The 116,298-nt window shown below is 39.7% G+C and overlaps 2 protein-coding genes across 3 annotated transcripts; one reads left to right on the forward strand and one right to left on the reverse strand.

Moving 5' to 3' along the window:
- Nucleotides 1-759: 759 nt before the first annotated feature.
- LOC134345359 (2-acylglycerol O-acyltransferase 1-like) lies at nucleotides 760-28,504 on the reverse strand. The gene is made up of 7 exons (XM_063045888.1): nucleotides 28,333-28,504; nucleotides 28,014-28,150; nucleotides 18,027-18,205; nucleotides 14,192-14,396; nucleotides 11,591-11,765; nucleotides 6,335-6,534; nucleotides 760-2,476 (listed from the first exon to the last, which is right to left on the reverse strand). The coding sequence occupies exons 2-7, from the start codon at nucleotides 28,105-28,107 to the stop codon at nucleotides 2,322-2,324; spliced, it is 1,008 nt and encodes a 335-aa protein (XP_062901958.1). The 5' UTR covers nucleotides 28,108-28,150; nucleotides 28,333-28,504; the 3' UTR covers nucleotides 760-2,321.
- Nucleotides 28,505-41,252: 12,748 nt separating this feature from the next.
- Nucleotides 41,253-111,930, forward strand: farsb (phenylalanyl-tRNA synthetase subunit beta). Of its 2 annotated transcripts, XM_063044908.1 has the most exons (17): nucleotides 41,253-41,349; nucleotides 48,304-48,359; nucleotides 49,187-49,341; nucleotides 49,498-49,570; nucleotides 58,111-58,226; nucleotides 58,664-58,814; nucleotides 61,012-61,120; nucleotides 63,146-63,216; nucleotides 63,317-63,378; nucleotides 63,632-63,683; nucleotides 64,701-64,762; nucleotides 64,850-65,057; nucleotides 75,477-75,557; nucleotides 80,410-80,502; nucleotides 84,667-84,784; nucleotides 91,766-91,918; nucleotides 110,537-111,930. In XM_063044908.1, exons 1-17 carry the CDS (start codon nucleotides 41,292-41,294, stop codon nucleotides 110,686-110,688), a joined length of 1,770 nt encoding a protein of 589 aa, XP_062900978.1. In that variant the 5' UTR covers nucleotides 41,253-41,291; the 3' UTR covers nucleotides 110,689-111,930. The 2 variants fall into 2 exon arrangements, with proteins under 2 accessions (XP_062900978.1, XP_062900980.1); XM_063044910.1 differs by lacking the exon at nucleotides 48,304-48,359 and having other exon boundaries at nucleotides 41,262-41,349.
- The last annotated feature ends 4,368 nt before the right edge of the window (nucleotides 111,931-116,298 follow it).

Consider the following 116,298-nt stretch of genomic DNA (forward strand, 5'->3'; position numbering starts at 1 on the left):
ATATATAAAAGGCCACATCGGGAGCACCGGACGCAGTATATCACCCCAGTCGACTCACAGGTGAAGTGTTGCCTCACCTGGAAGGACTGTTTGGGGCCCTGAATGGTGGTAAGGGAGGAAGTGTAAGGGCATGTGTAGCACTTGTTCCGCTTACACGGATAAGTGCCAGGAGGGAGATCGGTGGGAAGGGATGTGGCAGGGTGATATACTGCGTCCCAGTGGCCACACATTTTAATTCCACATCCCATTCCCATTCTGACATGTCTATCCACGGCCTCCTCTACTGTAAAGATGAAGCCACACTCAGGTTGGAGGAACAACACCTTATATTCCGTCTGGGTAGCCTCCAACCTGATGGCATGAACATCGACTTCTCTTAGTTCCGCTAAGGCCCCACCTCCCCCTCATACCCCATCTGTTACTTATTTTTATGCACACATTCTTTCTCTCACTCTCCTTTTTCTCCCTCTGTCCCTCTGAATATACCTCTTGCCCATCCTCTGGGTCCCCCCCCCCCCCGTCTTTCTTCCCAGACCTCCCGTCCCATGATCCTCTCGTATCCCCTTTTGCCTATCAACTGTCCAGCTCTTGGCTCCATCCCTCCCCCTCCTGTCTTCTCCTATCATTTTGGATCTCCCCCTCCCCCTCCAACTTTCAAATCCCTTACTCACCCTTCCTTCAGTTAGTCCTGACGAAGGGTCTCGGCCTGAAACGTCAACTGCACCTCTTCCTACAGATGCTGCTTGGCCTGCTGCGTTCACCAGCAACTTTGATGTGTGTTGCGTTAATAAAAGAACTCCACCACCTTCCAATCTATACACGTATCCACCTTCTTGCATTGTCAGCAGGTCGCACATAGGCCTGATCCTCCTCCTCAGAGTCCACTTAGACATAACGGATACAAGTGATACTTCACTTTGTATAAGTATAAAATAATGTGGAAGAAGTGAAACAGACAGTGTTTTTTTGCACCACATCACGGCGGTACTTTTGCATCATTTCTTTTACAGTATTTGGCTAGAACAAATGCATCTTCCACTGATTCAGTGCCTTTAATTTGCTAGTAATAGCCATGACATTTTGGCATTCTACAATTTAGGAATTACTAAAAAGAATCAGTTTCCTCTCTCTGTAAGGAGACTCACAGACCACACCAAAATCATACAAAAGAAAAAGGAAAATGTACAGGAGAAATATGACAAATTTCACAACACATGCTTGTGATAATACAATTTGATTCTGATATATATAAATTCCTGTAACTTTTGAATACACAATTATTAACAAGTAAATACTTGAATTAATCATTTTTAGTACAAAATAGAGGAATATTCTGCAGAACAAAGGAATACAATCCAAAAGGGAGTAATTAAATGATTTTCTGAGTTTAAAAATTAATAGTCGGAAGGTTAAGTGATAAACTTCATTTGCTCATGGGTCTACACAGAATGAGTAAATTACAAAAAGATGATCAAGTCCTCTGAAAAATCAAATTTGCAACACAAGCTCAACAGTAATTTATTTTAATATATTTTTGTTAAACTTAGAATTTTTAGGTATAATTGAAAATGTTTAGAAAGCTATCATTTACTTTCTTTCACAGATTACTTCAAAATAGTTACTCTTACTTAAGTGTGGCAAATGATTAAAGATGAGCTACTAATATAATCCATTAAAAAATTACTGAACCTTTGGATTTTAATTTCTTGAGTCAAGAAGGTAACAGTGAGAGACTATGATACAGAGATAATCCTTTCTAAGGCACATTAATACGGTATTACAAGTTATGTTTGCTTGGTAAAAAGGAAGATTTTTGTAATAATTAAACTTTCTGAGTTTACTGTCATTCAAACAATATCTTAATCCATACTTTCTATTCATACATCTTTTTAAGGAGTAACTTTTATAATAATTCTACGTCTTTTGCAGTTTGTAGGTATTAATATTATTATATAATATTAAGCATTTTTCATCCCAATTTCAGTTGATGGCATTGTGGAAACACTAACCTAATTTTACATTGCAAAATTGTAAAGTGTAACCTTATCAAGGAATATCTCTTTAGCTAACGTTTGTAAAGTGCTGTACATCTAATACAATACACAGAAATTACACCAGTAGGACAACATTAGTACTTAGTGGTTAACATAGAATTGTTTGTAAACCATTGACAATTACTGCAAATAAGAGCATAAAATATCTGCAAAATGATTCAATTAACTGGGATTTTTCTATAACTAAGTACTGAACAGCTCAAAACAAATTTATTCATTACACTGGGGCTAAATGTGCTTTTTATCTCAAGTGCTCAAATCGGAAATTCAACTGAAAATCAGATGGTCTGTTTCAGGTATTCCATATTGAGCTTTGTGTTCTTCAAATAATTGATTTAGTGCCTCAATATATTTACTATGCAGCGCTTCAATCTCTTGGTTTGAAGGAATTTGATTCTGTTGCACAACAATTGGCTTTCCCACTGTAAAATAAAACAAAACTATTAATCATAACTAATATTTCAGGTATGTGGCACGTGGTTAAGGCGTTGGACTAGCGATCTGAAGGTCGTGAGTTCAAGCCCCAGCCGAGGCAGCATGTTGTGTCCTTGAGCAAGGCACTTAACCACACACTGCTCCAGTCCACCCAGCTGAAAATGGGTACCGGCAAAATGCTGGGGGTTAACCTCACGATAGACTGGCGTCCTATCCGGCGGGTGGGGGGGGGGGGGTACTCTCAGTCACTTCACGCCATGGAAACCGGCATAAGCACCAGCCTGATGAGTCTATAAGGCTCGGGACAGACTAATATTTCAGGTACTGTGGTACTGTCACTTGCCTACTTCTTCCTAAGTCAGCAGTTCACAACAGTTCTCAAGAATAACATTAAAGGATTTTATCTTTAAAAATTTGTTTTCTTTTTAAAGTTAAATGGAAAGTAAAGGTCTGAGCAATTCTGTAATTTCTGAATATTTGTATATTTAAACAAAAACACAGTTGAAGATTTGAAAATTCATAGTGGGTGTGTGTTGGCTAGCTTGTAGGAGGGGAAGGTGCAACAAACATATAAAATTATGGAACGGTTAGATAAAATAGAGGCAGGAAAGCTGTTTCCATTGGTAAGTGGGACTGGAACCTGGGGACATACCCTGAGGATTCATGGACACAAGGAGAAACTGCTTTTTTTGAGAGAGAAGCCTATGGAACTCTCTTCCCCGGGAAGCTACAGATGCTACATCATTGAATACATTTAGGACACAGTTAAATAGATTTCCGCATAGCAAAGTAATTAAGGGTTATGGAGAAAAAGCAGGCAGATAGAGCTCAGTCTATGCCAAATCAACCATGATCTTATTGAATGGCAGAGCAGGCGCAATCAGCCAAATGGCTCATACCTTCTCCTACTTATTATGTTTCATATCTTTAAAAGATTTCAATTTTTCTTCTCTTTTATGTGTATTCATTTTGGTGGTGCTAAAATGCATCAAAGAATCCTGATTGTGTAATTATGAACCTGGTAGATAAAGAAATTACTATGACGCTAGGGTTTCAAAAAGGGAAGGAGGAACAATGAAAAGGGAAGGAGGAACAACGAAAAGGAAAGTAGGGAAAATTAATATCAAATTGGACAAAAAATTAAAATAAAGGATTTATAAATAAATAATTATTTATAAATAAATTATAAATACATAACAAATTAATAACAATTTCAATTAGCACTGTTGAACATAGAGATGAGGATGCATTTCATAAAACTTACAGCAAATTGCAATTGGAAATGTATCCTCCACTGTCAATGGAAAAGTTACAAATCAAAAATGACAATTTCCATTGCACTTGTCAGTTGGAGAAAGAAAACTTTTATCTCAGACCTCTACCGCCTTGTGGCTGTACCCACTCATGGGGAAGGCTTCAGCAATAAACCCCAAGGGAAAAATCTGGAGTTGGAGTCCCTAAGGCAGTCCTACATTGAGTTCCATGCTGACTGGCAACTTGTGCAATGCTGCTGGTACCGAACTGTATCAGTCTCTGCTGTTCATTTGAGTTCATCAGATGCATGGAGAGGGGGAGCTTGCTACATGGACAACAGCTTGCTCAGGTTTGTGTATCAAGACAGCTAGGGTGCAACATCCCTGACCGACAGAGGCTTCACTCACTCATCATCAGTTGTAACTTGTGGCTTGTCATTTTGCCAACACACATTAAGTGAAAAATTGAACAGCAGAAACAAACACAAATAAAGTCAGAACATGCTGGGTACACCCAGAACGTGAAGTGGCATTTGTGAAAAGATAAACAGGTTGATGTTTCAGGTCAACGTCCTTCATTGGATGCTGTGTCACCTGCTGATTGCTTCCAGAATCATCTGATTTTATTTCTGATTTCCAACATCTATAGTTTGTAAAGTCAGGGTCATACAGCACAGAAACTGCCCCTTTAATCCAGTAATCAACATGCCCATCCAAGCTAGTTCCAATTGCCTGTGTTTGGCTCATAACCCTCTTAATCTTTCCTATCTATATAACTGTTCAATTGTTTTTTAAACGTTGTTATTGAATCTGCATCAACCCCTTACTCTGGGAGCATATTCCATATAGTTACCACCATCTGAGTTTAAAAAAAGTGCTCCCCCCTCCAAGTTCCTACTAAATTTTCACCTCTCACCTTAAACCTTGATCCTGTTTATGTCCCTTATGATTTTATACTCTCTCAGTCTCCTTTGCTCAAAGGATAAAAGTCATAGCCTATCCAACCTCTCCCTATAACTCACTCCCTTAAGTGCTGGCAACATCCTTGTATAGCTTTTCTGCACTTCTTCCAGTTTAACAGTATTTTTCTACAGCAGAGTGACTTAAAATGAGAATGATACACTCAAGTGCGGCCTCACCAGCGTTTAGTACAACTGCACCATGACATTCCAGCCTCTGTACTCAGTGCCCTGAATGATGGAAGCCATCATTCACCTCCTCTCTACCTGTGATTCCACTTTCAGGGAACCAAGTACCTGAACTCAAGGTCCCTCTGTTTTACACCACTCTCCAAAGCCCTACTATTCACCATGGAAGTCCTACCTTGGTTTGACTTTCTAAATACAACATCTCTCACTTAACTGAATTAAAATCAATTTGCTATTCTGTGACCCTGTTACCCAGCTGATCAAGATTCCCCTGCAATTTTTGATCTTATTCACTATTGACAATATCACCTATTTTAGTATCATCTAGAATTTTACTAACCATGCACATGCATTCTCATCCAAATCATTAATATAGATGAGAAACAAGAATGGGCCTAGAACTGAACCCTGAGACACACCACTAGTCATTGGTTTCCAGTCTGAAAAACAATCTTGCACCATCACCCACTGCTCCCTACCATCAAGCCAATTGAGTATCCAATTAGCTAGGCCTCCCTAGATTCCATGTGCTCTAACGTTCCAGAGCAGACTACCATGTGGAACCTTATCAAAAGGCTCACTTAACTCCATATACTGTAGATCATGCCTAATGCCCTGCCCTCAGAATATTCTCCAGTGACTTAACTACCACAGGATATTAAGTATATTGGTCTTTAGTTCCCAGGATTTTCTTTGCAGCCCTCATCAAATAAAGATAACATATTCACCACCTTTCAGTGTACTGCTACCTCACCCGTGACTAATGATGATGCATATATCTCAGCTAAGGCTCCCACAATTCCTTCTTTAATTCCCTGGAGTATTTTTGGATATACTTGACCAGGCCCTGGAAATCTGTCTACCTTCATATGTTTCAAGACATACAGTTTCTCCTCTACTGTAAGGCAGACTATTCCCAATTCCTCCCCATTAACTTTTGCTTGTTCTGAAATCTTCATGTATTTCTCCTCAGTAAAAACTGAGAAGTATTCATTGAAACCTTGCCCATTTCCTGAGGCTCCACGCAACCTTGGTCTTGTTTATTTTCAATGTTTTTCCCCAAATGTTAGCTTCTTTGGATTTATATGTGAAGTAATATGGCTATGTCCAAAAATGAATTAACATTCAAACACAGTTAACTACATTCAATACAGAGAAGTATTCATTGAAAATTATCCAACAATTCTTTATACTGGCACATATGCATCTGAGCGATCATTCATGTTCCTCTGATGCATATCTTGCAGAACAAGTAACACAAATCATAATTAATCTGAAAATATGTGAACTGCATGTATAAGAGGTAGGTGTGAAAATATGTAACCGGTAACAAAAATGCATATCTGAGTGTACAGGAAATTATTTTACTACAAGATCCTGGTTTATTAAAATACAACATACATATAACACTAGTCTTGGCAATACTTTATGAAATTGTGCATACCTACAGTGTAGATAGGTTTCCGATATGGTAGTAGCCCAAAGTTATACTGGAAGACACCCCTGGCATGAAACAACGGCAAAGCAAACCCCATGATTTTCTGTAATCGCTCTTGGATTGTTCGAAGTGTTGACCCTCTGGGATTGTTTACCTGATTAAAAAGTTCATTTTCCCCAAAGGAAAAGACTGGAACCAGATGTGCCCTAAAGAGAGATGACAATTAAGGTGCATGCAAACATTCCTGATTTAGTCATTAAAGCTTCACCCAATACTAGAATACTAGAAACACACATCAAAGTTGCTGGTGAACGCAGCAGGCCAAGCAGCATCTGTAGGAAGAGGTGCAGTCGACGTTTCAGGCCGAGACCCTTCGTCAGGACTAACTGAAGGAAGAGTGAGTAAGGGATCCACTCACTATCCCTTACTCACTCTTCCTTCAGTTAGTCCTGATGAAGGGTCTTGGCCTGAAACGTCGACTGCACCTCTTCCTACAGATGCTGCTTGGCCTGCTGCGTTCACCAGCAACTTTGATGTGTGTTGCTTGAATTTCCAGCATCTGCAGAATTCCTGTTGTTTGCACTAGAATACTAGAATACACTAGCTAAATAAGACCTAACACAATAGAATGCACAAAGTTAAGGTGTAAAACTTGGTTTCCTTGATAGTATTAAACAGGAAAAATATTTTTTAAAGTGTTTATTATTTCTTGGATTCAGACCCTCAGAGTACTGCCTGCAACTTAATTTCAGAGATGGGCTGATTTCCTGAACTGTACTGTTTCCAAGGATGAGGGATTTCATCCATAAAGTTACACTAGAGAAGATGGCCTGTTCATCTTGTATCAAAGGAGAATCATGGTGTAAAATAGAGGAAAATTGTGCCCCAGTATTAGAAGGATCAAAATTAAACAACACAGATTTAAAATTTTGGATTACAGATACTGAGAGGAGAGAGAAAACTATTCTATAAACACAAGATATTTTATTTTATTCAGAGTGGTTGGGATCTGGAAATTTTGATCATGGAGTCACAGAACAGGGAATTGGCTCTTCAGCCCAAACAGTCCATCCCAAACAAGCTTCCAGGCTGAATTTGTTCTATTTGCATACATTTGGCCCATTACCTTTCCTACCCACATACCCGTCCAGGTTCCTTTTAAATGTTGTAAACGTACCTGCCTCTGTCACTTTTTCTGGCAGTTCATTCCACCCTCTGTTTGAAAAATGTTGCTCCTCAGGATCCTATTAACTCTTTCGCTTCTCACCCTAAAATTATCACCTTTAGTCCTTGATTCCCCAACCTTGGCTTCAAGACTGCCTGCATTCACCCTATCTATGCCCTTCATGATTTTATACACCCCTGTAAGATTACCCCTCATTTTCCTACACTCAGTAAATAAAGTTCCAACCTGCTCAACCTTTCTCCGTAACTCAATCACTCAAGTCCCGGCAGCTTCCAATCTCCTCTGCCTTCTTTCTAGCTAAATAGCATGTTTCCTATAGCAGGGTGATGAAACATATTCCAAATGCCTTACGAGAATAGGTTGAGTGAACTCGGCCTTTTCTCCTTGGAGCGACGGAGGATGAGAAGTGACCTGACGGAGGTGTATAAGATGATGAGAGGCATTGATTGTGTGGATAGTCAGAGGGCCGAAATGGCTGCCACAAGAGGACACAGGTTTAAGGTGCTGGGGAGTAGGTACAGAGGAGATATCAGGGGCAAGTTTTTTTACTCCGAGAGTGGTGAGTGTGTGGAATGGGCTGCCGGCATTGGTGGCAGAGGCAGATACGATAGGGTCTTTTAAGAGACTTTTGGATAGGTACATGGAGCTTAGAAAAATAGAGGGCTATAGGTAAGCCTAGTCATTTCTAAGGTAGGGAAATGTCCGGCACAACTTTGCGAGCCGAAGGGCCTGTATTGTGCTGTAGGTTTTCTATGTTTCTATGTAAATGCAACCTCCCCAATAGTTTGTAGGTGTACTCACTTATTTGAATGCCTGAATCTGTTAGTTCTGGATATCACCCTAGAGTAAAGTGGCAGGGCCCAATTCCAGCTATTTTAGAGCTTAGGCAAAATTTTGGTAAGTGAAACAGACTGAAGTACTTGAAAAGTAAACAAGTGGAACAAGGCAGGAAAGGAAAAGTGATCTTATCAAAGTTGGTAAGAAGAAACAAATATAGAATATCTTGCAAACTGTGAACATAAAACTCAGTAACCTAGAACTTCTTTGGTGCTTTAAAAAGAAGGCAACAGGAAGTTATATTTCTTACACAATATGTCAAATTAATTTTGCAAGTCCTGGAACAGCTTGCACATTCTTTAGGAAATTGAGTAAGAAGCACATATTTTAAACATTATCTCTACTCATAGTGACAGTTCTCAAATTGACATTTGGTAGAAGGCATGGTAAACATTCAGAAACTAATGAACGATCATGTCACTGGAAGTAGACCTCAAGGGCAACGGTTGATGTATTTATCCATTGTCTTTCCCAACACCAATCCAAGAGAAGACATTGGGAATTCAAGGTCTCACACTGGCATTCTATTTTTGGATAAATATCTTTTGTAGGGCATCAAACCACTGAACTTGAAATGCAAAATGCTAATACAAAGGAAGAGCAAACAACGTGAATAGGAATGTGAAGAGCAAAGTGAATAGGAATAAGGAACCTTGGTTCTCAAGGGATATTGCAACTCTGATAAAGAAGAAGAGGGAGTTGTATGACATGTATAGGAAGCAGGGAGTAAATAAGGTGCTTGAGGAGTATAAGAAGTGCAAGAAAATACTTAAGAAAGAAATCAGGAGTGCTAAAAGACATGAGGTTGCCTTGGCAGTCAAAGTGGAGGATAATCCAAAGAGCTTTTACAGGTATATTAAGAGCAAAAGGATTGTAAGGGATAAAATTGGTCCTCTTGAAGATCAGAGTGGTTGCCTATGTGCGGAACCAAAGGAAATGGGGGAGATCTTAAATAGGTTTTTTGCGTCTGTATTTACTAAGGAAACTGGCATGAAGTCTATGGAATTAGGGGAAACAAGTAGTGAGATCATGGAAACTGTACAGATCGAAAAGGAGGAGGTCCTTGCTGTCTTGAGGAAAATTAAAGTGGATAAATCCCCGGGACCTGACAGGGTGTTCCCTCGGACCTTGGAGGAGACTGGTGTTGAAATTGCAGGGGCCCTGGCAGAAATATTTAAAATGTCGCTGTCTACAGGTGAGGTGCCAGAGGATTGGAGAGTGGCTCATGTTGTTCCGTTGTTCAAAAAAGGATCGAAAAGTAATCCGGGAAATTATAGGCCGGTAAGTTTAATGTCGGTAGTAGGTAAGTTATTGGAGGAAGTACTAAGAGACAGAATCTACAAGCATTTGGATAGACAGGAACTTATCAGGGAGAGTCAACATGGCTTTGTGCGTGGCAGGTCATGTTTGACCAATCTACTGGAGTTTTTCGAGGAGGTTACCAGGAAAGTGGATGAAGGGAAGGCAGTGGATATTGTCCACATGGACTTCAGTAAGGCCTTTGACAAGGTCCCCCATGGGAGGTTAGTTAGGAAAATTCAGTTGCTAGGTATACATTGAGAGGTGGTAAACTGGATTAGACATTGGCTCGATGGAAGAAGCCAAAGAGTGGTAGTAGAGAATTGCTTCTCCGAGTGGAGGCCTGTGACTAGTGGTGTGCCACAGGGATCAGTGCTGGGTCCATTGTTATTTGTCATCTATATCAATGATCTGGATGATAATGTGGTAAATTGGATCAGCAAATTTGCTGATGATACAAAGATTTGCGGTGTAGTAGACAGCGAGGAAGGTTTTTAGAGCCTGCAGAGGGACCTGGACCAGCTGGAAAAATGGGCTGAAAAATGGCAGATGGAGTTTAATGCAGACAAGTGTGAGGTATTGCACGTTGGAAGGACAAACCAAGGTAGAACATACAGGGTTAATGGTAAGGCACTGAGGAGTGCAGTGGAACAGAGGGATCTGGGAATACAGATACAAAATTCCCTAAAAGTGGCAGCACAGGTAGATAGGGTCGTAAAGGGAGCTTTTGGTACATTAGCCTTTATTAATCAAAGTATTGAGTATAAGAGCTGGAATGTTATGATGAGGTTGTATAAGGCATTGGTGAGGCCGAATCTGGAGTATTGTGTTCAGTTTTGGTCACCAAATTACAGGAAGGATATAAATAAGGTTGAAAGAGTGCAGAGAAGGTTTACAAGGTTGTTGCCGGGACTTGAGAAAGTCAGTTACAGAGAAAGTTTGAATAGGTTAGGATTTTATTCCCTGGAGCGTAGAAGAATGAGGGGAGATTTGATAGAGGTATATAAAATTATGATGGGTATAGATAGAGTGAATGCAAGCAGGCTTTTCCCACTGAGGCATGGGGAGAAAAAAACCAGAGGACATGGGTTAAGGGTGAGGGGGGACAAGTTTAAAGGGAACATTAGGGAACATTCTTCACACAGAGAGTGCTGGGAGTATGGAATGAGCTGCCAGACGAGGTGGTAAATGCGGGTTCTTTTTTAACATTTAAGAATAAATTGGACAGATACATGGATGGGAGGTGTATGGAGGGATATGGTCTGTGTGCAGGTCAGTGGGACTAGGCAGAAAATGGTTCAGCACAGCCAAGAAGGGCCAAAAGGCCTGTTTCTGTGCTGTAGTTTCTATGGTTCTATGGTAATGGGAAAAACAATGTATTTTCAGTTTCACAGCAAAGAAATTTTAATATGAGTATAGAAATTTTGCTGCAATTGTATCATGGTGAAGTGTCCACCCCGGATTAGAGTGTGCAGTTCTGGACCTGTGAAAATGTACAGATTAACATTCACATTACAAAAAAGATACATTACAATCATAAACACAAGAGATTCTGCAGACGCTGGAAATCCCGAGCAACACACACAAAATGCTGATGGAAATCAGCAGGTCAAGCAGCATCTATGGAATTGAATAACCAGTCAACATCTTGGGCGAAGACCCTTCATCAGTACTGGAAAAGAAAGGGAAAGAAACCAGAATAAGGATGTGCCTCCCCCCAGTTTATTTATTCAGTTGGCCCCTAATTAAAGAATTGCCAATTAGTCAAAATACAGAATAACTATCAATCCTTTGGAACAATATAACAAAATTCATTACTTTTCAAATAGATGGGGGAAAAAATTAGGCTCACAAAATGTTAACTATCCTCTTATTGAGTGATAATACTTCTGAACATTCATTCGTAGGCAATATTTTCCCCACACAGTTAGTTTACATACCCACATTTTATAGCCAATTTAATAAATCCCTTCCTGTTCATGATTCTCAAAGTTAGTGCTCCAGGCCTTGCATCCAGAGATTCCTCAGCACCGCCTACTACAATGACAGCCACGTTACCACCTTCCTTCCTGCTTAGGATGTGAGAAGCACTGCTCTTCACAGACGAGACCAAACCTAAAATCAGACAGAAAATAATCTTTATCAGTTAAATAAAATGCACTTTAGTGTCATACAGCACAGAAAGGGGCCTGTCAGTCACTAGTTCCATGCTGACTATCATACACTGAGCTTCTGCTTAACTCTATTGCCTTTGCACCCACTTTCCAGCACTTTATAGTGGGTAAGGTGGGGGAAGTGTCATGGTTAAATCATGGAGAGATAGGGAAAAGTGGGGAGGCAAGCCAGGAGTTGGTGAAATCAAGGGAATGGACTGGAAAACAAACTTCTCAAGTGACCCCTGAACTATGGTTATTCAAGTTACAGAAATTTGCTTTTATAGAATTCACAAATTGCGACACAGAAGTTTGAGATAGATAATAGAATCTGTTCGTGAAATCTGTATGGGAACAAAGTAAATACATCACTCAAAACTTGCTTCTACAAATTACATCCCTGGATACATGAATGGATGACACAGCTTCATGTTACTGAAATACACAATACAATCCATTTTCTAGGAATGTAACTCCCTGTACCCCCACCCACCCCCAACTGCTATTGAGTCACCTGTACTTGGAACTAGGAAAAAGGGTGGTGCCCTTTCCTCCACAGGACAAATAAGCAGTGTTATATATCAATTAACCTTGACACCTCTATTCAACTGCTGGATTTCCAAAGCTTGGAAAACCCCAGTTTTTGGCATGACGATGAAACTACTTAATTCAGCCACTTATCTCTAAACAGCCAGTTAGAAATACACACCCCAATACTCTTTGTTAAATATATTCCTTGTAATCCATTACAGTCAGGTTTTGCTGTTATGACTTTTAAAACTCCCTTCCCCTTCTCCTCTGAGCACCTCCCCACAATGATCACTAGTCCTGTTGATGTAAAATTATTCCAAGAAACCTTGCTGTTTAGCGTGCCACTCTTACTCTTTCTACCTTGCTTCAATGTTACTAATTAGATATGTGAAACAAATATAGCACCTAATAAAGTGCTCAATGTTGATCACTGACAAAACTTCCACCTAATGGAACTGTAGGAGAGTTTAACGGCAGACAAGTATAAATGAGCTTTAATCTACATTTTGAATCAATAACTCCAAGACCTTGGCCTCCAAGCCTCCTTGTGCAATTTTATCCTCGATTTCCTCACTTACAGACCCCAGTCAGTTCATATTGGCCACAACATCTCTTCCACGATCTGCATCAGCACAGGTGCACCACAAGGCTGTGTGCTTAGCTCCCTGCTCTATTCGTATGATAATTATGACTGGGTGGTTAAAGCACTGCTCCAATGTCGTATTTAAGTTTGCTGATGACACCTCTGTCGTAGGCCAAATCAAAGGTGATGATGAATAAGCACATCGGAGGGAGTTTGAAAATCTGTCTGAGTGGTGTCATTACAACAAATTCTCACTCACTATCAGCAAGAACAAAGAGCTGATTATTGACTTCTGGAGAAAGAAACCAGAGGTCCGTGAGGCAGCCTTCATCGGGGGAATCAGAGGTGGAGAGGGTCAGGAACTTTAAACTCCGTGGCGTTATTATTTCAGAGGACCTGTCTTTTTGGAGGACCAGCACGGAAGTCCAATTATGAAGAAAGCACAACAGCGCCTCGACTTTCTTCAGAGGTCACGGAGTTTCAGCATGCCATCTAAAACCTTGACACACTTCTACATACGTGTAGTAGAGAGTATATTGACCGGCTGCATCACAGCCTGGTATGGGCCTTTGAATGGAAAATCCCACGAAAAGTAGTGGATAGAGCCCAATCCATCATGGGTAAAGACCTCCCCACCACTGAGCATGTCTACATAGAGCACTGTCACAGGAAAGCAGCATCCATCATCAGGCACACCACCCTGGACATGCTCTCTTCTCGCTGCTGCCATGAGAAAGGTGATACAAGAGCTTCAGGGTTCACACTACCAGGTTCAGGAACAGATATGACCTCTCATCCGTCAAGCTCTTGAACCAAAGAAGATAACTTCAACCAACTTCTCTTACTTCATCATTGAAATGTTCCCACAAGCAATGGACTCAATTTCAAGGACTCTTCATCTCACGTTCTGGATATTTATTGCTTGTTTATTTATTATTATTTGTTTCTTTTTGTATTTTCACAGTTCGTTATCTTCTACATTCTGGTTGAATGCCAAAGTTGGCTCTTTCATTGATTTTATTATGGTTATTATTCTATAGATTTATTGAGATTGCCAACAAGAAGATGAATCTCAGAATTGTATATGGTGACTTTGATAATAAATTTTGAACTTAGAGTTGTCTGAATTATAAGTTCATGCTACTTCTAAAATGCTCCTCAAATAATTTATCAATAAAGTAATAATACACTGTCATTTTCATAGATCACAGGCATGCAAAAATCAAGCTAAGAATATTTTGCTATTTTTAAAATTGTATGTGTTTGACCATTACCTCCACACATGATGTATTCCCTGTAAAAAGGAATCTTGAACCAGAAAGGCAGCACACATAGGTACGGTGTCAAACCTGGAAACAAATTCTGAAAGTTCGTAGTCTCACTGCAAAAGTTTGCAAAAGCTCCAGCTACAAGCACCCCATGAGGATGAAATCCAAACAGATAGTTGTATTTTGGATCCAAAGAAGTTGTTTTTGTAAGCTTATAACAAAGAGAAATCAGAATTAGTGCCATCAGCCAATGCAATTATGATACAGCTTCAACTGTACAGTAGTGTTTCAGAATATGAACGTTCACATTAAATAATTCACGAGACAATGGAGGATATAGAAAGCTCTTTCTTTCACCACAGTTAAATAAAATATATTTTTTGAAACAAACCTAAAAGTAGCAAAGTAGTAAAAGATTCAATGTTTTAATCCGAATTTTGTTAAAGCATAAATGATCTTGCTGATAAACACACTTGTACTATTTTGACTCTGGTTCAAATCCATTCTCAATTCATCTTTGTTAACTGATGCAAATACAGTGTATTCCAGATAATTGGGCCATCGGACAGCTCATAAAAAACAAAACTAATACAGAAAATACACCAATTAATTGGGACAGGGGACTGTTGCCAAACAGTTTTTAACTGTCATCTGTCATGTGCAGTTGTGTGGCCTTTGAACACTATGGAGCAAGAAGTTTTGAAATAGCATTAGTTGCGTGCGCTCATGTTATGTTATCCATTTGGGCCAATGGATGCCAATACAAAAAGTTGTGATTTCTTTTTTGACTTTATGCAGGAAGGCAACTCAGACAGTCAATTATCTACAATAGTTATCAGCACTGATTTTGTTCATTTACAATTGATCAAAAGCACACGGCAGCATACACTGGATAAATTCCTCTGTCAATAACTATCAAGAATTATACATAGTTTTATAGTACTGTAGTAATATTGATAGTATTTTAACTATTTCTGTATTTCATTTAAATACATAATTTATTACTCAGTTAAAATTGTAATATGCTGCTTGACATATTAGATCAAAATGATACAGTTTGTTTTTTTTTATACCTTTTAAATATTTCAACGAAACTTCAGTTTATTGGGGCAGTTGCTTAATTGAACCAAAATGTACTGGTCCTGATGTGTCACAATTAACTGGAATCCACTGTAGTATTGAATGATATCAACTTGACATCATTGTACAGATTAATCATACAACAATGTGGAAAACTGAAACAAAAAAAAGGAACCTATTTATTGAGTGTGTTATATATAATTATCATAAAAATGATCAGGAAGGAGAAACTATTCTTTGTGCCATTGATTGCCTGATATTGCTATTTAGAACTGGACAATCCAGAGGCATTCCTTTGCTGCACATAGTTAGATATAGCAAGACTTGCAGCTACTGCATCATTTTGATCTTAAATGTCAAGCAGCATATTACAATTTTAATTAGTTCTTTGGATTTGGATACTTCTAGTTAACCCCATTCCTAAATGTATTGACAGAATGTTCCAAAGTTGACAAAGAAGAATCAACCATGGTGGAATGGGACCAACATTAGTTTGGGAAAGAACAGTATTTTAAACCTATAAGGAAGATTAATACAAAGATTTTTTTAGGACAATAAAAAAAACTTTCTGGTCCAATTTCTAAACTAAATCTTAAAGCCCTTCAACTGATGTTGTTTCTTTAAATAAATGAAGGAAGTAGTGTGGTGCTTCTTTTGCAGTATGGATATAAATACTGTACCCTTCACCCCAGAGCTCATCTGCAATGCAGCAAGAATGCCTAATCAGATCCATCAACGTTAGCTAACCATTTCCTCTGATGTTTCACTATGGATATTTGGCTGTTCATCAATTGCAATGTTAAAGAAGTAATAAAGGGCTTGGTCTCATAGCCACAATCTGTTTCATTCAGATGGACTTCATCACTTTAGACCACATGTCAATCAGACAGTCATACTGGCACAAAACTCAAGCTTTCACTTCAAATATAGCCTCCAGAGGGATGGTATATCCCATTTGGTTTACTCTTATGGGGCAGTCTTGGTCTTTGGGTCTCATTTTGCTTACATGCTTTTAATCTGGCACATAGTAATTTCTTTGGGAAATTGACCTGACCCAATTATCCATCATGGTATTGTGCTTAAACTGATTTAATGCTCAAGTTATCATAGAGCAACTAAAAATAGAAATTTAGTCACATAAGTACAGTTCTAGTTTCAGGACTGCAACATGCATTCAGTTAGCATCCCATCCAAAACAGGAGAGAGGGAATTTAGAGAGACCATTGTCTCTCTAATGGATGAAGAACATTAAATATTTCTTCATCCGAAGCTTACTGAACATTACCTATCCAAAAAAAGTACTCATTAATCCATAAAACATAATATTTTGGTGGGATATCATAAAGTACATATGATACACTACCCAAAGTCCAATTATTTCCACCACAATAGAATTGTGAATGATTGTGTAACTTTCCTCAAGCATTAATTCAATATTCAAAATCAGTAGCAACCTTTCTTGGAAATGCTTTATTTAGATCACAGGTAAAATAAATAAATAAATGAATAAATGAATAAGATGTTTCTGAAAAGTGATTTTCTTTCAGATTAAGAACATTATTTGCATCTAAAGGAATTGAATGGTATAGCAACTCTAAATTTTAAATGTTTGTCAAAGATATTTTTCTCCCAAATTATCAGTTTAAAAAAAAGTGAACATTTTTTCCACAACTGCTATCATCCAGCTGTTGACAGCTAACATAATTGGGACATAAAATACATGAAATAAATCTTCTACATCATAGACCTCCAGAATAGTTACTTCACAGAGTATAATTTGAACGATTTGGATAAATATATTTTCTAATTAAAACAATTAAACACTTTATTATGAGCATTCTTCCCAAAATATATATCATTCAGAATATAGTAAATATAATTGGAGCATTTTGTTATCTACATTCATCCTGGGTTACACAGCTGCTTGGAACAAATCTCCACAGGTATCACTGCATCCCTTTCCAGATGTAAACTGCAGATGTTGGAATACGGAGCAATGCAGAAGGTACTGAAGGGAAGCATTTGTAGAACAAAACAGACAATTGACATTTTGAGTCAATACCCTTCATCTGGACTGGCAAGATTAAGAGTTTCAAATGAACCCTTGACTGTTAATTTCTATCTCTTTTCAGACCTACATGGCTTAGACCTTTTAGCAATTTATAGGATTACTCTTTTTTTTTACACAAGCATTACCATCAAGTTTGGGACAAAACACACTCCTATGACTAAATGTGAGATTTGGTCCTTTAACTTATGACCTCATCTGCCTGCCATCTATTAGCTGCCCATTCAAAATTGGAGGGAGGGAGTTTGGTGGGGTCATCATCTTGCTGATGGGTGGAAATGAAGGTAGAAATACCATATGTTAAGGGCCGATTAAGTGGGAAAAGGGAATTTAGGGACTTTTTCTTTACAAGTTTAGTCTAAGGCAAGGGTTTTCTTTGTTTTCTGCTTTCCTTGTTATCTGCTCTTCCTTGTCTGACGAAGGAAAGATATCCCCTTACTTTTGATGACTATTTCATCCTGAAAGGTGTCCACCTGCCTTCAGGAAGCTTCGCAATTTCTGCCTCTGAAATACATAATTTGCGTGCATGCTGGAGGTCCCTGTCAGGAATCTCAGTTAACAAGCTGCATCCAGAATGGTGGCCAGTAAGATTTATGTAGGAAAGAGGTTCGCTGTCAACTCTCTTCTGCACATTTCCAATAAAAAAGTACTTCCACAGTCATTGACACGTTAACTCCAAAGAATATAACTCACATGAATAGGAAAGTAGTCACGGAAGTAATTCCAGATGGTCCAATTTCTGACCCATTGTGATCTTCTACCACCCTGATTCGGTGTTTCCCAGTCAAGATACAACCAAACAATGTAAACTGCAGCTATGTACCAGTAACCAGCAAAGAGGAGAAGCACAAAGACTGCAAGGCAACACTGACCTATGAAGAGAAGAAATTATAGCCATACCATGATCAACAAGATTCGAGTTTGACTTTTAGATTCAATGGTCAGAGTTCAAAAGTGAAGAATATAGTTAAATACTTTGTAATAAAAACAACTTTATTCATGAATTAAGGATGTCAAGTAACTGACATTCCTAGACAAGTCTTCTTACAGCCAGTAAAGTAATTCTGAAGTGAGATCACTGTGACAATATAAGAAACACAGATTAACTGAGGTCTATTTATCAGCTAGAAAAGTGGGTAAATGTCCCTGCTTTTCTACAAAATACTTCCCTGCAAGTTGGGAAATAGGGCCATGGTGTTCTGTTTCATCCAGGGGAAAGAAATTCTCCTGAGGACACCGTTTCTTACTGCTGCAAGAAATTGTCAACTTCAATATTGTGATGATGAATAGTCTTAGTTTTCCAAGCACGGTTATGAATACATATCTTTTCTGAAATATTTATATCAAGATATAACATAAGAATTAAAAATAAAAATGTTTTCAGTACAAGTCTGATCAACTAATATAGATAATTATTACAAATAAGTAAGTTGCTTGGATTGAATGGCTTGAGAGATAAGGAATGTAGGAGAACCTGGGACTGCTTTCACTGGAATGTAGGAGGCTGAGGGAGGACCTTGGAACTGTATAAAATCATGAGAGGGAATAGATAAGCTAAAGTATCAGGTTTTTTCTTGGATTGGACAGCCTCCAACTACAAGGCACAGAGGGAGAAAAATCTAAAAGGGACCTGTAGGGCAAATTTTGTACAAAGAGAGTGGTGGGTATAGTGAATGAGCTACCAGAGAAAATGGCAGGTGTATAGATCATGGTTTTGACTGATATGGCCCAAATGCATTAGCACAGGTAGGCACCTTGATTGGCATGAATGAGCTGAGCTGAAGGGCTCATGCTGTATGCTGTAGGATAACCCGGGATTACTTCCACGTGGATAACTCGTGCTGTATATCTCGATATAAATGGGACTCCATTTATTTTGGATGAATCTAACAATTCTGTCAAATGAGTTAGGTTTCAAATAAAAGCCTCAAACTTTCAAGGTGGAAATGGCTATTTCTTATGATTTGCTCTTGAAATACCAGCGGACTTGAAGGGTAGATGTGTTATTGTACCAAGAATTGCTACATGTATCATACCATCAAGGCAAACCAGTGATCCCTTAACACCATATGATTTGGTTATTACATTGAGTGAGCCTCAGATTAGTTTTTCATTCGGGATGGTTTAAGGGAAGTTATTCTCAAACAGTACAAGAACAATATTATGGTATGCAAACAGCAGTATTACATTGTGTGATAAGTAGCAAACTCACTTCCATTTAAATTGAATGGAAAACTACATTCAATTAAATTTAAATTGAATGTCATTTTATCCAATTTAATTTCTAGAAGTGCATGTGCCAGAGTAAATATCCAGAGAAATTACTGCTGCTCCATTTTGCCACAAGTAGTAGTACCAGAAAAAAATTATTGAAAATCAAGATAAAGTAAGGAGGCCAAATAAAGCTTGAATTTCAATGTACTATCACTGGAATTGCTGACTGGGAATTATGACAAAGCAAACTTAAAATACAGAAAATAATCTCTCAATGGCATGAACAATGCAGATCACCTCCCATTTATGCTTCGTCTAATACATTGACTCTACATTGTAACACAGTTAAATGATAAAATATAAGGGAAATTTGGTGGTTTTTCACTTATTGGTTGACTGAAAATAGCTGAGCAATATCTCACATCCCTGTCACTGGCTGACACCAACAGTATTAAAATGAAGATCCAAGTCTCATTCAAGAAGCAAAATAGGATTTCAGGAAGGCATTTCGAGGTATTAATAAAAGACTGGCAGATGGCACAGTGAGCAAAATGATAGATGTCATAAATAAATTTAAAATATTAAAGAACATAGATACAATGTGTGATTAACATTGAGAAAGGGAATCTTAATCTAGCTGAAGAAATGGGAGTTTTATATAAGAAGCATTCATACCTTTTATCAAAAATAATGCTTGTAGGAAATGAATTGCACAGAACTAATTAAGTCACTGTTCACTCACATGCAGGGTTCCGTCATCAGGAACAACAGTAGTTCTAGCACAGATCCACCCAGACCCCTATTACTTATGCTACCCCTGTTCACCACCTCAAGGCAACTATTTTAAATACAATCAGTAACTATCATTAATATTATCTTTCATGCTCGGTTCATAACTCTTGTTAATAATTCATACAATGTGAAAAAGGCCCTTCAGCCAACTGAGTCCATGCTAACAACCAAGCACCCACTTTCACCAATTCCGAACTAATGCTGTTTCATTTCCCCACTTTGCCATCAATTCCCTCCACACTTATACACTAGGGGTATCTCACTGTGCCAAATTAAACCCCTGACCGCCCCCCCAAAGCCTCTGGGGGAAAAAAAAGGCGACTGGAGAGTAATCCCCAATCTTACTCTCGACTAAAAACATTAGGAACACTTTTTATGAGGTAAGTTGTGGTATACTATCACCACCAACAATGAAAAGGCAAGAGGAGGCGAAGCTGACTCGAGGGATGAATCATGCTGGTATGTTGCAAAGTCAGGGCACGTCTTCGAGAAGGTTTTGGAAACAGAGATGGAGCTAGAGTGAGCGATACGAAGAGGAGATGAGGCAGAGAAGTTCTGGTGCCCATCCACCTGAATTGGGTCTGAGGTTGGATTGCTGTAAGCGCCAAGCCCATTTGAAGAGGTCAACAACAGCTTCGGGCTAGGCGGTGAGGCCTAGGCCAGTGTCTGGATGATTTAAACACCAACACAGATAGACTGGAAAGGCAGGGAGCCAGGATCGGAGGCGAGGGTTGGAACGATTTTGCTCGCTGTCCTGTGATGTTATTCCTCCCTCCGCGACGCTGAGGCTGTGGCTCTGCTCCTGCCTTTACGCGCTTCATGGCAGCTTGCCCCGCTACATGATGAACAAAGGCTTTGGGGATACTCTGCTGTTCCAGGGATTTAGGTCTAGGGACTGGACTCAATTTGGTTCAGAATGCTGTTGCTTGCTTCTATTGTTTGCATGATTTGTGTTTTTTTTTCCTCTTTTGCTGCGCTTTGAGTGTTGGTCTTTCTTTTTTTTAAATTGGGTTCTTTCAGGTTTCTTGCTTTGTGGTTGGCTGTAAACAGACAAGTCTAAAGGTTGTATCATTTATGCCTACTTTGATAATAAATGTACTTTGAATTTTGAATTTGGTGTTCTGGCTATTCTTTTGACACTTTTTCCAATAGATATGGTACATACACACACACATACACACACACACGTGGACTAATCACAGGACACTTAAAAGACGGACAATGTCGATCACCAACATTTCATTTGAAGTTGCACTGATGATATTGCCTAGATGGGTAACAAAACGTCTGCAAGCTAACAAGCCAGCTTGGTGAGCTACTCAACAACAGCAACATTTTTTCAAGTTCATAATGTCCATGCCTTCCTTCACTTAGCCCACATTCTGCTTAAAAGCTGACCATCAATCTTTGTTTTCCATTGCCCATGCCAACAGATATTGTAAACGGCCCTGCAAGCTTCTTCATCCTTGCTATGAAAGAAACTATGACCATTGAATCTTAAATAAGACAAGTAGTTTTAAAATCACAAACCCATCTATTGTAAATGACTCCATCTTCTCTGAACCCAACAGGCTTTAATATAGTCTACTGCATCATTTACTTCCAAAACCTCTCTTTTGTTATCCAGTGGCACCATCCGCTCTTACTTATTTGCCTTCAGACTACTTCCATCAGCAGATTCTCTCCTACCCATCAACATTATATGTGACATCGTGCATAACTATCCTTGGTTCCTCCCAATTCCTGATCCACATTCTTATCCCAAGTGACAGAAATGAAGAAAAAACATCTGGCTGTTTATGTACAATCATGTCACCTCTTGTTACCCTGTATTTCTCAGAATATTTTTCTCATTGTATGTACTGTGCGAGCAGTAATTCCCTCCAGCTAAACACTGAGAAAACTAAAGACTTCTGAGATTGAATGACTTCAATCAAATCATTCAATCTTCCTTTAGCCAGCTTCTCAGGTGAAAACAGCCTCTTCAAAATTGAAAGTCCTCTCCAACCATAAATTGAGCTTCTGATACAGTTTTTTTTCTACCATCAGGACAGTTTACTTCAATTCCAGAAATATTAACTGCCTCAGCTCATGTCTTACAAGCTTGTCAATGCTTTTCTTATCTTCAGAGAAAAAAAACTGTTCCAATGATTCCTGGTAAACCTACAAGTACCAGCCATGGCATAGCTGATGGTATGCTCGCCTCCAAGTCATAAGGTTGTGAGTCATAAGGCTGTGGTTTTGTGTTTCATTTCAAAGAATTAGGCACAAGCCTGAGGTGACACTGTACTTTGGGAGAGAGTTGCATGGTTGAAAATGCCATCTTTCAAATTAGTCAGTAAACTTGTGCTATCTGTTATTTATTAAAAATCATGTAGCACTCTTCAACATAAAGTGAGGCATTACCCTGACTTTCCGGACTACACTTATTTCTCAATAATACCGCCAAGGGAATAATCTCTTCATTGCCACATTACTGTTTGTGAAAGTTTGCTGCATGTGAATTACAACACAATGGCAACAGCAAGTTATAAAACTGAATCTGGTTTATTATCACTAACGTGCAGATATGTTGTTTTTTGGCAGCAGTACAGTGCAAGGCACAAAATAATTACTATAAGTTACAAAAATAGATAAATAGTGCAAAAGAGGCATAGAGAGATGGTGTTCATGGATATTTTAAAAATTTTGAATTCAAAGGGTAAGAACCTGTCCTAAAACATTGAATGTGGGTCATCAGGCTCCCATCCCAAGTGGTTGTCACCTTCCTGAGGGACCATCTTTTGAAGATATCCTTGACAGTGGGAGTGTGATGCCAGTAATGGTGCTGGCTGAGTTTACAATCCTCTGCAGCCTCTTGTGATCCGGCACAACAGAGCATCCATACCCGGTTGTGAAGAAAATTCCCTTAAACTCCTAATGAAGTAAAGGTGAAGGCATGTCTTCTTCATGATAGCGTCAATGTACTGGGCCAGGACAGATCCTCTGAGATGTTGATGACCAGGAACTTGAAGCTACTCACCCTTTCCAACACTTAACTCTCAAATAAGACTGATGTGTGTTCACCCAACTACTCCTTTCAGAAGTCCACAATCAGTTCCTTGGTCTTGCCGACTTTGAGTACAAGATTATTGTTGTGACACCACTCAACCAACAGACCTATCTCGCTCCTGTATGACCCCTCGTTACCATGAGATTTTGGCAACAACAGCAATGTCATCAGCAGATTTATAGAGAGCACTTGAGCTATGGTTAACCACATAGCCATGAGTGTAGAGAGAGAGAAGAGCCACAGGCTAAGTATGCATTCCTGAGGTGCACCTGTGTTGACTATCAGTGAGCAGGAGATGTTATTACCAATCCACACTGACTGTAGTCACCCAATGCATATCTAGCAATTGAGTGGCAAGGGAGTTTTCAACCATTATCCTGATAGCAATGTACATTCCAACCCTGGCTAATGTCAGGCAGGCACTGAAGAAGCTGAGCACCGTGATCGGCAGACACAAAACAATGCACCCCGATGCCTTCCCGATTTCAACCAGGCCAGCTTGAAGTTGTCTCTGAATTACTCCCACCAACATATCACCTGTGGAACCAGAGGAGCCAACACACTTGACCACTATTACAAAACCATCAAAACACTTACTGTGCCATCCCACATTGGTCAGCCCAATCATCTAGCTGTACTTCTACTTCCTGCATACAGACAGAGGCTGAGGACCACAGCACCAGTGGCGAAAAGCACAGAGGTATGGTCAAGGGAGGCTAAGGAACGGAATTGGTGAACTAGCCAATATTCAAGGATTCATTTTCAAATCCAAATAGATATGGCACAGTTATTAGGTGAGTGTGTGCCTTTGATAACTTACCAGATTTACCCAAACCAAAAGCCATGAATGAACCAAGAGATTTGCAGTCTGCTGAAGCTAGATCAGCAGTATTCAAGACTGGTGATCCAGAACTACGCTAGAAGTCCAGGTACAACTTAAAGAAGGCCATTTTAAGAATGAGAGTAAAAAACACAATAATGATTGGAATTAGAGATGGAATTGGAAGCACCTCAGCTCTGGCAGGGCTTGCAGGTCATTACTTCCTACAAAGGTAAATCTAACATCATGAATGGCTGTGATGCTTCACTTCCAGATGATGAACCCTCTTCAAGAGGATGAACCCTCAAGGTATCGGGCTTCAATGGCGTACCTGGTATGGCACTGAAAACCTGTGCCAACCAACTGGCCGCAGTGTTCAAGGACATGTTCAAACTCTCACTGCTGCAGTCAGTGGTTCCCACCTGCTTCATAAGAGCGACAATTTTACCAATGCCCAAGAAGAGCAGGATGAGCTGCCAAAACAACTGTAACCCAGTTGCACTCACGGCCAGAATCTGCTCCCGCCTGAGCAAGGACGTAGACACACTACAATTTGCCTTATCACTAGAATACGTCTACAGTGGACGCAAATTCACTGGCTCTCCACTCAGCCTTACAGTACCTGGACAACAGCAATACCTATGTCAGGTTGCTTATTAAACTCAGCATTCAACACATCACCAAGCTCCAAAACCTGGGCCTCTGTACCTTCCTCTGCAGCTAGATCCTTGACTTCCTTAGGAAACCAGTGTCAGTGCAAATCGGAACAAACACCTCCTCCTCGCTGACTATCAACACTGGCATTCATCAGGGATGTGTGCTTAACCCACTGCTCTGCTCTCCCTGTACCGATGACTTGTGTAGCTAGCCGCATCAATAAATTTGATGATGGCATACCTATTGTTGGCAGTATTTCTGATAGTGAGAAGGAGGTTCTGTACAGGGAGATGATCAGCTGTTGCGTGGTGTTGCAGCAACAAGCTTGTCCTCAGTATCAGTAAGTACAAGGAATTGACTGTGGACTACAGGAAGGGGAAATCGAGGAAGCACACACCGGTTCTCATCAAGGGATCAGCAGTGGAAAGAGGAGCATTTTCAAGTTCCTGGGTGTCAACGTCTCTGAAGATCTGTCCTGAGCCCGACATATTGTTGCAATTATAAAGAAATCCTGATTACAGCTATATTTCACTTGGAGCTTGAGGAAGCTTGTTGATTAGTTGTGAGCTAGATTCTGCATAGTTGTCAGCTGTGTTCTGACATGTATATTGCTGTTGTCCAGGTGCTCCAAAGCAAAGCGGAGAGCCAATGAGATTGCTTCTGCTGTAAACCCATTGTGACAATGGACAAATTGCAATGAGCTGAGGTCCTTGCTGAGGCTGGCCTTAATTCTAGCCATGACTAATCTCTCAACGCACTTCATCACAACAGATGTGAGAGTTACTGAGTGATTCTCATTGAGGCACCTCATCCTGCTCTTCTTAGGTGCAAGTTCGATTGCCCTTTTGAAACAAGTGGGAACCTTTGCTTGAAGCAGTGAGAGGTTGAAGATGTCCTTGAACATTCTGGCCAGTTTGTCAGCACAGGTTTTCATCACCCTGCATCTCGCCATGTAAGGGTTACCCTCTCGAAGAATGTTCTGAAATACAGTACTTCAATTATTATAAAGTACTTTGGGACACTGGCAAAGGTAATATGCAAAGGGAAAGTTATGTCTAAAAAATTAAGTATTATCTAAATATTTACTGCCAATATTTAAAGTCAGCCGGTCAGCCTACTTCTTCTTCTTAAGCCCATGGGCCGCTGACAGCAGATGGTCAGTCTTCCGTCCTGAGCTGAATGGCCACCAGTCCTGCAGCTTCTGCTTTCACCACACACTTCATACGTCTTCCAGCTGAAGATCCCCCCATTGCCAGGGATTAGGCCTTTTGAGCTTCTGCTGGCATAGCACTGATTTTTTTTTTTAACGGATGGAGTTACTAGGCCCACGCCCAACCCTCCTTTTGCAGCCAGGCTTGTGACCACCCATGGCAGAGTTCTGTCCACCTACACCATTCCTTAAATCTTATATTTTCATTATTGTGTTCAAATTTATCCTTCTTTCTTCCTATCATTTAATGCTCAAAAACTCTCCTACTTTATATACCTCATTCCACTTACCTTACCAGGTCAGGCTTCTTCTGTGAAATTCCTTTTAAGAACTTCTGTCTTTTATTCCTTTCTTCCTAACGAGATGTTTCCTGAATCTAAAAACGTAAACACGAGGAATATCTTTCCCTCCCCCCCTCTGCTTTCCACAGGGATCATTCCCTACGTGACACCCTTGTCCATTCGTCCCCCCCATCCCTCCCCACTGATCTCCCTCCTGGCACTTATCCTTGTAAGCGGAACAAGTGCTACACATGCCCTTACACTTCCTCCCTTACCACCATTCAGGGCCCCAGACAGTCCTTCCTGGGGAGGCGACACTTCACCTGTGAGTCGGCTGGGGTGATATACTGCGTCCGGTGCTCCCGATGTGGCCTACTATATATTGGCGAGACCCGACGCAGACCGGGAGATCGTTTTGCTGAACACCTACGCTCTGTCCGCCAGAGAAAGCAGGATCTCCCAGTGGCCACACATTTTAATTCCACATCCCATTCCCATTCTGTTATGTCTATCCACAGCCTCCTCTACTGTAAAGATGAAGCCACACTCAGGTTGGAGGAACAACACCTTATGTTCTGTCTGAGTAGCCTCCAACCTGATGGCATGAACATTGACTTCTCTAACTTCCGCTAATGTCCCACCTCCCCCTCGTACCCCATCCGTTATTTATTTATATACACACATTCTTTCTCTCTCTCTCCTTTTTCTCTCTCTGTCCCTCTGGCTATAGCCCTTGCCCATCCTCTGGGTTTTTTTCTCCCTCCCCCTTTTTCTCCCTGGGCCTCCTGTCCCATGATCCTTTCATATCCCTTTTGCCAATCACCTGTCCAGCTCTTGGCTCCATCCCTCCCCCTCCTGTCTTCTCCTATCATTTTGGATCTCCCCCTCCCACTTTCAAATCTCTTACTAGCTCATCCTTCAGTTAGTCCTGATGAAGGGTCTCAGCCCGAAACATCGATTGTACCTCTTCCCAGAGATGCTGCCTGGCCTGCTGCGTTCACTAGCAACTTTGATGTGTGTGTTTCTTGAATCTGGCTATTTTGCTTTGAGTGTTCCTTCAAATATATTCTCTTGAACACTGGTAATTGTACAGCTGAGACATTTTTTTCCTATTTAAAGTTCTTATTTTTTAAAGAATGACCATGTCGTAAAAAAATTGACTATTCCTTGTCCAAAAAAATTAGAAAATTATATCTGACTCTGAGCACACCAATATTCGGCCGTTGTCTATGCTATGCCTCGCCTCTTTGAAAATTGTTATCTTCTATCATCAATACAGTATCTGTATTTAAAATCTTACTCCGGTTGTTTCTTGAGATCAGCAGAAAATAATTTGGAATTGAATTTTAAACTGAACACTCGCCACGCGTATTTTGGACAAACTTTAAGTCAGCACTCATTAGGTTAAGTATTTTGTATATTAGTGGCATCACATAACGAAGGCACGTGCTATTCAGTTGCTGCTATCGGGACCCTACGGAAATAGCCACACCGTGACTGTAACTTTACACTATAAAAGTTTTCTGAACAGGAGACACTTAGAGAAATGCCCAGACGGCAATGAATTAATGTGTATATCCAACCACGTTGAATTTTTTTAACAAAAGGATACAATATTTTCATAAATTACCCCAACATTATAATGAAAAATTACCCAGGAACAAGAAAGTGAAGATCCACTGAAGCACGGCAAACGTTTGAATCCTCCTCTTAAAAGGAATGTTAATGGGCGCAAACTCAATCTTCATATTCACCGCAGCTCCCTGCAAATACCTCAGCACTTTCACAGATCTGAAAGATAGTGAGCGCCATACGTTACGTGTCTGTTTAGTCAGCGCGTAAATTGAAAGCACTACGTCCAAACAAATCTAATTTCCTAGCATTGTAACGAATTTCCACGACTGTCGGTCCCTTCGTTTGCGTGTAATTTGTTAAACCGAAATGTGTTAAAATGCTTTCGAACCGAATCTTACCTCGGAGCCAGGGTGGTATCTTCCTATTTTATAAAGGGAACAACTTTTATTGAAGGATATTGTGAAATCCGTTGCTGTTCGGAATGTTGTGAGATGTGCTAAACAAATTAAGTTATTTTGCTGGAGTTTTATAAATCTTTCTTGTTCAGGACAACGCGCTCCGCTTCACTTCGGAAACGTGGCGTGTTTTAACTTCCAGAGGAGGGAGGTGCTAGGAGGAACAACAGGGGGAGCCAAACATTTCATTTCTAAATCGAATTTTTTAAAGTATCCCCGTCAAAATTTTGGGGATTTGAAACCAAAAACAAACAGAAGTCTGGGGCAGAGCAGAAGAGTTAACATCTGAGCAGAAAATTGATGTTATGATGCTGGTCGTACCCATGAAGGAGTTGAAGCATTACCTTGTTCCTTCTCACAGCTGATGCTGATGTTATCTGTTTTACAATATTTCCAAACCCAACTCTGTATGTACACAGAAAGTTGATCAAAACAGCTGCGACCGCTACATTTTCAAAACAATGTGTTCGCGTTTCTTTTGGGGTAGTGTTGCTACCGCACCTGTGATGAACAGGCCCATTTTAATCCTGTTTAAAATATATTTCCCCCACTATCACGTTTTTCATCTTTAGACCATAAACGTTGTAAAGGGTTGTGATTAGAATGGGGAAATGTTAAAGCCTAATTAGAACATTTCCATGATAACTTTGAGAAGATACTATGACCAACCAACTCTGTAACAACAGTAATGTTTAAGGAAAGTCAAGACTTCTTTCAAAGTTCAAAGTATTACCAAAGTACATATATATCACCGTATACAACCCCAAGGTTTATTTTCCTGTGAGAAACCTATAGAATGTAACCATAACAGGATTAATGAAAGATCAACCAGAGTGCAGAAGACAACAGAATGTGCAAAAGCAAACATAAATAAATAGTAATAAATAATGAGAAATTGAGTTAACAAGATAAAGAGTCCTTAAAGTGAAATCATTGGTTTTGAGAACATCTCAATGGATGGGCAAGTGAACGTAGCTGTTCCCTTTGTTCATGAGCCTGATAATTGTGTATCTTTCCTTGATAATTCCGGAGAAAGATGGTTACAAGTCAAACAGGGATGATTCAGCATGTGTTCTTAAGCTGCCATTTTAGATTAGTTAATTTCTACTTTTTCTTTATCCTTAGATTTTATGAGTTTTTAACTTGATCTACTCCAAAATTCAGACTTCCCATTAATATTGATGTAGTCGGCACACTTCCTGCTTTTGCAAAACCTAAGGCCATTCGACCATAAGATATAGAAGCTGAATTATGCTATTTGACCCATTGAATCTGCTCCACCATCACATCAAGTCTAATTTATTATCCTTCTCAAACACATTCTCCTGCCTTCTCCCTGTAACTCTTGATGGCCTAACTAACCAAGGATCTATCAACCTCTGTTTTAAATGTACCCAATGACTTTGCCATCAGTGGCAATGAATTCCACAGACAGACAATGCTCTGACTAAAGAAATACCTCCTCATATCTCTTCTAAAGGGATGAATCTCTATTCTGAGGTTGTACTCTCTGGTCTAAGTGTTAGAAGGATTAGCCCTCAAGTATTAACAATTAGCTAGACACCGAGAGGATCTGTATTTACTGAAAAGTACCTTTATTGGCCCAGTTTATATCCACGTGAATTTACAAACTAGATGCCAATGTGCACACCTCAAAGGTTTTCCTGATCCTCCTCGGAGAGTCAAAGAAAAGAAAAGGCAATACCTGGGAAAAGGAGTCTATACTGGACAGTCATTCTTCTTGATCCTGATATAATCACCACATCTCCAATGTGAGGTCATTCACTTTTGCGATTGTTGGTCTCCACAGACCTGTTGCTGCCGGTGCTCCCAAAATTCTCCATTCTTGTTCTTTCCCTCATTGAACCAATCTATGATGTTTCAATGTTGTAGGAAATGATCACCTGACTGACCTGTATCAGTTTCTCACTGGATGAGGTGCAAAACTACAAGGAGTATTGTTTTATGGCCCTCCTTTCAGCTTTGCACATGAGATAATTTATTTTGTTTTGTCCAACTCAGACTGGTTCAAATCAGTCCAACCTGGTCAGTGAAACACTGGAGCCAGATAACCAGTTCATAGCTGTTCCTTTTGCAAACCTGCCATTTTATATAATAAACAGCTTCTTATCTGAGTATGTCTCAGATTTAGCAGATGATTAGGAGAAACTCATTGTGTCCCTTGTGGCTACGGGGATCAGGGGGTATGGAGGGAAGGCTGGGGCGGGGTTCTGAGTTGGATGATCAGCCATGATCATAATAAATGGTGGTGGAGGCTCGAAGGGCCGAATGACCTACTCCTGCACCTATTTTCTATGTTTCTATGTTTCTATGTGTCCACATTCCACTGCTCTGACTAAGTTATAGAAGAGCAAGAATCAGTTCACCAAACACTTCCACAAAATGGCGGCTGCAAGGGCAGTCTCACAAAATGGCCACTTCAATTCCTGTCACCACATGGCAAGAACAAATTATTCTGTCTGTTTCCACTGCCCTTGCCTCATTCCTGTTTACTCATCTGTGATTGTAGTTCTTTCTAGGCAACACCTTCTTCGTCTTGATCCAAAAATAACTATATTAGGATCATTATCCTCCTCTCATTCTGCTGACTGCCATGGACCTCCCGCTCCATAGTGTGCTACACTCACATTATGTAAAGGTAAAAATAACTTTTACTTACTGAATTCATACATTTTTATACCAGAATCGTCTCTTCTATTTTATGAGTGCCATCTGCTAACTTTCACATCATTTCAGCCTTCCTCCTTTGAACTTAATATACATTGAGCATTACAATTATCCATAAATAAAATTAGTATTACAGTAACTTGCAAACCCATTCTCATCCATGATGTATTTGAACATTTGGTCCCCAATTCCAATACTTATTTAAAAATCTGAGTCATTCAATAGTTTGTTTGCCTTTATCAGCATGTGTTTTAATTACATTCATGTGTTTAGTCTTTTGATATATTATCTCCATTGCCTTCTCCACAACTTGTGTCCAGTCTGCCGTCAAGTGAGGGAATCGGTGGCAACTCAGTAACAATATAGTCCCCCAAACATCAATCTATATCAGTGCGTCCAATCATGAGGGTTTTGTTCGTTATCATATCTACTGCTGGCTGAGGCAAAGTTCATCCTCCAATAGCTAGACCCTAAGGTCATGTTTCCAATGGTAACATCATGACTATCCAAATGACATCCCTTGGTATAACTTTTCCACTGTTGCTGCAGTATAAAATATAAAATATGTCTGTCACAACAGTGCATATTGAGAGAAAGACTGACAATTCACAGGCAAAATAGACAATGAACAATTTTCACCAGTAATGAAACCACAAGTGTTCTCATGATACTTGCTCACATTGTGCAAAGATCAACATAAATTTATTATCGAGCAGACATATGTCACCATATACAACACTGAAATTCATTTATTTATGGGCATACTCAATAAAACTATAGAATAATAACATTAACAGAATCAATCAAAGGCACCCAACTTGGGCATTCAACCAGAGTGCAGTAGAAAACAAACTGTGCCAATACAAAAAGAAAAGAATTAATGATAATAAATTAGCAATAAATATCATAAACATGAGATGAAGAGTCCTTGAAAATGAGTCCATTGGTTGTGGGAAAATTTTATGATGGGGCAAGTGAAGTTGAGTGAAGTTATCCACTTTGGTTCAAGAGCCAGATGGTTGCGGGTAGTAATTGTTCCTGAACCTGGTGGTGTGAGTCCTGAAGCTCCTGTACTTCCTTCTTGATGGCAGCAGTGAGAAGAGAGCTTGATCTATGTGGTGGGGGTACCTGATGACGGATGCTGCTTTCCTGCAACAGCATTTCACGTAATTGTGCTCAAAGGTGGAGAGGGCTTTACCTGTGATGGACTAGGCCATATCCACTACTTTTTGTAGGATTTTCTGTTCAAGGGCATTGCTGTTTCTATATCAGGCTGTGATGTAGCCTGTCAATATATTCTCCACTACATATATATATAGAAGTTTGTCAGAGTTTTAGATGTCATGCTGAATCTCCATAAACTCCGAAGGAATTAGAGGCACTGTTGTGCTTTCTTCATAATTGGACTTACATTCTGGGTCAAGGACAGGTCCTCCAAAATAGTTGCTGACCCTCTCTACCTCTGATCCTTTAAAGAGGACTGGCTCATGGACCTCTGGTTTCCTTCTCCTGAAGTCAATTATCAGCTCCTTGGTCTTGCTAACATTGAGGAAGATGTTATTGTTGTGGCACCGCTCAGCCTGATTTTCAATCTCCATCCAATATGCTGATTCATCACCACCTTTGATTTGACCAATGACAATGGTGCTGTCTGGAAACTTGTGGAGGAGATGTTGTTGACAATCCGAACTGACTGGGGTCAAGTGAGGAAATCGAGGATCCAAATGCTCAAGAAGGTATTGAGGCCAAGGACTTGGAGTTTATTGATTAGTTTTGAGGGATGATGACATTGAATTATTAGCTGTAAAGAGCATCCTCATGCATGCATCTTTGTTGTCTAGATATTCCAGGGTTGAGTGAGCAGCCAATGAGATGGCAACTCCTGTGGACCTGTTGCACCAGTAGGCAAATTGGAGCAGATCTAAGTCACTTCTCAGGCAGGAGTTGGTACGTTTCATCAGCGATCTCTCAAAACACTTCATTGCTCTGGATGTAAGTGTTACTGGATGATAGTCATTGAGGAAGAACACCACATGCTTCTTGGGCATCAGTATAACTGAAGCAGGTCAGTCTCTTAGATTGCTGATGTGAGAGGCTAAGAATCTCAGTGAACACTCCAGCCAGCTGATCAGAACAGGTCTTTAGCACCTGGCCAGGTACCTCATCTGGTCTGGATGCTTTTCGTGGTTTAGCCCTCCTGACAGATGCTTGCACATTAGCTGTAAAATTAATGGAGAATTAAATCACAGGATCATCGGAGGGTGTGGGAGTTTGTGATGGTTCCTCCATGTTTTGATGGTCAAAGCAGGCATAGAAGGCATTGATCTCATCTGGAAGTGAAGCTCTGTGATCCTTTTCACTACTTCCCCAATATGCAATGGCCCCTTGTGTACAGTTAATAACGATCAAAGCAACCCTTAGAAAATGCTTGATTATAACTACCCCAATCGATATATATCTCTCATGTGAATTACTGCCCTACTCAATATTCACATGAGTGTGATCCCACAGAACCATAGCCATCATTACCTGAAGGCTGCTCAGTGAATCGACCTGTCTAATTATTGATAATGTTACCTCTGGAATTTTATGCAAGAACTGTGTATTTGTACCCTTTAGGTTACTTATGATTTTATCTATGCATCTAAAACCATCCACCCCGGCATAATAAAAATTTGAGTCCTCTGTTCCTCCTTTGGTAGCCCTGTATTACTCAAATCCATTGAGAAAAGTTGTTCTTTTTTGATACATCAAAACTAGTTTCCAAAGGAAGTCAATCCTAAAATCAATGTCAAAAGTCATTAGCAATATATTTTATGTTCTGTAAAAAACAAAGCGGTCTTGTTAATAAAAACAACTTTTAGGATTGCCCCCCAAATCTTTGAAACTTCAAAAATATTACTTCCAAATTCCCAATTGTCCAGCAATGAGTAATTTCTCCAAATGCCCTTTTCTCTCTGAAAGGTAGATCTCTCTTATCCAGAACAGAGATGCACAGATTTCCGTCACCTTAACCTGGTACCTACTTTCTGGTCAAATGCATCTATGTGCATCATAGGAACAAAATTAAATATAAATGAGAATGGAGCAAAAAAAAAAGACACTGCTACAGATAACCAAATACCTAGTCTTAAGACATGAAAAAAAATTATCATCAAGATACATATTAGAAATACTGTAACTAAGATATGCTTAGGGTGAGATCCAGAACATTTAGCGGGCAGCATAAGATATGGTGTCAGTGATGAAACCCAGACGCTCATATCCAAAACTGGAGATCTTAAAGGTTTGGGCAGGGGTTGCTGTGAGAGGTCACTGCAAAAAGGAGAGATGCAAATAAGGAAAACGGAACACAATGTAAGGCTATTTTAGCATTTAAACTTAAATGTTCTTAAACCCAAGCCAGTGTGCCAGTGTTGGCCAGTGATGAGAGAGTAATGACTTGGTGAAGTTAAGAAAGAGCAACAGAGTTTCAAATGAACTTATCTTTATTAATGGTAAAAATTGGAAGTTATGCTAATATGAATGAGACCAGTTGAGGAAAGAGCATAAAGTTTAGAAACCCAGTAATAAATAGTCTCGGTGAAAGAAAGGCCAGAAGCTTACTGCAGATTTAATAGGTACTGAGGTTGTGATCAGTCTGCTTCTTGCTGGGATGGAAGGTCACAAGAAAGTTGAAAAGATGAAATATGAATGTAAACTAGCCAATAATATAAAAAAGGATACCAAAAGATTTTTCAGATATATAAAGAGTGAAAGAGAGGTAAGAGTAGATATCGGACCACTGGAAAATTATGCTCTAAAGGTAGTAATGGGAGACAAGGAATTAGCAGATGAACTGAATAATAATTTTGCATCTGATTTCACTGTGGAAGACACGAGCAGTATGCTGGAAATTTGTGAGTGTCAGGGAGCAGAAGTGAGTGCAGTTGCTATTACTACGGAGAAGGTGCTTGGGAAGCTGAAAGATCTGAAGGTAGATAATTCACCTGGACCAGATGGACTATACATGTGAGTTCAGAAGGAAGTAGCTGAAGAGATTGTGGAGGTATTAGTAATAATCTTTCAAGAATCAACAGATTCTGGTGTAGCTCTGGAGAACTGGAAAATTATGAATATCACCCTACTCCTCAAGAAGAAAGGGAGGCAGAAGAAAGGAAATTATAGACCTGATAGCCTGACCTCAGTGTTGAATTTGATTGTTGAGGATGAGATTTCAGGGTACTTGAAGGCATATGATAAAGTAGACCAAAGTCAGTATGGTTTCTTTAAGGAGAAATAGACCGTAAGACATAAGAGCACTATTACATCATTCAGCATTTTTGAGTCTGTTTCACCATTCAATCATGGCTGATCCTGGATCCCACTCATGGCGTGTAACTCACCTTCTGACTCCCCAAAGCCTGTCCACCATCTATAAGGCTCAGGTCAGGAGTGTAATGGAATACTCGCCACTTGCCTGGATGAGTGCATCTCCATCAACACTCTAGAAGCTTGACACCATCCAGTACAAGGCAGCCCACTTGATTGGTACCCCTTCCACAAGCATCCAATCCCTCCACTATTGATGAAAAGTTGCAGCAGTGTGTACTATCCACGATGCACTGCAACAACACACCAAAGTTCCTATGGTAGCACCTTCCGGAACCATGACACCACCATCTAGAAAGATGAGAACAGCAGGTTCCTGGGAACACCACCACTTGGAAATCCCCCTCCAAGTCACTCACCATCCTGACTTGGAAATATATCGCCATTCCTTCATTGTTGCTGGGTCAAAACCATGGAATTCTCTCCCTACCAGCACTGTGGGTGTACCTACAGCTCAGGGACTGCAGCGGTTCAAGAAGGCAGCTCATCAGCGCCCTCTCAAGGGCAACTAGGGATGGTCAACAAATGTTGCCTTAGCAGGCGACACCCACATCCGATAAGTGAATAAAAAACTCAACCCCATACTTCTGCTTTCTCGCCAAATCTTTTGATACCCTGACTGATCAGGAAACTATTAACTTCTGCCTTAAATATACCCACAGACTCACTCTCCACTGCAGTCTGTGGCAGAACATTCCATGGATTCACTACTCTCTGGCTAAAAAAATTCCACCTGGCCTCTGTTCTAAAAGGTCTCACCTCAATTTTGAGGCTACGCCCTCTAGTTCCAGATACCCCCACCATAGCTGCAAAACACTCCACATATCTTAACCCCTTCATTCCTAGAACCATCCTCATGAACCTCCTTTGGACTCTCTCTAATTACAACATATCCTTTCTGAGTTATGGGGCCCAAAACTGTTGACAGTACTCCGTGTGGCCTGAATAGTGTCTTATTATCTCCTTGCTTTTATATTCTATTCCCCTTGAAATAAATGTCAACATTGCATCTGCCTTCTTTACCATACACTCAACCTGTAAATTAACCTTCTGGGAGACTTGCACGAGAACTCCTAAATCCCTCTATACCCATGATGTTTGAACCTTCTCCCCATTTAGATAATAGTCCGTAATATATTTTATGACAGAAGGTGTCACAAACAGTTTGGTCTAAGGCATACTATCTGTAATCTGCACACAGATCTAATATTGACTCTCAATAGACTTTATGACATCCTTCATCTAAACATGTACAATAGAGCTGAATCCCAGAGGTGAGTGGTGGTTACTTACACTTGACATTCAAGTTGCATTTGAAGTGTATCATCAAACTGAAGACAATGGGCATAAAAAAATCCAGCAGCTATAATCATACATAGTATAATGAAAGAAGATTATAGTTATCGGAGGTCCATCATTTCAATCCTTAGAACACCATTGCTAGAGTTTTTAAGAGCAACCTAATCATTTGCAGTTGCTTCATCAATAATCTTCCTCATATGGGATGTTTTTGTTTGATGATTGCACAATGAGCGATTCCATTATCAATATTGCAGCAAATACAAGAAGATCTATGCAACATTCTCATATGACCTAACACATGGCAAATAACATACATACCACAGATGTGCCAGGCAATGACCATCTCCAAAAGGAAAGTTTAATCATTTTCGTTTGCTATTCTGTGCAATTACAATAGTTAATCCAACAGTTTGAAGATACTAGGAAACATGGTTGAACAGAAACTTAAATGGACCAGCAGCATAGATTGTTATAAATGACAATTGTTGACAGAATTTCAGATGGTAATGAGGAAGCATACTGAAGCAAGATAGATGTCCTTGGTGTCAACACCTCTGAGGATCTATCCTGGGGAGGTTTATAAGATTATGAGAGTCATTGATAGAGTAGACAGCCAGTATAATTTTTTTAGGATTAAAATATCAAATACAGAGGGCATGCATTTAAGGTGAGGGGGTAGGCTGAAAAGAGATATGCAGAGTTTATTTTTACACAGGGAATGGTGGCTGCCTGGAGTGCGCTTCCTGAGGTGGTGGTGGAGGTAAATATGACAGAAGCATTCAAGAGGCTCTTAGATAGGATCATGAATGTAGATGAAATGGAAGGATATGGAGAAGGGATTAATTTAGTTGGACACTTGATTGCTAATTTATTTGGTCCCGCACAACATTAGGGCCTGTTTCTGTGCTGTACTGTTTACGTTCTAAGTTCTATAATGTTAAACCCACTCCACCCAATCCTACTTGTAGAATAATTTTTTCATTACCGAGAATCAAATGAAACTTCGGTGCATCATCACTAAGTGTGTCCTTCCTTAATGAAAGGGGACCAAACCATTTGCAAGGTGTGGTTTCACCAAAATCTTGAAGAGTCATAGTCAGATATTCTTACATTTATACTTGATATTCCATGTAATGAAGGAGAATATTTCATTTGCCTTCCAGTTTACTCTAAATTTTCAAATGTCTTGCAGTCTGTGAAGTTCACCCTCTTTTTCAAGTCATAGTTTATTCATAAAATGTGGAACTATAGATTAGGGAACATTGATTGTCTTCATATCATTACACTGATATTTAATGTTGACATTCTATCCATGCCATAATTTTTTTCCATCCCAAGTATGTTGTCAGCAATAAGCCTAATGTTTGTTACACAGGCAGGCCCAGCTGCTCAGTGTCCAGTGGTGGGAGGACCCATCCTCCAAAGAGCCTTTGCACCAGCTGCAGCCAGCTTCAGCACATTAGGTTGATTTCAAGTGCTCCAGCCTGCAGCTGTCATTTGCCATCAGCTCACCAGCACATTTCACGAGAACCAAGGGCTGCCTTTCACTGAGGTGATGATCTCCCAGCAGCAGTTGATATTTGTCTCAGTTTGTACTGTAGAGCTCTCTTATGCAAATACTTAAGTGAATCTCGTGGAGGACCATAGCATTTCTTTCTGGATTTTCTTTGCAAGTGTGTCATAAGCAGGTGGATGACAGTCTCATTCACACAGCCGCCACCTCGAGGAGAGTGCATAGAGGGACATAGACATTGGGTGTTCATGAAGAATCTGACAGATGGCTCATCTCACCACTGCCCATGGAAAGTCTTGAAGCTTTGTTGAAAGTTTGTTGAAATGATGACACTTACGCAAAATGCCTAAGAGTTTGCTTGGGAAACCACCTCACAGATTCCACCATCTCCTTCTTCCATAGGACTAGAAGGCTTTTTGCACAGACCACAGGCTGATTGACTTGTTTTCAAAAGGTGTTTATTTGCAGAAATTTATGAGAGACAGGGGATATGGCAAAATCCAACAGAATAGAAGGTTATATGGGTAGAAGACCAGGCCACCCCCTTGCAACACTGGGAACATGTGGGACTTCAGTGTGGAGTGATATGCGTAGTTAGATGGATGCACAGAGGATGTTTCCCATAGTGGCAGAGGGCACAGTCTCAGAATAGAGGCATATCCATTTAGAAGAGAGATGAGGAGGAATTTCTTTGGCCAGATGGTAGTTCATCGCCACAGATAGCCATGGAGGCCAAGTCATTAGGTATATTTAAAGCACAGGTTGTTCTTGATTAGTCAGGGTGTCGAAACGTTAGGGGAGAAGGCATCTGTTGAGAGGGAATAAATCAGCCACAATTGAATGATGGAGCAGATTTGATGGAATAATGGCCTCATTCTGCTCCTACAGTCTGTCTTATGGTATTTGAGTACCAGGGTTGGCAGGATGAGGGTTAAATTGGGTATACCTTACACTTTCTATGGAATTTGCATATCCACATGCTCCCTGGAACTCATTCTGAATGATTGCTGTAACACAGATGTGGTGTATGGACATAACCTGTGCCATATACCATGACACAGAGCACAATATGATCAAGTTCTTTGCTGCAATTAGGAGGGAGTTGGCATCTTTCCCTTGATTTATTTAAAACAGTCAGTTTTTGGTACACGCTCTGGCTCCTCCAACCCGGATCCTCAGCACCGTCAGATCATTGGATCTCGAGGTGCAGAGAACAAAGGATCAGTTTGACCAGTTGTCAAATAACACGTCAAATAATGTCGTGGTTTTATGCTGCATTTAGCTCTGGCCCCAAACTTGTCACAGATACCCGCGCATTAACATTGCATCTGAGCAGAAGGAATCATGTACACTATAAACAACAGGAATTCTGCAGATGCTGGAAATTCAAGCAACACACATAAAAGTTGCTGGTGAACGCAGCAGGCCAGGCAGCATCTCTAGGAAGGGGTGCAGTCGACGTTTCAGGCCGAGACCCTTCATCAGGACTAACTGAAGAAAGAGTGAGTAAGGGATTTGAAAGTTGGAGGGGGAGGGGGAGATCCAAAATGATAGGAGAAGACAGGAGGGGGAGGGATGGAGCCAAGAGCTGGACAGGTGATAGGCAAAAGGGATACGAGAGGATCATGGGACAGGAGGTCCGGGAAGAAAGACAAGGGGGAGGGGACCCAGAGGATGGGCAAGGGGTATATTCAGAGGGACAGAGGGAGAAAAAGGAGAGTGAGAGAAAGAATGTGTGTATAAAAATAAGTAACAGATGGGGTACGAGGGGGAGGTGGGGCATTAGCGGAAGTTAGAGAAGTCGATGTTCATGCCATCAGGTTGGAGGCTACCCAGACGGAATATAAGGTGTTGTTCCTCCAACCTGAGTGTGGCTTCATCTTTACAGTAGAGGCCGTGGATAGACATGTCAGAATGGGAATGGGATGTGGAATTAAAATGTGTGGCCACTGGGAGATCCTGCTTTCTCTGGCGGACAGAGTGTAGGTGTTCAGCAAAGTGGTCTCCCAGTCTGCGTCGGGTCTCGCCAATATATAGAAGGCCACATTGGGAGCACCGGACACAGTATTTAACGAGACCAGTGCTCTAATTCTTGAGCTACGGGTTGGAGGAACAACACCTTATATTCCATCTGGGTAGCCTCCAACCTGGTGGCATGAACATTGACTTCTCCAACTTCCACTAATGCCCCACCTCTCCCTCGTACCCCATTCGTTATTTATTTTTATACACACATTCTTTCTCTCACTCTCCTTTTTCTCCCTCAGTCCCTCTGACTATACCTCTTGCCCATTCTCTGGGTTCCCCCCTCCGTCTTTCTCCCCGGACCTCCTGTCCCATGATCCTCTCGTATCCCTTTTGCCAATCACCTGTCCAGCTCTTGGCTCCATCCCTCCCCCTCCTGTCTTCTCCTATCATTTCGGATCTCCCCCTCTCCCTCCCACTTTCAAATCTCTTACTAATTCATCCTTCAGTTAGTCCTGACGAAGGTTCTCGGCCAGAAACGTCGACTGTACCTCTTCCTAGAGATGCTGCCTGGCCTGCTGTGTTCACCAGCAACTTTGATGTGTGTTGCTTGTACACTATAAATGATGTTTGCAACTCTGTCGAATACGAATATGTACGGACATGCCACGTCGTATTTGTAGTTCGCACGCATGCAGCTTTTCGCTTTTTAAAAGCCACATACTGCCAGGTGGTAACTCCAGCCCTCGCCTCGCCCACGTTTTCTCTCGGGATCCGCCCAGAAATTACACCAGGCACCCGCGGTCCTGGTACATTACTAGTTCTTAATGTTACCCGAGTAGGTAACTACATTACTCGCCGGAAGGTTAAACCAAACGAATGTATATTTTAACTATTTCAATAAGATTTAATAAACAAACAACGTATATTTCTAAAACATTATTTTCAGAAAAAAAATCAAAATAGCAGGAGACCGCAGGAACGGGGAAGACAACTATCGGGGGGGGGGTAAGGTCAGCCTTGGTGCGCATGCGCTCTGTGTTGATTTCCTCCGGTTCTGACCATGCCGACCGTCAGTGTGAAGCGGGATTTGTTATTTCGGGCTTTAGGGCAAACGTACAGTGAGTTTATTGATTGATTCACTCATTCATTGTAGACGTGTCGGTGGCTTGAGGGTCTCGGTGAACGACGATGGGGGGGTGAAAGAAAGATCACACACGGGGCGGGGACAGATACGGACTGACGGAGGGGATGGTGAGGAAGCTGAAGCGGCAGGGTGGACTGTACAATGTAAAATGTGCAACATCAGACAGGCTGTGTGGAGCCTCCGCTAGAACCACAGAGCAATACAGCGTGGATGCAGGCCCTTCTAGGGTCCTGTATTCATTCATTTGAACACCCTTCCGTCCCGCGATTGCATCACGCAGCCGGCGTTTGCATTCCTGTGGTTGCAGCGTGCAATGGGCGTTCTCCTCCTTTCCGATAAATATATTTTATTCAACAAACAGCGTCAAATAGTGCAGATACGGGCCATTCGGCCCACTACACCTATGCTGTCCCTTTTGTCTATTTACGAGGAATGGCGTATATTTCGGGTGGAGACCCTGCAACAGCCCTGATGTTGACAATCGCTTTGCCTCCCTAGATACTGCATGACCCACTGAGTTCCTCCAGCAGTTTGCCTTTGCTGCAGATTGCAGCACCTGTGGGTTCTTGTGTATCCATATCATTCTGTCTTGCCCATTGAAGTATACAGTAAAACACATAAAAATTGCTGGTGAACGCAGCAGGGCAGGCAGCATCTCTAGGAAGAGGTACAGTCGACGTTTCGGGCCGAAACCCTTCGTCAGGCCCGAAACGTCGACTGTACCTCTTCCTAGAGATGCTGTCTGGCCTGCTGCGTTCACCAGCAACTTTTATGTGTTTTGCTTGAAATTCCGGCATCTGCAGATTTCCTCGTGTTTGAAGTATACAGTATGTCAAAACGACTCTAACATATAGTGATTATATCTGATGCCACCATCTCACCTGTCATTGCGTTCTTCGGGGGGGGGGGCGCGCGAGCGGGGAGAGGGTTGAAAGTAAACTTTTGCCCGTTGAAATACCTTCTCGTTTGTGTCTGTTACCCCTTCGGTGGAAAATATTTTGACTGTCTACCCTATCTGTGCTGCCTATTTCACAGTTACACGAAAGCGTTTGTGAACCCTTTGCAATTACCTGTTTTTCTGCATTAATCACTCATAAAATTTGGTCTGATCTTCGTCTAAGTCACAATAATACACAAACACAATCTGCTTGAACTACTAACACACAAACAATTGTATTTTTCATGCCTTTATTGAACACAGTGTTTAATCACTATCAGTCCAGGCTGGAAAAGGTATGTGAACCCTTGTATTTAATAACTGGTAGAACCTCCTTTAGCAGCAGTAATCTCCAAATGTTTCCTGATCAGACTTGCACAATGGCAAGGAGGAATTTTAGACCATTCCTCCATACAAAACTGTTTCAGTTCATCAATATTTCTAGAATACCTTGCATGAACAGTCCTCTTCAGGTCATGCCACAGCATCTCAATTGGGTTAAGATCTGGATTCTGAGTTGGCCATTCCAAAACACGAATTTCCTTCCTTTTAAACCATTTGTTGTTGATTTTCCCTTGTATTTCGGATCATTGTCTTATTGCATCATCCAACTTCTATTAAGCTTCAGATGACAGACTGCTATCCTGACATTCTCCTGTAAAATGTCTTAATACAATGCTGAATTCATTGTTCCCTCAATAATTGCAAGCTTTACTGCCCTGAGGCAGTAAAGCAGTCCCAAACCATGATGCTCCTTCCACCATGCTTCACAGTTGGGATGAGGTTTTGGTGTTGGTATGAAGTGCCTTTTTTCCTCCAAACGTAGTGTTGCACATCTCTACAAAAAGTTCAATGTTTATCTCATCTGTCCACAGAACATTGTCCCAGAAGCATTGTGGAACATCCAGGTGGTGTTTGCAAACTTGAGACATGCAAGTTTCCGTACTGGTGTTTTTTTTGGGAGAGCATTGGTTTTCTCCATTTTGTCCTTCCATGAACACCATTCTTGTTCAGTCTTTTTCTTATAGTGGACACATGAACAGAGACTTTAGCAAGTTCTAGAGATTTCTGCAGGTCTTTTGCTGTTATCCTTAGGTTCTTTTTCACCTCCTTCAGCATTTCACATTGTGCTCTTGGTTCAATCTTTGCAGGACGCCCACTCCTAGCAAGAGTGACACAGTACTGAATTTCCTCCATTTATAGACAGGTTCTCTTCTGTGGACTGATGATCACTCAGGTCATTAGAAATGTGTTGTAGCCTTTTGCAGCTTCATGCATCTCTACAATTCTTCTAAGATCCTCTGAAAGTTGTTTTGATCGAGGCATGGTCCACATAAACAGATCTTTCTTGAGAAGAATAGGCTCTGTCAGTAACCTTCTTCTCCTTGTTTAGACGCATCTAGGCGTATTACAGCCCTCCGCAGGGTGTATAATTAATTACAGAACTTAAGGGAACTCAAATTCTCAAATACAACCTAGTCTCACGTATAAACTGAATGATAGACTCTTCAGTCAGTTGTTGATTCTCTTGATGGCCAAACAAAGATTGAATAGAAAACCAAAATAAATTTAAGCCAGATAGCCTCTTGAACAACATGCTTCTTTCAATTTTGTATCAATTACAGCTCAGCAAAACATGCTGGACTGTCTCTGGACTACCACAGTCACATAATCCAGTAGGATATTTTCCTATTATCTTTAAATAACAGTTTAGCCCACAATGCCCCAACCTAAATCTTGTAAATTTCACCATATCTCTACAACGTAAAAGGTACCAGTCTGAGACCTTTTTAACTAGTGGGTGACTATAAAAATAATGCCTGCCCCTTAATTCATTTTTCCAATCCTCCTTCCACTTCCTTATATCTTTTTTAATCCTACTTCTCAATTCTGCTCTGCCTAGGGGAATTTCTACTTGCCTGCTCTGTAAGGAAGACTTTGCAATGCCATGCACAATTTCACTTCCCTCCACCCCAGCATGCCCAGGTATCCATGAAAATCTTAACTGCACAACCCATCTTTCCTACTCTAAACAACACTGAGAGAATCCTGTCAGTAACCTGACTTTCTGTGTCCTTTTTATAGGGTAGGACTCCTCCACAACCCACACCTCTCATCTCATCTCGTTGACTGGAGCACCTGACTCCTTTTGTAGAAGGCAGTATCTCAGAGGTTGACTTTTTTGAACCTAGACTATGATTGTTGAAATGGTGTACTCAGTGTTGACGACGAGAAGATGTACAATTGTTTATGTGTTATTAGTTTAGGCAGATTGTGCTTATCTATTATTGTTACTTATGTGAAGATTAGACCACATTTTATGAGTAATTAATACAGAAAATCAGGAAATTGCAAAGGGTTCAGAAACTTTTTCTTGCAACTCTGGATACTTCAATCAGGTATCCTCTCAGCTTCTTTTGCTCCTAGAAGATAGATCCAGCCTTTCTGATCTATCCTCACAACTAAAGTCATTCAATCCACCGAACATCTCAGTGAATCTTCTCTACACTCTCTGCAGCGCAACCGTGTCCTCTTATAGTGTGGTGACCATAACTTAGACAGGGAGATTAGACAACCATAACTCCAGCTGATTTTCTCTGTGTTTACAAACTTAGTAATCATACAGTACCTGCAGCATAACACATAAATCATTAATATACGGACTTTGGGTTGTTCTTGGGTTACGAACAGGTTTTGTTGTTATAGATATCTATTAGTTAGAAAGTGCACAGAATTACTCATAACGATAAACATACCTCCACAGTATTGAAATGAAAGGTGTTGATGAAGGCCAGTTAATGTGAGTATTTATTTATTGTCTACCCCCTAACTAGTTACAGTGGTACAGAATCTGAATTATCTCATGCAACACACATAAAAGTTGCTGGTGAATGCAGCAGGCCAGGCAGCATCTTTAGGAAGAGGTACAGTCGACGTTTCGGGCCAAGACCCTTCGTCAGGACGAACTGAAGGAAGAGCTAGTAAGAGATTTGAAAGTGGGAGGGGGAGGGGGAGATCCAAAATGATGGGAGAAGACAGGAGGGGGAGGGATGGAACCAAGAGCTGGACAGGTGATTGGCAAGAGGGATATGAGAGGATCATGGGAAGGGAGGCCTAGGGAGAAAGAAAGGGGGAGGGGGGAAGGGGTATAGTTAGAGGGACAGAAGGAGAAAAAGAATACATACATATATAATAAACCTGATGGTATGAATATTGACTTCTCTGACTTCCGTTAATGCCCCACCTCCCCCTCGTACCCCATCCATTATATATTTATTGTGTATTCTTTTTCTCCCTCTGTTCCCCTCTCTATACCCCTTACCCATCCTCTGGGCTTCCCCCCTCCCTTTCTCCCTGGGCCTCCCGTTCCATGATCCTCTCATATCCCTTTTGCCAACCAACTGTCCAGCTCTTGGCTCCATCCCTCCCCCTCCTGTCTTCTCCTATCATTTTGGATCTCCCCCTCCCCCTCCCCCTTTCAAATCTCTTACTAGCTTTTCTTTCAGTTCGTTCTGATGAAGGGTCTCGGCCCGAAATGTCAACTGTACCTCTTCCTAGAGATTCTGCCTGGCCTGCTGCATTCACTAGCAACTTTTATGTGTGTTGCTTGAAATTCCAGCATCTGCAGATTTCCTTGCGTTTGCTGAATTATCTCATGCCTGTTTTTGATGTGCTTGAAGTATCAGTGCATGTTGGATTACAAATAAAGTGTCATTGCACAAGCATCAATAGAAGTGACTCCAAAAACATGGTGAAACTGACAGTTTATGTTATTCAGAGACAATGATTTGTGATTACTGTGGGGGGGGGTTACATACAAACAAGGCTGTTTTTCATGTGAATTTAATAATATTTGTGTGAACTTGTATGCATGGGTGTCCATAGGTAGTGCATTTGTAATCTGGGTCACATGCAAGGATCTTTGCACCACACCTACCCTGTGGTATACCACTACTTCTGATTAGAAAAACATACTTCAACCATTGCCCTCTGCCTCTTATCATCAAGCCAGATTTAGATCCTGAATAGTTATGTGTAGGTCTTTAAACTCCTGTACCTGCTGCCTGATGGTAGTAACAAGAAGAGGGTAAGTTTTAGATGGTGAGGGTCATTAATGATGGTTGCCACATTTTTTGAGACACTGCCGCATAAAGATGTTGTGGATAGTGGGGAGCCCATGATGGATGGGCTAAGTCTACAACCCTCTGCAATGTCTTTTGGTCTTATGCATTGGATTGATTTGTAGATCTGTGGAAATTTGCAAGAGTCTTTGGTAACATGCCAAATCATCTCAAACTCCTGCGGAAGTAGAGCCACTGGCATTTCTCCTTCATGATTGCATCAATACGTTGGGCCCCAAGGTAGATCCCTCGAGATGTTGATACTAAGAAACTTGAAGCTGCTCATGCTTTCCATTGCTGACACCTTAATGTGTACTGGTGTGTGTTCATCGAGTCATAGAACACTACAGCTCAGAAATAGGTCCTTTAGCCCATCTAGTGCTTCCCAAACTATTATTCTGCCTAGTCCCGTCAACTTGCACCTGGAATATAGTGCTCCATACGCCTCCCATCCATGTACTTATCCAAATTTCTCTAAAATGTTGAAATTGAACCCATATCCACTGGCAGCTCAATCCTCACTCTCAACTGCCTCTGAGTGAAGAAGGTTCCCCTCATGCTTCCCTTAAACATTCCACCTTTCACCCTTAACCCATGACTTCTAATCTCACCCAACCACAGTGGAAAAGGCCTGCTTGCATTTGCCCTATCTATATTCCTCATAATTTTGTAAACCAACCACTGCCCCTCATAATTTTGTGTTGTCCCAACTTCCCCTTCCTGAGATCCACAATCAAATCCTTGGTCTTTTTGACATTAAGTGCAAAGTTGTTGAAGTGACACCACTTAAGCAGCTGATCTATCTCACTGCTCTTCGTCTCCTCTTTGCCATACGAGTCATTCTCCAGTCAACTTCTAAACTTGTATAGAAGGACATTTGCCAACCTCTGTAATAAATACTAAAAGGCCTGACATTTTGAACCTTGTCTTTCTGATATTAGGCTGTACTGGGCACTAAAGTTTGCCTTTCTTTTGTGTGTGAGGGAGGGGTCAGTGTCATCTTGCAACCTGGGTAATATCTTGTTACTCTTGCTGGAGAGCATTCTCATGTTCTCACCACTAAGATCTCAGCATTTGCCTTGTTGCAAATCCCTTTACAATTGGAAAGCCTGACAGTGTCTACTTTCTGGATTGAAGTCAAAAAGTTAGCAGATTAGGAGAAATGTACAGTAAAAACCCTCGGAAGAGCAGAAAAAATATCTTAGGAGAGGAGAAAAAACGGAGATAATTAAAGGATTTTCCTAAGGAAGGAAGTACTAGAGAAATCTCAGTTGATGAGGCAAGAAAAAAAAAATGCAGCTTTTTTGTTATATTAACTGACAGGATGTTTAACTGAACATGGCTTTCATTATGTTTCTCTTTTGTTTGAGCTGTTATTAGATTCTTTTTATTATGAATTGACGTAAATTAATCACAGAATTAGAGGATAGTAGAAAGTTAACAAAAACTTAGTTCCTTAATCTTCTTCAGGTTAGATTTTTGAAGAATACAGAATTTTCTGTCCTTCAAATTGATTGAAACTAATTCCTTTAAGTGTTAGTCTAAGACAGTGCTATGAAATGACATGAATCCAATTTGTGATGAACCTAGCATTCCATCAGTATTAGGACTTGCATTCACTGAATAGAAATCTTTGAAGTGTATATTCCGTCCTCCGATGATGTGGTCAGTTGAAAATTGACTTTCAAACAGTGATTTGATGTTTACCTAAGTTTTTAATGCGAGGAGGATTAAAATAGGATACTTAAAGTAGACTTAATGCATCTCTGCAAATGGTTTCTCTTAACTCTGTGACATTCTAGGACTATTTCAGGCATTTAGTTCAGTTTTTGGTTTCTGCAATGTCCAACTTGATTATTTTGTTTTACAGCTGATGAAGAATTTGATGAATTATGTTTTGAATTTGGCCTGGAATTGGATGAAGTGGTACAGTATCAAATTATTGTTTCTAAATGCCATATAAATAGCTTGTAAATATGACATCTAGATGTCAAGATCTGTCTTGCAAGGAAACAGACGTTCTAGTTGAAAGAAAAGTATGGGAGGATTTGTCCTCCCAGGTGTTCTCTGCTGACTGCATGGTGTATTTACCCTGCTTGGCTTTATCTCTTGCTCATGATCGTTCTTTGTAAATAATATAGGGTGCTATATTTGAACTTGTCCTAATGTATGTTGTAGCAGTTACTTAAAAACAAGCCAAAATCACTGAGAGACTGAGGGAAGGATTCGAGTTTCCAAATAACTGAATTCCAAGTCAAGAAAAGTACATTCGGTCCTTTATTACAAAACCAGCAAAGATGAGTGTCAAAATTAACAACTGCACAATTAGCAGAATAAGTGAAATAATGAAGCAGGTAAAGTTAGTGATTGACAAAAAATTTGTCCCTGGCTTACCCTCTCTCAACTAACTAAACTTAACTAAATAGCACAAAGCGTGGATACATGACTGTACTCATTTGCTTCCACCAGCCTGCAAACCACGTGGTGAATTAGAGTTCATTTCACTTTATTTAGTAGCGGTGGAGAACAACTATTAGCATCAGTCTGGGATCAAATCTTAGTCAGTGGTCCTTATCATTCTACTTCATTCTGTTTAGCTCCTTAGCTTGATGGCGTGGTCACATTATGGGATACAGTACTTCTAATCCAAATAGAATAATGCCCAATGGTTATAAAATTGTTATGTGTAAATATAAATATTTAATATATGGTATATATGTATGTAATATATATATATATTTCACTATCATCAGACATCTGAAAAGGATATTATAACCAGAGAACAAGGAGATGACAAAGCCGATGGTGCATCAGAGGTGGTACTATATAAAATTGACGTGCCTGCGAATCGCTATGACCTCTTATGCTTGGAAGGATTAACCCGTGGATTGCAGGTCTTCAAGAGCAAGTAATATTTCTGAAAAAATTATATTATTCCTTTACTTTGTTCAGAATTTGTTTCTTAGATTCTGTTTGGTTTGTTATGAAATCATTAATGTTCCAAATATCCATTGCTTCAGCAGTGTAGTGATGGTTATAGTCTAATTTTCATGTTCCAAAACAGAATTGAAGGTCCTAGATACACGAGAGTGGGACCACTAAATGGAGACATGCAGAAGTTAGTGATCACCAAAGAGGTATGAAATAATTTGCCTTGTAAATGGATGAAAAACATAGTGAACTGAAGTGTAAGATGCAGAATTGTGAACAGCACCTGTTACTATTTTGTCAATTCTGTGAAGCATCTGAGTATTTATTTGTAATTACATTTGCTGAAGATGAAGGGTGTCAGTCATGCATTATTTCTTTGTTTAATTGTGTTTGTATTCAATAAAACAGTTAAATGTATGGGTGTTATTGTTGGTACTCCATCCAACAATATTTCTAACCAATAGTTTGGTGCACTAGTTCTGTTGGCTACAGAATTCCAAAGGTTGATGACCTCTAAGTAAACACAAACTCTTTCATCCTACTGTATTAAGATGATTCCAGGCGAACAGTATCCACTTATTCGACTCTTTGAATCTTGTATTTCAATGATATTAGCTCTTATTCTTGTAAGCCCTTGAAACCACGTGCCATGTTAATGAATTATAGGACAAACCTATCACTCATTTCAAAGAACTTTTCTACATTGCTTGAAAACTAGGAAAATATGGAGAACAAAACTGTACATTATTCCAATGTGGTCTCTAAAGTTCTACATAATTGCAGCAAGACTTTATCTGATGTCCTTGTATTAAAGGTCAGCAACTACTTGTCTTCATAGTGGCTTGCTTTACTGTGGTATTAAATTGTGTTGTGTATAAAAAGACATTGGATTACTGAAGGTTTTTCTCCCTCAGATGAATGAGTGATTTCTTTTAGGGTACAATTGTTATTCTACACTAATTTTGCATGCAAAAGTGTGATTCTGCTTTTTCCAGTAGTTCATTAGTGCATGTGTATGCATATCCACGAGCTGATATCACCTCCAGTTGTAGCCTCACCTAACCTCACCCTCTAACACAGCTCCCCTTATTCTGGCATGTTCCAATGAAGTCCTAACCTATTCAACCTTTCCCTGTAACACATATGCTCATGTCCTGCAACTTCATTTTAAATTCTCTGTTGTCTTTCAATTTTATTAATACCTTTCCAGTAGGTAGATAATCAGTACTGTGCATGATACTCCACACCAATATTGTATGCAATTTCAACATCAACTCCTGTACAAAGTATTTTAATTTATGAAGGCCAATGTGCCAAGAGTTCTCTCTACGATCCTATCTGCCTGTGACATCAAGGAATTTTGGATCTGTATTCCCAGATCCTTCTGTTCTACCACACTCCCCACATTATCGTCTAGATCATTGATATAGGTGCAAACGACAAGGGACCCAATAGCGATTCTTCCCTATGTTGTGAAATACATAAAAATTTGTATAAGTTGGAATAATAATATATAAAACAAAAATAAATAGTGCAAAAAGAGAACAAAATGATAAGGCAGTATTGTTGGGTCATGGAGCATTCGGAAATATGATGCTGGAGGGGTAGAAGCTATTCCTAAAGCATTGAATATGTATCTTCAGGCTCCTGTACCACTTCCTTGATAGAAGCATTGAGAAGGGGGGAATGTCCTGGGTGGTGAGGCTCCATCGTGGTGGATACCGCCTTCCTGAGGCATTGCCTTTTTAAAAATATTTAAAAATTTTTTTATTTTATTTGGATAAGGAATTCACAAGTATCATGAACTTTTTTCACATGTATAAACTTTTCCATTTTTTTAATATATGTATAAATCTATAATTATTTACACATTCCTAAGTACACATTGAGATGATATAAAAAGAAATTAGAGACACTTAAATAGATAATTATGTGCAGTTGAAATTCTACTCTATTAGGCTAAGTAATGATATTAGTTGTTAAGAAAAATAGTAATAATAGTGGATTAATAATAACTTCCATATGTCTCTTCTGGACCATTTCTTTCTGGTCCAAAATATTGTATGTAAGCCTATGTAACTACCATTGTAGGTGTTTATATCCTAACTTGTTCATGTTTGCTCCTACCCCCAAATATAATTATCCAATCCCTATGTACTTATTTACTTAATTTTATCATTTTTTCCCCCTTCCTAAATCTTTTCCTTTACTTGTGTTAATTCTCCATTTTCCAAAAAAAAACAGTAAACGTTCAGACCAGGGGTGCTTACGTTAGCAATATTACTGTGTTGATGAGAAGAGCAGTATAAATCATTAGGAGAGTCATCTAAAGTCTGCTCGCTTTGGGGTTATATATACAATCCATTTATTCCAAATTTGATAAAATTTTTCTTTTTGAATTCTCAGAGACTAAGTCATCTTTTCCATTTTAAATATTTCCAAGATAATTTCGTGCCAATCTTCTAATGTAGGTGGTATTGGATTTAGCCACTTTCTAGTGCTTGATTTCTTACTTGCCGCTAAAAGGGCCTGCAGCAACTTTATATCTTTCTTCTGTTCAAGAAACAATACATGCCCCAAATAGAGCGTCTCAAAGTTCAGAGGTATCTGGGTCTTAAATACTTTAACTAATGTTCTATGAATACCTTTCCAATATAAACTTAATTTAGGCCAATCCCAGAAAATATGGAAATGATTTGCCTCCTTGGAGCTGCACCTTCTCCAACACGTAACGTTTGTGTCTTTATATATTTCCTGGTATGGGATCTTGAAGTATCTTATAATATTTTTCCAACAATGTTCTGTGCAAGTCAAAGAGTTAGTCGAAGACCACTGAGAGCTGCATATTTTCCCCCATGCCTCCTCTGAAAGTACCAACCCCGCTTCTTTCTCCCACTTCTCTTTAATATACAATGTGTTTACATTTTTAGCATGGGAGAGTGCATTATATAAACGAGAAACTGATTTACTTGGTATTGAATTGTAAGCCGAATTCAGAATCTTGAAAAATTATAATTCTACTGTTGATAAGTCTATATATCTACAACTCTGGTTAACATAGTGTTGTACTTGAAGGTGATCTAGGCCACGTTTGTCCTGCAGTTGGAAACTTTGTAATACTCTTTTATGTATAAATGAGAGGTAGGTTGTAAGACCTTTCTTTATCTATAGTTCAAATCTTTTATCTCCTCTGTTGGGAAGGAATTTAGTATCATATGCACACCATCTGAAAAGTTTTAACATGTTATTGATTCCACATGAATTAACCACCTTCTGCCATACTTTTAATGTAAGATTTATCCAGCTGTTTTTAAACTTTTCCAATTGGGCCATCAATCCTTGTCTGCTATTGAGGCCTGTAGAGGAAAACTGTCAACCAATCCAAATTCTATTTCCTTCCATCTAGCCTTATATTCCCTATTACATCAATATAACAGAGGGGTTATCTGTGAAGCATAAAAATAATTTCTCAAGTGAGGGAGTACCATACCTCCTCCTTCCTTCCCTAACTGTAAGGTGTTATATCGAACTCTAGGTTTCTTTCCTTGCCAGATAAAGCAGGAAATCCATTTGTCCCATTCCCTGAATTGATTATCATCCACCTCCACAGGTAAAGTCCGGAAAAGATAGAGTAACCGAGGGAGAATATTCATTTTTATAGTATTTATCCTTGAACTTAAACTTAAAAAGGGGATAAGATTCCATCTATGTATATCTGCTTTTATCTCTGAAATTAATGGCCCATAATTTACCTGTGACAGTGTTGAAAGATCCTTCGGCAGGGTTATTCCTAAATATTTTAATGATTTAGCTTCCCACTTAAGATCATATGTATCCTGCAGTTTTTTGGATGGTGTATAATTTAGGGACATAACCTGTGTTTTCTTTGCATTTATTTTATAACCTGATATTTTCCCAAAGTCATCCAACAGTGTAAACAATCCTATAAATGATTTTTCTGGTTCATTCAGATAGACTAAAACATCATCTGCGAATAACGCCACTTTCTGGTCAATCCCTGCCACCTTGATACCTTTTACAATTTCGCTCTTATTAGTTGGGCAAGCGGTTCAATGTATAGCGCAAAAAGAAGAGGAGAAATTGGGCATCCCTGTCTAGTACCTCTCTCTAAAATAAAGGAGTCAGAGAGGTCCCCATTTATCTTAATTCGAGCTGTAGGGCTGTCATATAAAGTCTGGATTACTTTAATAAACTTTTCTTGAAAGCCGAATCTTCCTAACACTCTGTATAGGAATGCCCAACTAACTGATTCAAAAGCTTTCTCAGTATCTAGTCCCACTACCATTGTCTCTGTCCCGTTCTTAGTAACCTGTTCTAGTATGTGTAGAGTTCTCCTTATGTTGTCCTGTGTTTTTCTTTGTTGAATAAATCCAGTCTGGTCTAAATGGATTAGGCCAGGTAAAAGCTTTTCCAATCTGCGCGCTAATATAGATATAAATAATTTGTAATCTAAATTAAGAACGCTAACTGGCCAATAATTACCACATTCTAGTTTATCTTTACCCTCTTTAGGAATAACTGAAATAATCGCTTCTCTCTAGGAAGGTGGAGTTTCTCCTCTCTGCAAGATCCAATTAAAGGTGTTAAGTAGTAATGGGGCTAGCTGTGACTTCAGAGATTTGTACCACTCTGAGGTAAACCCATCAGAACCTGGAGACTTTCCAGCCTTTAATCTAGAGATGGCCACATTCAGTTCTTTGGCAGTTACTGGTTCTAATAGGCATTCATTTTGTAAATCTGTAAGCTTGGATAGATCTAAAGAATTCAATAAAGTGTCTATATAGGGCTCATTGGAGGCCCGGGGTTGGGAGTACAGCTCTCGGTAATATGTTTCAAAACACTCTTGAATTTTCCCTATTGTACTCTCCACAAGCTTTGTCTTTGGATTCTTTATTTTATGAATTGTATTGTCTGCTTGTTGTGTACGTAACTTATATGCTTATAATCTAGCTGATTTACCTCCTACTTCATAATTCTTTTGTCTCAGGTAGAGAAAATTTCTTTGAGTTTCCAATGTATAAATATCATCAATTTCACTTTGCAATTTCTTAATTTCCTGTTTTAAATTAGAATTACTTTTGTTGCTATCTACAACTTGAAGTTGTTTTAATTTTCCTTGAAGGTCTGCTAATTTTTGTGCATTGATTTTTTTCATGTGAGTGGTAATGGAAATAATTTTTCTTCTCAGTACAGCTTTCAATGTATCCCATAAGATCACTGGTGATGTTTCTCCTGTGTCATTAAGGTCTAGGTATTCTTTGATTTCTCCCCTTAATCTCTCCATTACTTTCGGGTTATTGAGTATATGTGAGTTTAGCCTCCATAGTGTTTTCCTCATTTTCCTTTCCAGGATTAGAGTCATAGAGACTGGGCTATGATCCGACAGATCAATTGTTGCAATATTACAGTCTTTTATCCTGAGTCTATCTGTATTAAATATAAAGAAATAGTCTATCCTTGAATAGGTCGAATGAGGGAAAGAGTAATGTGTATAATCTTTACGAGTGGGAATTCCCTCCACACGTCTATAATTTCCAACTCCTCCATCAATGAATTCATTTACCGAGTCAGAGGTTTATTCTGAGTAACTATTCTTGAAGAATCTAATGCAGAATTTAACCTAATCTTAAAATCCCCTCCACAGATTACTACCCCTTGAGAACTGACCATTAGGTCAAAAATGTGTCTATAGAATGACCATTCACAACCTGGTGGAGCATAAACGTTCAGCAATGTTATTTCTGTAGTTTCTATTTTTCCTGTAATTTTTACAAATCGTCCATCTTTGTCTTTAGTCTCTGAAATATGTTCATAATTAAGAGTACTTGATATTAAAGTAGCTACCCCTCTTTTGTGGCTCAATTTATATGATGAATAAAATACATGCTTAAAGCCCATTCTTTTTAATTTTTCATGTTGGGATTGGCTCATATGTGTTTCCTGGCGGAAAGCTATTTGTGCCCTCTCTTTTTTCAATTTAGACATAATCTTATTTCTTTTAATTGGATTCAAAACCCCATTAACATTATAGGAAATTATTTTTACCAGTTCAATTTGCATTTTTCTCTAATAGAAAAAAAACACTCTCCTTTTCTAACCAAACAGTAAGCAATCCCTTCTCAACAGTAAACCAAAGCATATAACCACACCCTAGACATTTTTGAATATATAACATTTGAAAATTTTCCCTGACTTCCAACAGTGAGGCCTAAGCACCGACCTGCCTCAGTTCAGAGGGAACCCCTATCTTCACCCTGTGTTAGAGGGCCTTCCGCAGTGTGAATAAACATAGAGACTTCTTTCCTTTTTATGTCTCGACCATATTGCTATCATTCAAGTTATTCCGTCTAGTTTATTTTCAGTTACCAGCTTTCATTTTACCTTTAAGTCCGATTTATTCTTTTCAGTCATTTCTCTTAAATAATCTGTACTCTCTGTACATTCGCGTCTGAATATTTGCAGCTTTTCCTTGTAGTTTGACACTCTGGTTCGCGTGGAGCGTCCTTGCCACTCTGGCTTCCACGACTTCTGCCGAATCCTCTCCAGTAGCGACTCCGGTTGGGTGATAACTTTAATAGGTAGTCCCCGGTCCGCCAGGTCAGACGTTGCCTCCTCCGCTGTAGCGTTAAGTTTTTGTCCCTTCGTCGTAAAAGACTCTCAGCTGAGCTGGATACAGGGTCTGGAATCTGATGTTGTTTTCCTTCAGGACCCTCCGTGTTTCCGCATATTCCTTCCGTCTGGCAAGGATCCCCGGTGCGTAATTGTGGTCTAAACTGATTTTACAGTTGCTCCACATGAAACCTTTCTTTTGCCATGCCCGTTTAAGCACCTCTTCCTTCGTTCTGTAACTGAGAAATCTGACTAGAATTGATCTGTGATGGGTGCCTGCTGGGGGCTGTGGCGCCAACCGGGGGCTGTGGCGCCAATGCTCGGTGGGCCCTTTCTATCTTTAGGTCTTTTGCGTCCGGTATATCAAGACTCTCTCTAAGCAGCTTCTCCACGAAGGGAATCATCAATCCGGGTTTACCTTCAGTTCCTTCGGGAACTCCGTAGATCCTCACATTTTCCCTTCTTGAGCGGCCTTCTTGGTCTATTAGCTTCCACTGGAACTGCTCTTGTAGCTTTAGCATTTCTGCTATCACTTCCTCTGCGTTTTGCAGCCTCTCCTCAATTCCTACAATCCTCGCTTCGGCTTCATCTATCCTCGAATTAGTTTTTACTATTTCTCCTTTAATATCTTCCAGCTGTTTGTTGTTATCTTGTTGGAACTCGCGAATCTCTCTGAGAATCAAAGACAGATTCACCGATTCCTCTTCATTACCACCGTCCTGGCTTGCCGTGGGGGAGCTAGGCCCATCGCCTTGCTGTGTCTCTTTGTGTTTATCAGCCTTCTCAGCGGACTTTTTAATCTTGTTCTTAGACATCATCCTTGCCCCTTTTATTAATATAGTTATACAATATTAAGTATTTGTCTAATTTTGATTTTGGGGCAGTTTACCTTCTTTTTTATCGAGAGACTTTTTCCTTTCGCCGCCATTCCCTTGATGACCCGGAAGTCAGCCCTTGAGGCATTGCCTTTTAAAGGTATCCTCGGTGCTTGGGACGCTGGTGCCCATGATGGAACTAGCTGAGTCTCCAACCCTCTGAAGTTCTTCCAATCCTGTGCAGTGGCACCTCCATACTAGACAGTGATGCACCCTGTCAGAATGCTCTCCATGGTATGTCTGTAGAAATTTTCCAAAGCCTTTGGTGATGTACCAACATTTTCTCCAACACCTGAAGAAATATAGCAGCAGGCATGCCTTGCATCAATATGTTGGGCCCAGGATAGATCTTCAGAGATCTCCAGAAACTTGAAGTTTCCAGTGCTGACTCCTCAGTGAAGACTGGTGTGTGTTCTTTCATGACTGCCCCTTCCTGAAGTTCACAATCAATTTCTTGTTCCTAATGATGATGACTGCAAGATTGTTGTGACACCACTCAACCAACCATTCTGTCTCACTGCTGTATGTCTCCTCGTTGCCATCTGATATTCTGCCAACAACGGGTGTGTCATAACCAAATTTACAGATGGTGTTTGAGCTGTGCCTAGGCTGTAGAGAGAGTAGAGCAGTAGTCTAGGCTTGCACCCTTGAAGTATTGATAGTCAGCGAGGAGGAGGTGTTATTTCTGATCTGCACTGACTGTGGTCTGCCGGTGAGGAAGCCAAGAATCCAGTTGCAGAAGGAGGTTTAGAGGCCCAGGTTTTGTAACTTGTTGCTTATCTGTCATCTGTCATTCTTTGATTTTTCCCCTTTCCGTTATTAGCTGCCTCGTGGTACCTCATAGATCCTCCTTCTAACTATGATGTCACCAAGCTTCCTGCTGGCTGCAGGGCTAAGAGTATTGAAAAACTTACAAAGACAGCAAACAGGAAACAGAATGTGTGATCTTTCGCTATATTTTAACTCCAGGGTTTATCAAATGGTTCATTTCCCTTGATTATAGTGTGTAAGGATGCAGAGGAAAGCAGTGTGAATCACTGACAGCACCTCTGGGTTCCTATATTCAAGTGTACACACACACAGAGAAACTCTGAAGATGCTGACAGTTTTAGTGACATTTAGCAATCTTTGATGTTATGGTTGCAAGGTCTGGGCCCTTCACAGCTGTGTAACAGTGTTATTTTGTATCCTTAATATTACTTTGCGTAAGTGTCATTATTGTGAAGATTTTCCTTTTGTAGACGTCACAGATTCGACCACATGCTGTAGCAGCCGTTCTTCGCAATATAACTTTTACCAAGCATCGCTATGATAGTTTCATTGAGCTGCAAGAAAAACTACATCAGAACATCTGCAGGTGAGACCTCTCATTCTCTGATTTTCTGACCATCTAAAACTAAAATAAAATCAAAATTTTATAAGTGTAGTTTTGAAACATGCCTGAAGTATGACTGATCTCAGAGTTTCTATAAAAAAACAGAAATGCTCGAAAGATTCAGCAGTTTAATGATGGAGAAGCAGTTAATATTTGAAGTCGGTGGCCTTTCATCAGAACTGACGTTTGCTTGAAAGATTAACAGGTTGACAATGTTTCTTTCTCCACTGACGCTGCTTGATATGCTGAGTAGTCTTAGTGTTTTCTGCTCATATCATATGTGCAATTAACTGCCTGCAGTCCTCTCAATTTTTGGATGTTTCATTTTATGTTGTGTCTTGCAGTGTTTTTATTGCAATACTGAATGATTAGGGCAGAAATAAATTTTGAGACTAACGTGCATGTACATACTTCTCTAGGAAGCGAGCTCTTGTTGCTATTGGAACGCACGATCTGGATACAATATCAGGACCTTTCACTTATACAGCACAACCACCATCTGAAATTAAGTTCAAACCGTTAAACCAGTCAAGGGAATACACTGCACCTGAACTTATGGATCTTTATAGGGTAAGAAAAACTTGCAATTGTGATATTTTATATATATTAAATGTCCATTTATGACTCCTCCCGCCCTTCTCGACAACTAACATGTTTTATAAACCTACCGATTCCCACGATTATCGTGACTATACCTCTTCCCATCTATCTCCGTAAAAATTCTATTCCCTTTCTCAGTTCTTTCTCTGCCACATCTGTTTCCAGTTTGCAGCTTTCCTTTCCAGGACATCAGCGGTGTCAGTGTTCTTTACTTCCTCCACTATTGAAGCTCCCCTCACCTACAACTCCATTTCCTGCACATCCAGGCTCGCCTATCGTCCCGCCTCCTTAACAGTGGTACAGTTCCTCTTGTCCTTACCTACCACCCCGTGAATCTCTGCATCCTCCATAACTTCCGCCATCTCCAAAGAGATCCGACCACTTAACGTACCTTTAGCTCTCCCTTCATCACTCCCCTACCCACTTTCCACAAGGATCGCTCCCCCCACGATTCCCTGTCCATTCAACCCTTCCCACGTCTCCCTCCCGGCATTGATCCCTGCAGGAGGCCGAAGTGCTACATCTGCCCATTCACCTCCTCCCTCACCTCCATTCAGAGCCCCGAGCAATCCTTTCATGTGAGGTAACACTTCACCTGTGAGTCTTCTGTGGTCGTCCGTTGGGTCCGGTGCTCCTGATATGGTGTCCTCTACATTGGTGAGACCCCTAATAAATTTGGGACTGCTTCATCAAGTCCCTCCGTTCCATTGCCACAAGAAGGACTTCCTGGTGGCTAAACATTTTAATTCCGATTCTATTCCCATTCCGATTTGTCTGTCCATGGCCTCCTCTTGTACCAGGATAAGGCCACCCTTAGGGTGCAGGAGCAACACCTTATATTCTATCTGGGTAGCCCCCAACCTGATGATATAAGTATCGATTTATTTTTCTGGTTAAAAGAAATAGCTCCCTACCCCTATCCTTTCCTTCTATTCCCCAGTTTGGCCTTTTACCTCTTCTCACCTACTTATCACTCCCCACTGGGTTCTCCCAACCCCATTTCTCCTATGGTCAACTCTCCTCTCCTATCAGATCCCTTCTTCTCCAGCCCTTTACCTTTCCAAACCACCTAGCTTCACCAATCACCTTCCAGCTAGCCTCCTTCCCCCACCTCCCCACCTTTTTGCTCTGGTTTCTTCCCCATTCCTTTTCAGTCTGGAAGAAGGGTCTCGGCCTACAACGTTGACATTTCCTTAGATGCTGCCTGACCTGCTGAGTTCCTTCAGTATTTCTGTGTATTGCTTTAGTTTAATATAGCTGATGGGCTCACTAGATTCTTTGAGGAAGCAGTGAAGAGTCAGCCACAGTAATGTGGTTATGGAATCACACTAAGATCATACTAGACAAAACATGGCATATTTCCTTCACTGAAGGATATTTTAAATCTGATTACTATTTTCATAGACAACATTAAACACAATCCATCTCATGGTAACTCGAATTTACCTGACACCACAGTGAAGGGCTATGGAGGAATGTGTTTTTTAATAGAGTCATTGTGTCATAGAGAAGTACAGCACAGAAGCAGGCTCTTCGGTCCATCTAGTCTGTGCCAAAACTATTTAAACTGCCTACTCCCATCGACCTGCTCTGGAATAATAGCTTTCCATATCCCTACCATACATATACTTATCCAAACTTCTCTTCAGTTTTGAAATCCAGCTCACACGCACCAGTTGTGCTGGCAGCTCATTCCACACTCTCACGATCCTCTGAATGAAGAAGTTTCCCCTCATGTTCCCCTTAAACTTTTCACTTTTAACCCATGGTTGTAGTCCCACCTAACCTCAGTGGAAAGTGCCTACTTGTATTAACCCTATATATACCCCTCATAATTTTGTATACCTATATCCAATCTTCTCTCAATCGCCTGTGTTCTAAAGAATACAGTCCTAACCTATTCAATCTTTCCTTATAGCTCAGGTCCTCCAGACCTGGCAACATCCTTGTAAGTTTTCTCTGTACTCCATATGATGAATAGTGCCTGTAATATATGTACAAAGTAATATATATACAGTGAGATATTGAGGACTTAATGCACTCTATTGTCAATTGTGCTTAATGTTGTGATAAATAAGAGAAAGAAGCAGACATATAATCCCATCTATCTGACAATAATTTGTTCTGGTACTAGTTTTGAAAATGATTACTTTGGTTTGATTTCTAGACAGATAGTCACCTTCGCCATTATTTACACATTATTGAAGACAAACCAGTTTACCCTATTATCTACGACAGCAATGGCATAGTTCTTTCTATGCCTCCTATCATAAATGGTGAGTACAGTAATATGGAAAGTGTGTTCTCATTTATGCTTTTGCTGGGGCAGCTTTTCTGTTTCAGCTCATGCCTGCTGATGATGCCTTTTTAAATGTTTTCCATATTTTCCTTACAAAATGTTACTGTATTTTTAAAAAATTTAATTGTTTTGCTGATTCCACCATTCAGGGTTGAGTTTCACAACTGTTTGTGTGAGAAGACTGCTCTCACTTGTAACTGGTCTTGTTGTAGGATTGTCTCTCCTCCTTTTGGAATTGCACCAGCGAAATGGTTTCTGTTTCCAGCCATTGAGTCTCTGTCGTTTTAAACAATTTGATATTTCACTCTTCATCCCATTCAGAACTCATGGGCTTTTGCAGAATTTCATCATGACATTGGTTTGCTTTTCCAACAAGAATTAAACAGTTCTTTTGCTATTAAAAGGAATTGTGGAATTGCCCACCATTGTGCTTGTGCGTTTATCTGCTAAACACAAAATTGGAATAACTGCAATATGAAATAGCATTCCTAGATTTCTTCCATCATAGACTATGAATTACATAGTCATATTATGATATATCATTTTGTATCATATTCATGTTAGTTTATTCATACATAGTTACATTGGTCTTGCACCTTCTCCCTTCTTTCTCAGTCGTGAAGGAAGGTCTTGGCCTGAAACACTGACTGCTGATTTATTTCTATAAATGCTGCCTGATCTGCTGAGTTCCTCCAGCATTTTGTGTGTGTTGCTTTGAACTTCCAGCATCTGCAGACTGTCCTGTGTTTTACTTTTGTCTTATATTTAGTGATTTTTAATAATAAATTTGAAGAATGTGTTGTATTTTTTTGAGGAGATGTCAGCTGTTCTGCAAAGTTAGCCACTGAGTTTAATTGCCACGTTTTTCTGTATTTTAAACATTGTGCATACTTTCCAATCATTTATTCTGTTCCTTTTGAACATCTGTTAAGTTCTGTTCCATTATTTTCTGTTTGGGTATTTGATGTCTGAATAACAATTTACATTTTTAAAAAGCCCTTTTAAATTTTCTCTGTGTTCTTTTGCTAACGGTCTTAATTATTTGCCCTTCTAGCTACTCAATTACCGACTGAATGGAATAGGTTTTTCTGTTTATCTTATTAAAACCTTTAAATTAATTTGAACACTCATTGGGTTTCCTCTAAATCTTATTATTATATTTAAAGCCAAGCATTTCCAGTACAATCCAGTGAATTCTTTTTTTTTCACAAACGAGAGAAAATCTGCAGATGCTGGAAATCTAAGCAACGCTGTCAAAATGCTGGAGGAACTCAGCCAGCCAGGCAGCGTCTATGGGAAGGAGTACAGCCGATGTTTTGGGCTGAGACCCTTCAGCAGGACTGGAAAAAAAATGAGTCAGAATGAGAAAGTGGATGGAGGGAAGGAAGAACTACAAGGTGATGGGTGAAACTGGGGGTGGGGTGGGGTGAAGTAAAGAGCTGGGAAATCGATTGGCGAAAGATTCGGATCTGGAGAAGGAGGAAATCTGATGGGGGAAGGACAAAAGACCATGGACAGAAGAAAAGGAGAAGGAGCACCAGAGGTGGGTGATAGGCAGGTAGGGAGATAAGGTGAGAGAGAGAAATGGGAATGGGGAATGCTGAAAGGTGGGGGAGGGGGTGTGCATTTCCAGAAATTTTAGAAATCGATGTTCATTCCATCAGGTTGGAGGCTACCCAGATAGAATATATAGTGTTGCTCCTCTAACCTGAATGTGGCCTCTTCATTACAGTAGAGGAGGCCATGGACTGACATGTTGGTATGAGACATGCTTCTTTTTTCTTGACATCCTTCCTTAAACAGAACATTCAAATCTGGGAATGAGTATAGTATTCCATCCACTAACAGACAATTGATAAAGGAAACAGTGAGGCGACAGTACCAAAAGCAAACATAAACACAATGTAAATGTTTTCTCCCCAAAATTATTGCTATGTTTTATCATAGGTTGTGCAAAATATAGTTACCGTGAACATGTTTTTTAATATCTTTGATTTGCCAGGAGAGCACAGCAAAATAACACTCAACACACGGAATGTTTTTATTGAATGCACAGCAACTGATCGCACTAAAGTAAGTAGATCGATATAAGCTAAGGTTTTATACCATCTTAGATCAACATTTTCAGTGCTTGTAAATCTTGAATTAATTGCTTTATTATTTCTTATAACAGGCAAAAATTGTGCTTGATACAATTGTCACAATGTTCAGTGAATACTGTGAAAAACCATTTACGTAAGTACAGTATTCTGTTTCTTGACAAATGGGTATACTTGTTTGATAAGCAGTTAAATTTGAAGAAGGGAAGTAATGTTCACACATTAAGAAATTGTATTGAAGACTATTAAAATATGTGTGGAGTTCCAACAAAATAAATGATTTGTTTTGGACTCTTCTTGGAGTGGCATACTTATGATATGATATACTTATTAAGTGCAATTATTTACTGGAATTTGATTTTTATATAAAATTTGAATTTATCTTACAGAGTTGAGGCAGCTCAAGTGATTTATCCTAATGAAGAAATGTACGTTTATCCAGTGAGTATAATCAGATATATTTTATCATTATGTAAATAGGAAATGTCAAATAAGGCATAAGCTTAAGGCAAGAGGGGAAAGCTTAAAGAAGGTGTGTGAGCAATTTTTTTAAACACAGAATGGCAGGAGCTGAAATGTGCTGCTAAGAAAAATGCTGTAGGCTGAGACAATGGCAGCATTTAAGAGGCATTTAGATAGGTACATGAACAGGCAAGGAATAGAAGGACACGGACCATGTGCAAGCAGATGAAGTTATTTAGATTGGCATAATGATCAGCACAGACATGTTGGACTTAAGGGCCTGTTGCTGTGCTGTGCTGTTCTATGTTCTTTGTGCCTTTGATGGCTGAACATTATCAAGTCAAGAAGTAACCACCTGGAGAATATTTACAGTCTTACAAATATAAAGTAAGTTATGAGTATCTTGTTACAGTTTTCTGTTGAATTTGTATCAAATTTAATTTCCATGTAATTTTAAAGCTTTAAAAATAACCATTAAAAAACATTTGAAAAACAGTTGTACACAATGTTGAGCGAGTAGTATGCTTCTATTTATGTGAATTATCCTCAGTGCAATTTTAATGAATATGTGGTCTAGGACGTTTTCTTTTAAATATGAGAATCATGCAAGTCATTGAAATAGGACGTTACAATTTTATATCCAGGACAGCTAATGAACAGATTTATTTGCTAATATTTGGATATGAAAAACATTGTTTATTCTAGTTATGTTCCTGCATGAGATGTTAGACATAAAATTGCTCAGTATATATTTTTTTGTTGCAACATTGTCTTGAACAATGTTGATGTACCTCTTGTAAATTGATAGGATTGGTTTGGACTCACACTGGAGTTTCTTAACACAATCATTACTGGTAAATGCCAGTCAAAACCTGTAGAACTATTTCCAAAAGTCAACGATTTCAGGAGAAGTGACTCAAAAAAATTGAAGGGTGTTTGTTTTTAAAGTTGGTTTAAAATAATTGTTATGTACCACAGCATATGTTTCTTTTGCAGGAGATGCGGTACAGAAAAGAAATTCTGAGTACAGAATTTATTAATAAAAGAGTTGGAATCAAGTAAGTTATTAAAATTAATACATAGATTTAATTGGTTTGATTATATTTGGGAGAATAATAACTTTGTATTTTTATTTTATCTTTTAGTGAAACGCCAGATTCTCTTGCTAAATTGCTGACTCGCATGCATTTAACATCCAAGGTGATGGGGAATGGTGCACAATTAGAAATTGAAATCCCCCCTACTAGAGCAGACATCATCCATCCATGTGACATTGTAGAAGATGCAGCAATAGCCTATGGTTACAACAATATCAAGATGACAGTTCCCAAAGCCTATACTGTGGCTAATCAGGTGGGAATACAGTATCATATTTCTGAGGTTTGCATTATACTCTTAGCAGATCAGTAATAATTGTTGAAATGATGCCCGTTTTGCTATATAAAAGATAGCAACCAATTGATAGATGGTAAGGTCTCTGCAATAGCAATGAATAGCAGAGCATTTAATCTTTTATAATTGTTGTTTGAGAAGTGCATGTTGGCTATTTTACCTAAAGTTTCTGTTTGTCAAATACTTTCTGGAGATCATTTATATCATCTGAGTAGGCTGGTGAGTCATGATTTTATTTTTAAAATGAAGAGGGCACTTCTGATAATGTTGCTTGTCTAAATTAAGTACTCTGATAATTGGAGTAGGGTGTCTTTAATGCAATAATCTTCCATTAGATGAGCAAGGCTACTTAAGGCTCAGGCCAAAGATACTTATGCGGTTTATTCGAATGGTATAGATAAGAGAAGGATTAATGTAATTGTCTGATCACCAGTGTACAGTAAAAATTAGGTAACCTGTTGTTCGATGTTTAGAAATGCTGATGGGTTGAGCATTCCTGATTAGCACGATCCCTTCAACACAGTGCTGCCTCTGTTTCCATGTTCCCACTAACACAGCAGACCCCTCTTCCTGTGCTCTCTCTGACACATGGGGTCTTACTTCCTGTGATCTCACTAACACAGCAGTGCCCTGTTTACTGTTCTCCATCTAACACACAGGTGCCCCAGTCTCCACACACCCTTTCAACTCACTGGGGCGCTAGTTCCCTTGCTTCCTTTTGCATACTGTACTCCCGTTAAACTCAACAGGGCCCTGATGTGCACACTCCCGTTAAACTCAACAGGGCCCTGATGTGCACACTCCCGTTAAACTCAACAGGGCCCTGATGTACACACTCCCGTTAAACTCAACAGGGCCCTGATGTACACACTCGCTTTAAACTCAACAGGGCCTTGATGTGCACACTCCCTTTAAACTCAACAGGGCCCTGATGTACACACTCCCTTTAAACTCAGCAGGGCCCTGATGTACACACTCCCTTAAAACTCAACAGAGCCCTGATGTACACATGTGCTTTAAACTCAACAGGGCCCTGATGTGCACACTCCCTTTAAACTCAGCAGGGCCCTGATGTGCACACTCCCTTTAAACTCAGCAGGGCACTGATGTACACACTCCCTTTAAACTCAACAGGGCCCTGATGTGCACACTCCCTTTAAACTCAGCAGGGCCCTGGTGTGCACGCTCATTTTAAACTCAACGATGCCCTGGTTCCTTGCTTTCATGCGTATCATATATTTTTAAAAAAAAATGAATTTAGTGTTTTAGAGTACAGGTTTCCCCCGCCATCCGAAGGTAGAGCGTTCCTATGAAACGGTTCATAAGCTGAAATGTCATAAAGTGAAGAAGCAATTACCATTTACTTATATGGGAAAATTTTGTGAGCGTTCATAGATCCAAAAATAACCTACCAAATCATGCCAAATAACACACAAAACCTAAAATAACAGTAACATATAGTAAAAGCAGGAATGATATGATAAATACACAGCCTATATAAAGTAGAAATACTTTTCCACAGTCATTACTGAACTGTTCTCCGTAGCGAAAATCTCACGCAAGCGCTGTTGGCAAGAACACTCTCTCCAGTAACCTTTAAGCTCTGAAGCTGCCAAATCATTCCAAATAACACGTAAAAATACACAGCCTATGTAAAGTAGAAATAATGTATGTACAGTGTAGTATCACGGGAATCGGGAAGATAGCTTGCCGAGCACACGGATGATGGTGTGTTAGACTGAGTTGTCGCAGGTTGGGTGGTGCAGTGACCCCACCCTCCAGGCCGCCGACTGATACATTGCCGCGAAGCACGCAGGGGTCCAGCAGTAGACGGGAGGCACACAGCACATCTTTAAGAAAAAAGCTGAAATAAACAAGCTAATTAATTAGGTGCCGCACGACAATTTCCAACTGCGTTGTCTCTGATCTGGGCTGACAATTACGTGTCGGCGGTACCTAATTAATTAGCATGTTTATTTTGGCTTTTTTCTTAAAGATGTGCTGTGTATGTCCTGGCTACTGTTGCACTCTCCCCGAATCGGTATCTGTCCGTGGCCTGGGGGTTGGGGTGGTGGGACACTGGGGTGTCATCTCGTTGCCTGTTTCCATTAGAGCAGGCAGCTCATCTTCTTCTATCTCTGCCTGCCTTGATGTGGAAGGTCGAGGTTCGTCGTCTGCTGTGGCTGATGTAGAAAGCTTGCTTGACTGCCGAGCCGCGCGTATTTTTATATCTCACAGTTCTTTAATAAGGACTCAAACCATCCTGCAAATATCCCCTAAACCGACGTACCCTTTCAAAATTAAAGTCGTACTTTATCATGACTCATTCGGTTTTGATTGTTATCCTTTTTTCTTCCAACTGCATCAGCTCTTTGTCTGTCAGTTCTTGGTGATGGGATGCCAAAACCTCTTCAACATCATGTTCATCAGCTTCCACAAGCCAAACTCACGTTGTTCTTACTTCGTTCACCACGATCAAAACGCTAAATTATGTCTAGTTTTATCGTAAGTGTAACACCCTTACGAGCTCTTTCAGGCTTTTCCGATACCATAGAACTCATCTTGCAAACGGCTGCTCACAGGCATGTGTTAAAGCAAAGCAGTTCCCAATCCGGGGGAGAGTGGCTGCTCGGGGCGCGCTCTGCCTTTTATCGCATGCTGAATTTTTTTTCATAACAGTGAAAACACCTTCTGAAAGCGAAAACAGGATACTAATGTAGGTCTTTCATAATAGTGAGGTTTCATAAAGCGAACGTTCAAAAAGCGGGGGACACCTGTATTAGTTGGAAAAACATTTAAGTGAATAATCTGCCAGTCCAGCAAATCCCATGTATGTCAGAGTAACGGAATTTTACTGTATTTTCAAGCATCACCCATCATTCATCACTTCTTCATTTCCTCTCAATGACTATATTTACTTTGTTTGGACACTGTGAGGAATTCTTAGTAAAGGATGCTTCAAAATGCCTTCTGGTGAAGTAAGTTTCAGATTTCCAATGCCCTAGTATGATAAATAATTAAACTATATAGTACCATTTTGTTGGACCTGATAACAGGATGGCCATTTTGTAGGACTGTTTTATAGCTTCAATAGTCTGTGGAAGTCGAGGAGCAGTTGTGTGGAGAAATTATATGCTGTTGTGAGAATAGTAGGGTAGTGATAGTGGGAGTTTTCAATTTTACTGGTTTTGAATGCGCCACCCAGAGTGCAAAGAGCCTGGATGGGGTGTAATCTGTGCAGTATGTTCAAGACTGTTTCCTCACGTAGTATATAGAGGAGCCTACTCTGGGAGGAGCAATACTGGAACTCCTTTTAGGGAACCATGTGGGCTGTGTAACTGAAGTGCTAGCTGGGGAGCACTTTGGGACCACGGGCTACAATTCTATTCGGTTTAAAATGGTTTGGGAAAAAGAGAGAGTGGGTCCACAACAACCTGAACTGGAACAGGGCCAATTCTGAGGGCATTAGGCAGGATCTAGCTGGAGTTGACTCGGTGAAGGTAAAGGAGCAGTTGGCAAGTGGGAGGCTTTTAAGAGAGCCGTATCAAGAGACTGTGGGCAGAATGTTCCTGTTGGGGTGTAGAGTAGATGTACCAAGTTCAGGGAATATTGACTGATACCAAGACATTGGTAAGGAAAAAGGAGGAGGCTACAATGAATCCCTTGATTAAAGTTTATGACCAGGCTTGAGAAGGAAATCAGGAGGGCAGGAAGAGGTTATGAGATGGATTTGACAGGCAAGGTTAAAGATAGTACCAAGCTGTTCTTCTGTTATATTAACAGTAAAAGGTGGCTAGGGAGAGACCAGGTCCTTTTGAAGACGATAAGGGCCACCTATTTGTGGAGCCACAGGAGAAGGCTGAGATTTTTAATGTCTATTTCTCCTTGCTTACTAAGGAGAATATCATGGATGACAAATAAGCTAGGGCAATAAATAGTGAGATTTTGGATCATATCCGTACCACAAGGAAGGAGTTATTTGCAGCCTTGAAGAGCACTAAGGTGAGCACAACCTCAGGGCTTGACCAAGAGCACCCATGGACGATATGGGAAGCCAGGGAAGAAATTGCAGAGACCCTTTTAGAAATTTTTACGTAGTCATTAGCAACTGTTGAAGTTTCAGAAGACTGGAGAGTGGCTGATGTTGCTCCATTGTTCAAGAGGCGAGAACAAGCCACGGAACTACAAGCTGGTGAGCCTGACTTCAGTTGTAGGGAAGTTACTCTAGGGAATTCTGAGGGACCAGATCTACCATTACTATCATTCAAGGTCTGATCTGGAATAATCAGCATAGTTATAGGTGTGAAAGGTGATGCCTGACAAATCCTTTTGGAGTTTTTCTAAGAAGTAACTCGGGATAGATGAAAGTAGGGTAATATATGTTGTCTTATGTACCTTAGTAAGGCCTTTGACAAAGTCCCACATGATAGGCTGATCTGGAAGGTTATACTTTATACTTTATACTTTATTGTTGCCAAACAATTGATACTAGAACGTACAATCATCACAGCGATATTTGATTCTGCACTTTCCGCTCCCTGGATTACAAATATTAAATATTAAAAATAGTAAAAGTTAGTAAATATTAAAAATTAAATTATAAATCATAAATAGAAAATAGAAAAATGGAAAGTAAGGTAGTGCAAAAAAACCGAGAGGCAGGTCTGGATATTTGGAGGGTACGGCCCAGATCCGGGTCAGGATCCGTTCAGCAGTCTTATCACAGTTGGAAAGAAGCTGTTCCCAAATCTGGCTGTACGAGTCTTCAAGCTCCTGAGCCTTCTTCCAGAGGGAAGATGGACGAAAAGTGTGTTGGCTGGGTGGGTCGTGTCCTTGATTATCCTGGCAGCACTGCTCCGACAGCGTGCGGTGTAAAGTGAGTCCAAGGACGGAAGATTTGTTTGTGTGATGTGCTACACCGTGTTCACAGTCTTCTGCAGCTTCTTCCGGTCTTGGACAGGACAACTTCCATACCAGGTTGTGATGCACCCTAGAAGAATGGTTTCTACGGTGCATCTATAAAAATTAGTAAGGGTTTTAGGGGACAGGCCAAATTTCTTTAGTTTTCTCAGGAAGTAAAGGCGCTGGTGGGCCTTCTTGGCAGTGAACTCTGCTTAGTTGGACCAAGCCAGGTCATTTGTGATATTGACCTTGAGGAACTTAAAGCTTTTGACCTGTTCCACTTACGCACCACCAATGTAAATTGAGTTGTACAGTCCGCTACTCCTTCTGAAGTCAACAACCAATTCCTTCGTCTTGCTGACGTTGAGGGATAGGTTATTGTCTTCGCACCATGCCACCAGGTTCTTAGTTTCCTCTCTGTACTCAAACTCATCATTACCCGAGATACAGCCTACAATTGTGTCATCAGCAAACTTATATATTGAGTTTGATGGAAACTTGGCTACACAATCATGGGTGTACAGTGAGTACAGCAGGGGGCACAGCCTTGTGGGGCACCGGTGCTCAGAGTGATTGTAGAGGAGAGCTTGTCCCCTATTTTTACAGCCTGGGTCCTGTCTGTGAGGAAGTTGAAGATCCAGCTGCAGATCTGCGTGCTAAGGCCCAGGTTCCAGAGCTTAGGAATCAGTTTATTTGGAATGATGGTATTAAAGGCAGAGCTGTAGTCAATGAAAAGGAGCATTACATATGCGTTTTTATTCTCCAGGTGTTCTAAGGAGGAATGTATGGCCAGAGAGATGGCATCTGCCGTTGACCTGTTGCTCTGGTAGGCGAATTGCAAAGCGTCGAGGTTGACCGGTAGGCTGTGGTTATGTGTGCCATAAACAATCTCTCGAAGCACTTCATAGCAATTGACGTCAGAGCCACAGGTTGATAGTCATTCAGACATGCCACCTTGCTCTTTGGCACCGGGATTATCGTTGCCTTCTTAAAACACGAGGGGATTTTAGACTGAAGCAAGGAGCTGTTGAAGATGTCAGCAAACACTCTAGCTAGCTTGCTTGCAGAGGTTCGGAGAACCCGACCTGGGAAGCCATCTGGGTCCATCGCCTTCCTCAGATTTATCTTCGGGAAGGCCCTTCTAACGTCCTCCTCCGTGACGATGAATCTTGATGCCACCAGGTCCGGTTCATCCGGAGGGAGCGGGACGCTCCTCTTCTATTCGAATCTTGCGTAGAATATGTTTAGTTCATCAGGAAGAGAAGCGCCACAGTTATTGATATTCCCAGCCTTTTCTTTGCGCCCAGTGATCTCATTTAGACCCTGCCATAGTCTACTGGCATCCCTCTGATTAGCCTGGGCTTCCAACTTGGCTTGATATTGCCTCTTGGCGCCCTTAATGGCTTTCCGGAGTTCACGCCTGGATTCCGTGTAGCGACTGGTATCCCCGGACCTAAAAGCCACAGCTCTAGCCTTTAAAAGGGACTTGACCTCATAATTCATCCAAGGTTTTCGGTTAGGGAATACCCGGATCGTCTTGCGAGACACACAGTCCTCCATGCATTTCCAAATAAAGTCCGTGACAGCTGAGGCATACTCATCGAGGTTAGCTGCCGCGTCCTTGAATACTAACCAGTAAAGACTCATGGGATTCAGGGAGCTAGTGATGTAGATTCAGAATTGGCTAAATGATAACAAGGAGAGGGTGATGGCTGCAGGCTGATTTTCCTACTGGAGGCCTGCAACAATGGGGTTAGTGTTGGGATCTTTGTTATTCATTACTTATGTAAATAATTTGGATATGAATGAATGTAAATAATACCATAAGACATAGAAGCAGACAGGCCATTTGGCCCATCGAATGTGCTCAGTCATTTATCCTGGCTGATTTACTATCCCTCTCAACCCCATTCTTTTGCCTTCTCCCCATAGCCTTTTACATTTTTACTAATCAAGAATCTAACAAGCTCTGCTTTAAATACACCCAATAACTTGGCCTTCACGACCATCATGTGCAATGAATTCCACAGATGCACCACCCTCTGGCTAAAGAAATTCATCCTCATCTCTGTTCCAAAGAGAAGTACTTCTAATCTGAGGCTGTGCCCTCTGGTCCTAAACATCACCTCCCTCCCCCCCATAGAAAACATTCCATGTCCACTCTATCTACGGCTTTCAATATTTGATGTTTCAATTGGATCCCCCATGGTCCTTCTAAGCTCCAACAAGTATGGACCCAGAGCCATTGAAGTCTCCAAATACATTAAACCTTTCATTCCCGTGATCATTCTTGTGAACCTCCTCTGGACCCTCTCCAATGCTGACACATCCTTTCTTAGATGAAGTGCCCAAAACTACTCAGAATATTCCAAGAGAGGCCTTACCAGTCCCTAATAAAGCCTCAACATTACACCTTTGCTTTTTACCTTCTAGTCCCCTCAAAGTGAATGCTAGTATTGCATTTCCTCCTCACCATCAACTCAGCCTACCAGATAACCTTTAGGGAATCTTGCACAAGCACTTCCAAGTCCCTTTGCAGGTCTGATTTCTTAATTTTCTCCCCATTTAGAAAATAGTTTATGCCTTTATTCCTTCTACCGAAGTGTATGACTATACACTTCGCTACACTATTTCTTCTGCAGACTCGTTGCTTCCTCAACACTACCTTCTCAACTCAGTAACTCTGTATGGTCTATAAGCTTGGCCACAAAGCCAACAATTTCATCATCCAAATTATTGACATACTGTAGAACATGGAAAGAAGGAGTCCCAACACAGGCTGCTGTGGAACACCGCTAATCACTGACAGCAACCAGAAAAGGCCCTCTTTATTCTCACTCCTGCCAGGCAGCTAATGTTCTATCCATTCTAGTATCTTGTTTGTGAAACCTCCGGCTCTTATCTTGTTTAGCAGCCTTATGTGCGGCACCTCATGAAAAGCCTTTTAAAAATCCAACACTCCCTTATTTATCCTGCCTGTCATTTCTTCAGAGCAGTCCAACAGATTTGTCAGGCAAGATTTCCTCTTAAGGAAACTAGGCTGACCTTGGCCTATTTTATCATGTGCCTCCAAGTATCCTGAAACCTTATCCTTAATAATGAGCTCCAACCACCTGCCAACCACTTAAATTAGGCTAACTGGCATATAATTTCCTGCCTTTTGCCTCTCTCTCTTCTTAAAGAGTGGAGTTTGTTTGTTATGTGCCATGTCATATGATGTGGGCGGTCATGGTCGTTCCATCACTATGATTGTTCTTGGTAAATTTTCTACAGAAGTGGTTTGCTGTTACCTTCTGGGCAGTGTCTTTACAAGACAGGTGATGCCAGCCATTATCAATACTCTTCAGAGATTGCCTGCTTGTTGTTCGTGGTCGGATAACCTGCTCCGATGGCTTCACATGTCGTCGATTGGCGGCGATGGGTGGGCTAAACAGGAGCTACACCTTGCCCAAGGGTGATCTTCAGGCTAGCAGAACGAAGGAGTGCATTACACCTCCTTTGGTAGAGACATATCTCCACCCTGCCACCCAAAAGTGAGGACTGATATTTTGCGGTTTTCCAGTCCTGTGGAACCCTTCCAGAATCTATGGATTCGTGAAAGATCAGGACTAATGCCTCCACAATTTCTTCAGCCACCTCATTCAGAACCATGGGCAGTAGTTGATCTGACTCGTCTATCTTCAGATAAATGGTGGCATGACTATTAAGTTTGTTGATGCTAAAGTAGAGGTCTTTATTCCCTGGAACGTAGGAAAATGATGGGAAACCTCACAAAAGTTTATAAAATCATGAGGGTTCTGGAAGAGTGGACGGTCCTAGGTTTCCCCGGGGATTGGGAAGGTAGAAGACATGTCTACACGATAACGGTAAAGAGATTAGCTTTATTTGTCATATGTACATCAAAGCATAGTGAAATGTATCATTTGCATCAGCAACCAACATGTTCTGAGGATGTGCTGGAAGTCGCCATACTTCAGGCGTCGATATAGCGTGCCCCCAACTTACTAATGGTAACCTGTATGTCTTTGAAATGTGCAAGGAAATCACAGACTCCAGAGGAAACTTGGACAGGCTGGGTGAGTGGGCGGATGCATGGCAGATGCAGTTTAATGTGGATAAATGTGAGGTTATCCACTTTGGTGGTAAGAACAGGAAGGCAGATTATTATCTAAATGGAGTCAAGTTAGGAAAAGGGGAAGTACAGCGAGATCTAGGTGTTCTTGTACGTCAGTCACTGAAAGCAAGTATGCAAGTACAGCAGGCAGTGAAGAAAGCTAATGGCATGTTGGCCTTCATAACAAGGGGAATTGAGTATAGGAGCAAAGAGGTCCTTCTGCAGCTGTACAGGGCCCTGGTGAGACCACACCTGGAGTATTGTGTCCAGTTTTGGTCTCCAAATTTGAGGAAGGACATTATTGCTAATGAGGGAGAACAGCGTAGGTTCACAAGGTTAATTCCCGGGATGGTGGGACTGTCATATGTTGAAAGATTAGAGCGACTGGGCTTGTATACACTGGAATTTAGAAGGATGAGAGGGGATCTGATTGAAACATATAAGATTATTAAGCGATTGGACATGCTGGAGGCAGGAAACGTATTCCCGCTGATGGGTGAGTCCAGAACCAGAGGGCACAGTTTAAGAATAAGGGTTAGGCCATTTAGCATGGAGTTGAGGAAAAACTTTTTCACCCAGAGAGTAGTGGATATGTGGAATGCTCTGCCCCAGGAGGCAGTGGAGGCCAAGTGTCTGGATGCTTTCAAGAAAGAGATGGATAGAGCTCTTAAAGATAGCGGAATCAAAGGTTATGGGGATAAGGCCGGAACTGGATACTGATTGTGGATGATCAGCCATGATCACAGTGAATGGCGGTGCTGGCTCGAAGGGCTGAATGGCCTACTCCTGCACCTATTGTCTATTGGAACACATGCAGCCACAGGGAGAATATACAATCTCCTCACAGACAGCAGTGGGAGTTGAATCCCAGTCTGATCGCTGGTGGTGTAAAGCGTTACGCTAACCACTACGCTGCCATGCTGCCCTTGTGAATTGACAAGATGGAATCTGCACTGTTGCATGATGGTCACTAGAATGGGTCAGTTAGTTCTCATTTCCTTATGACTTAGGAATTCATTTGGGTCATCAAGTCCACATTTCTCTTCGGACGATTCCAGCAATTCCATTTCCTCACTTCAGTAGGAGCAGCAAAAATTAAGACTTAAAAATATTTAGCCTGAAGAGAGCTTTGTCCTTTAGAGTTTATGTATGGAGAATTAGGGTCACAACAATCAGAAAATCAGTAGGTTTTCCTATTGGTTGCAAGAACCTGAGGCCACTTTAGTTGGGAATAATTGCCAGACTGTACTCTTTACTTGCTCTTTGTGAGGGGAAAAAGACAACTTACTTGACAACATGATTAGATATCAGCATGAACAATTTCCAGCTTGGTCATTGCCATGTTTTTATTTTGTCTTCATTAGTTTCCATTGAACAAATTATCTGAGTTGCTGAGGCAAGATATGGCAGCTGGGGGCTTCACAGAGGCCTTGACCTTTGCTCTGGTAAGTTTTTAATGTTACAATAAACTTAAGATCTACTTCATTCATTTTGTTTCAGAATGGTTTGCAAAGATAAACATATTCATGATCTCATTTGTGTTCATGATCGTTTTCAAAGGAAGGGTCCTGGATCTGAAACGCTTTGTTCCTCATTCCAACAAGTGCTTTCCAGCCTGTTGAGTTTTCTAGCACTTCCTGTTTTTAGGATTTCCAGCATGGTGTAGTTTATTTTTTTGAATTTTGTATGTGTCATCTCTCAACAGGGAGGAGCACGCATTTTCTATTAACTGGCTTATATAGGGCGATTTGATTTTAATAAGGTTCAGGAGGGAAATGCAATTTCTGGAATTTTTTTAGCATGGTCATTCATCAAGAGTTAGGATTTGGGTTCTAAGCATTATCTCCCCGTTCCCTCATCCACTACCTCATCTCAGGGGTACAATGTTCAACTCTGCTAGGTCTAATGTAATTGCTTGATTTTTATTAAGCTGCTCTAATGAAGGGAATGAGTCACTGTACGCCTTCCCTGTAGAGATAAATGGAACATTACAGAAAAGCTAGAGAGCAACAAGCATTCTTTGAAGCCAAGGAGGCAGGAAGGTGGACTGTGGTAGATTTGGGTAGAACCAGATCTCCCAGTAATAAAAAAAATTGGATGGGAATCCAGGTGACAAATTTCTGATGTGGTAAAATTTGTAAACTTTATGCAGTAAGTGTAACACTCCTAAAGAAAACACTCTATGAATACCTTCGCACTTTCTGTTAAAATGTTGGCTAACTTGATTGCTTTATACAATAGGTTATTTAGTAAAGGTGCTGTTTTTAGCTTATTACAAAGCTCTTGGGTCTAAAGCTTTAGTGCAAGATTTTTTGGTCATATGAATCAATTCTTAACTATTAACAAAGCTATAAATTTATCTTTGACAGTTGACCAATGTACAGGTTCCAAATGACGTAAGAGACTTTAAACTATGATGTTTTATTGTTAATGATGTTGCCAATTGCTAAACAGTTATTGCACCCATTTTAAAAACTGCAGTTCCTTGCTCTGCAAAACTAACTAATTGTGCCTTAAATATTTTTAATGAGGTAATCTTTGCTGCTTTCCTGGGCAGAAAATTCCACAGCTTCACTACTCTCTGGGAAAAGCAATTTCTTTCCGTCGCCATCGTAAATCTATTCCCCTGATCTTGAGGCAATGTACCCTGGTTCTAGTCTCACTTCTTAGTGGAAACAACTTTCCTGCCTCTATCTTATCTATCTTTTTAAAATATTTTTTATTTTTTTTTATATTTCTATTAGATCCCCACTCATTCTTCTGAATTCCAGTGGATTCAATCTTTACTCATAGGCTAACCCACTCTTCTGCAGAATCAACCTGGTAAATTTCCTCTGCGCTGCCTCCAAAGCCAGTATGTCTTTCTTCAAGTAAGAGACCAGAACTATATGCAGTACTCTGCATATAATCTCACCTGTACCCTGTGCTGTTGCTGCATAACATCCTGCTCTTAAATTCAAACCATCTAGCAATGAATGTTAACATTGCCTTTGCCTTCTTGATAACCTTTTGCACTTGCATGCAGTTCATGCGCAAGCACTCCCATGTTTCTCTGCCCAACAGCATGCTGCAGTCTTTTACCATTTAAATAATAAGCAGATCTTCTATTATTCCTTCCAAACAAAACGGGTGACCTTGCATTTACCAACATTGTACTCCATCTACTGGACCCTTGCCCACTCGCTTAACCTATCTATACCCCCCTGCAGACTCACCGCATCTGCACAGTTTTGCTTTTCCACTGAATTTAGTATCATCAGCAAACTTAGAAAGATTACACTCAGTCCCCCTTCCAAATTATTAATGCATATCGTGAACAGTTGTGGGCCCGTCACTGACCCCCGTGGCACACTGCTCATCACTGAGTGTCAATTAGAGAAACACAACTCTCTATATTCTATTGGTTAAACAATCCTGTATCTGCTAGAATCAGGGGACATTGGGGGCTAATACGTTACCCCTCAATTCCATGCATCTTTGTCTTGTATGCAGCACCTTATTGAACGCCATAGTCATAGAACTATAGCACAAACACAGGATCTTTGGCCCATCTAGTACATACCAAACTATTAATCTGCGTAGTCCCAGTCACCTACACTGAGACCATAGCCCTCCTTACCCCTGCCATTCATGTATCTATCCAAATTTCTCTTTGGTGCTGAAATCGAACCCACATCGCTCACTTCTGCTGGCAGCTCGTTCCACACTCTCACCACCGTCTGACTGAAGAAGTTCCCTCTCCTGTTCCCCTTAAATATTGAACATTTCGCCCTTAACCCATGACCCCTAGATCCAGGCTCACTCATCCTTGGTGGAAAAATGCCTGCTTGTATTTACCCTAACTATACCCCTCAATTTTATATACCTCTATGAAATCTCCCCCTCATTCTCCTATCCTGTAAGGAATGAAGTCCTGACCTATTCAATCTTTCTGAATAATTCAGGTCCTCAAGTCCTGGCAAAATCCTTGTAAGTTTTCTCTGCACTCTTTCAATTTTATTACTACCCTTCCTGTAGGTAGATGACCAGAATTGCACACAATACTCCAAATTTAGCCTACCAATAACTTCAATATCATATCCCAACTCCTGTACTCAATACATTGACTTATGAAGCTCAATATGCCAAAAGCTTTCTTTTACAACACTATCTTCCCATGATGCCCCTCTTTCAAGGAATTATGGATCTGTATTCCCAGATCACAAGTCTACAACATCCACCTGTTCCTCTTTATCCGCTGCGCTCATATAAAGAATTTCAGTAAGTTTGTCAATAAGGACTTGTTCTTCATAAACCCATTCTGTGTCTGCCTGATAGAACCTTTTCTATCTTGACGTCTCACTGCTTCTTCCTCAAGCATTTCCTCAGCTACTGGCATTAAGCTAATTGGCCTATGTCTTTCAGTCCGCTGGGGCATGCTCAGTCCAGTAAAGTATTGCTCAATTAACTCAAACACGCCTATTATAATTTCCACCATTTCTGTCAGTACCCTGGGGTGTAAGCCAACAGGGACCAGGAGACTAGCCTATACCGTTAGGCCCCTTAGTTTGTTCATCACTACCTCTTTAGTGACAGCGACTGTATCGGGGTCCTCAACTCTCATTGCATTCATAACATCTCTTTGAAGACTGACTCAAAATAGTTGATCAAGGCCTCGGCTGTTTCCACATTAATTCTTCCTTCTTATCTTTCAATGGACCTACGTTAACTTTAGGCACTCTTTCCTGCTTTATATAATTATAAAAACTTAAACTAATAGTTTTTATATTTTGTGCTATTTACTTTCATAATCTGTCTTCCCTTTCTTTATTGCGTGCTCGGTGTTTTTTTTGCGGCATTTAAAAATCTTTCTAATCTTCTAGTTTCCCACTACTCTTGGTGACTGTATACATGAGCTTTTACTTTGATGCAACCTTTTGTGTCCTTAGTTATCCAAGGCTGGCTCACCCCACCCTTACTGCCCTTGCTTTTAACTTGTGAACCATGAAAAATTTATTTAAATGTTACAATGTTCCTCAACTATAGCCTGTTCCACCAATAGCCTGTGTTCCCAGGCAGCTCCTCCCTTACCCCATTGTAGTTTCCCTTGTTTAGGCAGAATACAGTAGTTTTACTGTTGCTCCAACTGTTTGCCTGAGAAATTCAGCCATACTCTAATTGCTCCTTACAGGAGAATCCCTAACTACAAAGTCATTAATGTTACTTATCTCCTTGTACAGGACTAGATCTAAGGTCACAGTTTCACTTTGGGTTTGCTGACATGCTGTTTTTGAAAGCTATCACAGATGCATTCTACGAAGTCCTCCTATAGACTACCTCGACCAACTTGATTTGCCCAATCTACGTGGAAGCTAAAATCCACCATGACAACTGCCGTTCCATTCTTACATGCATCAGATTTTTTTTTTTAGCTTATTGCTGTGATTTCTGGCTTATAGTCAACTCCCACCAGTGATATTCTTTCCCTTTACTATTCCTTATCTCTATGCAGATGAACTCCACATTCTGCTCCTTAGATCTTATATCATATTTCACTATGCACTGATTAATTTATCTCAAGATACCTTCATTGCCTGCTTAAACTTCTAGTAATTAATCATGTAAACAATCTTTGAAAGGAAAAAGTAATTTTAGATTTCCTGATTTACTAAAGAATTATGTTCTCGAAGACAAAATTAGTTAGTAAATTGAGAGTCAGGATACGTATTCTATTGCAATAGGTATGGCACATATTCATATATTTGTAAATTGAGGAATATATGTAACAATTGTGAAGTAATCTCTGTTTCAAAATGAGAGCATTAGAAGTGAATTTTGTTTTTACAATTAACATTGTCACTAGAGACTATTAAATATCACATTTATATTTTTACGTATTTTTAGTCTTCCTTTCTCTCTTAATAATTTCTTATTCTATATTGATTTGTCATTAACTTCATCTACACATGTTCACCATCCTTGTTACACCTATTCATGCTTTTTTTATACATTAATGAGATCTTATTAGTTTGGGCGATATATTGTTGGTCTGATTATCTGGTTGGTCTTTTGTCGTCACCATACTACACTCAGCCTGGACATCCAGCAATCTTGTGGGCAAACGTACTTTAACCAATAAAAGACCTAACAGTTTCCTTTGAAGCACCGACAAGTTGTATCTTGATTTGTTTGAACACCTTGCAAGGCATCTTGGATTTAAGAAGGAACAGGAAAAAGATCAGTTGAATTTGGTTGATGCTCTGATGACTTAATCATTGCCTTCTTTTCTCAGTAGTATTTTTTTTCCAATTACTTCAGTGTTCTCAGGAAGATATTGCTGACAAACTGGGTAAGGATCTGGCAAAGACGAGAGCAGTACATATCGCCAATCCCAAAACAGCTGAATTTCAGGTAAGAACCAAGGATACACTTTTGTTCAGGTAATTAATAGAGTTACATGTCTGTGTCAACCATATTTAAGGAAGATTTGTGTCTAAAGAAGCTTAGTTAGGTTTATATAATACAGATTTAAAGTACAGCTGTCCTGCAACTTCACTAATTCGGAATTTTCTGTTATGTTCTTTAGCAAGATTGCCATTACATTTAGTATTTTTCTTTCAGATAAAGGATATATCTGGGAAGTTATTTATTATTTAGTGAATGTATTGAACTAATTTACTTGTAAATTCATTAGATTTACATCTTAATTGTGATTATAAATCTGATTTCATAGATCTTGGAGTTCCATGGGCAGCACTGGGAAGATTTTCATTGCACAGTATTAGCAGCAAGATCATGAATTAACCATTAAGAAAATTATTTATTTTGCAACAAAGAACGTACCCATCTTCCAAACCCCATCTTTTCCCACTTCATTATCTGACTAATCTGCCTGTTTCCATTTTCTTGTGTCGCTCCTGTCTTCCCTTTTCTGCTCCCCATTTTCATTCCTCATGTATTTTGCATTTGACAGCTGCACACAAGAAAGTAAATAGGAAGGCTGCAGCAGAAACAACTTGGCTAATTATTTAATTTCATTTGCACACTATTTTTAGTGTGCTTTGGTTCACATTTTTTGGCTTCAACACAGCCCATAGCCAATTGCAAATAAAATCTTGGAAAACCAAGTGACAAAAATCTTAAGGCAAAGATCCAAACAATTCTTCTTCCTAAACGTTCATAATTTTGTTGCTAGTTTCAAACCTTCTATAGTTTTGGAGTTATTTTAATTCATATGATCCAATATGCATCCATTTGTGGCATTTTCGTGTTCAGAATGCAAAAATTATTGTTGGGTTAGGAAGGAAAAACTGTTTTCTCTTGGCAAAATTAAGGATTGTGGATATATTTTTAAAATTAGGCCTAGAGCATGAGGAACCAAAATCTGGAAACTTCTTCATAGAATAGGATTAGAAATCAAGAATACTTTCCTACTCATCCTTCCAAAAAATCCTAGGAATTTGAGTTTTTAGAATTGATAAATATTGGATGCAGGCCTCAAGAACATTAGAGAAAGGATGAGAAAAAGCAAGTTTCGCTATGTCCACCATCTTTTGAATACTGGATAACCTACTCTTGACTCTGTGGTTCCTAAGATGCTTAGAACTAAATTTAAATTTTTGAGGGTCCCTTGTATCTTTAAGTCAAATGATTGGGTGAAGCTTTGGGAGTTGGGGGGTGGGGTGGCGTGGTAAATAAACTGGCTATGAGAAACTTCCTCTGCTGTTGAGCCTCCATGCTTGGTCAGAGGGGTAATGAGGTGGAAATGCAGAAAGCTCTAGAGAGCGGATTTCTGAGCTTGGGTGCAGCTGCCCCATTGCACTGGGGTAATTGAGTTGCTGTCTCACAATTCCAGTGACTTGGGTTCAATCATCACCTTTCCTGCTGTCTTTGTGAAGTTTGTACGGTTTCTCTGTGATTGGTTTCTTGTCGAAGCTGTGATTTCCTACCACGTCTGAAGGGTGTGCAGGTTGGGAGAGTAACTGGCAACCGTAAATGAGGTTCGTGCAAATAGGTATAGGTAAGGGGTCAGTGGAGTATATGCCCAAGGAGCGGACAAGCCTATTTCTAAACTGTGTGGCTGACTCGCTGGAGCAATTAGAGTTAACTTAAGCTCAGATCAGAGGAATACAGAGGTCCTGGAGATCTACAAGGTTGGAGGTTACCTCCCATCAAGGTGGATCAAACAAGTCGGGCTGTGTCGAAATGTAGTATGCAGGATGGTTAGCAGGTGTTCAGAAATTGCAAATTGCATGGTAAACTAACTGAGAGTACACTTTTGTTTCAAACCTGACTTTGTGATGTTCCTGTGATATTTAAATTGGCTTCATCAGTTTATACTTACCATTCTTATCACCAATGGATTGCAATATAATTAATTTTTAACTCTGAGATGACATTTCAGATTAATATCAGTCACTGATATTATAATACAGGAGGCCACAAGGTGGCGATATTATTCCAGTTTCTCTTAATTCTTTTTCTACTGCTGAGAATTCAGTTTGTAAAATGTTGCTTCATTTTTGATTCTTAAGCTGAATTTGTAGTTCCCTGAATTGCTAAATAATATCTAATTTGTGAAGATGTATTTATCTTTAAGTAGAGTGTTAACCAAATTCCTTTAATTTTTGGGGGGGGTTCTGTTTAATTGCATTACTTATGAAGTGGAGGCAATGGAAGGATGTTTCTCTTTCTGGAGGTCTTTGACCAGTGGTGTACTGCAAGGATCAATGCTTGGCTGCTGGGTCCTCTTGCTTGTGATAGATATGATCTGGATGAAAATATTGGTAAGTTGGTAGATGAGCTGGTGGAATTGTGGGTAATGAGTAAAGTTGCTGAAAGATATATCAGGATGTAGATCAGTTGGAAATTTGGACAGATAAATGAGAGATGGAGTTCAGTCCAGACAAGTATGAGGTGTGGCATTTTGAGGGTCAAATGCAAGACATGACCTTTAGGAGTATTGATGTACAGTGGAATATGAGGGTGTGAGTACATAGCTCCTTGCCAGTGACAACACAAATGTATACCATGGTAAACAAAGTGTACGACATTCTGGCCTTCATCGGTGGGGACATGGGGTATAAAAATTGGGAGTTGTTTGAAACTTTGGTTAGGCTGCATTTGGAATATTGTAGGCAGTTCTGTTTGCCAGCAGGAAATGGAGGCTTTGGACAGTGAAGGGGGTGTTGTCTGGAATGGAGAGACTTAACTACAAGGATAGGGTTGGACAAGCTTGGCTTATTTTCTCTGGAGTGTTGGAGGCTGAATGGTGAACTGGTGGAAGTATAAAGAATTGTTGGAGACATAGGGTAGCTAATCAGAGCACCACACATAAAAATTGCTGGTGAATGCAGCAGGCCAGGCAGCATCTATAGGAAGAGGTACAGTCGAAGAGTCTCGGCCCGAAATGTTGACTGTACCTCTTCTTATGGATGCTGCCTGGCCTGTTGCGTTCACCAGCATTTTTTATGTGTGTTGCTTGAAAACATCTGCAGATTTCCATGTGTTTGCGTAGATAATCAGAGTTCTTTTTCCAAGGTGGAGGTGTCAAATTGTAGATCGCGTAGGTTTGAGGTGGAAGGAGAAACTTTAAAAAAAGTTGTTTTTTTTAAACTTAATACAATGGGATTCTTGAATGCACTGCCGTGGAAGCAGGTACAGTAGCAATGTTTAAAAAGCGGACAGACTCATCAACAGACAGGGAATAGAGGGGTACAGACCATGCATTGGCAAATGGGATGAGCTAGATTAGCTTCGTGGTTGGTGCAGACTCGGTGCGTCAAAGGGCCTGTTCCTGTGCTGTTCCATTTACCCATTTTTCATTAACTGGATTTACAGTAATAGAATCTACATTTAAAAGTTACTGAAATACTATTTAAAGAAAGGAAAGTCTTGCTCTTTAATGTAGTTCCTTATTTCTTTTAAGACATCCCAAGTGCATTACTGCTGAAGTATTTCTAATCTGTAGCCATTGCCCTAATGTAAGAAAGTTGGAAACTAACTTGAGCTTGGTAAGTTCCCATAAACAGCAATATGCCAGTGTGATAATGATCCACATAAGCCTGTTATATTATAGAAATGTTGATTGGAGTAAAGAATTGGTCTGAATACTAAGGATTACTACCATGCCCTTCTTCAAAATAATGGCAAGGGACTTTTGAGGCAGCTTGAGAGAACATTAGTTCCTTAGTTTAACATCTTATCAGAAAGACGTTGATCAAACAGTTCAGCACCCGCCTTAGCTTAGATCATTGTGCTCGTGTTTTAAGTAACAATTCTCTTGTAGAAAAATAAGTTTTCAGAGGTGCTGTTTTATGTTATTGTTCTTTTGACTAAATTTATTTTGTGAATGAAATGTTTTTCATATTTCTCAATGGACTGAATGGCCTAATTCTGTTCTTGTGTTTGATGGAGTCGGCTCTAACTAGAGCTTATTGAGCTACTTGACGCTATTAGCATTTTGAGCAATCATGGAAACTCCTGTCAATATGAGGATTTTTTTTCATATGTATTGAGCCACATTGTTATGTGAAAACAGGACACATCTAGTATCTGCTTTTTATTTTGATTCAGGTAGCTCGCACGACTCTTCTCTCTGGTCTGCTGAAGACTGTTGCAGCCAACAGAAAAATGCCACTACCTCTGAACTTGTTTGAAATTTCAGATGTTGTTCTGAAAGATCCATCAAAAGGTACTTGCACTTAGTTAAATATATTTATTTAGTCTTAACTTGCTTTATACCTTTTTAGTTAATGCACAATAACTGCAAACGTTTGTAAATGCAAAGATGACCTCAAAACAATATTCTACACTTTCATGAATACTGAGTGTTCTGAACAATTATTTATGATATTAAAGCATAATTGATTAAATTATATTGAAAGGTTAACATAATGGAACTAGACAATGAAAGCCAGGAATATTTTGGGTTCAGTAGTAGATTTGTACCAAGTCTGCAGATGAAAGCCACAGCAATTGTAGAAGCTTTATGAGAATGTCCAGCTGCTTCGCTCCTGGTTGGTATTTTCTTTGTCTTCTTTCTTTCTGGGACCTTAGGAGGATAGCTTTTTTGCCTCCACTTTTGTGCCAAATGATTCAGTACATATCGGGAATCAATCTTAGGAAGTTATTGGTCAATGTGCTTCACCTACTTGTCAGAAAATCTTGCTGATCCATCAGGGAAGGCTTTTAAGAAAAGTTGAATGAAGTGTAATTGGTATTTTTGTTTTTGGATGGTGCTTTCACATTCTTCAGTTGTAATGACAGGCCAGATCTTACTGACGTAAGTGACTGCGACTTGCACTTACTGTCTGAAGTCCTGTCATAATGGCCCTGAGCTTCCCAGACTCCAACAATGAAGGGGAAAAACTTCACATGGTGTGCATTGTCAGCGAAGCAAAAGGAGACAATTGTTTGCAGAGCCCAAAAAGTTATCGGAAAATTATAGTTCATTTTTCACTAAAATTTTTAGCTTGTGCAATATGTATATTTTTAGGACCTTTTGCTCATTTTTGTTTTGGCAGTCTCCTGTGGCAAGATATTGTGTTGAGTCCGTTATCTAGATGTGTTCAATGCAGTGGCTGATGCTGAACAAACAAAACAGCTAAAATGTTTTAATCAGGGGTAAATTCAAAGCATGCCACATTACAGTCTCATATCCTGCATGTGCCAGACTTCAAAAACGGAACAGAATTCTTGTGTGGTGGAAATTCAGTTAGTCATGCAGCCAGTGATCTCTCTCAAATCTTAAGTAAACATGATTTACTTATTATAGGTTGCAGTGAAATTCTTTCATAACATTGTCACAATATTTTTGTTTAATTACTTGAAACTACTAGGATATAGCATAAGTATTTTATCTGATGTGTAGTATCCTTTTTATTGACATTAAGCAAGAATTTATTTTGTGCTCAGTAATTCTACTCTCTTATTAGCTGAAATAGCTTTATTCTTAATGAAAGCAGAACCAGATTATATTCTACATGGGAGGGTAAAATTTCTGAATTTGAGGGAAGCTGTTCCATACTGTGCAGAGGAAGAATATGCAGATAAAAAACAAACTGTGACTAACGATTGATGCTGAATGATAAAAGAAATAAACAATATTCAGCATATCTAGTTCACTTTTGTGGAATCAATAACTTCCCCCTTTTTTGCCCCTGCCCTAAACTTATGAAATTTGAATATTAAATTGATTTGGTTCCCTCTTGAAGTTTAACTTAACCGATATTTTCTGCATTGAGGGACAGACTGTTGAGTCCCACCACAGAGAAATTGTTTTCTAAATTTTGCTGTGTTATGTTAGGGACGTAAGCTGGTGGCTACTTTGTGCCCACACTTTGTATGTTAGCTTGCAAATTGAATATTGCTATACTTTTAATCTAAGCATTGGAGGAATCACAGCTGAGTCTCATCCTGTCCACCCAAGTACATTTCCCAGCTTAGGCCACTAGGTAATGATGAGCTGCAAGAACCCCAGTTATTAAGTTACCTAAGATAATTTCAGTCTTGTTAAATTACAGAAAATAGTTTGAATACCTGTAGGTTGGAATAGTCTTTTTTTAAAAAAAGAGCACAATCTTTAAACAGCCGATAGCTTTAATTTAAGCATGGAGAATATTTATGCTTAAAAATGTGGGAAGTATTGTAGCAAAAGAGTGGGGGGCAGTCATGAAATACCTCCCTTCATGTTGGAGTCAAAATTCATGTAAAATGAGGTGAAAGTAGAAAGCAATATTGGAATGGAAAATCACTAACCATTCACCTGCATGTTCTTGCCCTGCTTTGCAATAATATTGTGCATATTACTGCATGGTAATGTAGTGGTTAGCACAACGCTTTATAGTACCAGCGACCTGGGTTCAATTCCTGTCACTATCTGTAAGGAGTTTGTACAATCTCCCCTTGACTGCATGGGTTTCCTCTGGGTGCTCTGGGTTCCTCCCAGAGTCCAAAGATGAACTGGTTGGTAGGTTAATTGCACATTGTAAATTGTCCTGTGATTAGGCTAGGATTAAATTGGGGGATTGCTGGGTGGCACAGCTTAAAGAGACAGAAGGGCATATTCCATGCCGTATCTCAATAAATAAATATTCTGGTTGGGTATGGTTTTGATCAGTAGTGATAGTCCCCTATATGAACATCAAATTGGAAATCGAGTAGGGCTGGCAATGGAGGCAGTCATAGGTAGTCTGAAACCTAACTAGGTCAGTTGTCATCAACAACATGACTATCGAAGCAAGTCTGAAGATGGATACTCTGAAGAATAACTCATCTCCTGTCTGCTGTAAGCCTTTTCACTTCTGGTATGTGATGGAATGATTTTGTAAATGAAATGACATATAAATGCTACTGTATAATAGCTAAATGCAAGAACACAGGTCATCAAAGTTAATTTCAAGAATACTCTGATATATAGGATTTTAAAAAATCATTGGCTGGTTAAATGATCGGAGTGCAGGTGCCAGTTACATGGTGGAATGTGCAGATAAACTGCAGTAATGCACCAGGCTTAATTTGGTTGTGCTCCAGTCTTGAGACCTTTATCAAGCAGCAAGGTCAGAAGGCTATCTTCTCCCAATTTATTCTCTAAATATATTCGATCACAACACAGATGTATGTCAAAAAGATACCCCTGTAGCAAACGAGTGAGAAGTAGATTTGCCCATGTGTAGTTAATAGAGTTAGGGGTTTTTTCCCCATTGGGTGGTTCCAGAGCATGTGTGTTTTCTATGTGGTTGTATTCTTCATCGCAACCGTTTTTGATCATCCCGTATTGGTATGTGCGGTGCGCATGTGTAAAGTAGAATAAAATTATAGTATGATATTTAAGTGGATTAATGTAATAAGTTGGACTGTACGTGATTGGAATCATCCTATCAGATGAAAAAAAACTTTTAAAATCATTAACCGATTCCAACCTGATATAATTTTTGCCCAAGAGACACATATCAGGGCAGGAGATCAAAATAGATTTTTTTGGATGGTGGAGAGGGTTTGCAGTTTCACTCCAGTTCTCAGAGTAAAACTAAGAGCGTGTCCATCTCTATTAAATCCAATATATTTACTCAAGAGGATATTGAGTCAGATTTTAATGGTAGATTTTTAATTGTTAAAGGAGTAATCTGTAACAGAAAAGTTGTTTGGAGAAAATTAGAAGTCGAACCTTTGAACCTATGTTTGATTTTGAGAAAAGATGGGGTTCATTTGCTCGTTATTATCATTTGAGTTAATTGATAGATTTCCTCCACGATCTAATTGTAAATTTTTGGTACTTTTTTTTTCTTGCTGGAGGTTTGATGTTTATCTTTAGAAGCTTTTTGTATGACACATGGCTCTGGGGTTGAACACCTAATGGGTTTTTTTCCCTCATGTTTTCTTGCTTAGTAGGTTTTTTTTCCTCTTTTTTTATCACCAAAATTTTTTCAATCTTTAAAATAATGTTTTTTTCTTGAGACATTGTAAGTGTTGCTTACTTCGATGCACTCTTGTTAATTTTGGATAATAATAATAAAAAGATTTGAAAAGAAAGAAAGAAAGAAGGTGATCCATTTAATAATCCAAACTTACTCATTAAAACCTGATTTCTGTTCTGTAATAGAGTCACAGACTAATAGATCATGGATACAAGCTGCTGTGTTTGAGAGTTTGGTGGCCTCTAGTGGCACAGTTTATTTGGTATAAACACCACTTCCTGTATGCAAGCTGTATTTTATAAATACTACTTCCTGCACATTTTTTTTTCTGATTTGAAGCACACAGTGGAAAGATAGTCAACTCTAACTCTTTATTTGCCCTTGAAGCAGCAATATCTGAGTTTTAAGCTTTTGGTATTATTAGTAAACATTTAGTTGACATTTTGAAGAAAATATTGTATGTTTTTTCTTTGTGCTAAGTGCCTACACTGTATAGATACAGCGTGTTGCCTACGTGTACTTTTAAAACTACTTGATCATCTGTCTATATATTACCTTTGTTAATATCCATTCTGAGAATAATTGATAGTCTAAGTCTTTTTAGTTTAGTTGACTAATTCTGTTTAGTTTTTTTTTGGGGTGGGGTTTGTTTTTTTTTTCTTTTTCATGATTTTTCTCCATTTTTTTTTGTCCTGTATTATTCATTGTTATCCTACACGATTGGGAGTTTTGTCAATTTATACTATTTGGTTTTATAATTATTCATTTTAAGTACAACAATGTATCTCCAACTATTTGTATTATTGCTATGTTATGTTTATATTTTATGAAACTAATAAAAAAATTGAAAAAGAAAGATAGTCTAAGTATACAAAGGCATCTGATGATTCTGTATTGAATGTAATATGTGTTTTACTTGCCTCTCTGCAGTTCCACAAGGTCATTCTCATTAAAAATCCAAAAAGAAAGCTACTGTCTCAAGTTAATTTTGAGCAGTAGCTCAGTTTGGTGAATATCTGTGCTTACAGTAAGGGCAGTTAACAGGCATTTTGGCCCAAAGAGTCTATGCCGATTAGGGTGCCCACCCATCTTGTCCCAATTGCCTGCATTCCACTTATATTGCCTTGAGTCCTGGTCCCGCATGTGCCTGTCCAAGTGCTTCTTAAATGATACCATTGTATCTGCCTCAACTACTTCTTCTGGTAGTTCGTTCCATATACCAGTGGTCCCCAACCTTTTTTGCACTGCGGACCCGTTTCATATTGACAATATTCTTGCGGACCGGCCAACCGGGGGGGGGCAGGGGGCGGTGGTTATGATTGCCAATGGACAAGAGTAGCAGTCCACTACGTTGAGCTTACCCCGAGACAATGACCATGAAACCTTGCGCGGGCACCTGTGCGCGTGCCGATTATTTCTCTACAAATCGTTTTTGGCGATTCTGTTCGGGGGGGGCGGGGTTGAGTGTTAATCACGACCGGAATATAGGTGATAAGTGGCTAATACACTCAATTTCGTTTTTAAAATGGATTATCTAACGAATTTAATATTAAACACACAGCTCATATTTCCCTTGCATGAATATAGCGATAAGTCAATTATCAGGGGAGGACAGGGGAGCTTGAAGTGAGTGTTGAACGAACTTCCAGAAGAAGTGGCAGAAGCAGGTTCGATATTATCATTTAAAGTTAAATTGGACAGGAAAGGAATGGAGGGTTATGGGCTGAGTGCAGGTCGGTGGGACGAGGTGAGAGTAGCGTTCGGCACGGACTAGAAGGGCAGAGATGGCCTGTTTCCATGCTGTAATTGTTATATGGTTATATAAGTCAATAGCATCATAACATTTTAAGTAACATTTGGATATTAAACACACAGCACATATTTCCCCCGTATGAATATATAAAATCATTGCAACACACCAATATCGCTGTATCAGTGGGAGCCCTGGGCTTGTTTTCCTGCAACAAGACGGTCCTATCGAGAGGTGATGGGAGACAGCGATACAATTTAGTTTTCGTTGCATTCATCGCAGAGATATGTTGGAGATGGAAGCAATGTTTTCGGTGCTTCCGTGGCTATCTCAGGATATTTAGCCTTGACTTTGATCCAGAATGCCAGCAGAGATGTTATGTCAAACATACTTTTCAGCCCGCCGTCATTTGCAAGCTAGAGGAGTTGATCTCCTTCCCGCGCTGACATGGACGACGCGCGGGTCATGACCTCGCGTGCGTAATGGTTCAACAGTGGGCGTGACAGCGAATGAGGAAAGGTGCAGCTGACTCATATCACCAAATCATATCGTTTCCTCACGGCCCGGTAGTGCATGCTCTATTGGTTGGGGACCGCTGCCATATACTCACCGCACTCTGTGTAGAAAAAGTTGCCCCTCTATTCCCTTTTAAATCTTTCTCCTCTCACCCAAATATATGGCCCCTAATTTTAGACACCCCCTACCCTGGGGAAAATTCTGCTATCACCACCTGTCTGAATTTGACATTTAACTCAGATCTAAAAGACCAACTGGATATTGGAAGTAGAATCTCTTGTGACTTCAACCAAAATCTGTTGGCCACGTGTCTATAGACAGCAGTACTCATGCAGTTCAGCAGGCCCGGAATTTATCTATGTCCCTCTTTTTTTTAAATGGTCTATTATGTCAATCCTCATGCTCATTCCTCTACACTCCAAGACCTTGCTCGGCCAACCACTCCCTATGACTTAGGCCTCTCGTCCTGGTAACATCTTCATAAATGTTGATGCACTGTTTTCAGTTTAACCACACCTTTCCTATAACAGCAGGACTAAACCTGTGCACAGTTGTCCGAGTGTGACCTCGCCATCATCGACTTGCGCAACTGAATCATAATATCCCAACTCCCAGACCCACTGCCCTTACTGATAGAGGCCAGGGTGCTAAATGCCTTTTTCACCACCTGTCTGAATTTGACATTTAACTCAGATCTAAAAGACCAACTGGATATTGGAAGTAGAATCTCTTGTGACTTCAACCAAAATCTGTTGGCCACGTGTCTATAGACAGCAGTACTCATGCAGTTCAGCAGGCCCGTAATTGCATTTCCCTAGCTATCCTCTATGGCTCTTTTTAATTGTTGCTATTAGTGGTTTCTAAGTTAGAAACCACATTATCCTTCAGCTCTATTTCCCCTAATGATGGTGCTGAAAGTTGCATTGTTTTCCTGTGGAAGTAAATAATAAAAAGACTTAATCACCAATTTAACTTTTTTTTTGCAATTCAGATGTTGGTGCAAAGAATGAAAGACACCTTTGTGCTTTGTACTACAACAAGAATCCTGGTTTTGAGGTGATTCATGGTTTGCTGGACCGCATAATGCAACTTCTTGACCTGAAGCCAGGACATGCGAATGGGTACTACATGCAGGCTGCAGATGGTGAGTAGCTGTTTTAAAAGACATGGAATATAAAGTACTACATGAATTAGGTGGCTTAATGTAGCACGGAAATGCATGTAAAATAATGACTTAAAGAAGCAGTTAGTCTATTCCTCATAGAAATATTTGAGGGATGTATGACGAGCTAGTTTTAGAGTTGGGTCCAAAAATCCAGAGCCCTAATTTTTTTTACAATCTGCAGTGTGAGTACTAGCAGTCATTCAGTACACACGTGTACCGATTTTCAATAGGATTTTTCATGGAAGGTTTAGTGATTAAAATGCCACTCTAGTACCATTTTCTCTAGAGCAGATATATCCCAAGTGAACAGGGAAAGCAGTAGTATCACTCCTTCATCAATCAGACTGACAATTCTTCATGAGCATCACAGAGTCTCAAACAGGCAACATTTCGGTCATAATAGTTAATTTACTGTAAATTTATTTGCAGAAATCAAATAAAACAGGAGGTAAGGTGGGAACATAAAAAGGAAATATATTTGCCTGTTTTTGACCTTGAGACTCCACATTTGTTGAAGTTATTTTTAACTGGTAAGGCAGGTGCTTGACATTATTAAAACTTACAACGCCATTGAAAATATTCTGGCAATAGAGTGAACTTTTCTGGCATGTTTACTGAGTACCCATTTATGTGCTACAGCAACTTTCTAAGTTCCGCATGTTTCTTGGTGAATCTTTGTTATTGCAAAACAGCTTCGATTACAGTTTTGTGAATTCCATGTGTGACTCTGTAATTGATGGAAGTTGCTGTATGATTTAGTGATGTGAATCCGCTAATTTCTTCACTGCAACATCCAGTCCTATGTTAACTGGAATATAACATCTCTGACAATGTATTTCCGTGGCTGTAACTGCAGTGTCAGCCAGGATCAGGTACTTAAGTCCTAAAATTGCATTTACTTGATCAAGAGCAAGGCGTTCCCAACCATTCTTATGCCATAGACCCCAGTTTGGGAACCCGGATCTAGTGCTCATATTTGCTGAATTGAATTGGGATTCACTTCAGTTCACTTTTCATATTTTCTGCCAGGTATTTATTCACTAATAGATAGTCTGATTTGGAATTTTTTGTAGATAATGTTCAGCGATATTAACTTTATTGTCGCCAAACAATTGATACTAGAGCGTACAATCATCACAGCGATATTTGATTCTGCGCTTCGCACTCCCTGGAGTACAAATCGACAGTAAATATTAAAAATTTAAATTATAAATCATAAGTAGAAAATAGAAAAGGGAAAGCAAAGTAGTGCAAAAAAACCGAGAGGCAAGTCCGGATATTTAGAGGGTACGGCCCAGATCCGCGTCTGGATCCGTTCAGCAGTCTTATCACAGTTGGAAGGAAGCTGTTCCCAAATCTGGCCGTACGAGTCTTCAAGCTCCTGAATCCCGGAGGGAAGAGGGACGAAGAGTGTGTTGGCTGGGTGGGTTGTGTCCTTAATTATTCTGGCAGCACTGCTCTGACAGCGTGCGGTGGTTGGACGATCTTCTGCAGCTTCTTCTGGTCGTGGAGAGGACAACTTCCATACCAGGTTCTGATGCACCCTGGAAGAATGATTTCTACGGTGCATCTATAAAAATTAGTGAGGGTTTTAGGGGACAGACCAAATTTCTTTAGCTTTCTCAGGAAGTAAAAGTGCTGGTGGGCCTTCTTGGCAGTGGACTCTGCTTGGTTGGACCAAGTCAGGTCATTTGTGATATTGGCCCCGAGGAACTTAAAGCTTTTGACCTGTTCCACTTGCGAACCACCGATGTAAATGGGGTCCTGCGGTCACAAATTAAAAATTATACTATTTATTACTATACTATTTGCATACTTTTACTTTCCACTAATTAAAAGGAAATGAATCTCAGATACAGAATATGAAATTTTCCTATAATCACATTCAAAAGCTACTTATTCTGTGAAAATACTTCAATTATGAATGAAAATAAATCTTTTCAGTGGCAACTTTTTACTATGTTAGCAGACTGAGAGAAGTGGTTCATGGGCAGATTGCAAGTCCAAGAGCTAACCAGCATGGACTGATAGGTGGCAAGTAAGTTGTAAACTCAGCCAGCTCCATCACGGGCACTAGCCTCCCCAGCATGCAGGGCATCTTCAAGGAGCAATGCCTCAAAAAGGTGGCATCCATCATTAAGGACCTCCATCACCCTCTTCTCATTGCTATCATCAGGGAGGAGGTACAGAAGGCCAAAGACACACGCTCAACAATTCAGGAACAGTTTCTTCTCTTTTGTCATCAGATTTCTGAATGGACATTGAACCTATGAATGCTACCTCACAAACAACACAAACAACAGGAATTTTGTAGATGCTGGAAATTCAAGCAACACATATCAAAGTTGCTGGTGAACGCAGCAGGCCAGGCAGCATCTCTAGGAAGAGGTACAGTCGACGTTTCAGGCCGAGACTCTTCGTCAGGACTAACTGAAGGAAGAGTTAGTAAGAGATTTGAAAGTGGGAGATCCAAAATGATAGGAGAAGACAGGAGGGGGAGGGATGGAGCCAAGAGCTGGACAGGTGATTGGCAAAGGGGATATGAGAGGATCATGGGACAGGAGGCCCGGGGAGAAAGACGGGGGGGTGGGGGGATACCCAGAGGATGGGCAAGGGGTATAGTCAGAGGGACAGAGGGAGAAAAAAAGAGAGTGAGAGGAAGAATGTGTGTATAAAACTAAATAACGGATGGGGTACGAGTGGGAGGTGGGGCATTAGCGGAAGTTAGAGAAGTCGATGTTCATGCCATCAGGTTGGAGGCTACCCAGACGGAATATAAGGTAAACAACAGGAATTCTGCAGATGCTGGAAATTCAAGCACACACATAAAAGTTGCTGGTGAACGCAGCAGGCCAGGCATCATCTCTAGGAAGAGGTGCAGTTGACGTTTCAGGCCGAGACCCTTCGTCAGGAATATGAGGTGTTGTTCCTCCAACCCGTAGCTCAAGAACTAGAGCACTGGTCTTGTTAAATACTATGTCCGGTGCTCCCGATGTGGCCTTCTATATGTTGGCGAGACCCGACGCAGACTGGGAGGCCGCTTTGCTGAACACCTACACTCTGTCCGCCAGAGAAAGCAGGATCTCCCAGTGGCCACACATTTTAATTCCACATCCCATTCCCATTCTGACATGTCTATCCACGGCCTCCTCTACGGTAAAGATGAAGCCACACTCAGGTTGGAGGAACAACACCTTATATTCCGTCTGGGTAGCCTCCAACCTGATGGCATGAACATCGACTTCTCTAACTTCCGCTAATACCCCACCTCCCCCTCGTACCCCAATTGTTATTTATTTTTATACACACATTCTTTCTCTCACTCTCCTTTTTCTCCCTCTGTCCCTCTCACTATACCCCTTGCCCATCCTCTGGGTTTTCCCCCTCTCCCCCTTTTCCTTCTCCCTGGGCCTCCTGTCCCATGATCCTCTCCTATCCCTTTTGCCAATCACCTGTCCAGCTCTTGGCTCCATCCCTCCCCCTCCTGTTTTCTCCTATCATTTCAGATCTCCCCCTACCCCTCCCACTTTCAAATCTCTTACTAACTCTTCCTTCAGTTAGTCCTGACGAAGGGTCTCGGCCAGAAACGTCGACTGTACCTCTTCCTAGAGATGCTGCCTGGCCCAATGCTACCTCATGCCTTTTTCCCCCTCTCTTTTTGCACTACTTATTTAATTTAAAATTTAACTTAAATATATATACTTGCTGTAATTTACAGTTTTATTATTATGTATTGCAATGTACTGTTGCTGCAAAACAAACAAATTTCACAACATATGCCAATGATATTAAACCAGATTCTGATTCTAAAGTAACATTAACCCCACAATGGCATAAGGATTTGGACAATGTGGAGCAATGATGCATCTGCTTTTCAGAATGGTATATGATGTGGAGGAGAATCTGCAAAAATATTGTTCCTGCCAACTTCAAATATTTGTCTATCTTGGCGGTAGAGTAGTCTGATGAATTAGCTACGGTGCCCAATATAGAAAGTACATGCAACAGCCATTGCACAGTGTTACATCTCCAATTCAGTGTGGTTGTCTTAACTTGGAGGAGAACCTGTAGGTGATGGTACTCCTATCTCCAGCATGGGAATCTAATCACTTACCTCTGACTTTAATGGCATCAACCTCGCTATTACGCCCGCCATTAACTTGTGGTCACCGTTGACCAAAGGTACGGCAGGGCCAGCCACATAAGTACATGGCCACAACTGAATAAGATTCATGGTATCTTAAGGTGAGTAACTAACATCACAAAGCCTTTCCATTATCTACCAGACACAAAACAGAAGAACATGGAATACACTCTGCTCCTTGGATGAGTTCTGTTGGAATAACGTTCACAAAGCTTGATTGCATCCGGGCAAAGCAATTCAGTTGATTGATATCTCGTCCACTACCCCATACACTCATTCCCTCCACCACAGATGCACAGTGGCTGCTGGTGTACAATCTGCAAAGGACACTGGAGTTAATTTATCAAGCACCTCTAACACCCACAAGGACAAGACTTCATGTGCATAAGAACACTAAGAGCTGCAGGCAAGTCACACACCATTTCAAATTGGAGACGTAGTACTGTTCCTCCATTCTTCCATATCATTAGCACTTTGGGAATATCCTGATCAGAAAGGCTGCTGCAGTGATGAGTAGTGACTCATCAGCACCTCTTCAGGGGTAGTTAGGACTAGACAGTAAATGTTGCCCTTGTCACTAATGTTCAGATCCCCAAAAATGTGTTTAAAAAAAAGGCAAACATTAGTGTAGTTGTAATCCTGCAGTTACTTCAGAATGTGACCCACCTACTGCTTTTAGAGTAATTTGCTGTTGGCAAGCTTGATTGTGTAATGGTACATTAATCTGTGCAACGCTTGCAGCAACATTTTAGATCCAAAGGAAGTAACCAAAAATTAAATACCACCCTCCAGGAGAGTGTACTGTACTTCACTGATTAAAATATAGTTAGTGTTGCATTTATGGAAATATTCTAATAACTGGAACATTTCCATCTTCTAACATGATTTCATCTATGTGTGATGTGGGATGTCTGGCTGTTTCTTATGCACCCGATTTCCAGTGAAATCATTTTTATTTTCTTTAGTTACTATAAATATTACTTCTGACATGCATTCTATCTACAGTTTGCCGGTTGAAATAGTATAACTAAGTCAGTTAGTGATTTTTTTTTCTCTTACTCCAGTAAGGAAAAATAAAATTGGATGAATAGTGGGAACAGGAAATGCCAGGGAACAGAAAACTTGTGACCAGAGAGCCTCTTTATACAGAATGCACTCTTTGAAATGTGCTCTGTTACATGCCCCACTTTTATAATAGGAAAGCTTAAATTGCATAATGTAAACCAAAAGGACTTTCATATTTTCACTGAGCAGCCACATAGCTAATGGAATTAAAGCTAATAAACTGTCTTTTGGTCATCAGATGATGAGAACATGCACAAGAATGAGTCAGACCCTAGGGGTTATAGGGTTCATATTGTGTTTATATGCCTTTATAGCAGTTTCTGAATCTTAATAGTACTTGTATTATGCAAAGTACTTTGAAGGGTTGTAATAAGGTGGTTGAATAAATGCAAGTTCATTTGTTTGTTTCTTTCAGCTAATGTAGATTGTTGAAAAATGAAATATCCAATCCACAAAGGTCTCTAAGTAAGCTATATTTTCAAAAATTATTTAGTAAGCTTCGTATATCACCTGGAGTGAAGTGGTGAGTTTTAAGAAAGTAAGGTTAAGTTTAAAAACGATTAGCTGTGCTGTGTCCTGTTGTACTGATTTTTCACGGTGAAGCATTTTGGCCTTGATCAATAAAAGGAATTAGATTGCACCTCAAGAAAATCTTCCATCTTGTGCTTAAATTGATTGACTTAGTTTTACAAAAAATACAAAACATTTTTTATGGGGCAAGCAAAGGAGAGAATTGCATTGTTACTTAAAGAAATGCCGGCTAATTGCAATGAACATGTTAGTGTGCTCAGGATTTGCACCTGGACAATGCAACAGGGGAGCACTGAAAATGCTGGCGGTCAAGTAGAGGTACATCTGGCCTGCATTTCCGTCCTTGGACTCACCACTGAGTCAAGGGACTTTCTGCAATGTACTTTGCATCTGTCTTCTCAGTTTGTACTTCCTGTACTTTAGGGCAGCCAATTCATTTAAATGGGATCACCCTACCTCATTATAAAGTTAAGTTATTTTATTCTGAATTCATCTGAAAACATTAATAATAATTAAAATAATACACACAAGTTAAATGTATTAAGTGCTTTAATTTTGTGTAACATTTTTGTTTATTTCCAGTGACTCTAACTTGCTGGGATCATCAGAGATCTTTAGCGAGAATATTGCTATAATACTCTCAGAAGGCAATCAGGATGGTCTATAGTTGGGTGTCACAACTGTTTGAAGCCTCCATACTCTCTGGGGTCATGCTTCCTTTTGGGATAGTTATGGCATTGAATCCCCAGTCATTCCAAATTATGTAGCCACAATTGTATAAGCAGCAAAATAAGAGACACGAGATTCTGCAGGTTAGGAAATCACATAAAATGCTGGAGGTACTCAGCAATAACCCATTGTATAGCACATTTTCTGAAGACTATTTTGACAACTCGTGAATTATTTTTTTAATCATGGGGAATTTCAAAGTGTGACTGCACAAAGCAGCAAATATGTGTACAGTGAGTTCCACAAATAACTTTTTAATGAATAAATTAGTTTTTTTTTACCATATTGTTGGAGGGAGCATTGCTAACCAGGGCATTCAGTTAATGCCCTCCATATCCATGTTTTTATTCTTTGTAGAATTAAACTGAATGAGCCTTTTTAAAACTTGCGAGTATAGTCAGTGCAGAGATCTTGTGATCTCTATTAATTTTAGCAGAGATCTTTAGAAAATTTCTGTGGTTACAGACACTAAAATACATCACATATTTGGTTTGATTAGGAAAATGTTGAATGCTTAATATATATCTTGCAGCTGGTTGTGAAATGCTTCGGTTAATTTTGGATGGCATCAGCATCAGATAAAAGTAAATTATTGAACCCATTAGGAGCATTTATTCACTTTGAGTACTCATGACTAATTTTAGCTAGATTAGCTAGTTTATGGGAAAGGGCATCATAGATCTTTCCTGAATAATCTGAATATTTGCTTAATTGTAAAAATGTGTGCAATATTCACTTTTTGTATGCATTATGTTATTTACTCGGGTTTAACAGTAAGGGAATAGAAATTTCCGATTATTATTTGTGCATTCAGATCAAACCTTTTCTTTGAAGGAAAAAGTGTTTTCTGTTGAATGCTGCTCTCCATGTACGTTCCAGAATCTTGGATGTCCTCCATTTCTTTACTCAAATCCAAATCTTCGGTTACCCCTGAGCAGTCCAGGGCAGCTTTGCACAAGCTCACCACAGGCACTTTCTGATACCATCCACTGTGGTACTTCCTAAAGAGATTGTTGTTAGGAATGGCCTTCAGAGTCAATTTTAGTTTTCTTTCCATTTATGGTACTGGAGTCTTCAGGCTGGTTGTGCTGAGAGTGACTAATTTAGTACAACATCCAGAGATTAAACATGGAACCTCTATTCAAGATTCAAGATTATTTAATGCCATTTCCAGTACACACTTGTAAATGTGAACAGAATAATTGTTGCTCCAGATATGATGTAGCACAAAATACACAATAAGATAAAGAATGCAATAATAAAAAAACACAATAAATATCAACACATAAGATAGCTTATTTGTATACATTGTATCTTATGGTGAGTGACTAACATCACAAAGTCCATAAATTGACGCTAGGCCCAGGAGTGTCTGTACATATGGTGACTGACAGGAAGTGATAAAGTAGTAGTGGTTGGGGTGTGGAGTGCTGGGTTAATGGATGGAGATGTTGATCAGACTTACTGCTTGGGGAAAATATTTATTTTGTGTATGGTGATTCTACGTAGCCTGCTGCCTGTTGGGAGAGGGACACACAGTTTGTGAGCAGGGTGGTAGGATCCTTCATGATGCTACAGGCCCTTTTCTGGCACCTTTCTGTGTATATATGCCCCTAATAGCTGGTGGGCTAGTGCTGGTCATACATTGGCAGTTTTTACTACCTATTGTAGAGCCTTCCTGTCCACCTTAGAGCAGTTTCGGTAGCATGCAGTGAGGCAACATGTTAGGATGCTCTCCACTGCGTAGCTATAAAAGTCATGAGAATGGATGTGTATAATCCAGCTGTCTACAACCTTCTCATTGTAAGTGTGAATCAGCTCCATAGTGATAATGCATTGAATACCTGAGCTATATTGGGTGAGCTTGTTCCGTAATTCATTGTCTATACATTCTTTTACATTTGCATAGAGCTTCATCAAAGGTAGAAGTTATTGATGGGAAATCAATCAACCTTGAGGCACTTCAAGCCAATTATTTTGTGCTTTTTAAAAAATTATTTAGATTAATTACATTTGCAGCAGATCTTTTTCTTTGACATTCTCAGAACCATTTTAACAGGGCTGTATAATTTGTAATTAACAATTAGGGTGAAATAAAATGTGTTCTGATATTGAATGCAGAACTGACAAGTTTAAACAGAGGCCAAAGTGAAGATTGAAAGACAAACAAGTTAGCTACTAATGGAGGGTTAGGATTAGTTTCTGGGAAGAAAGACTATTTGGCCACATTGCAGATCACAGATTAATGAGATAATGGACAATTATGGGCACCACAGGATATTAAAAAATACAAGAAATTTATCAGAATGTTACCAAGAATGAGCAGTTTCATTCAAGAGGAAATTTTATAAAAAATTGACCCTGTTTTCCTTATAATAGAGGAGATACAATAGTGGTTCCAAAAATTCTTGCTAGATGAATTAGAGGGAATAAAAACATCGGCCCAGTAACTCTGAGTTCTAGACCTGAAGCGAAATGAGGGAAATTATTTATATTGTTAGTTTTGGGTTCTGGAATGCTCTGGCTGAAGAGATGCTGATGGATAATTCCATAAATTTTTATATAAGGGAGTTAAACAAGTTGTTCTAGAAGAAATTTAACAAGGTTATGGATGAAAAGGAGGTTTACGAACAGTGAATCAGCAGAGGCACAAACTGAGTGGCCTCCGAATCAGGTTTAATATTACTAGCATATGTCGGGAAATTTGTTGTTTTGTGGCAGCAGTACATTGAAATGCATAACAATAAAAACTATAAATTACAATAAGAAGTACAGTGGATTCCATTTAATTAAGCTGTCAGTTAATTGGGACAGCTGCTTTTATGGGATGACTCTTAAAAGAACTAACTGAGAAGAATGCTAGGATTCCCTTTCTTTATTTGGGCCACTTTGCCACTTAGTTGGGCCAGGAGTCTGATGCCGAATGGGTTTTAATAGTGTCAGCCACACACACTTGCATGGTGTAGCACCTAACAGCCATGCTTAGAGTGAGCAGTTTTTAAATAACGTTAGTTGCATCTATTTGTGTTTTAAATAGTAGTGATTTTTGTTACTGATAGTTGGCGAGAAATAAGCAGTAAGACAATTCAGAACTGTTTTGCTTACTGCAGTTTCAAGCATTCAGGCTTGGAGATGCCAGAAATGACCAGGAGTGAAAATTAAACAATTGCACTACTTCAGCATGTTGGGTACTATGAAGAATTTGAAGGTATCAACAATCATCTTGAATATTACAATGAAAATGAAGATTTGGAGAATGCAATTGTCAATAGCATGTATGAAGGCAGTTCATTATTTGCACTCTGCGCTGATTTTATTCATTGTATGCACTGGATGAATTCCTCTGATAACTATTAGGAACTAAAACACAGTTTTATATCGCTGTTGTACTATTGATAGTGTTCTAATTTGTTCTGTATTTCATTGAAATACATAATTTGCTACTCTGATTTTTTTATATACCTTTTAATATATATAATATAAGTTGTGCAAAAAGAGCAGGAAATAATCACACTGAGGGTAGTGTTCATGGTTCTTGGTCCATTCAGAAATCTGATGGCAGAGGGGAAGAAGCTGTTCCTGAAATGTTGAGTGCATGTTTTTAGGCTTCTGTACCTCCTTGATGATAGCAATGAGAAGAGGGCATGTCCTGGGTGATGGGGTCCTTAATGATGGGTGTCTCCTTTTAAAACATTCTTTGCTGTAGGCTTCTATAATTCTCCGACTAGTTTCTACAAATAGTACCCAAGTAAATTTTATGATTGTGTTTCCATTGCATGGATGTAATGAAGCTGCTTTATAAATTTACAAAATTATTTGAATTCTGCTATTTGGCAGGAAAAAATGTGCACTTGCATTTAGATGCAAATCATTTTAGCTTGAATAAAACTATTCAATTGAAGGCCACCTTAAAGTTACAATATCCTTCAATTAACTATCTTGTACTTTTTGACTTACTATCTCATGTTGAGCAAGTTTTGAAACCTTCATGGTTGTAAATTACATTTTTTTTTAATATTGCATCTGCACTCTGACCTTCTGTCGCCTTCTTAGAAACACCTGTTCATAGATCTAGATGACGGGAAATAGGGATGAAATTGTTGAGTGCCATTTGCCTTTTTGGAGATTGTGTGAAAAATGATCCTGGCTCTGTCTACTGAAAATGGAGCAGAGATACTGTAGGTGGCCGTTCAGGGTAATGTGTATCATCAGGAGATTTAGTGATCCTGTTAAAGCTTGGATACGGAACAGCAGCATTAGCAAACAGGCGTAGCAAAGCAGACTTGCACGAGTCAGAAGTCTGGTTCAGTTACATCTCCTGGGACTGGTGGTGAATCTAAGTCCATTATATGTAGAACGAAGAGGTGTAATGGTATTATAATAAGCATTCATGGCACAAAATCATGGAGCTTTTCCTTTAGAATATAGAATTTGAACTTATAATCTAAGTAATTAGTGCCATGGGGTGTTATTAAATGATTACAAGTGGTTAATTGGATTATTTTGGTCAGAATGAGGATGCTGTAAAGAAAATTAATTTTTCATATTTTGTGAATTGCTTCTGGAAACCATTGCCTTTTAACAAAGTCATACAGTTTGGGCAAGGCTGTGTTGCAGAGCATCAAGCTACTTCAAGAATGCAAAATGTCTGTCAACTTGTTTTGCAACAATGTGAGCTTTCTCCGTACAAATATTGTACCTGTTCTTTGTAAAAGACGTATTTTGTGTATTTTGTCAAAGTTAACGATTTTGTTGGAAACATTAACAGTGTTGGAGTCTACCAGGGAAATTTAAACTCCGTTTTTAGACTTGCTTGATGATCTCACTCTTGAATTAAGTAAACCAATTAAAATGGTTTGACTTTAAAAAGCAGGTAACATGTCAGCATTTAATTTTTCATAGTAGAGACTGCAATATTCTTGGGATACTTTGGTTCAGAAGATAATTTTTTGTTAGAAATGTATGTTAAGTAATATCAGAGCATTGGTGTTGAGTGATTTGTGATTTATGGACTCATGATTTGGGTGTTGTTGGTATGACCAGTATTGAATATCTTTCTGTCAGTGAGTTTCTTTCTTGATTCTTTGCAATATCTGTATTATTGGATAGAGTTTCAGGAGCTTGATGAACTGATGAAAGGAGGAATGGTGATATTTTTCCAAGTTAGGTTGGGATTCAACACAGTAAAACCTGTAGTGATAGTTTTCCCTTTACCCTGCTGTCCTTGTCTGATTTTAAAGTGCTGGCAAAGAAACCTTGGTAAGTTCTTGCGCTAAACCTTGAAGATGTCATGCAGTGCTGCAACGGTGTACCATAGACTGAGGAATTAACTGTTGTGTGTAGGGTGACATGCTAGTTAGAATATCTGCTTTGTCTATTATCTAAAGTATTTGAGTTTTTCTTGAACTGGTCATATCCAGGCAAATGGAGAACTTTTTGCCATGCACATGCATTGTAAATGGTGCAAAGACTTAATAATTCAGGAGGTGAGGTACTTGATGGCAGAAAATCCAGCCTTTAACTTGCTCTAGTAGCCAAAGGTGTAATAAGCTTTTCCAATTCTCCTTGTGGTTCACAGTAAGCTTCAGGATGTTGACACTGGGGCACTGATTGAGTGCCAAATGGAAATCAGTCGACTCTTGCTAATTGTAGATGACATTAGTGTTATCTGCTACTAAATGTCCCAATGTGAGTAATGTGATGGAACTCTAGCATTTTGTGTGTGTTACAACTATAATCTGTGAAAATTGCCAGTTTTGGAAAAGCAAAAAAATGCAGATGCTGGAATTCTAAAATAAAATCACAAGCACTCAGCAGGTAGGGAAAAATCTTGAGGACAAAAAAACAGGAGCTAATATATCAGATTGGTGCAAGCGGTCACCTGTATAAAGGATAGCTGAATATTGTTTGTGTGTTTGTTCATGGTATTTCTATTTCCACCCTAATCTTGCAGATTTCCCCTTCTTTGTTCAATATTTTGATAATTTTATGTAAACTCTGATATGACGCAACACTACACAAATGCATTTCTCAAAATCCAGAAATAAGATAGAGTATGTCAATCCACTTTTCAGTCATTTCATGTAGAGAAACAATATATTCAAGATATATGCCTCATTGTTCTAAAGTAATAATTTACAAATGTCTAAGTCCTCTTTAAGTAGATTGCTCATGAGATAATTAGAGGCTTTAAAATATTTATAGTGATGCACTATATTCTTCTGTGGTCAATATCTGGCAGATTGCAGGGAGTTTAGGATATTTTGGATATTCATTCTATTGTAGAAAAAAAAATTCTCCAGTAATTGAAGAGTGATATGAACCCCCTATTAAAAGTATCATGGAACTTGTGTCAGTCATCTGACAGATTCACTAAAAATGAATTCAATGAAAAGCTGAGTGAAAAGGAAGTCTGCCAGAATCTATGATGATTCTCAAATGGATCTCTGAGGTTGTCATTGGGAAATATAATGGCGGAGGTACAAAATCTTAGGTTGGGCATTATGTTGAGTATTATAAGTACAAAATGAAACTAATTTAAAAAATTACAAGCCTAATTGAATTTTTTGAGGATCTGACTAACACATTGATGAAGGTAGAGCAGTAGATGTAGTGTATATGGATTTCTGCAAGGCATTTGATGAGGTATCCCATGTAAGGCTTATTGAGAAAGTAAGGAGGCATGGGATCCAAGGGGACTTTGCTTTGTGGATCCAGAACTGGCTTGCTCACAGAAGGCAAAGAGTGGTTGTAAACGGGTCATATTCTGCATGCAGTTCGATGACCAGTGGTGTGCCTCAGGGATCTGTTCTGGGACCCCTACTCTTCATGATTTTTTATAAATGACCTTAATGAGGAAGTGGAGGGATGGGTTAGTAAATTTGCTGATGACACAAAGGTTTGGGGTGTTCTGGATGGTGTGAAGGGCTGTCAGAGGTTACATCGGGACATTGATAGGATGCAAAACTGGGCTGAGAAGTGGCAGATGGAGTTCAACCCAGATAAGTGTGAGGTGGTTCATTTTGGTAGGTCAAATATGATGACAGAATATAGTGTTAATGGTAAGACTCCTGGCAGTGTGGAGGATCAGAGGGATCTTGGGGTTCGAATCCATAGGACACTCTGTGGTTAAGAAAGCATACGGTGCATTGGCCTTCATCAAATGTGGGATTGAGTTTAGGATCCGTGAGGTAATGTTGCAGCTATATAGGACCCTAGTAAGACCCCACTAGGAGCACTGTGCTCAGTTCTGGTCACCTCACTACAGGAAGGATGTGGAAACCATAGAAAGGGTGCAGAGGAGATTTACAAGGATGTTGCCTGGATTGGGGAGCATGCCTTATGAAAATAGGTTGATTGAACTCGACCTTTTTTCCTTGGCGCGACGGAGGATGAGAGGTAACCTGATAAAGGTGTACAATTTGATGAGAGGCATTGATCGTGTGGATAGTCAAGAGGCTTTTTCCCAGGGCTGAAATGGCTAGCACGAGAGGGCATAGTTTTAAGGTGCTTGGAAGTAGGTACAGAGGAGATGTCAGGGGTAAGTTTTTTACGCAGGGAGTGGTGAGTGCGTGGAATGGGCTGCTGGCGGTGGTGGTGGAGGTGGATACAATATGGTCTTTTAAGAGACTCCAGGATAGGTACATGGAGTTTAAAAAATAGAGGGCTATGGGTAACCCGAGGTAATTTCTAAGGTTAGGACATGTTCGGCATAGCTTTGTGGGCCAAAGAGCCTGTATTGTGCTTTAGGTTGTCTATGTTTCTAAAAATATAGACACCTTGCTGTACACTTACCATGAATTTAAATTACAGGCTTTTATTCTTCTACATTTTGCATTGTGTTAGATCAGAAATCTATGTGTTCAGTATTGATTGTCATGTTGGATTCTTGATTGGTAAGAGAAGATGAGTTAAACCAGATAGCATTTTGTTGTATTATAACTGTGATGTAATTCTACGTTGTGTGCAAATAGAGAGAAGAGGGACAGAATATTTAATGATACTAAAATAATATAATGGTTCATTACCACGAACCAACAGATAACATCACTTTCTTCCCAGATCCAGCAGTGCAAAGACTGGGGAAATAGTGAAGTTATGTGCTGGTTTTTAGCCACTGGATTCTGTCTGTGGATCTGACAGTGGTATCTTTTGTTGATGTGTTCTTTGATGTGTGGAAAGGGTGCTTAACCTAAAGGGATTAGACATACTACCTGAGAGGCTTTACACCTGTTCGATTCAGACACTAAGACTGCATCTGGTTGCTTTACTGGGAAATGCTTTTAATAAGTACTTGAGTCAAATGAAGACGCAGTGACTATTAATTTTAAACTTCCTGAGGAGGCAGTTAGTCCATTTCTAAGGTTTTGTATTAAACAAGATATGCTTTTGAAGAACTTTTCACTATGCTTTTCATTTAGCACAATGTTGTGTTCCACTTTTGTTTTTGTGGATTTGAAGTTGAACCAGTTAAAATTTAATTTTGCTACTTTAAAAATCGGAAATGACCCGGTGTGACTAGATGCTATTTTATCAAACTTTCAATGTTCTGATATGTAACTAGAACTTGTACATAAAAACTAGTGGAAAGTGTAACCCATCCACTGTGGACCCTTAATTCAAATTGTTGGAAAAATATTTTTGTTGTTTAAAAAAGGAATTTAATAGACTGAATTGGGATGCAGAATGATGCCACCACTTATTAATTAATGGGTGTCTTTGGATTTCATCAATACATTGAGCTGTCAGTCAGTGTGGTTGTTATTTGCCAAATGAGAAACACAGCCAGAAGCTGATTGTCAGTTTCACCATGTGGTAAGGAATCCATCTGCTGAATGACTCCAAGAAGACATGGAGTGATTGCTGAACATTTATTGTACCTGCTTTTCTATCAGACAAATGAGGAGAAACTGGAGTGAAAATCTAATGGAGTCTCAAGGAGACAGGTGATCACCTGCCAGTGTAGCAAAAAATGTTAATGAAAAGTACTTGCTAGATGAAAATTCTCACAGCAAGAACCTGGGTGATTTGGGGTGAGAAAGAGAAGCCCTCACCATTGTGTTGGAACATAGTCTAGTTTAAATTTTTGGTTTTTGCCCAGTTCCAAAAAAATTGCAATACTCTAGGTCTGTAGTAGTTGAATCAGTCTCATATTTGATTACGTTTATTTTCGACCAGGCTATTAAAGCAATTCTTCGCCAAGCATCATTTATCTCAAACTGTGTAAAACTGATGCAACAAATCATCTTTCACATTGATTATAGAAGAATTTTAACCCTAGCTAAGCATAACGAATAAACTCTTCTTGGGCTTCCAGCTGTGTACAGGTATTGATTATAACTCATGTTTCAATGATCAGTTCTGCCATCTTCAGGGATGATGCCTGGGCATGTCTAGTCCGGTGGTATTGATTATAACTCATGTTTCAATGATCAGTTCTGCCATCTTCAGGGATGATGCCTGGGCATGTCTAGTCCGGTGGTATTTATACCCCTGTAGTCTGTCCCTCCTTATTGGTTACTCCTCATCCAATCAGGTTTCTGCTCTGCCTGGTTTACAATCGAATTCCAGTTCTTACTTAGAGCAAAATGTTCATCTTTGTTAAAATTATTTTCCTCTAGTTCTATTTTAATGACTTCCTTTACCAGACAGGCCCAAAAGCCACAGTAGCTTTGTGCTATTGAAGTCAATCCTATGGCCATAGAGAATGCAGTGTTCTGCTACTGCCGATTTCTCTGGGTAACCCAAAAAGACTCACCTCCTGTGCTCCTTGGTGTGGGTTTCTACTGTGTGTCCCATCTGGCCAATGCTGCTTTTTCATAACTAAGCATAATTAAAATGGCTGCACTATAAGCCCTTAATTTTCTTGTACAAGGGAAATTAGAAACTAATGAAATGCCGTTTTGAGGAATTAAAAAGGGGAGAAAAGAAAAACTCTTCAGGAGTAATTTCACAATCTTCAGTGTGAATAGTGATGTTTTGTTTTAAGTTACAAGGACAATCATTAATTCTTCACTTGATTTCCAGCTTTGGGAAAATCAAGTTCTTTTCAAATCAATTTCTTGAACTCTCCAAAAAGACAGTACTCCAAAATAAAATGACATAATTGGAATCAAGCATTCACAGGAGCTTGAAGGACTAATGTATGACTAAGCTGTTTTGGAAGTTTTTGATTTGTAGATCTTCAAAAATGAGAATGGAGACTACTTTCACTTTCATCCCATTAAAGTAATTTAAATATGCAAATACTACTACTACTTCGACTCAGGCCTAGGGGACCGGCGTTGGGCACGATGACGGACTCTCCAGTTCTCCCTCTCCCGCATCAGTATGTTCAGTTCAGTTCAGTGTGTAAAAGATACTAATGTATATCTCTGCTGACCTAGACACATTTACTTGTGTAAATTAACTTCTTCCCTGTTTTTCTTTAAAGAAATGGTGTATGTAGGGAAAATGGGAGTTTGCCTCAATATGTGGGAAAATAATTGGACAGAATTGGTCAAAGTAAATCTGAGACTTATTGCCCTTGCAGATATTTATGTATAACTTCAAAGAAGCCAGTTGTGCAGTTGGACAAAGAATTCAAAGGCTTTATGTGCATCTATTCTGCTGTAACATGAAACCTTCTCTCAATCTGACCGTGCATTGAGTGGTGGAATATTATTAATTACTAGTAATCTTGTCCACCTCTGAAAATGAATAATTATCTATGTGCGCTTTCCTTTAGATCGTAGTTATTACTGGGGATCTTTTTTTTAAAAAAAAGATCTTCCTTTATTGAAATATTCTTTCCACCTATTTACTTTTCATTCAGTATCTGGTTTGACATTAGATACTACTATTAACAGATATTTCCTCTTTTGGGTTTTGTACCATTCAATTCAAAATCCTTCAGAATGATTGGTTAAGGTGTTACACAGTTGCTGACAATTTACTCAGATGCCATCATCCCATTTTCACCTTGCAGTTTAAGCAGTTTGCAGGGCCAAGTACCACTGACATTCATTGGTAAGGGCAAGTTTTGATGTACAGCAGGTGATGGCTCTTTATCTGGTATAGCAATTTTTGAATTTAAAATTTTAGTTTTAGAATCTAGATTTTGTAGACCAATTGAATTTTTCAAAGTCATATGAGGGGTGATTGATAAGTTCGTGGCCTAAGGTAAAGGGAGTCAATTTTAGAAAACCTAGCACATTTATTTTTCAACATAGACCCTTCCTACATTTACACACTTAGTCCAGCGGTCGTGGAGCATACGGATCTTGGACCTCCAGAAAGTGTCCACAGCAGGGGTGATTGATAAATGTGTGGCCTAAGGTAGAAGGAGATGAGTTATACAGCTCTCGTTACATGCACATGCAGTTCAACTCTTTGAGTGATTATGCAGAAAGTTTGAGGTTAATAACTCATCAGGGGTGATTGATAAGTTTGTGGCCTAAGGTAGAAGGAGATGAGTTATTTTTTAATACTTTTTAATACTAATTTGCACTTTTGCTTTATATCAAAAAGGGACATTTGATTGCAGAATATGAAAAGGGTATTTTCTGTAGATCATTTCTGATCCTTAGTTTAGGGAAGGCAGAAAGAAGGAATGTGCAGAATGTGAGGATTTCAGCAGAGAAAAATGACCTATGACTAGTTCAGATGTCTAAAAACAGTCAACTGCCTTGCAATCATTTGCAGAAAGTTTGTTTGCTGATGTAGAAGTGAGACAAAACAGGAAGGAAGCAACAACACTGTTTAGTAAGAATTGTTACAAAAAACCACTGTTGCATCCTTTAAAAAAATAGTGAAATTAACTCCACATTTTTAATTATTTTACCACTTGGTTCTTTGGTGAAGAGCATTTTGTGCCTTTGATGGTTAATTATCTTGAAAATGTGATAAAGACTAGTTACTCATTTGGATTCTGAAAAAAAAAACAGGGTGTTGACCACCATCATCAAAGCGTAGCTTACTCCTGACCTGCGGAAGACAATTATAAATTTTCATTTAAAGCTGTTCGAGATTTAATTAAAGCTGTTATCAGTTACCAGCTGCAGGGCAGAGTGATGGAAGTGAATTGCATCTGCTGGTTATTGAAGATAGAGAAATACTGATGGTTTTTGTTCTGTTTCTTCCTTTTATAGATTCCACTTTCTTCCCGGGTCGATGTGCAGAGATCTTTGCTAAAGGTCAGAGCATAGGCAAGCTGGGAGTTCTTCACCCTGATGTTATCACCAAATTTGAACTGACCATGCCCTGCTCTGCGCTTGAGATTGATATTGAGCCATTTCTTTGAAGGATGTTGCTGCTTCTTGGTTCTTTTCACACATTTATGTCATTCTGCCATTCTCTACAAAGAGCAGCTAGTGACACTACTCAGATGTAAAGATAAATATTTAATAAGGCAAAGGATCCTGTGTCTGCTTTGTGATTATATATGTTTTCCATCTTGTAATTTTATCTGTTTGCTTGAAACATTATAGTTTATTATCTAGCATAAATTACCAAAACTGTAAATGTATGAAAAAAACAATCCAATGCAACATAACTGTAACTTGAGAATTAACAAAACAATTAAAATTGAGATGATGGATAGAACTGCACTACAAAAGACATTCAACTTCAGCAATTCCATTTAGATTTTCTCCAGCAGCAAACACAGTTATGAAATATAAGCTAATAGAATAATTTTTATCAGTGATATAAAGCCATACCGTGGGTTTCCCAGGATAATTGTGCAGGGTAAACAAGGTGTCGGCTGTCATTGGTACCTTTATCCATGTTATGCTCCAAATGGAAGGCCGATGTAGTGTAATGTTTAAGTAATATTCATAAGTCTACAAAGTCTGGTCCCCCAGGATCTAACTGGATTTAGTCATTGAACTGCTGTTGATGGACTTTGACAATATGATTTAAGCAGTGGTTATGTTCAGAAAGTGTTAAATCAGAGCACGGGCTCTAGAATCAGAAGTACCTTTTAGAGGAGGAGTCCTTAGACGTCTTTGTTAATGGTAAGGGTCCATGGCAGAAAAAAGTTGAGAACCCCTGCTTTTGAGGGACCTTTAGTTAGTCTTGACTGTGCAATATGTGGAAAATCATGTGAAACCAAAGCTCTTCTCCAAGTAAAGCCCCCAACTCTCACAGAATTTTGCTGCATTGTTTTAATGATGGATTGTTCAATAGACCAGGAAATGTTGTGCTGAACAACAGCTGGAGATTGACCTGTTGTGCATTTCTATCACTGTTTTAAAATCTCCAATTACAAATATATAGAATTTTAATCTTAGACTGTTACAGTTCTAAAGGCTATTTTTGTTGGAAATTTATATTGATTATATTGATTAGGTGTGTGATAAATCTTTTTGCATATTATTCTAAAAACTCTTCTTTTGGCCCAGCTTCCTTCATGAAATTTGTAGTTAATGTTTCATCAATTGGCTGCATGAAGCAGCCATATTATTTTGTCCAGCAGTTGTATGGGCATCCATGATGGCCTGGTTTAGAACTAATAAAAACCCACATTATGCCTGTGGGCATCCTTAAGCATCTGAAGTCAAAGAGGTTCAATTCTTGGTGCTTGGAAATACTGGCTGTCACAAACCTTTTCACTTGGAATTGTGCAGGTGGTAAATTAGAGACATTGAAATGTTTTGCACAATTGTTACACAACAACAAACAAAAGGTCTGGGATTGATCATTATGTTAAGTAAGGCTGTACAGTATGATTCCTTCAGATTCACAATGCCTGCACCTTAACCTTTCTGCATTACATAATACTGAAGAAAATATCTGTTTTCAAGATGCTATTAGCTTTTACATTACATTTCACCAATACTGGTATCCCAGATGGAACAGCAAATGAATGCACTTGGTCATTCAAATATATAATTATGGAGGGTCACAGATCAGCATTAATTAGCTGATCTTTTGGGGATAGTGTTACTTTGCAATTGGTTTAATTTCATGAATTAGTATTTGATCAGTTAAAATGTTGCAATTTGTGTGAAATGTAAATGTTATCTTACTGACACAAGAGACTGCAGATACTGGAATCTGGAGCAAACAAAATCTCAGCAGGTCAAGCACCATCAGGGGTGGGAAGGTGGTGTCAGGGGAGGAATTGTCATTACCTATCTCCTCTTTCTACTTTCACCGAGATGCACTGTCTTCTATCTTTTTAACATTTCTTTTAAAAATAATTCACCTACCTTTATGGACGATATATGAAAAGTTTAATAATTACCAAAAGTGAGTTATTTAACTACAGGTACAGTCACTACAGTTCTGATTCTTAATGTGAAATTTCTCTCTTCCTCTGGTGCTACCATCTAATCTATTATCAGATGCTTATTTAAAAACATTCTTGTTTTAATGTCACCTTAAGCGACTTTGCTTGAAAAAGTGGAATGCTGTTGTCTTGTTTCATAAATGTGTTTCACTTTCAGTATAATGCAGTTAGTATTGCAGAAATAGATCACAGAATTACAATGGGTTCTGCAGACTCCCCTGTACTCTCACCATAACCCTGGCAATTTCAGATGATTACCCAACTTCCTTTTGAATATCCTTCTGCAACTGCTGTTGCTAGTACATTTCAGACTGTAACTGCTCAGTCCATAAAACAAAATATAAACTTTTTTGGGCAAAAAAAAACCCAGAAGTGATGCAAACATATTCATTCTATTCTCCCTGGTTGTTAACCTTTCCACTAATGGAACCAGTTTTAACCTTAATGATTTTAAATACCCCTGACATATCTCCTTGCAAAGTCCTCTTCTCTGTGGAAAGCCCCAGTTTATCCTAATTACAGTGCCTGGAAAAAACATTCAGTTTCCACAACTAATTTCACATTTTACTGTCTCAGTTTCTAAATTTAAAATATATTGAAGCAGGAATTTTTGAGATAATCTACAAAACATTATGCATGTCAAATCAAAAGGAATATTCCAAAATGTGTCAACAATTTATTAAAAGTTAAAAACCAAAATTGTGAGGCTGAAAAAGTATTCATCCGCTTTGATGCAATGTGCTATATTACCTTACCAACTGACCCCTTTCTCTGTAAGGTCCAACTTTTCAACATACCAAACCAAAACGAAGACAAAAAAGCATTCGAGGGAAGTTAGGGAAATTTGAGAAACACAAATCTGGGGAATGGTACAAAACCATTTCAAAGGCACTGGGCTCTGAAGTGGCTTCGGAGCTCAGTGCAGTCCATCGTGAAAAAGTGGGTAAAATATGAAACTGCAGCCACACTGCCTAGGTCAGGCTACCATAATGTCAACAGTCAGTTTGATTGAGCTGCAGAAGTAAGTGGCTGCAACAGGAGATGAAGTTCATGACTCCATGATCTCCAAGGCCTTGCATAAAAATGGTATTCATGGAAGAGTGGCAAGGAAGAAATCCTGGTTTGAAAAAAAATTGCAGTTTGCGAACTGTCACTTAGAAGGTACTGTAAAGATGTGGAAGATGGTCTTGTGTTTGGATGAGACTAAAGAGGAACTTTGTAGAGTATATTACGCATTAGCCAGGTAACACCATCCCTACTGTAAGGTATGGTGGAGGTAACGTCATGCTATAGTGATGTTTTACAGCAGCAGGGACTGGAGATCTGACCAGGATTGATGGGAAGATGAATGCTGCTAAATACAGAGGGCTCCTGGATAAAAAAAGACCTGCTAGTCTCTGCCAGAAACTTAAAGCTGGGGAAGAAGTTAGTCTTTCTGCAGGATGACGAGCCAAAGCACACTGCCAGAACAACCATGGAGTCTCTTCAAATGAAAATCGATGTCCTTGAGTAGCGCAGTCAGAGTTCTAACCATAACCTGATCGAACATATCTGGCTGCCAATTACAGAAGCTTGAATACTACATGCTTTTTAAATACTTTTTCAACCTTATTTGCCATTTTTAATCTGTCTGCAATGGAACCAGACAGAAACAAGATCATTGCATTATGGTTTTTTCCTGCTGACCTAAGTAGTACACTGATAAATACAATTTTGAATTGATAGTAATCCTTGGCAAACCTTCGCCCTTCATGCTTGATGTGCAATGACATTCTGAGATTGCATCTTCCAATACTGATAATTTTACACTGAATTTGAAAATTAAGGTTAACAACATTACCTCTTTTTTTCAATGGTTTTGTGGCATAATTAATATATTCAGTAAAAGAACATAACAAAATAGAAATAAAAGTAGGTGTTTGATACCCTGCAATTCCTTCGCCATTCATTAATAATTCAGAACCACTTTCATGTCATCTTCCATGGCTTTCAGCTAAGTCCACAGAGACAGCCATACAACATTTGCCCTGTTCTGCCATTCCATGGGATCAAAGTTACGTGGAATCTCAATTTGATGTAGCTGCTTTGGTTTCCACTTATAATTTTGTTGCCATAAGGTCTTGCCCTTCATAGATCTCAAATTAATAATTGAGCTAAAGTTACTGTTTTGTTTTGTGGAAGAGTGTGGCACATTTGGCATTCATTATACAAAGAGCAGTTTCCTGATTCTCATCTGAAAAGCCTGCTAATTTAAGGTTATGGCCTGGTCCTGGTTTATCTACAATGCATTATTTGCAAATATTGCATCCTTGCTAAGGTGTGTCCCATATGTAACAAGTTTTACATATGTACTTTATTTATAGGGAGCCACATAGGTAGAAAGCTGAAATGCAGGACCTCAAGGGTAGTAATCTGGATCGCTGCCTGTGCCATGTGAAAGTAAGGGTAAGAATAGGATGATTTGTCAGATTAATGTGTGCCTGAGGAACTGGAGGAGGGAGCAGGGAACAGGGCTTCAGATTTCTGGATCACTGGGATCCCTTCAGGGAAGGTAGGACCTGTACAAAAAAGGATGGGTTACACTTGAACACAAGGGGAACCAATATCTCTGCTGGCAGGTTTACTAGAGCTGATGGGGAAGGTATAAACTAATTTGGTGTGGGCATGTGGCCAATTGGTTAAGGCATTCGACTAGCGACCTGAAGGTTGTGTGTTCGAGCCCCAGCCGAGGCAGTGTGTTGTATCCTTGAGCAAGGCACTTAACCACACAGTGCTCTACGACGACTCTGGTGCCAAGCTGTATCGACCCTCGCCCTTCCCTTGGACAACATTGGTGTTGTGGAGAGGGGAGACTTGCAGCATGGGCAACTGCCAGTCTTCCATACAACCTTGCCCAGGCCTATGCCCTGGAGAGTGAAGACTTTCCAGGTGCAGATCCATGGTCTCGCAAGTCTAACGGATGCCTTTTAATTAAACTAATTTGGAACGGGCTAGGAACTGGAGTGTTGGGGTAGAGAGTGGGGCAGTTGGCATACAAGTAGGTGCAACATTTAGTGAGACTCTGAAGAAGAACCCATCGTGCCTCAGGTGTCACCTATTGGAAGATAAAGCTGGACTGCGTTCGTCTGCAGATGCATTAGTGTGTGACTGAAGACTGTGTGCTTGTCTTTGCAGAAACATGGCTGCAGGACAACATCCAATGCACCATCAATCTACAGGTCATGACATTCGAGGACTTGTACTATAATGTTTCATGAGTATACGTTTTACATTATTGTAACTATATGTGCCTTGTGCTGCATATGACTGTTCATACTACGTTTTGCACCTTGGCTCCCAAAGAATGCTTTTCGCTTTGCTGAATTTGTGTGTATGGTTGAATGGCAACTGAACTTGAATTTGATAGACAGCTGACAGGACAAAATTGCAGTCAGTGGGATGGGTTGAAGTGTATCTCTAAATTAAATAGTGGGTTCAACAGTTTGGAAAAGTGAGGATAAAGTAAAAGGGAAGGAGAGTGCAGAAGAGGAAATGAAAGTCTTCAGAATAAATAAGAAAATTTAAGGATAATTTTAACTTCTGGAAACAGAGCAAAATTGAAAAGGTTGACTGAAGGTA

Source organism: Mobula hypostoma, chromosome 4 (genome assembly GCF_963921235.1).
Source record: "Mobula hypostoma chromosome 4, sMobHyp1.1, whole genome shotgun sequence".
Taxonomy (NCBI): domain Eukaryota; kingdom Metazoa; phylum Chordata; class Chondrichthyes; order Myliobatiformes; family Myliobatidae; genus Mobula; species Mobula hypostoma.

Bases quoted from the DNA above. Each gene is read 5' to 3' on its own strand.
- farsb (XM_063044908.1), top strand. From the start codon at position 41,292: ATGCCGACCGTCAGTGTGAAGCGGGATTTGTTATTTCGGGCTTTAGGG. The intron at 49,342-49,497 runs GTAATATTTCTG...GTTCCAAAACAG, and splicing joins TTGCAGGTCTTCAAGAGCAA to AATTGAAGGTCCTAGATACA. The intron at 91,919-110,536 runs GTGAGTAGCTGT...TTCCTTTTATAG, and splicing joins CTACATGCAGGCTGCAGATG to ATTCCACTTTCTTCCCGGGT.
- LOC134345359 (XM_063045888.1), bottom strand. From the start codon at position 28,107: ATGAAGATTGAGTTTGCGCCCATTAACATTCCTTTTAAGAGGAGGATT. The intron at 18,206-28,013 runs GTAATTTTTCAT...TTCTCTTCATAG, and splicing joins CTTCACTTTCTTGTTCCTGG to GTCAGTGTTGCCTTGCAGTC. The intron at 11,766-14,191 runs GTAATGGTCAAA...GTCTGATTTTAG, and splicing joins GGAATACATCATGTGTGGAG to GTTTGGTCTCGTCTGTGAAG.